The sequence below is a fragment of the Pinus tabuliformis genome, chromosome 6 (assembly GCF_031772625.1).
Source record: "Pinus tabuliformis cultivar Carrire ecotype Pingquan chromosome 6, CPIR1, whole genome shotgun sequence".
NCBI classification, from domain to species: Eukaryota; Viridiplantae; Streptophyta; class Pinopsida; order Pinales; family Pinaceae; genus Pinus; species Pinus tabuliformis.
This window is the reverse complement of record NC_142292.1, coordinates 895,655,416-895,769,241: the sequence shown is the minus strand read 5'-3', so window position 1 is coordinate 895,769,241 and position 113,826 is coordinate 895,655,416. Positions and strand designations below refer to the sequence as shown.

The 113,826-nt window shown below is 38.7% G+C and overlaps 1 protein-coding gene across 4 annotated transcripts; it reads left to right on the top strand.

Annotated features, from left to right (window-relative positions):
• The first annotated feature begins 23,196 nt into the window (after positions 1-23,196).
• Positions 23,197-111,543, top strand: LOC149261811 (extra-large guanine nucleotide-binding protein 3-like). Of its 4 annotated transcripts, none has more exons than XM_089422799.1 (9): positions 23,198-26,173; positions 26,297-26,434; positions 27,267-27,371; positions 27,496-27,546; positions 27,676-27,861; positions 29,004-29,181; positions 67,072-67,316; positions 110,445-110,614; positions 110,744-111,543. In XM_089422799.1, exons 1-9 carry the CDS (start codon positions 24,329-24,331, stop codon positions 111,264-111,266), a joined length of 3,441 nt encoding a protein of 1,146 aa, XP_089278925.1. In that variant the 5' UTR covers positions 23,198-24,328; the 3' UTR covers positions 111,267-111,543. The 4 variants fall into 4 exon arrangements, with proteins under 4 accessions (XP_089278934.1, XP_089278925.1, XP_089278930.1 ...); XM_089422797.1 differs by having other exon boundaries at positions 23,200-26,173; positions 67,069-67,316; XM_089422808.1 differs by lacking the exon at positions 27,496-27,546 and having other exon boundaries at positions 23,197-26,173.
• The last annotated feature ends 2,283 nt before the right edge of the window (positions 111,544-113,826 follow it).

Below are 113,826 nucleotides of genomic sequence, written 5' to 3'. Positions count from 1 at the left end.
AGCCTCATTGCTTCTGTGCGGCTCTCACCCATTGCTCTGTGTTCCTCAGGTGCAGCAATTCGAGTGCCAATCTCAGAGTCATGAGCCTCCAGATTTTGCTTCTCCTCATGAAAACTGATGGTAATGGTTGCAGTGATGAGGGGCTGGTTCAAGGCAGAGCGAAAGGCAAATTGAGCGGTCTAGGAGTTTGGCAGAGGAGCTGGCGGAGTGCTGCTAGGAGAAGGGCCGAAGGTGGAGGGAGGCGTAGCAGAGGCCCCCAAATGGAAGCGTCCTCTGCGACTGCGAGTATTGGGGTAACGGTGCGAGTGTTGCTCAGCCAGGGAGGAGGTGGTCTCCGAAGCCACCGAGTGCCTGGAGTGAGACAGGCTACCTCTATTCCCACCCCTACAGCTGCGCATCCTATGGCGCACCATTTTTTTGGCATTGGAAGGTGAGTTGTGGTCCGACTTGGGCTCAGAGCGCTGCAGCAGAGCTAACAGGCAAATCAACAGAAGGATGAGCTACCAGGGCCGAGGGGATATGAATTTGCAGATTCAAGCTGTGGGTAAAATGGATGCCCGAACCGAAGTCAATGCAGTAATAAAGATAACATCGTCTACCAGTGGATGTGTGGGAGCTGGGCGCTGCCACTGCATGAGGGCAGAGGCTTTGCAGGGGCTGAGGTTGCAGAGGAGGAATTGCAGGAGCAGCAGAGGTATTTTTCCAACAGCCCATCGTTGCTTTGAGCCGAGGTTGAGGTTGGTTATCAGGGTGGCGGCAGTATTCATTCAAGGCACATTCATGGCTGTAGTTAATGCCTTCTTTGAATTTTTGTGCCGCCTTGTGGGAGGCCATGTGCGTTCTCCACATGCCAACCCAGTTGGCAGCCACCTCAACTACCGCCATTTCCACCCACATCCAGGGAAAGCAATATTTATTTTTATATACAAACATGAGTTGTATTTTTAATCCATTATAAATTTAATTTTCCTTATTCCAAGTTAAAGTGGTTAGTTATAACTTCATTTCTATTCTATTCTATTATATTAATATAATAACTTTACTAATTAAAAATATATAAAAGAAATTGAATAATAAATTTTAAAACAAATTATATATTACATTATAGGAGTTGTTTTTAGTGTGATTTTTTGGATTTTTGTTGTAAGAAAATTTGAGGTGAAATTTTGATTTGTATTATTTAAATTGGTTTTTTTATTATATATAGATTTGGGGCAAAAAATTTTTAGAGCATTTTGATTGTGCAGGAGTTACCCATCAAATTTGTGATTTCAATAAATTCTTGCAAAATTTTAGAAAAAATAAACTAAAAACACTCAAAAAAACATTTCCAAAAAATCACATTAAAAATAACTCGTTATACCATATTGATCATAAATCATCATTAGAAAATCATTTATTGAAATCATATAACTATTTACTATTTAAAAGACCCTTTAATAAGGCAGAAGTAGTCTTGTAATAATAGGAGAATCATTTTAACATTCAATATCTTTGTATGTTTGTGCATTAAATAATTAGCGTAAAGGAAAGGCATTCAAAATGCGCTGCTCCTTTTTCCCCGTAACCATCATGATTGGATGAATTTTGATATAGTTTATTATTATTTTTGTTAGGAGGGATTATATGTTTGAATTGGTTCATCATTTATTGAAATCATATAATTATTTAAAAGACCCTTTAATAATAAGGAACAAGTAGTCTCGTAATAATAGGAGAATCATTTTAATATTCAATGTCTTTGTATATTTGTGCCCATAATTAGCGTAAAAGAAAAGCATTCAAAATGCGCTGCTCTTTTTTTTCCCGTAACCATCATGATTGGTTGAATTTTGATATAGTTTATTATTATTTTTGGTACGAGGGATTATATGTTTGAATGGGTTCGAATTGCATTGATTTAATATTTTAAAAGATTTTAAAATAATATTTTTTTGAAATTTTTTTAGCGGTTCATGGATTTTAGAGATTGGTAGTCATTATATTAACAAGTAAATCTATTTCTCACAATGATATAGCTTGATCTCAAAGTGTGGAGATAATTGAATATATAGCTTTTCAATAACAAAGGCGTTTTGACAATGGGGAAATAATTTAACCAAGTAAATATATTTCTCACAACAATATAGCTTGACCCAAGAGTGTGGAGATAATTGATCCCATGACTTTTCAATAGCAAAGGTGCTTTGACAATGGGGACTCGACCAACTAAGCTAACCCTCGAGGTTATTTTAAAATATTATTTTTCTGGTGGTAGTCTAGCTAATAAATGAAATGACCTATTTTCCAAATACTTTTTCCCTTGGTTAATATTTTTGTTCAAAATCCAGTGGAGACTTTTAAAAATCGTAAGTTTAAGTTTGTTTAATTTGAAAAGGCCTCGGGGTTTTTTAGGGTGTTGAATTTATTTATACATTCAAAAGTGCATTTTAAACAATAAAAAATTACAATCTTACTATATATTATGTTGTTGAATTTAGTAAGATTTACATGTTATTTCTATTCATTTTTTTAAAGCTTTCCTTAAATTATGGTGGGAATTAATTGATGGTAAATATATTATTTGTGTGAATATGAGCTATTTTCAAAGATTTTATTTTTTTGATTAAAAAATCATTACACAAATATCTAAAGATCATGCATGAATATTGGAACCAATCTATAAATTATGGCATAAAATATGTGGTGCAAATATCCACATGACATTATATTATGCAAAGGTTATACTAAGACTTTCAAGTTATGATCTAATCAAATGTTTGAAAATTAGTTTTTTTATAATATTGAAAATAAAGATTTATTTTTCAAAGTTAAACATTATAAGTTGGATTATTCAATGTTAAATTAATAATGGTCAATTGCATGATTTTGTGACAATATTTAAAGTTAATTAATAAGCACATAAAAACTTAATACTTACAATAAACTTATGATATAGCAAGATTCTTAACTATGAATATTCATCCCCACTTTATCATAGATATAATTAACATATACACAGGCTTTGTTACAATACCATGGGCCAATACAATGACTTATCAATACCACATGCCCAAAAACCAGAACTCATTTCACAATCAAAATATTTTATTTTAGTTTAATTTTATAACTCTTTTTAATTAAATCTAAAAGAAAAAAGGCCATACTTTCGAGATATATCTAAATCCTCTACCCTCAGTACTACTAAAAATATTTGAGGATATTCCATTGGTATCAAAGCCAACTCCTTTTTTAGCTTTTATGCCCTTTGTAACTCCCTATTCTGCTCCTCTGCTCTCCATTTAAAAGCCTGCTCCATACAATGCGTTGCTCCATCCAAAAGCGTTGTCCATACTGCCATTTCCCCTGTCTAATGACTGTCCATACAATGACTGTGCGCGAAATGACTGTCCATACAATGACTGTGCGTGAAATGATCCTTTCAATGGAATAAAAGCGTTGTCCTGACATTCCTTTAGCGAATACCTCGACAGCAGTAAGCTGGGCGAAGCGCTGTGTGTTAAATTTTTTTGAAGGGCCTGCGATTCTATTTCAAAACAGTGTCACATGTATTCATAAAGGTATTCTGTTTCGTTGGCTTTCTTGGTATTCACATTGCGCAGCAAATGTTGTTGGGTATCAGAGGAGCTCTCTGTCCATAGTCTAATATGTTGAAATAATGCTTTTGTATTATATTCGATGTCCGTTGTGACCTGACACCATCTCCATCCCATATTTCTCCTTGTCTCCGCCTTCAAAATCATCTGCGTCTTGGGCTGCAACTCTCCATCTCCATCCCATATTCCTCCTCGTGGTTATAATACCATTATCCATTATTATACCATTATCCATTTCGAATCTGATTGCAGGTGTTCACTATCTCTGCGGTATCTATAGAACCAGCGACACATCAATGGAGGCTCGATTACTAGTAGAGATTGTAGTCTCTTTGCTTGACAGACAATATTTGAAGAAATGGAATTTCTCTCTAAAATTGAATCTGTTCTTAATGACCTGCATGCGGCCTCTTGAAGATCTCAACGTTGGGTTATAATCTTAATTGGGTTTCGCTCTTCATTTTGAAATTAAAATTGGGGTTGTGGCATTTCGCCATAGGGCTCTTAAATTAAAACATTTGCACCTGCAAGACACTTCGATATTGCTAGGGCATACACCTGGGCAATACTGTAATGTTTGCATATGTTTGTAGCTCTTCCTGTGGATGTCTTGTTGATACCTAAAGTAAAAAAAAAAAAATGAAATCTAGTGTTCGTCCAAAAAAAAAGGAAGAAGAAACCCATATATATTTTGAATAGTGCGGCCGATATATATCTCTGGGGTATTGACATTTGCTGTCAATTTGAGTTTGTTGTCCAGTCACATCAGAACTATATTTTTTTTCCATTAAGAGTAAAAGTTTTGCAGCAAAAGTTTTTTTGTTACAGTATGCATTCAATCATATCCATGGTGGGAATAGTTCTCACTGGCAAGGAGAACTATCCTGAATGGTCCCGGATGATAAAACACACCCTCATTTTCAATGAGTTGTGGAAAGGAGTGTGTGTCGGAGACGGAGACAATGAACCAGTACAACCTACCTCAGACAAAGAGCTCGTCATTTGGGAAAACAAGAACAACAAAGCTTATGCATTAATCGCAGCATCTATAAATGAAGAGGTGAGTCGCCATATTTCGTCCTATTCAACTGCCTTTGAAGCTTTACAAAAGCTGAAAGAACTCTATGACTCACATTCTGCACTTGAAGTTGTTCAACTCATGATTAAACTCTTCACTCTTGAACTGCAAAATAATGATCCTCTTGCTCTTGCATCTGAAGTAAAGTCTATAATGCATGATATCAAATCCACTAAGGTTGAATTGGATATTCCTCTTATCACTTTTCTCAAGGCACTTTATCCTACTTACTCCAATTATCTTGAGTCATTGCAAGCAAATGGAAATCTCAAAGATATCACCTTTGACTCTCTTGTGAAAAAGTTTGTTGAAAGAGAGAAAGCTTTTGGAAAGAAGACAGCCCCTGAATCTTCTGAAGAGGCTGTGTGCCTTGCTCACAAAGAAAAGCATCCTACTCAAGATTCTTCAAGAGGAAGAGGTGGTCGAAGAGGAAGAGGAAGATATTTCAGAGGTAGGGGGGGACGACATTCTCAAGGAGAAAAGGCAGATTTGCACTACATTCGCTGCAAAAGAAATGGATCACATGATGCCTCTACATGCAAGCTACCATGCGACAAAATTGAGCAGAAAAGAAACCAACAGAAAGGTAAAATTGATGATACAGACAAAGGTAAAGCACCTGAATCCGCTCACTATGTTGTGGCACAATGTAATATTGGAGTAAATGAAGATTTATTTAATGCTTCACTTGCTTCTTGGAAAAATGATTGGTTGCTTGATTCAGGAGCAACCTGCCACTTGACTCATAGAAAAGATTTTTTTGAAGAATTTACTGAAAATGTTGATGGAGCAGTATACTTTGCAGACCAATCAAAAATCAAGCCATCAAGGCTTGGCACAATTAGGCTTAAACTGCCTGGTCTTCCAGACTTTCTTCTGCATCATGTTCTATATCTCCCACAGCTCAAGAGAAACTTGTTGTCCTTGGTCCACATCCGCCAGCAAGGTCACTCCATTCATATGTTTGATGGAAAGCTTGAGATAAGAAAAGCATCTGACCACTCACTTGTCATGAGGGGAATAGAAGAAGAAATACTTCTCAAGCTGCAAGGAACCTCTGCTCGTGCACAACATTTCTCATACAATTCTCATCATGAAGAAGGTGCACTTCCATCAAGTTTATTATGGCATGCTAGATTTGGACATTTGAACTATGACAGCCTTCGCTTGTTGAAGAAAAATGGTGTTGCTGGTTTGCCTACAATTCCTAGGAAACTTAAGCAATGTGATGCTTGCATTCTAGGAAAGCATAGCAAATAGTCTTTTCATGATTCACATTCAAGAGCACATAGAAAACTTGAACTCATTCATTCAGATTTATGTGGTCCAATGCCTATTCCTTCTGCAAATGGAAATAAATATATGATGACATTTATTGATGACTACACCAGAATGTGTTGGGTTTATTTATTAAAGAACAAATCTGATGCTTTTCAAACATTCAAGAAATTTCATAAATGGATTGAAAATGATGCACGATCTCATATTGGGTCTATTCGCACTGATAATGGAAAAGAATACACATCAAATGAATTTGAAAACTATCTTCGCCAACATGGGATCAAACATCAAACAATTGTCCCTTATAATCCCCAACAGAATGGTGTAGCTGAAAGAATGAATAGGACAATCTTAAATATGGTATGATCCATGCTCTTCTTCAAAAATGTGAAGATAATGTTTTGGGTTGATGTTGTTCTATGTGCTGCATATATAAATAATAGATTTCCATCTAATGCTATTAGAAACAAAACTCCATATGAAATGTGGTATGGACATGTTCCTTCGGTAAAGCATCTCAGGGTCTTTGGTTCCACCTGTTATGCCTTGATACCGAAGGTACATAGAAACAAACTTGGTGCTAGAAGTCATAAGTGTATCTTTCTGGGGTATTCAAACACCTCCAAATCATACCATCTCTATGATGAAGTAAATAAAAAGTTTATTGTATCTAGAGATGTAATTTTTCTTGAATCATCCAAAACTGACAATGTTGTTGAGCGACAACTTGGTCGCTTGGATAGATTCGCAAAAGCAAAATCATTTCAAGAATTTGATAATCAGATTCCACATCTTGAAGGGGGGATTCCTATACTAGATCAACATGTGGAATCTTCTTCTGAATAACACTCTCCCCTGCATGAAACTCCAACAACGGATGATGCTTTAAGTGATGTAATTGATAGAATTGGGAGACTCAATCTTGATTTAGTCCCAACTCAATCAACGGAGCAGCCTGGACCATCTGAGAAAGGTCCCCCAGAGTGGCTGACAAAGACACTTGAAAGTGTTCATCCTGATGAGGTTGGAAAGACAGGAACTAGAAATTCAAACCGGCAAAATGGAGGTGATGTGGATGACTCTAATTCACCTGTTTATATGGATGTTTCTTATGATTGTGAATTGAACTTGTCTACAGATTTTGAACCAACTTTCTTCAAAGAAGCTGCTTCTCATGATGAATGGAAAGAAGCAATGCAAAAGGAGTATGATGCCCTCATAAAGAACGGCACTTGGAAGCTGGTTGATCCTCCATTAGGAACCAAACCAATTGGCTGCAAGTGGGTCTACAAGAACAAGTATAAATCTGATGGCTCACTTGACAAGCACAAAGCTAGGCTTGTGGCAAAAGGTTTTGCACAGAAGGAAGGGGTCGATTATGAGGAGACTTTTGCCCCCACAGTAAAATGGGCTACCATCTGGACACTCTTTGCACTAACAGCTCAGAACGGTTGGAAAGTCCATCAAATGGATGTAAAAACTGCTTTCTTAAATGGAGATCTAAAATAGAATGTTTTTATGTCTCAGCCTGAAGGATTTGTTGTGAAAGGACATGAACATAAAGTATGCAAACTTGTGAAGTCCTTGTATGGCCTCAAACAAGCACTGCGAGCCTGGTATGAAAAAATAACTGAGCATCTTCTGAAACTCAATTTCAAACATTATGATCTTGATGATGCAACTTTATTTGTCAAGAAAGTTGGCAAAAGAGTTGTATATCTTGTGGTATATGTAGATGATCTTTTGATGACAGGGAACAATGAAAGCTACATTGCATCCATAAAGAAAGAATTGGGAAAAAGTTTTGAAATGACTGATTTGGGCTATGTTTATTACTATCTTGGCATTGAAGTAACCCAACATCCGAAGTCCATATTTCTTTCTCAAAAGAAATACCTTGGAGATCTATTGAATAGGTTTGGCATGACAGAATGCAATCCTCTTACTACTCCAATGGAACAAAACTTAAATCTCACATCTATTGAAGGAAAAGAATTTGAGAATGCAACAAATTATAGATAGCTTGTAGGAAGTCTCAACTACCTAACTACTACCAGATCGGACATTTCATTTGATGTTGGAATCCTCTCCAGGTTTATGCAAAAGCCTTGTGAGGGACATTGGTCTGCTGCAAAAAGAGTTCTAAGGTACTTGAAGGGAACTCAAGACTTTGGAATCAAGTATACACAGGTGGACGACTTCGGCTTGACTGGATACTTTGATTCAGACTTCAATGGAGACAAAGAAACTGGGGTATCTACTTCAGGATATGCTATGAGTCTTGGATCAGGAGTTGTCTCTTGGAGATCACGCAAACAATCAGTTCCAGCAGATTCCACAACAGAAGCAGAATATGTGGCAGCAGCTGAAGCAACAAAAGAAATTGTGTGGCTTAGGAAAATTCTTGAAGATTTGCAGGTAAAACAAGTACAATCAACTCCACTCATGATTGACAATACCTCTGCAATAAAGTTGGCCAAGAACCCAAAGTTCCATGATCAAACAAAGCACATCAATACTAAATATCATCTAATTCGACATCATGTTGAGGCCAAAACAATCCATCCCCGTCATTGTTCCACAAATGAGCAAATTACAGACATCTTCACCAAAGCGCTTGGAAGAGAAAAGCTTGAACGATTTAGAACGATGCTTGGACTCACCAACATCCCTTCAGATTAAGGGGGGGGGAAGTTGACACCTAATCCTCATGATTGTGTGAATATATGTAAATAGATAAATAAGTAATATGAACAGTCATTGGGAGATGCACTGAACAGTCTCTCCCTCATGTATATAATGAAGACCTACCTGATGGAATAATACAGATGAATCATTTTTGCCTTGAGGAGTTACTGCCTAGCCTGACATCCATAAATATTAAATAAAGGTTTTAATAAAATGAAAAATGAGAATGCTTTTATATAGAGAGATGTGAAATTTATATAATATTATCCTAGATTCATATTAATTCCTGATCTACCAAGCTCGGAGAGGGAAATATTATACTTTTGAGATATACCTAAACCCTCTACCCTCCGCACTACAAAAAATATTATGAAGATATTCCATAGATATTAAATCAGGTTTTAATAAAATGAAAAATGAGAAGTTTGTGAGGTCTTGGATAGATGGTGATCGGGTGCACTGTTAAGACACTCCTATATGTTAAGTCACCAGTTTAATTCCTCACCCTATTCAGATGTTATTCTTGGACATGACCATGGTGTAGCCTCACCACTCCCAAACTTTAAAAAAAAAATGAAAAATGAGAATACTTTTAATCAAGAGATGTGAAATTTATTTAATACTAACCTAGATCCATCTTAACTCCAGATCTATAAAGCCTCAAGAGGAATCACATCTCTTTTCACTCCAAAAGAGTGATCTCTCTCGACACTTGGTAGATCCGGAGTTAAGATGGATTTAGGCTAGTTATAATATTCTAAACATATATTATATTTATGTTAATAGACATGTCTATTTTGGAATTGAGCTTCCGGAATTTATTTCTTTATAAATTATAGTATTTCTTTTTTTAATAATATGATTTTATTGAATAATTTTAATGTAGTATCAATTAATAAATAAATTCCAAACAATGCATGGCGTCATTATAACAAAGTTTATGATGTTACTTGGGGGAAATGAATTAGGGTAGTGTTGTAGCGGCTACAACCATCCTCCAAAATTTTTCCTTAGCCTGTTTTGGAGCCTCCCTACCAACCTTCATAGCAGCTTGCCTTGCTTCATCAAGTCCTCAAGCTTCAGTGTCTTTCTTGCTCAAAGTCAACCTGTCGATCACAGTTTGATCTTTTCCCTTCATGGGCTACTCACCTGGACTTGTTCCAACTGCAGGCTGAGCAGCTTCCCAGTGAAATTTGCGCATTTCTGGAGGGTAACCAGCCTTTCCCTCTAGGAATTATGCAATTCCCTCTGACAACCTGCTAGGCTCCAGGATTGCGCAATCCTTCCAATCAACCCTCCCAGCATGAATTGCACAATTTTTCCCATCAACAGGCAGTTCAACCCAAGATTTGTGAAAATCTGGGCAGCAGTCAGCTGTTGGACCCATAAATTGCGCAATCCCCTTGGGCAGTCAGCCCAGCTTATAGTCAGAAATGTGCATTTTCCCCAAGCCGTTGAGCACTGGCATGCATGGATAGTCTAGTTGACTAGTTCCACCCGGGATCGAGGAAACTTGACTCGCATACATGCATGACTTAATCTTCCCGGAATAGCAAGAGACAACATGCAAAAGGCATCCCATGATTCAAGGAGATATTTTTAATAGCTGGGGTTACATGCAAAAGGCATCCTATGATTCAGGGAGCTATTTTTAGCAGCCAGGGATTACATGCAAAGTTGTTTTAGAAGTTTCCCTCCAAGTGTTGTTTTTTCCTAGATTTGTGGCATGCGCGTCTTGAGACCAAACTTATCTATTCGACACATCAGAGCTCATTCATCCACATCGATCTTGGAGCTCTGACATCCCATAGCACATCAAGGACTCTTCGGCACATCCAGCTCAACTATTCATGGGTAAGTGGCCTCAACTTGTCTTTTTCAGCATTTCTGTCGTTTTTTGTGTATTCACTTGTGTGAGTGTTGTTTGTTTGATTTCTTTGAACGCCTGCTGCCGTTTACATATATCCTAGCTTGTCCTAGCTCTATTTCTATTTTCGTTTCTATCTCACTGTTGTCGCATGCATGAAACTGCTTTGCACGGACGTTCCCCCAACCGACGAACAACCTCACCCACATGCATGTTGATATGTTTGCTCAATCTTCCATTCATGTTTTGAATGCACGGTTTATCACTTCTACTATCACTTAGTGTCACCATGCATTTCATCGACTTACTTTCTTTCAGTTTCCTGTCGATGACTCGAGCCAACCTTGGCCCAGTCTATGCCTTCATCAAGGCTGCATTACATAATCTGGAGAAGGAAGGCTTGCCTTCCTCTCCAGATTTGTGCATTTTGGCCTAGCATTGGCCTCCTAGACTGAATTGTGCATTTCTGGAGGTCAGTGGTTGCTTGACCAGAAAATTTGTGCAAATCTATCCCTGGCCCAACAGTCCTTCCCAGCTGAGATTGCTCATTGCACAATCCCAGCAGCCAACTGCCCAACTAGACTGTGCATTCCACAGTTCCAGCAGTCATTCAGTCTCTCAGTAGCCTGGACTGTGCCTTGTGCATTCTTGGCAGTCAGTCTTTCGACCTCCCAACCGAAATTTCACAACCTTCATGATCATTCACCCAGGTATGTTGCAAGTCAGTTCTCATGTTCATTTTGTTTTTTAACTGACAGATTTATTTCTATGAGTGTCGTTATGTCTCCAAGTATCATAGGTTTTCATCTGCCTCTCAGCAGTATAGGTACAATGGTTTCCAAAAGAGTAGAGACGAAGACATTATTCAAAGCACGCTTGGGGATGCAGTCGATCAAGTGTCCATGGGCTTACCTACTCACGAAGACATCAAGTAGTTTGTGGACAAGGACATTAAGAAGCAACATCACAATGAGCAGCATCATGAACAACCACTGAAGGCAGCATACCGAATGCAACGAACGCAGCAAATTAAGCGAACGCAGTGAATGCAAAAGAAGGTTGTTGATAACATAGAGGCGAAGCAAATTTGCAAGATGAAGCAGATCCATTGATAATGAAAGCAACTTTGGAGACTCATGCTATGAAGTGACGACGCGACATAAAGACCGCATGAAGGTAGAAGATGGAACAAAGAAGGAGTTTCATGCGCTAAAGTAGCAACTTAGTAAGAACATGAAGTTGCATAGATAGTCCAATGAGTTGCAGCAGGAACATGAACAACAGTGGGTGCAACATGCACTCACGGGTGAAACTGCACCAGTACAAGTTTAAGATCCATCCCAGCAATTGACACAAAGCAAACATGGTGAGCAGTGTTGTTGATCGCATGCAAAGGATCCAACATCATGCATGTCGTTGAGCGCACGCATGCAATCCGACCTATTCAACACACTCACAAAGGCGAAGACAAGAAGCAAGTCCAGCTGGGGCTGAACATGCACTTCGGAAAGTTGATGCACATGACCACCAACACACACTTGAAGATCAGCACAAACACTGTGCATCAGTGTGTTGCCGGTTCAACTATACCCAAGAAGACCATGCGCATATTAGTAGATGCGTTGGATAAAGGGGTCAAACCAATGCACCGATTACAACGAAGGCAAGAGTTCGCTTAAACAAGATGTCACCATGAGGTGCATGCACACCATCATGGACGACCAAGCTTGGCATCAGCTCACCAACTTCACCATCACAAGCATGTCAAAGAGTTGGTCTCACCACAACAGACCAAGTGTCAGTGATGTCTTGCAAGGCTTTCTCAAGCCATGATGTCTCACATGAGTACATGTGCATTGTAATGTTGAATCATGTCAAGTGTAAGTCGAGTGCCAACAGTTGGATGTAACAGTCATAGAGTAGGTGAAGAGTCATGAGGGTAGTTGAACTGTCACAAAGGGGAATGTCAAGGGTCACCCCACCCTTTCCTATAAATATTCCCTCATAACTCATTGTATAGGCTTTTGGTAAGCCAAGCTTCTACTAAGACTATTTTGAAGAAGGCTTGGATAGTATTGTAATGCGCCTTGGCTTCTCCACTGCACAGAGCTAGTATATCTCTTTGGAGGAGCAGGCGGATGTGGCTGTAACGTTCCACTGATGGGGCTAGCAGGTTTACATGGTGTATTTTATGATTGTGACTTACACTTCTTTATATAATAAAAGCCAACACATTTTCATGCATATGTTGTTATTGTAGTTGGACTGCTCTGGCTGCCTTAATGATAAATGTTGTTTAACTTACGTACTTGTGTATGAACTGATTTACATGCAATTATATGAATCTTGTTGTTAATGTGTTGCATATGTTGTTAATGTTGTCACCGTCCGTGTCGACTACTCTACCAGACACCAGACATACATTTCTCTGAACCTTGTTATATCAACCATCACGCTCGTCTCGGAATGATCTGCGAGAGTTGTTCGTGTTATCTTACCTTGCATGTTGGGACTTCCACATCTGTGTCGATTGCTTTGCCAGAAGCTGTGCATGTACTTTGTGTTGTGTGTTCCTAGTCGAATTAGGACTGATCCCTTTCAACCTGGAACTCACCTTCACCTTCCTTCCCCTTTCAAGTGTTGGAACCTCTCATACTCATTCCTTGACTCACTACATCAGTCACACGCTTGATACTGACAGAGTTATCTTACTTGCCTCTGTGCGACATCATGGTAAAGGCATTACCTTATGACCCACTGCTAAGACTCCTACACCAAACGGTTTGAGGTCTAATTGGGACTTCTTGCCGGGGAGATCCCCTTGACATGTTTGTGGGTCTAGCATCGTCAATAGGTAGGGAGGATAACAATCTTTCCTCCTGAGTCCCAAGCATCTTGGATAAACCCAATAAACTATTTTCATTATTAATTACACCGAGAGGCACTCTCCAGTCCAATATTGTAGAAATTTTGTGATGTCTTGGCTCGTCTTGTTTAACATTTTGACTCGGTCAAATTACATAAAAACCAATCTAGCTCGATCTTAACCCTAGATCTATCAAGCGTCGAGATGGCTCAAATCTCTTGAGATACAAACCTTTTTTAAAGTGAAAAGAATTTTGATCCCTCTTGGCGCTTGATAGATTCAGGGTTAAGATGGATCTAGGTTGATTTTTATATACCCAAATATCATATCTAGGTTGGATCCATCTCTCCTTCTCTCTCTCCTCTCTTTCTTTCTCTTCCCTCCTGCTCTACTCTCTCCCTCCCTCTCTCCTTCTCTCTCCCCCCTCCATCTATGTCTCCCTATCTCTCTTCCCTTTCTCTCCCTCTCTAATTCCATCTCTCTCTCTCTCTCTCTCTCTCCCCCCATACGATGGAGAAATTTCACTCTATGTAATGTCTACAATATTTTACATTTTTTTCAATTGTGAAATGAGTTATGGTTTTTCTGCATGTGGTATTGATAATCCATGGCATATTGGCCCATGCTATTGTAACAAAACCTATTTACAAGGTAATAATATTCATGGTATAGTGGGGTGCATATCCATGGTTAAAAAACATTTTATATTGTAAGTATTAAGTTTTTATGTGCTTATTAATTCGTTGATAGTATATATATGAACTTTAGATGGAAGGAGGTTTGTTGACTTTTTGAAGCAATGGCTAGATTTATTTCTAAAGAATATACTTTCTTCTTAACATCTATGTACGGTGGAGATGGCAAAGGAAAATCGGTGAGGAAAGGAATTAGATAGCAGCCCGAATGTTACAATCTAACTTTCATCAAACACTCGACGCCTGTAGATTGAATTTACTAACATCAGCGCGAATCTTGTCGTCTAACTTCCATCAAATATTGTTGAGACATGTGTTCAGTACATTGCCTCCACAACCTTTAGAAATCTACCATTAACAGACAAGTTGGGCTTCATGCATCATGCTCTATCCATTCAATCTGATTCTTTGTTTCCTTTTATATTGTTACAAGTGATCTGTACTACTGCAGTCAATTGGGGCAGAATCGTAAGGAGTACCAGTGCCCATATAAATAGTACCACTAGCAATATTGCTTGCACCATGGTGGTTTGTACAAGTGTTGTTAGTTTGGGTGGTCGCTTCATTTTCAGCTCTGTGCACTCAATCCTCTATTTATCTACTAACACATATACAACACACGCAATATATCCATGTTAATATTAAAACCAATCAGTGATGTGTAGGTATCAAGATTTCCGAAAGGACCAGCTTAAATGAATGAAAATAAGAACATTTTGAGCATACCTTCTCCTCGGCAGAAGCCTTACCTTTATACATCCCTTCCTTCACAGTGGTGCCCATGTTGCTCATTTTCTCCTTTGCCATTTGCATCTTTACTTAACTTCACACGAATAAGATTAATCCTTCCACTTGAAATAAAACAGAGTATAATAGTATATAATGGGAAGACCCCAATTCCTGATATCTAGCTAGTGTAGTTTTAGAGCAGTTCTTTAAACATAGTAACTGATCAAATGAGAAAATGACCTAGTACCTGTTTTTCTGAGGTACCAAAAAATCACCCGATTTTGAAAAATGGTAATTCAGAATACACTTTTTTTTTGGAGCATAATTTTGCCACTTTAAATTTTTTGATGTATCAAGTATGAACAATTTTTTTAAATGTTAGTGATTTTCATGTTGATTTTGAAAAGTGTTGATGCAGCATCGGCACATTTTTTTAGAGAGCTTATTTTTGACACTTTAATTTTTTTTTATGTATCAAGTGTGAAGATCTTTTTTTTGTTAGTGATTTTCATCTTGATTTTGAAAAACGCTAATGAGGATCAACCATTTTTATTTAAAGGGCTTAGTTTTTACACTTCAAATTTTCTAATGAATTAAATGTGAATAATTTTTTTTAAATGTTGGTGATTTTCATGTTAGAAATAAAACATAAAAATAAAAATAAAAATAAGAACATGAGAAAAAAATATCAAATACAAAAAAAATATAAAAAAGAAAAGAAAAAAAAACCTATAAAAATGTAAAAAAAACATAAAACATAAATCATGACAAAAAAAAAAAAAAAAAAAAAAAAAACAAAAAACAAAAAACAAAAAACAAAAAACAAAAAACATAAAGCATAAAAATAAAAATAAAAATACAAGATAGAAAAAAAAACATTAAACATGTTAGTAATAAAACATAAAAATTAAAATTAAAAAAAACATGACAAAAAAAAAATCAAATACAAAAAATATATAAAAAATGAAAAAAACAAAAAACAAAAAATCTATAAAAATGTAAAAAAAAAAATCAAAATTAACCTGTTAAAAAAAAAAAAAAAAAAATTAATGAAAAAAATAAAATTTAATATATATATATAATTTAAAGAAAAGAAATTGAACCAAAAAAAAAATCTAAAATCTAAAAACATTTTTTTAAAGTTAAAAGAAGAAGAAAAAGAAGAATTAATTAAAATTAAAAATTAAAAAAATATTTAAATTAAACAATTTAAATAAACAAAATTAAAAATAAAAGATAAAATAAAATAAAAATTTAAGAATTATTTTTTTTTAAATTAAAATTATAAAAATAAAGAAATAAAAAAAAATTTAAAAATAAAAAATAAAAAAAACATTAAAAAAATTCAAAACAATTAAAAAAAATAATTAAAAAGAAAACATTAAAAAAAAGAATCAATTAACCAGCACCTCCCTCTCCTCACAGCCTTTGGCCCTCCTGCCCCTAAACCTCCGCCTCCCCTCCCGTCGCTAAACCTCCACCTCCCCTAACCCTTCCTGTCACGCCCCCAGGCCTACGGTAGTCTTCCAACCGTGTCCGGCGAGGTGCGGCACCACCGTACACTTTCTTTTTAACAATACTCGTGCACATGGACTACGCCTTTCCACATTAACATACTTAGTTTGTGTTTCGCAACCAAGTAAAATGCATTAACCTTTATACTTAATGAAGCCCATACACATTCATTATCCAATATGCAATTAAACCGAGAACAATAACAATTGCACACAAGTATAAAGGGAGGGGCAACTCCTGAACAAGTCTGCCCGATAACAATATATTATGATAATCTTCAATATTACATCAACAAGTGTGCTTGGCAAAATCCAAGCCAACACTTAGCAATATTTACAACAAGGCATAAGACAGCCTTCTACATACACATTTGTGCACCTTTGCCCAAGAGCGGGTACCCACACGGGTCACCAAGACGCTCATACAATCCTACACAAATACCGTGTACAGAACTTCCTCAACCGTGACAACCCTTCACATAACCCAATCTTAGAATATGCGAGATCTTCTTAACACTTATGCGCATGAGGAATGCGCATATCTCAAGACTTTCGCACTTCTCTCTTGTCCTTATGCGAAGGAACTCAAGCGAAGTTCGATGGAGATAATGAGCTCCATCCTCCATCATATATACGCTCTTCTTCATATGTTTTAGGGGGGGGTGCACAACCCATGGCCGACCCCACCATTTTACATATAAGCCCACGTATATATTATATTTTATTTTAATTATTCACGCATATTTACATATGCGTACAAGCCACCATATAATATGTTTATGTGCATTAATACATGCGTCCAACACTTAGCCATATCCCGGCCTAAGTGCCTTTCGTCACATTCTTTCGTCGCACCAGCTCGCTGTTCGTCGCATTTCCAGCTCGCTGTTCGTCGCATTTCCAGCTCGCCGGGTGACCGCACCCGCTCGTCGGGTGACCGCGCCCGCGCCCGCCTGTTGTCAGCTCGCCGGGTGAGCGCACGCTCGTTGTGCACGGGGCGCCCGCCCACCGTGTAAGGGCGCCCGCCCGCCGTGCATGCCTACCCGGGTCGTGCCCACCGCTCATCTTTCGTGCAAGGAGGTGTCCGCCCGTCGTGTGAAGGGGCGCCCGCCCGTCGCGTGCCTGCCCGAGTCGCGAGGGCCTTACACTTCCCCTCCCACTCCCTCCCCTTGGTCCTCCCCTCTCCCGTCCCTCACGCCCTTCCGCTCCCTCATGCCCATCCCCTCCCCATGCGCTCGACCCTCCCCTCTCCCCTCCCCATGCCCTCCTTGACCCCCGCTCACCCCCCTCCCCTCCCCGCCCAGGGCCCCAGCCAGTGGCCAAGAGGGGGGGGGGCAGGGGTTCGAGGGCGGGGGTAGGTGTAAGGACCTGCAATCCGGGTCACCTTTGCCGTGCGAAGGACGGGCGAGGAGCTCGTGCGAAACACGAAGTGAAACAACTGGAGACGAGTTTATAAGGTGTTGGGCGAGCGTGTGGGGGTGGTCCCACGAGTTGGGCGGGTCGACCCTCCTCCTGGGCGAGACATCACAACATGAACGAGTCGACTAGGCATTTGGCGTGGGTCAGCCGGGTGACATAACCCGCCACCAACCCATACATATTGGTGGAGCGTTTATGGAGACGAACCATCATCATTCGATCAAGGAGTTCTGCGGTTGCGGATGAGCCCGCACGATGGGCAGAACTTGGGTGAGAAACTCGTGTAGAAAAGTTGGGTGAGAAAACTTGTGCATAAAGCTCGTGTAGGAAACTCGTGCAGGAAACTCAAGCGAGGTTGTCGGGCAGAAAACTTAGGCGAGGTTGTCGCGCAGAAAACTTGGGTGAGGTCATTCCGGCGAATCGGGTGAGGTCGTCGGGTGACTCGGGTGAGGTCATCGGGCGACCTGGGTGAAGTCGTTCGGGCGAACCGGGTGAGGTCGTCGGGCGACCTTGGTGAAGTCATGTGGCGACTCGGGTGGAACAGTTCGGGTGAACGCGTTCGGGCGGACTCAGGTGAGTCGTGCGAAGGCGCAGGTGAACAAGTGGATGGGTGACCGAGCGATGGCGCACCATGCACACCAAAACAAAGGTTGGAACCGAAGGTTGTGAATGAGAGTCAGGCAAGTGGGACTGCGTGTGGTCCACCGAACGGAGGTCAGGCAGGATAACACAATTTGGGTGTTTGCTGAACAAATGGAGAGCGAGTCGGGTGAAGATGTGCGATGAGGTGAACAAAGGGTTGGTGAGTCGTGCGGCGACCGTGCAGAGGCACCGACGAGCTGGGCAACCGAGTTTGCCGAAAGTTGGAAATTTGGCTAAGTGTAAATTTGGGGTTTCCCAAGATTTAGCTTATACTTTGTAAAAGTGGAAAATTATATATATTGATATCGGGCAGACTCATATTGCAGGGAGTTGCCCCTCCCTTTATACTATTGTGCAATTGTATATGTGTTAATTGTTGTTGATGATGAATATGTATGGGTTTTCATCTGTATAAAGGACAAAGATAATACTTGGTAACGAAAAATAAACTAAGTATGGAATGTTAGGCGTAGTCTACAATCGTAAGTATTGGTGAAAAGAAAATGGTTGGTAGTGTCGCACCTCGCTATAGTGCGGTTGGAAGAGTACCGCTAGTGTAGGGGTGTGAAAGGGGGTATTAGAGCTGGTGAAGTGCAAAGAGGATTTGCGAAAGAAGCTGATCCCACAGTCACTTCGTGACAGATGGTATCAGAGCTGATTCAGGTGGAGTACAAGTGAAGGAAGCTAATCTCACCGACAGGTGGAATCAAGGGCTGGTTCAGTTTTGCAAGAAGAACCTGGTGAATGGTGAAGAAATCCGAAGGGTGATTCAGGTTGCAGGAAAGTGAATGGCAAAGATGGTAGAAGAACCTATGGCAGGTGAATCTAGCCATGATGCAGGTGAAGCTTTCCGATACAAGGTATTGGAACAAATGAGCAGATGAAGTTCTGAATGGACTTCAATGAAGGTCGAGAACATGATGATTTGAGAGGGTTGTTCGAAGATCAAAGAAGAACTTGAAGAACTCAAGGGCCAATACGAGAATGTTGCAGATGTGACCATGATGGAGGATGAACTTGAAATTGATCAAGTTGGACCAGGATCGTGCGGTTTGCATACATGGAAGGATGAGGATACTCATGGAGAAGCCTCATGATGATGATGTAAGTACTATTGATACTTGTGTTTCAATTAAGCATTTGGGAGATGAACCGTATGCAGGGAAGGGCATAATCAGTTTGCCGATGCAAGGGAACATCTTACCATGGATGTCTAAGATGAGACCTTGTATGGAGAAGCAAGGGTTGTTGATTGTTGCAGGACTTGTTGGGGTTGTTTGTGACCTTATGATAGAAGGTACAAGGGCCCATGACAAGGGAGGAACATGATGATCGTTGCAGAGGAATGGGTCGTGCTTTAACCATATGGAGAATTGGCTAAGTGCCCGCATGACTCAAAGGAGCCCCTTCCTTATGAATCTTTGACAGGCCATAGATTCCAGGAGTAAGAGGGTAACTTTCTATAAGCTTATCACTGAACAAGTTGACCGAGCTACTGGCCTTTATAGCAAGAGCCACACTTTTGGAAATCTTCTTCAGGGGATCCTTGTTGAGTTTCCTATAGCTCCCGCTATTATCTGTTCCTGATGATGAACCACATTGGTTGGTTCGAAACGAGCAGGCCAAAAAATTCTGTTATGTGATTTCTATCGAAAGACCTTTTTTAATATTATAAATTTATAATGTTTGTTTATGCGTGCTATCATTTATTTCTAAAATTATTTTAAATTGTTATTCATTAATAATACTATATTATTAATAATATTGATATTGGTTGATATACACCTATCGACGTTTATCAACCAAACCACATTTATATTAATGTAAATGTGGTTGTGCTAGTTAAATTTAAATATGGTTATGGAATCATTATTAGTCCCTGCCAAGGTAGGACTCTAAAAATCAATTTGTCTATTGATCACTATTAGTTTAGCATTGACCAATGCAAATTATAATGTTTAACTTTGAAAAATAAATATTTATTTTTCAATATTATTAAAAAAATATTTTTCAAACATTTGATTGGACCATAACTTGAAGGTCTTATTGCAGCCTTTGCACAATATAATGCCATGTGGATAACTACCTTACATATTTTATGCCATAATTTATGAATATAGTTGCAATATTCATGAATGATTTTTAGATATTTGTGTAGTGATTTTTTTTTTTTTAAAGCTTTGCTAAAAACCATCCAAAAATAAAATACTTGAAAATAATATATACTCAATTAAATAACATATCTACCATCAATTACTTCCCACCATAATTTAAACAAGCCTTTGGATAAAAAATAGATAGGAAAAAGATGTAAAAAATATACTTACAAGAGTAAAATTGTAAATGTGTAAACTTGTTGCCCACCAAAATTTATGAAAATTCTTATGCTTGAGCAAACGATTTACTTATTCACTTCACATCTCAATTTATTAGTCACTTCCAAAATAAGACTATATGATGTTTTGCTTATCAATCATTATTAATTCAACAATGACCAATGTAACTTATAATTATTTCTGCAAATTTTCCCAAAGCATAATTTTTAACTTAAATTAAAAAAGCTAAACTAACAAAAAAACATTCAATATAAAAAATCAACTCTATATTACTTTTAACCTTTATAAATATTAAATATTTAGATTAAATATTAAACATTAAACACCTACCTATCTACCCTATACTAAACTATAGAGCATCTTTAAAAGAAAATATTATTAAACTATATTTATCCCCAATAATATAAATCTTAAAAACATAATATATATATGTATATATATATATATTTTTCACAAATTTTTTTGAAAACCATTACTATCTGCATTATTTGTCACATATTGATCCTACCTTACCTCTTTATTGTTATAGTATAATAAATCCCTTCCTATTTTGCATTATTATAATATATTTGTCACATATTGATCCTACCTTACCTCTTTATTGTTATAGTATAATAAATCCCTTCCTCTTTTGCATTATTATAATATGATGTTTTCTTTTAGAGTAACATGATTCTTTTTCTTTTCAAAATAAATTTTAAAACAAGCCCTATTAATATAATTTTATTATAAAAAATAATTAATAAATATATATATTTTTAATTTTATTTTTATTATTAATTTATTATAAATTATAATAAAATTTACTCTTTAAAATTTAATGAAAATATTGAAAAATAAAACTTTTTTATATTTATCTGGGCTTTACCGTTTATGTGGGAAAATTTGAGTTATATAATGTAATATTTAAAATTAAGAAAATTAAAATTATTAATTTTAATTATTTATAATTAAAATAAAAAATTAATTTTGGATTTGATCTATATAGATGCTTGTAGATCTGGATTTAAAATAAATTTAAGCTAGTATTTAAAAAAATTAGAGAGAATATTATATTTATGCTTAAAATATTTAATAATATATTTGTTTAAATTTTATAATTTATCATAAAATATGAATTAAATTTAGTTTTGCTGGATTAAAAATTAGTTTTTTAAAAATCCATAACCTAAAAGTATGTGGTATCTTGATTATTTCAGGTGGAATGCTTTTCTTTTAATAATAATGAATTCACACTGGTGGATGATAGTTAATGACATCGTTCTAAAATAATAATCTAGTTAGAATATCTTATAAGGTTTTCGTCTACTATTTTATATTTTGTGAATTTTTGGCGAGGATTGGAAGAAACAATTTTTATAAGGATTTCATCTACTATTTTATATTTTGGAATTTTTTGTTACCACTGGAGAAACATTTTTTTGACAAATTATAGGTTTTTGTTTTTCAAAATGTTTTTTTAATGCATAAATAAATTTGGGGTCTTGAAAAACATATTTTTTTAACGCATAAATAAATTCAGAGTCTAAAAAAACATGTGACGATGACATTGTAAAAAATTTACAACTCAAAATTATGATTCTAACAAATTCCAATTAAATTTTAAATATAAATATAAATATAAATATAAATATAAATATATATATATATATATATATATATATATAAAATTCCAAAACATATATAATTTCAAAACATAAAAAAATAAATAATTTTTTTATTATTCAGAATATTTTTTTAATAAATAAATAAATTAATAACCCTAAAGAGTATGTTACAATCAAATTGTAAATAATTCACAATGTAAACTTAATTTATAAATACCTTTTCCCACATTGATAATTATATACTAACAAAGTAAAATAACAAAACACCACTTAAATATTCATGCTTTTTAAAATTTAATTTTCAATCAAATTAGAATTATATCAAAGTGGGATAAATGGTCTATAAAATTTGGTCATAATTTTAATTTAAAATTATTTTAAAAATCAAATTTGAAAATTCTGTCCTAAAAACTTTTCATGAATAACCAATTTTTCCACAAAAAAAAAAGAAAGAAAGAAAAGCACCTATAAAAATCCATTGACTTAGCTTTAAGAACAAAACCCACCCAAAAAAGGAAAGAAGAAAGGAAATTGATTTCACCCTACGCCAAACACCTTCATACTATTATTTCTCCGCATTTATTCCTCGACACCTGTAATGAGCTCGACTTTCCATACAAGATTCTTTGGTGCCAAATCGAAGTCCTGACCCATATCGATGGTTCACCTAAATTCCCATTGAATAGATATCGGTCAACATTTCTTGATTGAACGGTACGATGTTCATATCCCCTTTCACATTAGAAATTATATATTTTTTTGACTGACATAGGTACATGGAAGAGGCCCCATCCCTGCTTCAACTAATCCACGCGGCTGGAAAGTAAAACGAGTGCGCCTGACTCGAACTCACGATAGGGGTCAAGTCAACTGCAATGCAATGTCTGATCCACACGCCACCAACTGCATTCCAACTTTCAAACGATGCTAGGAGTGATACAGAATTGTGGAAGGCCTTCGGGGTTGTTATGAACGTTCTGCGGGCAAGTAATTCATTGTCAATGAACAGATGAAAATTTCAATTTTAAACGCCAGATGCGGTTTAGGTTTTAGTGGGCCGCCGCGCGTTTTGACTTACGGCAAGGTAATCAGCTCTCGGAGGTGACGGGCTAAGATGTGTTAACACCGGCTGCTCCGGGGCCCCCTGTTAAACGCCCCGCAATGGCGACGGCGGACGACTGGCGGACTTTGTCCATTCATAACACTGTTAACAATATATTTATTTTCGATGGATTTTATGTCCATTTGGAGATGTTTAGAGGATCCCAGTTTCTTCGGAGATCCAAATCCAAGGTCTTCTGTGCAGGTAATGCGAGGCTCACAGCGTTTGTATGAGGTTTGGAGGCTTCATCAGGGGAATCGAGACACCCAAGCAGTTTTCTGCTTCTCTAAACGACGAAATTCAGTTTTGTTTATGAGGAGAAATGTGGACAGAGTTTGAATTTTGAATCATCAATTTTCTGAGAGTGACGGGATTCTCACAGATAGAGTTCTTGGCAACGGTAGGCTTGCTGAATTTTTAGAACCCGCAGGGCGAAATCCTTAGGGTTTCATATAAGCTAAGCTGAAACCATCCCACGTTTTTTTTCAACCCTTACGGTCAAGTCTTTGATTGATTCCCAGAACTCGCGATGAAAACAGTGGCAGATGGTTGTCATTTCGCTACCAGTCGTGGAGTTCTCTGAGAATTAGGTTATATAAATCATAATTGATTTATTCCACTGAGAGCCTGTTTTGAACCCCTAGGTTCTTGATTGATTCCCAGAACTCGCGATGAAAACAGTGGCAGATGGTTGTCATTTCGCTCCCAGTCGTGGAGTTCTCTGAGAATTAGGTTATATAAATCATAATTTATTTATTTCAGGGAAATCCTGTTTTGAAGCCCTAAGTTCTTCAGTGCGAATTCGTTTGTATTTCACATATTTTAGGTAAACCTTGGTTGGAATCCCTAACTTTTAAACCCTAATTTTGGGAAAAAGGAGGTTGAAGTTAACAGGTAATTAAGAAAAAATGACAGATGATATGTCTATGGATGAGAAGGCGTGGCAGGATGTTTTGAGAAGTATGCTGCCCCTTGGAGCCCGAATCCCTAGCCAGGACGAGCTCGATTATTCCTTTGCCATGGAGTATCAAGGTCCGGCCATTTCTTACCAGGTCCCGAAAGTGGATCCGGTTGATGCAAGCCAAATTCCGACTGCAGACGTTGCACGGTCATTAATTGCTTTACCTTCGTTGCCAGTTATCCAACCGATTTCGTCTGCAGACCTTGTGCGATCAATTCCCACAGCAACTGCCTTTCAACCTGATAGGAGTAATCTCACTGCTGGGAAGGGTATTTCTGAAACAAAATTCAAACGGAAGGGTCCTAAAAATGACTCCACTCAAATTGCGCACTCTGCAGTTGCAGTGGACTCTTCGAAGGTTGCGTTGATACAAGGAAGGACACATGCCCTATCCTATGATGATTCTGTACCTGAGAATGCAGATGGAGATGATTGCCCACCTTCGAGTGCCAGTATGATTCCTGGTACCGACAAAACTGAAAACAACAAATTTTACTCGGGTAACGTGGGAGAAAGTATAGAGTTTCTTGAGAAAGCATCAGTAGATCTGCGACCGGAATTAAATAGTGCTGAAGAAGGGAAAAAGTTTTCCAGGAAGCTGTCCTTGGAGAAAGTTCACCCACAATTGGAATCTGATCATGCTGGTTTTCATGATAAACTGCCCGAGAAAGTCTCCCCACAATCAGAATTTGGCAATGCTGGAGAACATTTAACGTCACTTCAAAAACAATCCCTGGAGAGGGATCACTTTCAACTAGAAAATAATCATGTAGGAGAGAGTATGGACCATGCTCACTTAGAATCAGAAATTGATAATTATGTACAGTCAGAATCTAAAGATGCTGGAGAAACTGAGTCTATATCCATGGAGGAAGGTCGTCTCCAGTCAGAATTTGGGAAGGATGAGAACAATTCAAATTTATTGAACCCAGATCTCCAGTCAGAATTTGTGAAGGATGAGAACAATTCAAATTTATTGAACCCAGATCTCCAGTCAGAATTTGGGAAGGATGAGCACAATTCAAATTTATTGAATCCAGTCTCTCTGGAGGCAGAAGCAATATCGAATTTAAGAGCATCACAAAATGCTGAACTTCCAGCAGACTCCACCAAGCCATCTTCATCCGAGTTCGATGAATCCACTCCTGCTTCAGTCTCAGCCTCATTTCATTCTTCACCTCATGAGCTGGTCAACTTACATAACAGTGACGCAAAACAATTGGCAGCGGTAACAAATCAGAATGTGGAACAGATGGATGATGAGGAAGCTGGTCCTTCGCATTTCAATTCTCCAGATCCTTCATTGAGACCTGTTGCATCAAATGGTTTGGTCCCAAGAAAATCAGGGAATAAAGACACAGGAGCTGAGCAACGAAGGAAGAAAGGAATGTGTCATAGATGCCAGAAAAGTAATCGGTTAAAAGAGAAAGAAACTTGTGTGGTATGTAATGCCAAATACTGCAGCAATTGTATACTCAGAGCAATGGGGTCAATGCCTGAAGGGCGCAAATGTGTAAGCTGCATTGGCATGCCTATTGATGAATCAAAGCGGTCGAGTTTGGGTAAAAGCTCAAGAGTGTTGAGCCATCTCCTAAGTGCCTTAGAGGTTCAACAAATCATGAAGGCTGAAAAGGAATGCCCGGCAAATCAACTGCGACCAGAACATCTCAGTGTGAATGGAAGGTCACTTTGGCCAGAAGAAATGGCTATTCTACTTGGTTGTCCTAATCCACCCCGTAAATTAAAGCCTGGAAACTATTGGTATGATAAAGTATCTGGATTTTGGGGCGTGGTGAGCAATCTGTTTCTCTCTTGGCTTTGATAAAATTTGGCTGTTGGGTCTTAGTTATGAATGATTTAAAGTTTGAAAGCCAATGGCTGAGGTACACTTTTTATTTTGTGTCCGATTGAACAGGTAGGCCAGAAGCCAAATCAGATCATAAGTCCACACTTGAATGTAGGGGCTGATCTTCAACCTGATGCGAGTGGTGGCAAGACAAAGGTTTTTATTAATGGGCGTGAAATTACTAAAACGGAACTCAAGATGCTGAAGGTGATTTGCTCAGTCTTTATCCTTAGGATTCTTTGCTTGATTCACCTAGTTTGTTTTGTTTCATTCAGTGATTTTGTTCCTGCGAAGTCCTACGTTTAGCATCTTTCAGCTTCAACAGTGTTTGGCAAAATCTGGTGTATTTTCTTCTGTTGAACAATTATTTTAAATATTTAATTTCAGCTACTTGCTTCCTGTTCTTCTTGCTAACTGAACAATCTTCCTTTCCATCACTGCGTTTCCATTTCATGCCGCACCTCTCTGATGTATGTTATGTGTATGTCCTTGGCCATGTTGCATTCTTTTTTTGTTGGAAATTATTTTTCTCTGGTAAATTATTTTCTTTTTCTTTTTGATATTTTAATTATCTTACTGCCTTTTGCTGTCCCTCTAATGAACACTATGCTTTTTGTAATCTAACTACAAACTATTAAATGATCTTGTTGTGGCCATCAAGTTTGCAGTTTGAAATCTCAAATACTAGCTGTGGAACTGTTAATTTAAACTTGTCGTATTTTTAAGGCTTCTATACTTATGTGAAAATAGTAATGTAGGATACGCAGTTTTAGGTGCAAAAAATGTCGAAGAAAATATAGGCAAACTGCAATAGCAAACTTCAACTAGCTGCTATATCCACCTTTTTTCTCAGCTGAAATATCTCTTGTCATTACTTTGCAAAGATTTAAGTCATGACTGAGATCAATCTTTCACCTGATTGCTGGGATGTGTAAACTTTCCCTTCAAGTATGTGTGAAATGTTTCTGTTTGGAGAAGAAAGGCACATAGACATCTCTACTTTTAGTTTGATTAAAACTCATTAACATTTGTATTGCAGATGACAGGTGTGCAGTGTGCAGGTGAATCGCACTTTTGGCTTAATGCAGATGGTTCATATCAAGAGGAAGGTCATAATATCATTAGAGGAAATATATGGGGCAAGGTAGTTGTGACTTTCTGAGGATTTTATCGATCTTTCTGTTTTGAGCTTGCTTTCATTTGCGTGTTGTCAGGATTCTTGACCTGTTTTATAGTATAGATGCTTACTATCTTTTGACTTTTGCTAGACATATAAAGAGGAAGGTCACAACACCGTTAAAGGAAATATGTGGGGCAAGGTAGTTGTGACTTCCTAAGGATTTTATTGATTTTTCCATTTTTCACTTTGCATTCATTTGGGTGTTGAAAGGAGTCTTGACCTGTTTTATAGCATAGATGGTAACTGTCTTCTGACCTTTGCTAGACAGGCAACAACGCGGCTTTTATGCACTATACTATCATTGCCTACACCTCGTGGAGATTTTATTGGTGGAGCAGCAGATGTGAATAATCAGTCAAACAGATTGCTTCCTGAATACCTAGAGCCAAAGAAAGTTCAAAAGCTTTTATTGCTTGGATATCAAGGATCTGGTACTAGTACCATTTTTAAGCAGGTAACTGGCACTTCTCGTGAGAATCTTTTGCTATGGTTTGATTGTCGATCTGCTCATGTAGTTGAAACCTATGGATAATTTTATTTAAAATAAATTATAGATGGGTTAATGGAAATCTATGGATTATATTATAATTTTGTATATGGCTACACCATTTAACTTTCTTGCCGTATCATATCTAATGTCGGCTTAAATATTAGTGAAATATATCTACAATGTGCAAGAATGCTGCAAGACCATCCAGTATGCTACTATGCTGTTGATAATTAATCCTAATTGGAGCTGAAAGCTTGTCAGGCAGTAGTAACAACAGTATTGATATGATTTTTCCATAAGGAGATACCATTGCAAAGAAAAACCTCAAGATCATGAAGTCTAGGGATTAGTATATAATCTGTTCATCAAACTTAATAAACATCGGCACAAAAACTTCACACTTTTATTAAACTGGAGTTTGTGCCTTTCTAAATATTTTTTCACTTCATTTAAAATTTGCAGTCCTTTTTGTTTTTATTTGTCAACAGAACCATCTTTTTATTGTTTTGCTGTCACCTTGTCCTTCCATAGGATGTACTGAAATGTTTCATCTTTTTAGTAATTTACTAATTTATCTGGGCTTTTGACAGAAAATGAATTTTACTGTCAAGTTGCCATTCAAATGAACGGTTCATAGTTCACATCACGTTATGCTAATATCAGGAACTCTGATAATCTATATGCTCATATGTGTGATCAAGGATGTGTCTATCACATCTTTCTGGTTCGACACAATTACTTTTGGATAGACTCTTTGTGGGATGAACGTTCATCTTTTACATTCAGTATTTTAAAATATCATGAAGTCATTTAATATAAATTTCTAATTTATATTAAGTGGGATGCCAAGGGATGCATAGGGTATTATCCATGTAGCACTCCATGCTACTTTCAAGGCAGTTTGTATAAATTTTCAAGTATTCATGTCTTTCTCGTATTTTCTTGGTGTTCTTGAATCTTAACTCCTGTTCACGATGAGGTTACCAACATTTGACTTTGTAGTTGTCTAATTTCGAAATATTTCTTTTTAAATTCCCTCCATTTTTGAACTTTAAACACATCTACATATATTGTTTATGTTAACTTCTTTTAATGTGACCTTACAGGCAAGAAATATATACAAGGGTGACATACTTTCAGAGGAAGAGCTGCAAAATATTAAGCTGATGATACAAAGCAACCTGTACAAATACCTTAGTATCTTGCTAGAGGCTCGTGAGCGTTTTGAGGAAGAAAGTTTGACAGAAAGAGATCACAATGCACAGGATCGACCTAACTCATCAGGTGTGCTGATATCATATCAAATAATAATGATTGATCATAGTGGAATGTAATTGACTTAAAATGATCACCTGTAAATCAGTAAAGTTGAATTCAAAGTCCCTGGATTCGGCAAACTTGAAGCAAAAAATTCAAAATTCGTTGAATTTTAAAGAAAATTGATTAAACTTGTTTGTGTTTGGCAAATTTTAAAGACAAATTCCAAAACAAATGGAACTTGAACTAATGCAGCATTAAATTTGTCTGATTTTGACCCATCTGATAAATAATTAAAATATTAAAAAGACCCAGAGACGAGCACTTGTAGATCTGCATTTTCTCTCTCTCGAGTCCGCCTACCGTGTTTTTCCTCCCGTGGTGCCACATTCATTTCTTCATATTTTCGTGGCTCTGCATATGGTATAACTTGAAGACTCAGTGCACCCAACATTGGGTTCTTTTCCTCTGAGCTCCAGACTCCTTGTATGAGGTTTTAACCTGGGTTACTCCCATACAGCAAACCACAATTAATATTATAAAAGAAAATTGAATGTCCCTTCCGTCATTACTCTAAGGCTTCTTTTCCTCTAGACTGTAAACTCCTCATTTAAGGTACTCTTGTACATCAAACCACAATTAATATTATAAAAAAAATCTATGTTCCTTTTGTGAAGTGTTGCGAACAGTGTTGAAAATATCGGTATCGGCAAAATATCGGCAAGGGTCCAGAAAATATCTTATCGGCAATATCGGCAAAAATATCGGCAAATATCGACAAGCATAAAAAATGCATAATATATTCATTTTTTTCAGATTTCTAAACATATAAAGCAATAACAACATGAACTAAACACATTGGCACATAAATATGAAGAAGGCACTGATATATATGATGTCAAATAGAAATGATACATCAAACTTCAAAGGCGATACCAAATCCTGCTGATCCCTGATAATTGCCCAATCAAGGACTCAAACAAAATAACATCACATATCCTGCTGATCCCTGATAATGATAATTGTCCAATCAAGGACTCAAACAAAATAAGTTCACATATATAAAACTTTAAAAGTATTTCATCATCATGAGTTATAAACTTATATGTAGCAAAAGTTGCAAAACAAATAAAACTAGTAGCTATCTATCTGAGACCATTGGCCTCTCCCTAGTAGCTTTCTTTCTGTCTTGTTCAGCAATTGCTTCACGAGCTTTTTGTGTAACCTCTGCACTAGAAACCATACAAGGCATTACATCTGCATCATATGCAGAGAGTCTAGCCAGATGGTATTTCAATCGTGTAACCCCTCCTGACATCTTGGTCCCACACAAGTTGCATGATATATATGCCTGATTTGCCCCACCAACAGCCTCCCCATACTCCCAAAATGGGTCCAAGGCTTTTGGCATATTTGACATTTGTAGTGAACTAATTCAAACCTAGGGCACAAAAAACAAAAAATTGGCATTAAACCCCCCAACACAAAATGAAAAAATAATAACTCTAAGTAATAACCACCTCATTAAAAAAAAATTACTACATTATTTGCATTTTGCAATGTGAATGAAAAATGGCAATAAGAGGGTGCATAAAAAAGTTGAAAAAAAAAATGAAGCTTGCTGTCCAAATATGGAGAAAACCCTTTCATTGGTTCATGGGCATGAAAATCATAGCAAATGGAAAAAAACAAAGAAACAAATTGTTGGGAGGCAAAGAGGCAAGCAAGCATAACCCTAAATCTATGAAAAAATCATTGACATAGGGGTTTTTAAGAACATACCTGTTAATGGAAGAAATGAAGTTTGTCTCACTATTCTTCAATCTTTGATCCACAAAAAAATCTTAGTTGGTGGTGATAATCGTTGTTTGATCCTCAAACCCTCCTTGACAACCACCACAAAACTCTTCTCCTTCCTTCTCCAACACTTAGAAACAAAAATGAAGAAAAAAAACCAAGTTTTCTTTTTTCTAGCCGCGGCAAAACACGCCCGGCGATATTTTCTATTGTTGCGCGATATTTTACGGATATATCGCCGATATCTCGGAAATATTGTGATATTTTTAGGAGCCTAAAATATCGCGATATTTTCTCGGCGATATTTCGGCTCACTGAAAATATCACGATATTTATGCTATTCGGCGATATTTCGCCGATATTATCTACACTGGTTGCGAACATAGCGATTTAATCGCATTTTTTTGAAAAAATCGCAAATTTTTGCCTGAAATGATTAAATTGGCCATCAGCGATCACGATTTTTTCCCAAAAAATCTTGATTTTTTTTTTTGGCCGATTTTTACCGATTTTACCGATTTTACCCTGATTTTTATGATTGTTTTCCTTTTTCGGACCCTCGCTGATTTAATCCCAATTGCGATTATCGCAACATTGCTTTTGCCCTTCCATTTAACTCCATGATTTGTATGCAAAATAATTCAATGTTCCCATCACTCATTCATTAAATGTTAATTCGTCCACCTAGAATTGAAAATAAGATGAATAATAAAGGTATCATCCTTTATACGTTTTTAAACACACAAGATCGCCATACTATTTGTGCTTTTATTTGTTGTTATTAGTTATTAATTGCATATATCTGTGTTTTTATTTATTAATTGCATATATGGCATGGTAGTGAATATCGTAGTTACCCTTCTTCTACATCTACAATTATATACGTATTTATAGTGATAATTTCTCAAAATCAAAATTGAAGAAGATGATATGAAATATATATTTAATCATGCTATTTTCATTTCTATCATGTGTGTTCATTGAGTATATTGAATTTTAGTACACATATTAGCAAAGCTAGGGAATGTTGATAGAAAGTGGGTGATAGATGAAAAATTTGCTACAAGTCTCCATGGGCCTTATTGTTAGCATTTCCATGGGCCTTATTGTTAGCATTTGCTAATGTTGAAGCGATTCATTGTTGTGTACTGAAATATTGCAGTAGAACTTGAGTAGCTATTATTACTTTTTATGCCATTACTTTTATACACTAGTATGTTTTTTTAATATAACACTGGACAAGTTAGAGAACTATCTTAGCAAGACCAGAGATTGTCATTACAAATTTTGTAGGTGGATGAAAACTTTGGTACAACCATGGGCCTTATTCTTGGCATTTGTTAAATTTGAAATGTTTCAGTGTCACATACTTGACTATTGCAGAATTACTTGATTATTGATTATTACATGCCATAACATTACTTTCATACACTATGGTTTCCTGGAAATTTCTATGATGCTATTATATTGTGTGATTGAGTAAAGTCACACTGGGTATTCTAGGTGTTACTAGATAATTTTTTTAATTAAATCACTTTGGAGGTGCATTATGCAGAGATGAGTTGATGGTCTACAATGCCATAGGCTGTTCTTCATTGTATGAATTACTTAGTTCTCAATCCACCTAGGGGTTTCAGTTACTGTGTTATTGATTTTTACTATTCAGTCCATGTCATGAATCTATAATGTCGAAGAATTGTTATAAATTGTAGTCTTCAACTTTGTTGGTGTTGTAATTATTAGGATAAAGTTTAAAATACATTGAAATGTTTGATATTCTCGACCCTTGTGTAGTTGTGCTATATATTAGCAATCAAACTTGGTTTCTTAATAATGATACCACCTCTATTCCAATTAAAATAGTTTACAATGAGGTTCAATTATGGTGTCTCCCAACAAACAATGACTACGAAGGTAGAATAATCATCAAATTTCATTGCATTAACAAATTCCTGCGAAGACACCCACTCTCCAAAGTCAGATGTGTTAATTGAAGTTAGAGATGAAAGGGTTATGCTAAATTATTTAGTGCACTATATTTGGTAGAAGAACCTGCATGTGAAGCTAAGGCGTAGTCTTACTTTCTCTTAGTGTTGACTTAGGAAAATTCTCTAATTCAAACTGAACATGCATGGATATTTTATCTCAGTTCGACTTCAGTTCAGTGAGGAAGTTTGGCTCGAGTTCAAAAGGCCAGTTTGCTTGAGTTCTAGATGTCAGTTAGACTTGAGTTCAGTGAGGCAGTTCGACTTGGGTTCAAGGAGCCAGTTCACTTGAGTTGAAGAGCAATTCAATCCTATAAAGAGATGAGCACAAACTTGGTGAATCATATGATTATGCACTAGAGAGAATTTGTGTTTTGAGCTTAGGAAAATAGTTCAAGATCAGTGTGTGAGGTTAGGGAGAGTGCATCACTTAAGGAGGCTGAGATAGCTTGCACAAGGAGGAAGTTCAGCGTGTGCAGTTGGTATAGCTGTGCAAGAGAGAGGAACAAAGAGTAAGAAGGGAAATTTTCTCAAGTGATTTGTAATTAATTATTGAGATTTTTTCTGAGCAGATCAATAAAAACACAAATTAGTAGGTTTTCCCTAGTTGGGGTTTCCTTGGTATTTCTGCTGTTTTGTTAATTGTATGCTTGTGTCTATGAATTTATTTTTCGTTGCAAATTTGTTAGATTGCTCAGTATAATTTATCAGTCAATTTCGCAGTTCAGTTTCTAGTTCTTGCATCTCAGAATACTGTTCAAATTAGCTACGGGGTATTAGAAAACTAACATGGTATCAGAGCTACAGACTGATTGAAGACCAAAAAACAGTATATTTTCCTCAGAAGCGAGTGACAATTACAGTGCAGGGTGCGCAGTTTCCACAAGAGTGTTTTCTTTTCCTGTGAAATCAAGTGCGTAGGTGTTTTCTCTAGCAAGCTTGTGCAAGGGTGTTTTTGAGCAGTTCGAGTTAGAGCATGGCATACCTGGGTCTGAGATTTGAGGACCACTTTGATGGGGCCTTGAATTTCTGTTCTTGGAAGGAGAGGATTGGTATAGTATTGGAGAAGCAGGGAGTTTGAGAATTTGTGGAGAGTCCACCAACTGCGCCATTGGATCCCCAACAACTGGCCCAACATAACAAGGACATAGGCCAAAAGAATAATCCTTGAAGGAGTCAAGGATCATATCATACCTCACCTTTTCGGAAAGAAGACAACTCAGGCCATGTGGACCATAGTTTTCAAACTGGAACCGGTCAAACCGAGATTGGTAAGATCTCAATGAAGCAATTTAAAAAAAATACATGAAATAATTAATTTTAAATGAAAAAACTATTTTTAAGATTTAAAACCATGATTCTAAATCAATTGAGAAAAAATATGTAAAGTTTGCTCATCTATATACCATGTAAAGGTGGATATATCAAAATGGCACCGAGTGCAATACATATCATCAACAAAATACATAAGCAATGAGGCTCTAAATGGCCTATAAAGTCCAAAAACAATGCTACAAGCTATGGGGCCATTGGCCTACTACAAGACTACAAGTCTACAAGTACATATTAGTGATCAACATGATCATTCCTCATCATGATCAAACTCATCACCACTACTAGACATGGGATAATCAATAGGAGCTACATAAACATCATTTGGATCAAAGTCTGAGGATGTCTCAGCCTCATTTACAACCTCAGTAGTAGCACCAGTAGCAATAAAACTAGACCTAATGGAAGCACGAGTTGGTCGAGCTGCACGACTAGTGCCTTCCATTGGTTGTTTGCCTTTGCTTGATTTGACTACTAGTTCTGGTTCCAATGGCACTACTAGATTTGCATTGGGATCAACCCCCCTAACTCCATGTCAATATCAAAATCAGGATCAAACTCAGCTGCTTCAGTCTCCTCCACCCATTTTGATGTTGGATCAATATCGTCCAACACAATGGGATCTAGATCAGGTCTTTTGTTCATCAATTGGTTGTGCCTTAGTCGAAGGTTGTATTGCACGAAGACAAGATCATTTAACCGTTTTTGTTCCAAACGATTTCTCTTCTTCGTGTGTATGCGCTAAAAACAAACCAATTGCGCTCACAACTTGAAGCACTACAAGTTTGGTTGAGGACACCAACTGCAAACTTTTGCAATTGAGGACATTGGCCGCCAAATGACTCCCACCAATGTGCTGCAAAGAAAAAAACATTAATAATTAATTAGTAACTTAGTTCATTTCATTACTTATCTACAAGTATTTACAAAGTGTTTGAATTCTAAATTTGTAAACAGTTGAACTTTAAAAGAAAAACAAATTGGAATTTCTTACTTGGTTGATCCACATCTCTTGCCATCTTTGCAAAGTTTTTCCAAAGATACCTGCTGCCATACTAAAAAGAGTAAGTTGTTTATGTATTTCCAATTGGTCAGAATGGTTAGGCACTGTTACCCACCACCAGTGGGTGACCCAATAGGAGAGATCTTCTCCTAGATTTGTTTTCAGCCGACATCCAACAACCACCTGATAGCTTTGATGTGCTGCTTTTCTCTGTCACCTGAGCCAACGATTGTATGCCCTCACTCATTTGTCATGATTGTATGTTTGAAGGTGGGCCATCCAATCCTAAAGGTGTGATTTTTCATTATGTAATTGGGTGTTGATGCTTGTTCTTTTGGGCACACTTTGGCATCGATTACTGGGAGACTTGGAAGAAGGAAGGGTTTTGATTGTACTCGTGTTCCCTTACCTTAACTAGGGGGGTAAATCCTGAATCCTAGTCCCGTGGAATCTTCTTTATTAACTATTGGCTCTAGAAAGGGCATTGCATGGGAAACCTTGATTTTGGTTGCATGGTCCATCTTCCTGATACCATATATCTCAATCCCCTCCGCTCATTATGAGCCCTTTTCACATTCTCCCTTACCTTAACTGGGGGGTTAATCCTGAATCCTAGTCCCGTAGGATCTCCTTTATTGACTATTGGCTTTAGGAAGGGCATTACATGGGAAACCTTGATTTTGGTTGCATGGTCCCACTTCCCGATACCATATATTTCACTCCCCTCCACTCATTATGAGCCCTTTTCACATTCTCCCTATCTGGGTCGACATTTATCCATTAGGTCCACAAGGTGTCAATATCCCCTTCCCTTTGTCCACAACTTGGGCCGGGCTTGGAACGATGCCTCGAAGGGTGATGCAGCTTAAAAAAAAGATAAAACTTAAAAGCATAAGAGGGCCACATACAACAGGAAATGTACCACAAAATGCAAAAGATGGTCGAGACAATAAACTTTAGCACGTGGGCAAAAGCCAAACATGAGCTCTAGCCCCTATCATTATGGCCATCACCCTGGTTCCTAGGGCCCCTATATGTGTCCCTTGCATCATTAAGGAACCCATGAATTTCCCAACCCCTCGTGGGCGATGAACTGCCCCACCTTAAGGGGGTAATCATTGCCATATCTTACACATCTTGCTTTCATCCCTTGGAGCCTTGAGCAGTAAAATAAAGAAAAATCAATAAAAGGCAAAAGACGTATGGAGAAGGTTGGGAAAACAAAGGCCAGGGCAACTCATGTATCATGATTGCTCCCTCCTACATTCATATACCCAAGGTGTGGGCCTCCCCCATCATAGTTACCCTTGTGCCATGGCATGTGGCTTGGAGCCTTCCCTTTGACCCCACTCTGTTCCATCATTATTTGACATGACACTTGCCATTTGAAGGATGTGCCTTGGATCTGTCATTCCCTTAAAGGTTGAAACCACCTAATAGGGCCCTTCATTAACTATTCATACCTAGGAAGGCAACATTAATACATGTTCAAAACCCCAAATTTGGCAGGGAAACCCATTATGAAACTCTCACTTTTGCCCTTGATTAACGAGCTTATTCACTAAATTGCGCTAATGAGTCATTGTATTGGAAGGTGAGGAGAGGCATTGGATTTTATGCAAAGTTGTAGGTGGGTTTTCATCTTGGACTTGGCCTCCCTATATGGGATTGAATCCCTCTAGAGGATCACAATGGCATTTGTAGGGTGAGCGTTGAGAGTCATGGACCTCCATTCATGTAGAGCATTGATTGCCACACCATGGGCTTCTTCAGCAACACCATTCGCTTGTTTGTGCTCCAGTTATTCGAGATGACGATGCACTTGGACCAGGATGCCCTAACCGACTACACATTGCACTTGACACTTGGCAGTTCATCCAAGGTCCAGAGGAGGCTATGCCTTCCCTAGGAAGACATGGGAGGGCATGTGTCATCTTCTAGCTCTCATTGATGGAGCAACGACTTGATTTTTAGCCATTTGGAGACCCATGAGACCCATTTGGAGCCCACAAAACCCAAATAGGGGTGTGGAGATGTTTTGCAGCACGAGGAGGATATCGTCTTCTTTATTATGATTTTTGAGGCCCCCTTCCACATTTCTATCACAAGAGGCCTCAACGCTGCCCCTCTAGGCCTCCACGCATGCATGATGTCAGCCTTGCGTGGTCTTAGGAGGGAGATTTAATTTAATTTTGAAGCTGTCATGGTTGGCTTGTAACCGTGGTTGGGTTACTTAGCACATTAGGCATGTAAAGGAGCTTTGCCTTTTGTAATTTGAACTCATAATACTTGTGTAAATAGGTGAGACCTAGTCTCATCCTAAATCTTCACACTTGGGATTTTTGAAACCTCATTAGAGATTTTCGAACTTGCAATTTGGAGAAGCATTTGGATATTTTATGGATGAATTTTGATGTTTGGATACTTTCACTATCTTTCTTGGAGCCTTTAATGTCTTGTTGATGGATGGATATACTTGACATTATCTTGTAAGTACTTTTTAATGATGTATTTCTAATTTTCTCTATGTCTAGTGCATGGAATATTGTCTCTTGATGAAATTTTGTGCCCTAGTTATTGAGAAATTTTTGCATGTGTTGCTCATTGATAATGTGAAAAGAATGTTCCTAGTGGATACTAATTGCATTTAATCCATGAAAATCAAATAACTTCATTGAAGAGGGTAAATGCTTGAAAGGGGTAGTTAGGGCTTCCTCTTTAGGCCTCCTTAAAGGATGATTTGATCAAATCAAAGTTCCCATGACTCCAACCTCCTAATGGTCTAGGGACTAGTCTTGTCCCTTGGTGGTCATTGTTAAATTTTTCTCCATAAAATTCACTTTCTTTCTTCCCCTTTAAGGATAGGGAGGCTCCCCTAGGGCTTGGTGCGAAATCTTTGTGAGGAAGGCATTTTGAATTTCGCTTGGATAGAATTCTTCCTTAGTGTCTCCTCTTGAGATTTGAAGTAATAAAACTGGGATCCTCAACAAATCAGTATGTGGAACCCTTGTGCACAGATGTATGATCTAGGCCGCATGATGATGAAGTTATGAAGCTGCAATCACAAATCTTCGATGAGCCACTGCAAAACCTAACACATACTTCGTTGCATTTCTTCTTTAGGTTTCCATGACTTTGAATAGTAGCATGAGATTTTTGCATTGGCTTAGATACTTGCAAAATAATTTGAAATCCTAACAAAAATTACAAGCCCAAACTCCTTTCTTGGCCGCACGATTATTTCCCATCTACTCCATAGATCTGAGAAAGATTTCGGTGTGGATTTAGTCCTTAATTAGTCTGCAAAAATAATCATAGTTTGTTTGCAGAAATGAAGGTTATTGAGACTACATGCCTAATATATTTATGTCATTGTTCTAGGCTTATAGATAGAATTGTGGCTAGTTCTTCAAAGCCTCACAATCATGCTTAGAAATTGATGCCCTGGAAAGGGTTGCGACCTTCAAGAGCAAAACGAAACCCTAACACCAAAATACCAAAATACCAATTCCCAGAAATGAAATGGACTATGTTTGATTAAATTCTCCCTGGCTGCAAGCAAAACAAATATTTTGAATAGTGTTCGATGCATATCAAAAGAGCTAGCGAGTGTCTCTTTATATAGTGATGAAAGGGGCATTAGAGGAGCCAACTTTAAACAAAAAGGAGGGAATTAAATTTAAATTTATATTTTGGGTTGGAGTCAATTCATTAGGTCGTTGCCTTTAGGAGGAAATTTGAATTTTTAAAATTCAAATTATTATGCCAAAACCCAAGATACAAAAAGTCGAATTTAGGTGCCCTTAACAAGATATTTAATTAATTATAATAAGACCTCATGACTTTTCCAAATAAAAGGATGCCATGTCAATTTGCTTCATTTGCCAGAGCCAAATTAACGCTGCCACATCAGCAACCCTTCAGGGTTTAGACCAAGAATTGGGGTTACGAATTTTGATTGAGCTTACCTCTCAAACCGTGAAGGTCCATGAGACGCTCCACATACCACTAGAATCAACTCGATGGGGAGAATCTGATGGTGAGGGTTTCCAATACAAACTCACTGATCTACATCATCAAAAAACTCAAGCAAGTGTGGGGTTAATCCTTTGTCCATTAAATCCAAACCCTAGAGCCTACATTATCATCTCTTGCATATGCTATGACATTTTGTAGGATGTGTACTTGCTCGACATCCAGCACTTGCTCCCGCTTTGACATCAATGACAACATACTCAACAATGTACCTACAATCCTCACTAGGAAGCCAAGGAAGAACAATCACAACCAAGCAAAGAATTCAAGGACAAGAGACTAACTACTAATAAAATCAACAATAGTAGTCATAATCAAATAAGAGAGGTACAAAATACTTATCTTTGAGGACTTGCTAGCTCCCTCTTGAACTTAGCCTTTCTTGTATCCAACTTGCAAATCAATCTTGTCCACATCTTCATCATGGTGCTAGATATGCAGCCGAAACGTTCACTCCTAGGGTTTTGACCCGAAACCCCAAGTCTTTCTTTTCCAAGCCCTTATTGGCTTGTTAGGGTTTACTAACCCTAGATATTTCATTGACTAAAATCGTAGTCAATAGTTTCAGACCCTATATTTTCACATATTTTTGCAAGTTCAATAGTCTACAGGACTTTCTTTTCATATACAAATATCATAAAGTCTCAATCAGACTAAGGCCAATTTTTTTTCGATGAGATATCTTCACATGACAGCCCCATTAAATATTGTTGCACTATTTCCAGCAACGCATTGATTTCAAATTCTTTATCTCAACGACTCATTCTTCTTAAGGTGATTTCAGTCTTTAATCTTAAGGAGCAACTCAGCCTCTTCTTCACTGATATGCCTCCAGTCATGCCAAGACTGATTAATCATGGATATCATATGTCGTTTTAGAACTTTGGTAAGATCAGGTGTCTTTCCAGGGTCCTTCACAGAACTTTTCAGGCTTGTAATGTCAAAATTCTGCTTCAATATTTTGTCATTTGAAATGTCAAGGCAATTTCTCTTTTTCAGATCAGTTGGAGGATCTAACAAGGATTATATGTGAGGCTCCAGAATTATAGCCTTGCTGGAAAAAAATCATTTTCGGGCCTCAAACCTTTCAATGCATTACATGAATTCCAATAGTCATATGAGGAAATTTCAGACTTAAATATTAGATCAAACAAAGACATCAGACCGAACTGGGTTCCTTTAATCATTCAAGATCTTTACCTTGCTAATTTAGACAAGCAAACAAGATCCCTTGATAGCAATATTTTGAATGAACAAGATAGGCTTGGACACCTTGATCCATGACTATATCCATTTTGACAGATATAGACCTGATCTCAAACAAAAACAACATACCTCACAATGCATTCAAACTTCACTGGAGTCTTTCTGAAAACTTTAACATCAGCGTCAGGTGATTTTCCTTGGCAATAATCGTTAGCAACTTCTACTGACCTTCAAGATCCTTCGATCTTCTGCTTGAGAACCATATAGCTTCCAAGATCCAATATACCAAAACAAGATGTAGAGAAGACTTTCGGCCTAAGATAATCTCGACTTGAAGAATTTCGGCTTCTCTGAGATTGTACTTAAATCTGTGCAACATATTACAGCAAATACAGTCTTGCTTTTTTAACTTTGAACAATGACTGAACTTCCTTACAATATATCCTTGTGGTCATAATTCTTCCAATCACTTGAGATATCAGTCCTCCATTGTGATAGAACTGGTCTATGATAGACAGAGACAACCATTCCTTCTAGACGTAGAATTTTTTTTTTGACTACCTATCATACCTTCATCAAGATAGATATCAAAAATAGGTTTCTTTCACTTTGCTTCTCAAGAATAGATATAAGACTGATATTTTCAGACCACTTGAGATACTGAAAGTTGGAAGTTGGAAAAATATTTGGGAGAGAATTCAGGCATGATTCAAATGGAGATGAAGCGTCTAATAGAGAATCTCAACAGTCAGAATCCAGATCCCTCAAACTTGGATGATGTTGAACAATAATTGCATGGTTCTAATCAAGCATTGGAGAATGGTTATAATGCCAAAGAATTCAACACATGTGCGGACAGGTAATAACAGACAATAGAGGCAGCTCAACATCAGGGATGGCTAGACGCGATGGTAGAGGAGTACAACTCCATAATGGTGAACGATGTCTGGGAGTTAGTGCCAAGGCCTCAAGACAGATCAGTGGTAGGTTCGAGATGGATCTACAAGATCAAATATGCTGGAGACGGCAGTGTTGAGAAATACAAGGCCAGGTTCATGGCTAAGGGGTATGCTCAAAAGAAGGAATTGACTACAAGGAGACCTTCGCCCCGGTAGCCAGGTATACGTCTATTAGGACCATGATATCTCTTGCAGCTTAGATGGGATGGGAGATTCATCAGATGGATGTCAAAACATATTTTTTGAACGGGGTAATAGAAGAAGAGGTATACATTGAACAACCAGAGGGCTTTGAGATACATGAGAAGAAGTCTCATGTATGCAAGTTGAAGAAAGCCTTGTATGGGCTGAAACAAGCACCTAGAGAATGGTATGGTCGAATTGATGGCTACTTGTAGAAGATGGGATTTGTTAAGAGTGACGTAGATCCAAATCTCTACTATCTGGTTGTAGAGAATGAGCCGCTAATCTTAGTATTGTATGTGGATGATCTCCTTTTGACAGGATTATCCAGGCTCATCGGGGATTGCAAGAAGAATCTAGCCACAAAATTCGATATGAAGGATTTGGGGCGAATGCATTATTTCCTAGGGTTGGAAGTTTGGCAGCAAAAGGGAGAGATCTTCCTTGGGCAAGGGAGATATCCTACAGAAGTCTTGAAGAGATTCAGGGTGGAGAACTGTAGACCCATGGCTACTCCAATGATCACCAACTGGAAGAAGATTGATGCATCAGAAGACAAGGATGTTGATCCCACCTTATACAGGCAGCTCATAGGGTCCCTGATGTATCTGGTCAATACCAGGTCAGACATTTGCTACGCTGTCAACACCCTTAGTCAGTTCATGGTGGAAACGAAGAGGGCGCACTGGGCACTAGCCAAACATTTTCTCAGGTATTTACAGGGAACAGTCGATTATGGACTCTTGTACACCAGGAGTAAGGATATCAGATTGAGTGGATTTACTGATGCAGATTGGGTTGGAAGTTCAGTGGATCGGAAAAGTACCTCTGCGTACTGTTTCAACATTGGATCAAGAATGACCTCCTGGTGTGGTGGGAAACAAAAGTCCGTGGGTCTGAGCTCATCTGAGGCAGAATATATGGCGGCAAGCACAACTTCGTGTGAGGCCATATGGCTTAGAAAACTGCTTGTGAACCTATTTAAAAGGAATATGGAGGCGACCAGGATCATGTGCGACAATCAGAGTTGCATCAAGCTCTCTGAGAATCTAGTGTTTCATTATAGGTCGAAGCATATTGATATCTAGTGTCACTTTGTCAGGGACTGTGTCCAATGAGGAGCTATACAGTTGAGCTACACTCCTACAGGAGAATAGGTGGCGGACATCCTCACCAAGGCCCTTAGAAGGACAAAGTTTGACTACTTCAGGGAAAAGATGAGTATGATAAAGAACCTGTTTCAGTAGTAGAAATGGGAGTGATAACAACACGGATGCAGAGGGAGTTGCAGTGCGAATGTGGTGTTGGGAGGAAGGACCAGCAGCAGCACAGATGCAGAGGGAGTTCTCATACAGATGCAACAGTGGCAGTAGCAGGGCTATGGGCAGCAGTACAGGATGCAGCAGTGTAGAGGATGTTGGGCAGGGAGGCTTAACATCAGCACAGGGATCGATGTCGGATGATCGGGGTGATACTCAGTGAGGAGTATTACTTGAGCACAATCCTTGCTAAGAGGGAGTGTTGATTTTGGGTAGCATCGGATGTGCTCTAGCCACGAAAATTGGTGGAGAGGCTAAAGCACATGAGATCTCCAATACCTAGAAATGGTTTGGGCAGATTCTAAACAGTTTGGGAGATATTAAAATAATTAATATTTTTAATGGAGTCCCTAAGTCTAAACTTAGGGAAAATAAAATATTAATGTGAATTAATATAAAATTGTGTTAGAAGGGTCCAAAAGTCATGGATCAAGCCAGAATTAATCTTAGCCGTTGATTAGGGACTTAATCTCGACCGTTGATTTGTCAACGAGAAAAGTATAAGAGGAGGCTTGAGGGTCACTTGGAGGACACACTGAGGGAGACCAGTCAGTGCAATTTCTGGAGCGGGATTAGCTGAGAAATTCAAACTAGTGGTCTGGTGAGTAGTTAAGAGGCAGCAAGTACGAAACAAAGAGAAGGGATCAGCCACTGGAGACCAGTGCCGAGGCAGGAGAGGCAGACGCAGAGGCAGCAGGGGACTACGTAGTCACTAGAGGGCCTGCGTGGGTGACGCAGAGAGGCCCAGGGCTGACGCAGAGTGTCTAGGAGCCACACAGAGGTCAGCCAAGCTGACGCTGGGACTAGGAGAAGTGCTGGAGAATTTTTCTCCCTGTGGGTAAGCCAATTTGGCACCTTGTTGTATTGAAGAATTGCTGAATAATAAAATCCTCCCTTGTTGCATCGGTTTTCCCACATTGGGTTTTTTTGGCGATTATTGTCCAAAATATTTGTGTCAAATTGTCAATGTGTTGATTCTTGTACATGTGTTTGTTTCTGTATTATGGTGTGATATCTGCAACAAAATTTATTTTGATGTTTATTGAAGGAATTTCATAAATAACTTATTGAAGAATAAGTAGGAAAAGTAAATAAGATGTTGCAGTGATAGAATTTTCACATGAGAGTCAACGGGTCAACGCGGGTAAGGGTCTTATGCGTGGGTTCAATGAGAGTGACTCGTTTCGACATGACTCATAATGACCTACGAGTCTTGAAGGGTCTTATAAGTGTCGTGCTTCATTGATTGTTGCACTCAAAGGCTGAGTCTGTTGCAGTTTGAAAGGCAAGCTATGAAGTGGTATGATTATAGCTTGCAGGATTGGTTGATCAGGTGCAAGTGACAACGTGATGACTAGCCAAGGCACCTTGAGATCTATCATCTAGTATCTCTACATCTATGACATGGTACAAAAGAGAGTGATAAGGCTCGATCATATCTCCACCGATGAGCAGATAGTTTATTTTTTGACCAAGTCGTTCCCCGGGGGAAGTTCGTGTACTTTAGAGACAAGTTGGGGCTAATGGAGATTACTCTCTCGTTGAGAGGGAGAGCTGATTTGATATCGACATGGATGGACATTCTCTCGGTAGGGAGGAGAGGCCCAAAGAATGGGTCTAAGAGGCCCAAAGTGCTCAACAGGTAGAGTTGAGTGAGTGCCTCTTGGGGAGACCCGATCACACACCAAGAAAGGGTGTAGTGAGGTTTGTGGACCCGATCACACTTCAGGAAGGGTGTAGTGAGGTCCTTCAACATCTAGATTTGATCACCAACCAGGGAAGGGTTGAGTGAGGTTCTGGACCTGATCAACCACTGGAAGGGTGTAGTGAGGTCCTTTCAGTATCTAGACCCGATCATCAACCAAGAGGGGTTGAGTGAAGTCTTGGCCCAAAGTGCTCACTAGGAAGGGTGGGTGAGTGCTAGCTAGTTGAGGTCTCAACATTTTGGCCGAAGTAGAGACCATGGGGACCGATCATTGTGGAGGAGTGAGTCCTGATATGCTGATGACATTGCCATGGGTTTGGTACGATCTCGAATATGGCCACTAGCAGATATTGATGGTAGATGATGATGTTGTTGTAGGTCAAAAGTGTTGACCTAGATGATGAATGAATTATACCTTTCTTTAGAGAGATCATGTATACAAAGAACATTTGGATAGTCATTATGAATACCTCCCTAGCTAAGAGGAAGTGTTGAATTTTATAGCTATGGTCGGTCTTCATAATATTCTTTTGTACTTGTAATATTGAAATATGAATTATATTTGCAAAAGAAAATTTATATGAAGCATGTTCTTCATGCTTGCAAGAAAAATAAATTATTTATTTGTATGCTCTTTAAGAGCGGAAAAATGAAAATTTAAATTTGTATTTTGCCTCCACAGAGACCAAGTCGGTCTGCCGAAGAGATGTGACCCTTCGCATGCACGAATCACTATGAATAGAGCTTATTCACTCTCCTCCAAAGATAATTTGGATCTGATCTGAGGCAAGAGAACTTGCATTTCTGAGGCATACCTTCTGTGGAACAGCTCGCTGATCTGAGGCATACTCTCGGTGGAATAGTGCGCATGTCTGAGGTTCTTCTCTCTGTGGATTAGTGTGAGGATTCTATAGTATAATGCACATTCTGAGGAAGAGTTGCAGACCTGTTTTCGGCCCTCTCAAAGGCCTCCTTTCTGTGATATATATCTGTGAAATGATGCGCATTATGAGGCTGATATCTGAAGTATAGTGTGAGTTCTAAGGGAGACTTGGAGGACGTTTTTGCAGAGCCCCTGTGGACAGAATTGTGGAGGGTTGACTTGGTTTTTGGAGGTTGGTCATCTTGTTGGTTAGTTGACTTTGATGTATCTCTTGTTGCATTGATTCTCTAAGGAAAAGGTTGGCCGGGTTTTTCCCCATTGTGGGTTTTCCCAGGGTAAAACTTTGTGCTCTTTGTGTGGCTGTCTCTTTATTGTATGGTTGATGTCTTCTGTGTAATTATTGAATGATGGAATTAATGAATAAGAATGTAAAAAGATCATAATCATCAAAGATAATTATCAGTTAAGAAGACTCCTTAAAAATCAACACATGTCACATACGGGAACCGAAGCTGGGTGGGGAGGATAACGACATTTCTCTTAACCACCTTAGCTAATCTGAGTTGACTATACATATATATATGTTGATAAACTATATATATGCAAAATGAGAAAAAATAATAAATTTTAGGAACAATTGAATGAGAATCTGCATTTTAATAATGTAGATTTAGTGATACTCCTTGAAAAGAAGATGATGTTGGGCACCTGAAGTAAATGCTTGACAGCGATTAATCTATGTTGATGAAGAGCTATCTGGCATTATATGAGTATCATCAATTACTATTCTATTATGTGTTTCTTCTTTCTTACAGAGCATGGTACTGATAATCGTACTTATGAAGACTCCTGAAAGCCTAGTGAACCAGCTGAATCCTGTCAGTAATTAAAAGAAGCCTGTAAAGCGTGAGATGTCTTCATGTATGCTGTAGAAAGATGAGCCAAGAATCATATTGTTTTGACAGTTAAACAAAATGACACTATGCTGTTTATAATGAGCTGTGTCTGTCCAGTCTCGTAACTTTGTGTTTTAGTTTGGTCATATTCAAGCATAGATACAAATCCGAAAATGTATATACTGAAAACAAATGGTCACAACTTTTTCGATATGGATCTAGAGAAAACATCCACGATTTGCAAAAGTATAACCTTATGGCATCTTTTTGACTTGGTATTTCATTCTAGGCTGGGTTAATCCCATTATGGCTGACAATAACCTTAGCTATGCCTCAGCGTAGTATTTACTCACTCCTTAATTCACACTAAGGGTAATGGGCCCCGTAAAGGAAGGAAGCTGCTTCGGGCTGACAAGATTGTCATCCATCATTCATTAAAGGCTTCTAATCAAATCTAATTAGGAGTGTAGAACGATGAATCAGAGAGACTCTAAAATCTGCCTGAGCAGAGCTAAGTACCAGGACACGGAGGACTGATAATGATGATTGGTTTTGGCAGGCCTACTACAACTTGCCTGTAGTTTGTGAGAGTGCAATCCTCAAAAGAAACATGCCTTACTCGAGCAGAGAAGGGAAACACTGTCCCAAAAGCAAGGATGGGGGTGGGTGGGTGATGTGGGAGGATTGGGGACACATTGGAGAGGGGGATGTAGGCTAAGCAAGAATACTTACAAGATCACTTGCAGGGGTCCAAGAAGATGCCACAAAGGCCGGCCTTAATTCAGGGAGTGCAAATTCAGTAGCCCAAGAGTTAATACAAATAAATGGATAAAACTAGCATATGAAATTGCATTCTGACCAATGTTTTAAGACTCCGACTCTGACTCCGACTCGGCCGAGGATCGACTCCGACTCCGACTCCGAAACGGTAATGACTCGGCCGGCTCGATTTCAATGACTCGGTCGTTGTAAAAAATACATTAAATATTTTTTTTATTTATTAAAAAACATAATTTTAAATATTTTAAACATAATTTTAAAGATTTTTATTCATGTTTCCAAACACATAGCATTATAATATAGATGGAAGACAACATATGATCAAAGTAGGCTCATGAACCAATCCACTATATCAAAATGGTACCCAATGGCAATACATAGTCAACTGTCATACATGATCAAAGACTCAAAACAAAATACAAATAACCAAGGAGGCTAGAAATGGCCTCTACAACAAAAGTAAACTGTGATGGTGACCAGACTGCAATACTAGTTCTACTGGCTAGTAGCTACTGCCAGAGGAGCCAAGATCATCTCGACCAATCTCTGGATCATCATCATCAGAGTCAGACAAGGGGCCCCATGGCTCCTCATCATCATCATCGTCTCCAACTGCAACTGTAGAAGTGGTACCAGTACCACTAGCAGGCTGTGCAGCAGATGCAAGCTGAGATAGAGTAGATATGCGGCTGCGCTTTTGTCGTGGCTGAGCAGAGGAAGCACCTACAACTGGAGTCCTTGCTGGTTGTGAGATTGAGGCTGGTGGATTGGGATCTGCATCCAACTGAACAGGCTGAATTTGAACAACATGTTCAAGTTCATCAAGATCCTCATCAGGATCAAACTCTGGTGGACGACTCTCCACTACCCAATCTGATGTTGGATCAATGTCTTCCAACACAATGGGATCTGAATCAGGGCTTTTGTTCAGCAATTGGTTTCGTCTGAGCCGAAGGTTGTATTGGACAAAAACTAGATCATTCAACCGTTTTTGATCCAAACGGTTTCTCTTCTTTGTGTGAATCCTCTCAAAGACAGACCAATTGCGCTCACACCCAGATGCACTGCAAGTTTGACTCAAAATACGAATTGCAAACCTTTGCAATTGAGGGCACTGGCCACCAAAGGCCTCCCACCATTGTGCTGCAAAAAACATAGGAGTGTAATGAATTATGAGTTAGATGAAGGCTGAAGCTCAACAAAATTACAAATTATATCTAACTTTCAAATTATAAATGATTTAACAAACTTTAATAAAAAAAAGTAAAACTGTAAAACCATTAAGAAATTGAAAATTGAAATTTTTGTTTACCTGGCTCATCTGCTTCTCTTGCAATCTTTGCTAGGTTCTTCCCAAAGGTACCTGTTGCATTGCTGAAGGATGTGACCTGTTGATGTATCTCCAGCTGATCAGACTCCGATGGGATCATGCGTTCAATGCAATCAACCAGTCCATCTCTGACCTCCCCCCTCAAAGCTCCTGACTCCTTAGCTTTATAATGATACCGTGGGTTCAAAAAATACCCAGCTGCATGTATAGGGCGATGGAGTTGATTGTTCCATCTTTCATCAATGATTGCCCAAATGGGCCCATACTTTGCCACTCTATCCTTGTATGCTGTCTTTATTTGCTCCTTTGCTTGATCCATAGCCTCATAAATGAAGCCCATAGCCAACCTTTCCCCATCCACCAACCGCAACACCTTAACTAGTGGCTCAGCAAGCTTCACAATCTCTGCTGCCTTTCTCCAAAAAGTTTCTTCATGGACTTTCCTTTTCAATTCTTTGCCTTCTGGTTTGTTAGATCAATTGCTTTGATTCCATTCATCACTGGAAAACATCTTTTGCAAGTTTCTATGTTGGGAAAGCATAGATTGCAATGTCAAAAAATGTGTAGCAAATCTAGTGATGGCAGGCCTAATAATATCCTTGCCTCCAGTGTGTTTCCTCATGAGACTCAAAACCAGTGTATGATTGTAGATAAATTTTGTTATGCTTTTGGCATGATCTACAGTGTTTCTGACCCAATCTAATTTTCCAATATCCTCAAGCATGAGGTCTATGCAATGTGCAGCGCATGGGGTCCAAAAGATGGTCTTGTGTTTTTCCTCTAACAGTTTACCAGCAAGAACATAGTTAGAGGCATTATCTGTGATGATTTGAACAACATTAGCCACCCCCACCTCCTCAATAACCTGATCCAATAGTTGAAACAACAAGTGGCCATCTTTTACCTTATCAGATGCATCAACTGATTTTAAAAACATGGTTCCCTGTGGGCAGAAGACAAGAAAGTTTATGATGGTACGGTTTCTTTGATCAGTCCATCCATCTGACATGATGGTACACCCTGTTCTTGCCCATGAGTCCCTGAACTCTTGCAAATACTCATTAATGGATTGAATTTCTTTCTGCAAACGAAACCCCCTTAGCTCTTGCATAGTAGGGCCTTTGAAGCCTTTTCCAGCAGCATGTATGGCATCAAACATAGGCTCATAATATGGTGAACGAGCAACATTAAAGGGGATATCAGCATCATACCACCATATAGCTATGTAGTCACAAGCAGTCTCCCTCAATTCTTTCTTCCAATGGTCATCTAAAGTGGGCTGAATTTGACCTTTACTAACTTCAGGACCATGTGCATCTGATGGAGAGGAGGGAGTGAAATAACTTTTGATAGTCACATCACCCTTTGTCAAATTCATTCTACCCTTTCCCTTATCTTGAACAGAACCAAAAGAGGGAGGAACATAACGGAAAGGGTTGGATGCCTCAGTTTGAGGGATAGAGGAAGAACCCTCAAAATCATAGTGGGGGTTGGTAGCCATCATTTTTTGTATCTCCCTCTTCCTCCCAATTTCAGCCTGTATCTCTTTTTGCCTAGCCTTATCTTCTTTAAATTTCTCAAAGCTGGCCAACAAATTCTTTCTAATCTCCTCAATTTCTGATGAGGTACATGGGGTAATTTGGCCTCTAATCCCTGCCAAGTGTTGTTTCAGCCTATTAATGCCCCCAGGACCTTCCTTAATTTTCCTATGGCAAAATTTGCAATGCATCTGACTATCAACCATTTCAACATATGCCCAAGCAGGATCTTTTGCTCTAGGTGCCATTTTTTGACTAGGAAAACAATCTGAAAATGAAAAAAAATAAAAATTGATTCAATGTTCATTTATTTGACAAAAAACACTCTCTAAGCTTTCTTGATATGCACCTAAAATTTACTAAGCAAAAACAGATTTATAGAGGTGGAAAAAAATACCTCCAGGCACAAACTGCCTCCTCAAGCTTGCTCCAAGAATCAGCTCCTCAATGCTGCTCCAAATGGCTGCCCAAGAAGCTCCTCACTCCAGCTACAATGCTCTTCCAAGACTCCTCACTGCTGCTCCAAAACAAGCTCAAGAACTGCTCGCTAATTCTCAAAGAAGACTCTCACTCAAATGCATAAGACCGCTGTGAGTGAATGAGAACATTGGGGTGTCTTAAATAGGGTTTGGGAGGGGGAAATGGACCCCAAAAGCATTTAACAAATTACTATTACCCTTTGGAATCCATAAACTGCATTTAACTTTGTCAAAAATTACCAAAAAAGTGAATTTTTTTTATCATTTACGCTGCCCAGCCGTCCCAACAGTGACTCGGCCGAGTCATAACGGACCCGGCCGGGTTGACCGAGTCACATATGACTCGGCCGAGTCATTGGATGACTCGGCCGAGTCATATGTGACTCGGTCAACCGGACCGGTTAGCTCGCCGAGTCACTCCCCAGGCCTTTGACTCGGTTCGACTCGGCCGAGTCGGAGTCGATTCGGCCGTTTTGTAAAACAGTGATTCTGACTACTTGGTTGATATTGAAAGTCATGACTTGAGTTGAGCCTTTCAGGAACTTAGCCAAAATTCATGGTGGGAGCTGGAGAATAGGCATATGCCTCAAGTGCAGAGTCCAGATCTTAAAAAACCAAGAAATGCTCAGGATAACTGATGATTGCAATGGTAAAAAATGTCAACAACACACCCAAACTAAAATGTCAACAACACATTCCCTCCCCAATATTCTTCCAACTTCCAGGTTCTCCAAAGAAATGATTGAGTAAATCGTGACTCTGTTAAACATGGTTATCATTCAAAACAATGACAAACATCTATCAGAGCATAACGTGAAGATCACTGCAAAAATGAGCAAAATTCCTGAATTTTGAAGTCCTGTCTATAAACTTAGTTAAATATAGAAAGAACACAGGTCAAGTACATGTACTTTAGGGCCCAGGCCAAAATTCCTAATTTAACACCAAAGTATAAATTACAATGAATGATCTTTATAAAGACCTTCTCCCCTCTCCAAATCTGCTCTATGAAGTTTCTGTTTAGCTCCTGAAAGCATGAACATGAAAAATGATATGAATTAGGCTTTCATGTCTTTTGTAGATAGTTAGAGGAGAAAAAAAGAATAGGGGGGTCGAGCCCTGTCCAGTCACCTGTTGTTTATAGAGAGGCCCCCATTTTCCTGTTGCCTCCAAAATGGACAGGTATATTTGTTTGTTTTTTTCCCTGTTTTTATGCAGGAAATGAATCTGCCAGTGAGAAAAGCTTTTGATATTCGGGAATGTTTCCCAAGACAGGAAAGGTTTCCTATGTAGCTGGTAACAAATTGGGCAGAGAGACTGCTGGACTGTGGAGATTCTGTTGTAGATTAGCAAGTCCACATGTCCAATCTGCACTAGAAATCACTTTACCACCCTTGGGTGGTGTTAACCCCCAGATTTGCTTGTGCAACAGGTGGGTTAAAAGTCTAGCAACTTTCATCAGGTTGGTATTTAGTGACAGGTGTACCTGGTTTTGCAGGGATTAGAGTCCATTTCAGAGGCATGCTCACCAGTTTTGGAGGAAATTGCTTTTTTAGCAGATTTCCAAATTTTTAGGAGCTAGATATATGGGGTCCACAGGTTAGAGGCGATCACATATTATTGGCCCTGGGCAGTTCATGATGCTAATGAGCTTTTTCTGGATGACGTGAGACACTGCTGTTTTTAGCAGTTAAGGTTTTAGTGCTCATATGATGATTTTGAGCATGTATTTGTATTCCTTGTAGAAAATCGAGTTTGATGAGACTGATTTCATTGACATGTCATGTGATGCTATTTTTAGCAATGCTTATTTCTAGGCGTGCTATATTTGGCAGTGGTGTCATAGCAATTCTGTTCATTTTTCGTCTTTCATATTTTTTAAGGTGTCAGACTGCTAATTTTGGCACGTCTATATTTAACAATGTTATTTTTAGTAGGTATGGGCACTAGACTCTTGGTTCCAGTGAGCAGTTGGGAACTGAGCAAGTGGAAGTTTTTCATTGTGAGACATTATAACCATTTCAAGGTTCTCTCACTAGGGAAACTTTAGGTCGCCATCCTTTGTTATTGTTACGAAAAAATCTAGCAACTTAGTGCAATGCCTCACTAGGTTACCTAAACAATGTGCAACACACTGTAGTGATACCATTATTACCTCAACAACTACTCCCCTCTTTTTAGTGAAGTACATAATCCAACACAAGGGAGGCTTCCCTGATAGGGCTTAGGGGTCAAGTAACCCAAGGATCTTAAGCTAAGTGCCCCCTAAGGTTCCTACAACAAGAATGCATTGTATAAATGTATGACAAACTAGGGTTGGGGGTGGGTGGAGGAGTAAATTCAAGTCTTGGGTTCAACAGATCTATCGGTTAATCTAAAGGTTAGGGTTAGTGTATAAGGAGTCTCAAATAAGCTATCCGAACAAACCAAATAAAAAAAAAACTCAAGGCTATTATTATAAACGAAGGTTTTAAGCGAGCAAATTGCTGCAAAACAATTTTATAATCTAAGGTTGTAAGCCAACAAATTGTTGCAAAACAATAGTTAAAAACAACAAGAAATTTAACTGTTAAAATTGTGTAAAAGTTATATAAGATGAAAGCTGAATTTGAGAGTAAACTAAGGATAAAATTGCAACACTATTTTTTATTTAATAAAGCATGTAACAACAAATAAAGTTTGACGTCAGCCCTAGAAATTGACTGAAAAATGCATGAAAAACTCTTAATTAGCTTTTATAATGCATTTTTCAAACAAGACTTAACCCTAGGGCATACATCAATAAGTGTCATTAAAAGCTAAAAACCCAATATTTTGCTGCAATTTAGCCCAAGTTTACCAAAATAAAAATGATTTTTGTATTTTAGAGGAATGGCACAAGTGAGATACACTAGTGCCTTCTCAATCTAGGGCAAATGGAGTCTAGGATACAAACTATTTCAGAATTTCTTTGGAGTGATTCTAAATCTGAACAAGTTAGTGCAAGTAAACTAACTTACCCTAGGGTTTGTAATTTAGGTTCTCAACTTTCCAAATGATTGAAGGAAAGAAAAACCTATCTTTATTCTCCAATATTTCGAGGAAGGGTTTAGCTCAACAAGGGACAATGAAGCAAATACAAATAAACTAATGTAGCACAAGAACATTAATCACATGGAATATAATACCAAGATAAAGCAAATAAACTAACATACTTCACCATGCATATCCCCACCCATAATGTCACTCTACTAGTCCTATATTGGGCACAAGAGAGAATATCACTAATGAATAGAAGTTATGTTCCAAGTGTGACAATGATCTACGAGGACATCGACTCGCCTATTTATATGAGGATATCCAAGTTGGTTTTCCTTCAAATTAGGTTAAACGCCGTAAAATTGATTGAATCCATGATATAAGGTGCAATGGTCATCAAGTTGTGCCCCAAAAGATAGCTAAAATGATGAAATAACATGGAAATAAGCCTCGATTTACCCACACATGTGAATCTAAAATCCTCCAAGGGTGATGCCATCATCGAAAAGGCATGTCTCTCCATGAAAAGGTGCAATGAATAAATCAAGGTATGTATCATAAGTCATGTTTCTCCATTCAAATATGCTTCCTCATCAACAAAATAGCCCTCTATAGCCTAACTACGTCCTCCAAAAGCTCATGTCACCATGAAATGGGATGCTATGATGACATCATCAAGCTATGGCATGACATCATCAAGGTAGAAGGTTCATCTACCCTTTCATTGAGTGATCATCACCATCAAGAGAAGTGAAATGTCCATCAAGAAGGTTCATTGCCAACTTGGGGGCGTTTTGTGGTCTTAGGGGTGCACCAACTCTTCAAGCCAACGTCCTAGTATCAAAGGTCAATGTCCAAGGTCTTGGGGCTATAGGAGGGTCATATCATTTGTGCTAAGTCCTTGTTATGGACAATGCTCTTCAATTGGGCACTAATGTCCTCAATCAATTTTCTTGCATCATCATGGAATGTGGCTAGACATCCTCTACAAAGTGCTAGAGAAGCATCATACCATCCCTGAAGGGATCCTGGTTGCACTTACAAGAATTACCTAATACATACTCAAGGAATCAAGTTAAATCAACATCATGGGTACAAGAAGCATAAAAGCATCAAGGTGGACCATAGTCAATGTCATAGCCATCAAAGAACTTAGAAGTATCATCTTCACATGTCGTACTAACTTATGATTGTGCATTAAGATATTTGGGTATGGGAGAGATAGGTGCTTCCAACCCTAGGGGAGGAGTAGTTCCTAGGCGAACACTTTCAAATGATAGGTACAAGTGATAGGTGCTATGGCTTGGGGTCTACTTTATGAAAGGTGGCATAGTCTTATATTGTTGAGAAAAAGGGTACCAAGGAGGTGTTTCCTAGCGCTTTTTGCCTTTGGCCTTGGAAAACACACGAGACACCTTTTTAGTGTGTGACTTTATGAGTTATTAAAGTCATGTGACTTTTAATCACTTTATATTATTAAAGTTACTTTATGTTTTTAAAGTGACTTTATGTGGAAAAAGGTACAAGGTACAATAACTTAATAATGTGATTAGGGGAAGTCATTAATGAAGGGGGAGACCTAAAAGGGGGTCAATGGGAGATTAGGTCTCCACCCTTGATCAAGGAGAGCTGAGATCTAATCTCAACCATTGATCATAGGGTTAGGGATTCTCATGGCAAGAGAGGAACAGGAGAAAGAAAGAGCAGAGGACGATGCTCCATCTACCCCCTCGAGTGAACATTCACCTTAAGGAGACTAAAAGGGAGAAAAGACAAAGGAGAGACTCATTCTTCAAGTGTAGAGTTGGAGAAGAGGAGGTTGAGATAGCTTCTACAAGAGGAGGCTGAGATAGCTCCTGCTCAAGGAGGCTGAGATAGATTCTATTCAAGGAGGCTGAGATAACCTCTATTGACGAGAAGAGGAGGAGAAGGTTGTGATAGCAGAGACCATTTGCAGGAGGAGAAACCTACAACAACTTGGAGAGATTCCACAACACACAAATCAAGGAGGCAAAGACCAATCTCAGCCTCAAGTTTCAAGGATGAGGTTGTGGCACGCAACTTAAGACACTGGTAGAGGTTCCAGTGCGAATTTCCAGGGAGAAAAGGTGGACTAGTAGGTTCGAAAATCAAGGGACAGTGAGGTCTGACACCCTAAGTTACAAGGAGAAGTCAGGACTGTAATTTCTAGATAGTATCAACGCATTTTTTGAGGCTGTGTTTGCACAAATTTCGAGGTGATAAATTGTCAGCCTAAGGCATGAAGTCCAAGGAGGGTTCGCTGGACTGACAAGCACAAGAATCGAGGTCTGAGTGCTATAAAGTGTCACGCATTTCTATGCCGGAAAATCTGGAAAGTGTTGAAAAGTGTAACTAGGTTCAGTCTTCATAACGACATGTAATTATGATTTTATGTAATGAGATATAAAGAAGAAAAATAAATTTATTGTATTGACTTGCTTCATGGGTTTCATGAGCAAGAGATTTATTTTTGAGTCAAGACTCCCATTGAGAGACTTTAGGATTTATTTGTCATCTATTCATAAAATGTTAGAATCATTGTCATGTAATGAAGTTATGTTACACTTTGTAAAAGGTCAAACTTGTCTATGAAAAGTATCCTCCAAGACCTTGTCACTTATCCTCTTCAAGTCGGCCTACAACGATGGAAGAAACTGTTAGAAGAAGTCGACCTAACCACAAATGATCATATAGGCCTAAAGGACGTGAGGAAAGGTGTATATATAAGCCAAACTCGGCCTCACTTAGAGCAAGCAACTCAACAAGCATTCAATCAAGAAGAAGTGCGAAGTAGAGTCCAGCAAAAGAAGTGTGAAGAAGGTATAGCGAAGGAGATTCTTCTGGGTATTGCGAAGTAGGATTTCTTATGGGATCAAGAAAGAGAGGTTTCTTTTGGGGCAGAAGAAGAGATTCTTTTGGTGCAGTGAAGAGGAGGTTTCTTCTGGGATCAACGAAGAAAGTTTTCTTCTGGGGCAGCGAAGAAAAGATTCTTATGGGACAACAAAGGAGGTTTCTTCTGCGTAGCTGAGATCGAGATTCTCTAGAGGAAGCCAGTGAGATCATAGAGATCGAGTTTCTCTAGAAGGAGCCAAGGAGAGTAGTTCGAGATCAAGAAGGAAGTCGAGAAAGGGAAGAGGCAGAGCATCAAGGTTAGTGACAAGGTTCTTGGGAGGATACTAGAGTCAAGGGTCTGTGTCATGGTCTTGGTACTCATTAATTGAAGATCTAGAAGAAGAATTTTGATCGGGTTTTCCTCTCAAGAGGTGAGAGGTTTTGGCCTTGGCTGACAAGCCTACATACTATGTCACTTGTCTTTTATTGTGCATATTGGTAATTGTCTTGATGAAAAGAACACAATAATAACATAACAAAGAAAAGACTATAAGCTAAGAAGTAAAAGTATATCACAAGCAATTATCAAGCATAGAAATCTTTTAACTGTTCATGCCCTAGATTACTCAACATGGTATTAAAACTTAGGTACTGAAGTCAAGAAGGGGCATTCAAAGCAGGTAGACACACGAGAATCGAGCTTCAAAGAAGGATCAAAGCAAGTCAAAGAACACCGAGCCATTCAAACAAGAAGACATCAAGCATCGAAGAAGAATCATAGTAGATTCAAGTGCTACCAAGGTCAAGATCTTCAAAACCCTAGATCGAAGAAATCTACATCAGCAAGAGTCTTGAATCATCTTCAAGGAAGAGAAAGACTAAAACATTCAAGAATGATCGTGAATCAAGCTCTTTCTCATCAATCTTTCAAGAAGCAAATCCTCTATCAACATCAAGATTAAGGAGGAAGTAAGCATCGATTTCTCAGGTAAGTCTATGACTATATCTGATAATAACAAAATGTCTTTTTGCAAGGAAAGCAATAAATTGGTTGGTGCTACAAATTTGCTTGCATGGAAGAAAAGGACAGACCTAAATTTTATTGAGAATGAGGCCATGGATCCCATCAAGGGATCAATAACCCAACCTCCAAAGGAAAATACTCAAGCACATGCTAGATTCATGAAGGGAGAAGTGAGAGCCTAGAGGATTCTTATAGAATCTATTAAAGACTCTCTAATCCCATCTGTATCAAAGTTGGAGACTGCAAAAGCTATATATGACAAATTGGTAGAGTTGTTTTTCGTAAGTACTGCAGGAGAAGTAATCTCGTTAAGGCAAGAACTCTACAAACTGAAGATATCCAAGGAAGATGGAATAGTCTCATACTTTATGAGGATATCAAAAAACCGAGATCAACTACAAGAACTAGGAGAAGTCATGTCTGATAGAGAGATGACCACAGTGGTACTGAATGCACTACCGGAAGAATGGGTAACTTCACTTCAAGTTTATATGGGAAGAAAGAGACTACTCCATTTCATGATCTATGGTCACTCTGTAACATCGAAGAAACCAAATTGAAGGCAAAAGTTGATGTTGGACCAAATGAGCAGAATCAAGCATATGCTGTTATGGCAAGAAGAAAAGGGAAATTTAGAAAGTTCGGTCCTCAAAAGAAAAGGAAGAACATGGATAAGGTAAGATGCTATGGATGTCAAGAACTTGGGCACTATAGAAGAGATTGTCCTAAACGTAGTAAGGACAAGAGGGATAGGGAAGAAGCCCACATTACTGAAGAAGTGAAAGACCTTGAGACAAAGAAGTTTAAGAATGAAGAAGTAAACGATCTCTACTATGATTGAGATGATCTTCTTCGCTAGAAGGTACTTTTTACTTGTAATTTATAGATAGAAGGCAATGTAAATAAGATAGGATGCATCAGATTAAGAAAATAATATCGTGATAGAAGCATTAGAAGTAAGAGCTCATGACATGGGAAGTAGAAAGAATGTCTGGGATAAATTCTACTATTTACAAAGAATGAGAGCTCTTGGAAACCTCATTGAAACCTCAAGTGATACTTATAGAAAGAAGTAGAGGTCATCATCGACTGGGATCATCATACTATAGTCAATAAGGAAACATCTGTCGGGTGAGGATATGAAAGATCCTCAAGTTTCTTTGATGGAATCCTCATCAAAAGATTCACCGATCTAAAAAGAAAGCAAGAGTTTCATAAGGAATTCCAACTCATGGGATTCAAGGATGATGGTATGATGACATAACAGGAAAGCAGGTCTAAAGGATAAAGTTCTTTCGTTCAAATAAAGCTACTACAAGAAGTCTAGATGACTGAAAGGAAAGATGAGGTATGTATGCTTACATAGGATATTATGAAAGTCATGTCATATGGTTGCAAATAATATGGATCACTATTTCCATCTTGGGAAATATGATCAAGAGAAGAAGGGATCTCCTCCTCCGAAAGATTGCAGAAAGGCATAAGTCACACTAGATGAAATCAACATAATATGTTCTCATATGAATCATGAGGAAGCTGACTACAATTGAGGATCTTTGATTGGAAGCTCCTGGGAATGAAGTGTGAAAAGAAAGGACGAGATCGTGAAAGTATGCAACAAAGGTAGAAGGCATTCAACATCCGAGACCAAGAAGACTTGACTAGAATAACTCCCGGAAAGATATGAAGACTTTGATAGGAGTCGGAAAAAGATGGAGACCCTTGACAATAAATATCTTTGGGAAATGTGTCAATTTGTATGCAGGATGCTGATGCTTATAGGAAGATGTCATGAAGAAAGACCATCACAAAGCTAATGTTCGATTTAAGTGTTCATTTGTTATTCCTGAACTAAAATGTGGATGGGCTTATGTAGGACTGCCAAAGGTAAGATCTGTGGATGACCTCCGAGAGGACCATATTGAAGGATGTAAGATCCTTCTGGAAAATATGGCATGAAAGAAAGCAGAATGACATGAAGCAAAGCCAAATGGAAAACTGATGGATCCCTTTCTAATGAAACGAGGATATGACTAACTCATGGATGAAGATGATGGATGGTCTGTTCCCTATGAAAAAGTCTCCGAAAGATGAAGACTCCATGACAAAAGAAATTGATGACATCGAAGAAGAGAGGAGTTATTCAGGCAGCTGGTTGTTCTACATGAGGAGCTGCAGTAGGTCCCTAATTAAGAGGGAGCCTGGAAAATAAGTTTCTTACTTGGAAGAAACGTGGAACTTCCCAAGCCAAGAGGGAGCTTAGGTACATTCCTTTTTGGTAGGAATAAGTAGATTCCTTTATTGGAATATGTCCTCCCTATTTGAGAGGGAGAGATAGACATGTCATTCTAGTTTTCACCTGGGGAGATAGAATGGAGGATTGGGTAATCATTTGGCATTCGATACTCTTTGAGGATGAGATAGGGCATCCAATAGGTGAGTAGTCGTGGAGGACCGATATTCTTTGAGGGTTGGGGAGTCCAAGATAAGAATAGTCCTCATGGAACACACCCTGAGAACTCGAGCATGGATGTTTCGAGAGAGACAATGATGAGAGTGTCTATAAATCATTGGTCTCGCCAACATTGAGCTTAGATCTTGTGGAGATAAGGAGTTGTTAGTCAATGCCTTGCTATGTAACAATGCTGGTTGATATGATGCTATACAAATGAGTTACAAATCCAAATTCTTCTTATGAGAAATTCTTCAAGATTGAGAAAGTCCAAGTACCATTATGAATACCTCACTAGTTAAGAGGGAGTGTTGAAAAGTGTAACTAGGTTTGGGCTTCATAATGACATGTAATTATGATTTTGTGTAATGAGATGTAAAGAAGAAAAATAAATTTATTGTATTGACTTGCTTCATGGGTTTCATGAGCAAGAGATTTTATTTTTGAGTCAAGACTCCCATTGAGAGTCTTGACTCTCATCTAGTCATAAAATGTTAGAGTCATTGTCATTTAATGAAGTCATGTTACATTTTGTAAAAGGTCAAACTTGTCTACGAAAAGTATCCTCCAAGACCTTGTCACTTGTCCTCTTCAAGTCAGCCTACAACGATGGAAGAAACTGCTAGAAGAAGTCGACCTAACCGCAAGTCATCATGTTGGCTTAAAGGACATGAGGAAAGGTGTATATATTAGCCACACTCGGCCTCACTTAGAGCAAGCAACTCGACAAGCATTCAATCAAGGAGAAAGTGCGAAGTAGAGTCTAGCAAAAGAAGTGCGAAGAAGGTATTGCGAAGAAGGGTTTCTTCTGGGATCAACAAAGAGAGGTTTCTTCTGGGGCAACGAAGAAGAGATTCTTTTGGGGCAGTTAAGAGGAGGTTTCTTCTGGGATCAACGAAGAGAGGTTTCTTCTGGGGCAACGAAGAAGAGATTCTTCTGGGACAACAAAGGAGGTTTCTTCTGGGTAACCAAGATCGAGATTCTCTAGAGGAAGCTAGTGAGATCATAGAGACCGGGTTTCTCTAGAAGGAGCCAAGGAGAGCCGTGCGAGATCAGGAAGGAATTCGAGAAAGGGAAGAGGCAGAGCATCAAGGTTAGTGACAAGGTTCTTGAGAGGATACTAGAGTCAAGGGTCGGTGTCATGGTCTTGGTACTCATTAATTGAAGATCTAGAAGAAGAATTTTGATCGGGTTTTCCTCTCAAGAGGTGAAAGGTTTTGGCCCTGGCTGACAAGCCTACATACTGTGTCACTTGTATTTTATTGTGCATATTGGTAATTGTCTTGATGAAAAGAACACAGTAGTAACATAACGAAGAAAAGTCTATAAGTTAAGAAGTAAAAGTATATCACAAGCAATTATTAAGCAGAGAAATCTTTTAATTATTCGTGCACTAGATTTCTCAACAGAAAGTGGCCCGAAATTATAGGTAGTGAATGCTGGACCTGTGGCACGAGATCCTAGACTAGGATACAAATTTCTAGGAGCTGGTCAGAGTTCTTCAAGGGAGAGATAAGTACTTGAAGTGTATTTAAATGTTGTAATTGATTCTTTGAGATAAGTAATAAAACTCCTCTTCAAACTAGTTTTCCCCTTTAGGGTTTTTCCAGTGTCTGAGATTGACCAAAAATAAGTGTACAATTTATGTTCATGCTTGTGTAAAATTTGTATCAGCTGAAAGTGAAGTTAAAAGTAGTGGTAACCTAACAGTGTTTTGGTTTCAATTTAATATTCATGTTTATGTATTAGCTACATTGAAATGAGTTGTGGGCGGTAAACAATGATGTTAAAACAAACTAAAACTGGCGGGGCTACAAGGACCTTGAATTTTCTACATATTGGTTATATAAAACCTTTATCCATGAGAGCCTTTGAAGACGGAATGCTTAGGTACTTGAGTTACCTTTCCTCACTTTTGTTTTTTGAAGCCTCCATATTTAGCTTTTTGTTTATTTGATATTACTTGTTTAAACGGGCTTCATTGATTCATTGTGTAATAATGGTGCTATAATCCCCTTAAATGATGGGTAGTTTATTGCTTCATCGGGGTTGAGTTGTTCATTGAATGTTCCTTTTACTTTGATAGGTGTGATATGTATTATGCATGGATACTCTTGTATAAGAGGGGGTAGAGCTCAAGCTACATTTGGCTTTTGCTTGCTTTACATCCCTTGCCATTCTTTTGCTTATGCTTTTTTCTTTTCTTACATCTGCATCAACCTTGGGTATTTTCAACCCCTTCTTCTTAGTGGACAAGGTCAGTAGGGAACCAATACGAGTGATTGGCTACAACTAATCAAAAGATGGGATAAAAGACATTGGGACAAGTGTTAAGTATGAATAACACAGAGCGCTACCATCCTCCTATTTATGCCCCTTCTAGAGAGTGAATTAAAGACCCTAAGGAAGGTGAAGCTAGACTAAGGATACATGATAACCATGAAGGTGAAGTAAGGGAACACATATACAACCTGTTGATTATTATAGCTCCAATAGGTGCATTTGCATAAGCTAGGTGTCAACCATGTAGAAATTGTCCAAAGCCTCTCTAGGTACTTTCTTAATTTATTAATTCACTCTTATGATTTTTTGCTAATTCTAAATTAGAAAAAACACATTGATTAATTAATTAATTAATGTTGGCTACTGTGCTATGGTTTTCTAAATAAAAGTGAATTAGATCAAATCTCTATTGTTGACCTCAAGTGAGGTTGAGGATTTAATTCTGGCCATTCATCACTTAGGAGATTAGATTTAGGCATTTGGCTCAATGAGAAACCTAAGGAGAGGAGAAAGACACATTAAACATTGAGAGAGCGATTTTCTCAAATGGAGAGTGAGATACTCAAGGAAACGTTGTAGTAGGAAATTTTGGAGGGAACTTGACGAGGTCAAGATTTTGGAGGGACAAATTTGCAAGGGGGCGAAACTCATCTTGGAGGCTTGTGTAGGGGGGCCTTACAGGTCATGACATAATTGGGGTTGAGATATTCTCCCAGTGCATGGGCTTTACAGAGTTAGGAGAGAGGAGGTTGAATTGCGCACTGGAGAAGCTATTTTTCTAGGGGCCGGAATATTCCAAGGGTTGAGTTTTCAAGGGGATGAATTTTCTAGGGGGTTGAGATTTGAAGGTTCCATTTTTGTTGTATAAATTCTATACTTCTTTGTGGACCATTTTCCCTGTAAGAGACTCCCTATATATTCTGAGTAATAGAAGTGAAGAGTAAATTGGAGAGTTTGAAATTTTTATTTTGTGATTGATTTTCTACTTGTTCTTGTGTTGCATTTTTATTTTTAAATACCATTGTATTTTTTTATTCAACAATTTAAAAATTTAATTTACTGGGATAAATAATAGTTGGGTATAAAATATTGTTGGTAATATTAATTCAGATCTGGAATTGGGGAAAATTAACATGGTACCAGAGCAATAAACTCTGAAGGAGTGAAAGATTGATTTGTCACAGGGTTATTGCAGAATAATTTCCAGATGTAATATTTTTCGTGGTTGAGTGTTTGATTTGGAGGTTGGAGGGATGGCTACAATTGGACTAAGATTTGAAGACCGATTGGAGTGTGCATCCATCTGTAGTCCCTGAGAGGAGAGGATACCATTAGTGCTTATGGAGAATGGGATTTGGGATTTTGCAAATCAGAAACTCATCCTTCCTACTAATGCTACACAACTGGCTTCCCATAACCAAAAGGATGTGAAAGCTAGGAGGATCATTTTGGATGTGGTTAAGGATCATGTGATCCCTCATTTATCTGGATGGAAGAATGCTAGATGTGGGAGGTTCTGATGAAATTATACCAGAGCGATAACCAAAACAGGAAGATGGTGCCGAAGAAGAAACTTAGGGCACGGAGATGACTAAATTAGATACAATAGCATCTTATCTCATCGAGATCTCACAAGTTCATGATGAGTTGGCTATAATTGGGGAGGTCGTGTTAGATCAAGAATTGGTAAGGACGTCCATGAATGGCTTCACTAAGCCATGCGCTCCCTTCGTTAAAGGTATTTTTGTGGCACGAGAGAAACTTCTGGACTGGGAGAGATTGTGGGATGACTCCATCTAAGAAGAGATTTGAAAGGAATCATTACATGGAAGCTAGTGTAGGGGTGATGATGATGTTGAAGGAAATGTAACTAGGTTCAGTCTTCGTAAATGTACTTTTAATATTTGTATTTATTCAAGAAAAGAAATATTATTTCTATAATATATGTCAATGAGTTCCTTGCTCATTGAAATATGTCTAGCACATGTTAAAGTGCTATAGGTGAGAGAAACAGTCAAAATAATAATGTTGAAGACCTTAAGGGCATGTTACACTAGGTATACTTATGTATAAGAGTCAAAGAAGACACCTCCAAGCAAAGTCAAGTCCCCCCAAGCAAAGACACCATCAAAAGAAGCAATCCGTAGCAAAGAAGTCAAGTCGGCCTGCAGTCTTCAACTCGACCTTCAAGTCGGCCTAAAGGAGGGACAATCCTCTATATATAGAGCCTGTCCACTCCTCTAAAGATAGAGTAAAAATCATCTTTGAAATCAACGAAGTAAGAGAGTTGAGTAAAGGGTGAAAGAAGTCGAATAGAAGGATTGATAGTGATTTCATGGTTTATCAAGCAGTAAATTTCCATGGCACTCAGTTTAGTAGATGTCGAGTACATGACTGTGAGTTGTGACGCCATTTGGCTTCGCATGATTCTCCTAGGGTTATTTTCTATGGAGTTGGATCCCATTGTGAATTATCGTGATAATTAGAGTTGCATCAAACTCTTTGAGAATCCAATTTTTCATGACAGGTCCAAGCATGTAGAAATAATATATCACTTCATCAGAGACAGGGTCCAAAGGGGAGCTGTGAAGCTTTAGTACATTTCCACGGATGGACAAGTTGCAAATATTCTCACCAAGCCCCTTGTGAAGGGGAAGTTTGTCTTTTACAATGATAAGATGGGGTGGTGCAAAATATCATCTTCGCTAGGAGGCAGTGTTGATGATTATTGCTTGAAGTTTGAACAAGTTCTTCTGCATAGGCTAGATGTCAAACATGCAAAAGTTGTTCAAAGCCTCTCTAGCTACTTGCTTAATAAGTGATTTTTATGATTTTGTCCCAAGTCTCACTTTTTTCCGAAGTTTTTCCGAGGAAATATCCGAGTAGATCCACTCAAAGGGATCATTTCCCGCTGACTTATTAGCAGAGCCTAACCCCAAGGGCATCAAGGAGAATTGACCACGTGACCTCCCATTAGTGAGGTCCTTTTAGCAATGGGAACTCGACCAATTGAGGTAACCCTCGGGGCTTATCCCAAGTCTCACTTAGGAAAATGACAGTGATTACTTAATAAATGTTGGCTACTGGGCTTAGGTTTTCTAAAGAAAAGTGAATTATTCACTATAATGAATTAGATCTAATCTCTACTGTTGATCTGAAGTGAGTCTTAGGATTTAATCCTAGCCATCTACCCCTTAGGAGATTAGGGTTAGGGATCTAGCTCAAGGAGAAATTATAAAAGAAAGCCTAAGAAGAGGAGGAAGACACATCGAACATTGAGAGAGCAATTTTCTCAAGTGGAGAGTGAGAGACTCAAGGCTAAGGAGAAGGAATTGTTGCAACAGGAAATTCTGGAGGGACCTTGAGGAGGTCAAGATCGTGGAGGGCTGAATTTGCAAGGGGGATAAAACTCATGTTGGAAGCTTGTGCAAGGGGCTGTATAGGTCATGTCCTAGCTGGGGCTGAGATATTCTTCTGGGCTGTAAAGGGCTAGGAGAGAGGAGGCCAAATTGCAGATTGGAGAAGCTGATTTTTCCAGGGGTCAAAGATTTCTAGGTTGCACTTTTGCTCTTTAAATTTGGTGGTTGAATAGTCTTGTTTTTTTCTAGTGGAGTGGCATATGTGCCTTTACTTTGATCTTTTGATCAGTTAAAGTGCATGTCTATCTTCTTTTCTTCTTTCATATTTGGCTGCTGTGAATTGGAATCTCTCATATTATTTGATTTTACAAGTTTCTTGTGTCCTTGGTTGTTTGCACACATATCAAGACAACTACATTGTGTGCTGATCATTTACAAGTGATTGACAGGGCATGAATATTAGGGACATCCCCTTGTGACTGGAGAAACAACAGTCCTAACAGAGGAGTAATTAGTGATGACCTTTGGATCTCAGGTTTGCATGGAGTAGATGTGAGTGATCACAGGTGGAAAATCCGTTAATTTGCACTTCTTCTCGTTTGATACTGGTTATGAGAATTCTTCTTCTCTTGATGTGGATATCGAATATTATTGCATGTGGTGGTCTTTCTGTTCCTTCTTTATTTGAAGTATAAATTGATTGCAACAAGTTGTCTTTCTAAGAGCATTCCAAATTTCAAATAAGTGACTGGGTATAGCTATCTATCAATTTTCATATGTAAATTTCACTGTGCTTTCTACTTTGCACACACACACACACACATATATATAATTTTACTGCTGTTGTACTGTTTCCCAGTGTTTATGTATAATTTCCAGGTAATGAAAGATACCCTTAACTACAAGTCTATATATTTTTGGAAAATTTTAACCATGCAAGAGCACATTTTAACAGTAATCTTGCATATGGTATGTTGAAACAATGATAGTACTTGTGAGTTTTTTGGTTTAAATGTGGTTACGTGGTGTTATGGGAGTTTTTATTTTCATTTTTCATAATAAAACTGCAAATGCTGTATTAGAAGTTGAAGATAAGATTTAAATGTGGTAATTTTACTGCCGTTGTACTGTTTCCCAGTGTTTATGTATAATTTCCAGGTAATGAAAGATAGCCTTATCTACAAGTCTATATATTTTTGGAAAATTTTAACCATGGAAGAGCACATTTTAACAGTAATCTTGCATATGGTATGTTGAAACAATGATAGTACTTGTGAGGTTTTTGATTTAAATGTGGTTACGTGGTGTTATGGGAGTTTTTATTTTCATCTTTCATAATAAAACTGCAAATGCTCTATTAGAAGTAAATATGAAGATCAGATTTAAATGTGTTACGGAAGTTTTTATTTTAATTTTTCATAGTAAAACCACAAATGCTTGATTAGAAGTAAAGTTGAAGATCATGTCTGATAATCATGTGGATTTTCTGATATAGTAGGGGAGAGTGAACAAGAAGCTGATGTTCAAAGTGTTTATTCCATCCAACCGAGATTGAAGGCCTTTTCTGACTGGCTTCTGAAAATTGTTGCGATGGGGGATTTTGATAACTTTTTCCCAGCTGCCACACGTGAGTATGCTCCTTTGGTTGAGGAATTATGGAGGGACCCTGCAATTCAGGCGACATATAAAAGAAGAAATGAGTTGCACATGCTTCCCGATGTTGCTGGTTACTTCTTGGGGCAGGTAGGAGTTTTCTTGTCAATAAATAATATTTGATACACTGTTTAATCCATGGTCATATGGTATTGCATTTATATAACAGCTGCCCTTAGAAGTTGAAGTGTTTGTTTATCTACTTAAACATGTTATTTGGTTATTATGTGAATATTACAGCTGCCCCTGAAAACTACGTTTCACCTTACCCTGCTAATCCTAACTGTCATAGCTCATAGCAAATAAAATACTAAAATTGGCTGTCAGATGATCTTATGTATTGGTCCTGGGGAATCTTTATGATGTAAGAATGACCTACCAAGGTTCTCTTTGTATTGCAAGAAAGTACAAGAGTATGATCCAGGTAAAAGGGTACAAGAGTAGCTATTGGTAGTACAATAGTCTTGGTATAAAGTTCTTGTTGAAGAGACAGGTACAAATCGACTTTGTAGTCTCATTAGGCTACTATTATTGTTATTTCCTATCCTGTATGCAATTTCTCCTGCTTCTCTTTACATGTTTTCAGAGTGTATGCCCTTGTGAATACAAAATATGAGAAGGCTATTACAAGCCTGATCCCATAAAAGAAATAGAGCCACAAGCATGAAAACCAATCATCCCATGATCTGCAACAATCTTAGAATCTGGTGATCAAAATGTGACAGAGAATGACAAGCAGCCATTTTGAACCATTACTGTGCAGTGTGAACATGAACCTGTAGTGGATATTACCAATATACTTTCTGTATATTCGAGTTTGGTACCAATGCACTAGGTCCTTAGTATGTACTAACCATTGACATTAAAAATATAACTGACTAGTTTTATGGATTTAATCAAATTTGCTCTTCCTTAGAGTGCATGAGTCTGCTGGTTCTGTTTCTTTACTCATAATTTTATTCCTTGATTATATTGGTTTTTCAGAATGAATACAGTTGCACAAGAAGACAAGATACTATCTTATTAAACTGTCTTGATTTTCTATTGCTCAGAAACACAGTTTTACATGGTACAGTACAAAATTTGTTCCAAATTGTTGACGTTTGTAGTTCAGGCAGGTACTTCTGCACGAGCCTAAGTGTCTAGGCCTCCAGAAGTTGCTCAAAGTCTCCTTAGGCCTTTTGCTCTAGTGTGAGCAAGTTGCATTTTTAACTTAGCTTAAGTTTTAACGTAGGAAAAACACATAATTGTTATGTTGGCTTATTGAGCTAAAGAAACATCTGAAAAATTTATGTATTTACTTTAGTAATTATGTTTAAACTCAATTCTTGATTTGAAGTGAGGCAAGATCTAATCTTGAATGTCAATCATTTTGGAGATTAGGGTTAGGGATTTAGCTCAACGAAAAGTTAGAAAAGCAAGGCTAAGGAGAGGGAAACTACACACCATATAGCAACACAAGATTGAGAGAGGCATTTCAGTGAGGTGTGTAATACTCTAATGTGTTGGGTCCGAGGAAGTGGGGCAGCAAGGAGATTCACAACAATCAAGGAAGGCTTGATAAACTGGATCAGATCCAGTTGCAATACTTGCGTTTTCTCAGTTGAGCTATTATCCTAGGATGGGAACCCAAGTAGGTTATGAATATTTTAATGATAGACCTATTTAATTGGGTAGAATCTGTTGTGTCATTTTTTTGTGAGATTGGCTATATTTTGCTTGTGCTAATCTAATGTTAATAATCAAGTTGTGTGTTAATTCAGTATATCTGCAATTCAGGATTGTCGTGTTCTAGGTTTGCAGGAAAATTAACATGGTATTAGAGTGATAAACTCAGAGAACCGAATCGCAAGGTGCCAGGTTCATACAAGATTGCCAGGGCCAGTTTTGGTTGGGTCATATGGGGAACACTTTTTTTAAAGGGATTGAGATCAGAGGATGTACAACGTACGACACAGTCGTACAGTGAAGACAACTGAGTAAGACATGGCTGAATTCAATTTTTTTTAGGGGTAATTACAAAAAAAATAAAAAAGGGGGTCTCAAGGAGGGTGTGGTTGACAACCTTGTGTGGGTTGTCAGATCCATCCAACAGTTGGTCACCAAGGTCTACAACCACCGAATAGTCCCCCATGTAGAAATTCAGAACCGGTTGACCAGTTGTTGGAAGGACTAGGCCACTAGTTCTAGCCGAGCGACAACAAATGCAAATTAGGGGTGGCTCGGGACGACTTAGTGTAGCGCAATTATAGGGGATCGAAGTAAGCAAACAACATAGGAGCAACAATTGAGGATTCCACTATTGAGAGGTCATGCGAGTGAAAAGTAGTCAGGTGAGTGGAAAACAACCATTGCAATACAATTGACAGCCAAGATAGAAGAAGCGTTGAGAAATGTTGTAGGGATGTTGTGGTCATGCACGAGTTGGGGGTGGCTAAGAGTCGGTGTACTAGTAGCTAGCTGACAGTTAAGTCAAGCTATATAATTGACATTGCTGTTGTAGGAGAAGACTTAGGGGACCTATAGGTGGAGACACCGACAACAACCAAAACAGAGAGCACAAGCCGCTTAGAGGACAAGCTGACAGAGGCTAACTAGAGGGACTTGATGCGAAATGGTTGGGGAATCTACTAAAGACTCAAGTCATGTAGTCGCTGGGCAAGACAGAGAAGCCATCATCACCATAGAATGGTTGTGGTGCACTAAGAGGAGATCTGTTGTGGGTGACAACTATCATAGGAAAGTATTAGGTTTGTGGAGAATGAGCAAAGGCCATGGCTGTAGTGGAGACCTTGGGGGAGTGGTTGGTCTTAGGTAGAAATTGCCACCAATCGGGCCAATAGTGGGTCAACAAAGTAGTGCGGTGAGCCCATGAAGGTGTGGTGACAACACAAAAGTATTGTTGGGTAATAGGCTAGAGGCGTAGTTAGAGATTGCAAAGTTTTTTCTTTACAAGCAGGATTAGCAGAGGCAACTCGCAGAGGGAGAGAGGGAGACCATACCAATTAGGGTGTAAAAGGACTAGAATTTCTTAGTTTATTTTTTGATTTGGAGATGGCAACAATTGCTCTTAGGTTCGAGGACAAGTTGGATGGCGCTTACAACTTTAGTTTATGGAAGGAGAGGATATGGATAACGACCTATGGGATTTTGTTAACACCTAGATTATAAATCCTTCAGATGCTACAACTCTTGCTTCCCACAAATTGGAAGACGTGAAAGCTAGATGTATCATCATGGATGGGGTGAAGGATTATATGATCCCTCACATATCAAGGAAGAATAGTGCCCATGAGATGTGGACCGCTTTAATGAACCTATATTAGAGTGATAATCATAATTGAAAAATGGTGTTGAGGGAGAAGCTTAGGAACATCGAGATGCCTGGATTAGACATAGTGGCATCACACCTCACTAAGATTCAACAAGTTTGAGATAAGCTTGGAGCTGTTGGGGAACAATTCAACCACAAGGGAGGATTCCCCAGATCACCTAACAAATATTATAACGCTAGGGTTCAAGGTGATGAATAAGAGGTCTATAATATTGGATGTGTTAGAAAATAAAAAAGGTAGAAAGATTGTCTTATGTTGATAATTACCTGTGATATTCTTGTAGCCTTATTAACTTTCTTTATGTTCTTCTTTTATCTTCTTTTCATCAAGCAAACATTAAATCAAAACATGAAGATCAAGGACACTAGATATAGGCACTCAACCAGGGTTAAAACCCCTGTATAGGGGAAAACCCAGTAAACTCTTTCAGTAGCGGATTCAAATCAAACTTGAGGCAATCCGAGACCTTAGAGTAGACCAAAAGACCTTCCTCCTCCACCAAGTCAACTTTCCAAGATGATGAACCAAACACAAAAGTCAACACTTCTTCAATCCAGCTTCAAGTCAGAATTTTAGCCCCCAACTTCAGAATTTCGGCCCTATTGCAACCCTACAATTTCAACCCTCCTCAAGCTTCAATTTATTCACATGTGTGAGATAAAGACAAGATAAATAATCTTCTTCCTTTGCTAGGGATTCTCCTTCTTCGCTTTAGGTTTTCTCCTTCTCTTCTTGTCTTTTTGCACCTTTTTCTCTTCTTCGAACTGCAGATCGAACTTGCTTGAGTGAGTGTCCAAATGAGGTCGAGTAGCTGCCTATTTATAGTTGTTTCTGGCTCCTGTTTGAGGCCGACTTGGTGGAGGAGGCCTAAATGACTTAATTTACATCAATTTCTTCCTTGATAGATAAAGCCCAAGAAGGGTTTGTTACATGATGACAAAGACTAGGACTCAAGACATAAACCCTAGAAGCCTACAATGGAGGCTTTGACCTATTAATCATTGACCCAAGCATGAAACCCATGCTTTAATAAGTCAATTTATTTTAATAATATATATATATATATATATGTATGTATGTATTTTCTTTCTTTTGACCAATACAATTATGAAGACTGACACTATTTACATTCTTTAACAAGATGGAGTACCGTTAAGGCCTTGAAAGGCATATATTTTCTATGTTAGGGTTCAAATACTCAATGGTTAGGTTAGGATATTTATTTCTATGGCTATTAGGTATGCATAAACAATAAAAGAAGGATGATGTCAACCCTTAATGAAGGAGATTTGCCATGCACTATTCACTTTTCTGGTTTTGTATGAGTTATAGATGTAATTCCTAATTTATGAGCCAAAAACATCCACACAAATTTCACTTTTATGCATAAATCTGCCCTAGAAACCCTAGCAGCTAACCTAATCATCACAGAAAGGGAGAAAAAAGATGAATTTCAATAAAATTTATCGGATGATGAACACACCAATGGTTAGTGCCTTATCCTACTAGTGTTTAGTGGAGTCATTTAGGGCTCAATTTTAAGGGAAAGACATTCATGAAGGGTGAATGAATTGAACATCCACTTTCAAACCCTAACTATTACTCTTGTGAGGGGGGGAATTAAATATAGGGAATGCACTGTTAGAGTTTCTCTATAGGCTTTAAAGAGAACAATTTTACATGCAAAAATGTAGCAATATTCCAACAATAATTAAGCATTTAGTCATGGAAAAAATAGAAACCCTACTTCATAAAATCAACATGCAAAGTATCAATGACAAAGCATTAAACTTACAAAATTCTCCAAAAAGGCACTTTTTTCAATTGCAGAACATCTCCATGCAAAAATCGATCCCACAAGAAAGTGGACCACAAAAAGATCACATCTTTTCCATAGTAGCCAAAAAGACTAGCTCACAGTCTCTTAGAGAGGAAAATATATGCTGTGTGATGATCAAATGAAATGAGTGGAGACTCTATTTATATGAGACTTAACTCCCTCCTTTTTACAACAATACAAGTAAGAAACCATAATTACAATTTTACTTTGGGTGTTGTACAAGAGAGAGGTTAAAAGTCAACTTTAAGTTCTCACACTCTCTTAGAGAGGAAAATATATGCTGTGTGATGATCAAATGAAATGAGTGGAGACTCTATTTATATGAGACTTAACTCCCTCTTTTTTACAACAATACAAGTAAGAAACCATAATTACAATTTTACTTTGGGTGTTGTAGAAGGGAGAGGTTAAAAGTCAACTTGTAACTTAAGAACATAACCTATTTTACTGTAAATGGCCACACATGTGGGAGAAATGCCTCTACTATGACATCATCCTCTAAATGAGCTCTAAATGCCACACGAGTGTCAAGTGTGTTGATGAGTGCTCCATACTCCAGATATAACTCTAAGCTAATGGGCATGCCTCTAGATTGCCTTCATACCAAGATGTCCATTAGAGAAATTTTGAGGTCTAAAGTGGGCCTCCTAATGAATATTATAAAGTAATAGTGGAAATAATAAAATAAGATTAGACTACCTCATCAAGTTTTGGAGGGAAAAAATCTATTCTTTCAACTTGTATTTTTAACTTATCTCAATATGATTTTACTCAAATTTTGAGCGGGAGCACTTGTTGGATCTGTAATTTAATTTTGCATCCAAGGAGTACTCATGTTGCATACTTTTGATGTACCCTACTGCACCAAAAATGTGAAATACATAAAAAAGTGTAATTGCAATCAAGCGTGAGTGCTCTCGCTTGAAATTTGAGTAAAATCACAGGGAGATAAGTTGAAAATACAAGTTGAAAAAGTAGTTTTTTATTTTTAATTTTTTTAATTTTTTACCTATTTACTCCAAAAATGGTGAATCATCCCCCATGGTTGACATTATCATATTGAATCCTATTGGTTCTTATAAAGTTGATTTTTGTTGTACATTTTTTTTGAGGCCCTTTTTTGACCTCAATTTCTCTGTTGATCTCAATGGTACCCAACGTCACCCTCTAAAGGGAAAAAGGGGTGATGTGGCACTCTCTTACTTACGCGTTGGGGCTAAAAAGTGATGTGCAAGACCTCCCTTTTCATCTCAAAGATGACCATCATCATTTGGGCCTTGGTAAAAGTAACACCCATTGATCAATGTCAAGGCTAACTTGGGGGTGTCCTAGGTCCACTAGGCACATCATCAATATCTCCAACACCAAGCTTCATGGCTAGCGTTTCTGTGTCTTGGGGTTCGTCTGAGTGTTAAGAACGATGTGGGGTTATCATGTAGCTCAATGCTCTACTCTGGATAGACAACACCTCATCAACAAAGTCACATCCTCTCTTCAGAATGGGTAAAATGGCCTTTGCAATGCTGCTAGATGGAGTGATAATCATGTTTCCAAAGCCCTTTGCTGCTGTGATAATGCCACCTAACAAAACCATCTCAAGATCAAGTGAAAATCACCAATCATTAGGGACAATAACCATATATGTATCATACAACACCTAATGTTGGTGACACAATTATATCTCACTCAAAGCTCACCTTCAAATCTCTTACTAAATCAAATCTTGTAAACAAGCTACCTCCTTATGCTGGGGATGGTTAGATGGATAAAGGTGTTTCTAGCGCCCAAGGGGAAGTGACATGTTCCAAGTTAGCCCATCAATCCATAAGTGTGTGTGAACACAATTGTAATAGAGTGTGAATGACTTCAAGGAGGGCGCCATAACCAAGTGACCAGTTAATGGAAGTCCAACATCCCGAGTGTATAGATGTAAGGAGGGAGCAATCATGGATGCATGAATTACCCCTTTTCTCAACTTGCTTTTTCCACCCCTTTGGTGTGCCTTCTACTTCATTATGGCTTGCTTTGATTTGGGTGCATAGCTCAAAAGCTCAAGGTTTCTTTTTGAGATTAGATCTTGACTCAGTGAGATCAACAACCACAACTTAATCTATCATTGACTTATTTTCTCTTTTATAAAAACGTACTCAACAATTAAAGTAAATTGTTGTCTAAAGCCTTGACTTAGGAACTTCGTTAATTAACTATTGTAAGAGATAATTAAGGTGACTCGCTGCATGTCATGGCACCTGATCCATGCAGAATCGCCTTCCAAGCTACAATCTCAACACTCCCTCTTAACGAGGAAGGTGTTATGCACAACACCCAATTTATCCCTTAAAAACACAAATTTACCTGTCATCAAGGCTTTCGTCAAGATGTCTGCTACTTGCTCGTATGTGAGAATGTACTGCAACTTTAATGTCCCCTTTTGCTCACAATCTTTGATGAAGTGGTACTTGATCTCAATATGATTTGACTTGTCATGGAATATTGGATTCTCAGAGAGTTTAATACAACTCTGATTATGACAACGAATGACAATCGGACCCAACTCTTGATCAAAAATCCCAATAATGTGCTTTGAAAGCCAAATAGCTTCACATGCTGCCATACTGACATCCATGTACTTGGCCTCTGCAGAACTTAGTGCAATTGACCTATGTTTTTTTTGTACCCTCTGTTTTTTTGTACCAAGAGACTGCTTCTAATCCCAAATTGAAACTTCACCCAAAAGTGCTCTTCCTGTCAACTGAACTGTTTGCCCAATCTGCGTCTGTGTACTGCTCCAACTTCACTCCATCCTGCTGAGTGTACCTCAACCCATACTCAATGGTGCCATGGAGATATCCCAAAACATGCTTTGCAGTTACCCAGTGCGCTCGCTTAGGTTCTAGTATCTACCATAAATTGACTGAGTGTGTTCACTACAAAATAAATGTCCTGCCTGGTGTTGACCAGATAGATGAGAGAGCTAATCAACTTTCTATACAAGGTAGGGTCGAGTGCCTTTGATCTAGAAGTATCGATCTTCTTCTAGTTGGTCATAAGTAGTGTAGCCATGGGTTTGCAGTCCCCCATCTTGAAATGCTTCAAGATTCCAACTGTGTATTTCCCTTGTCCAAGGAAAATCTCTCCCTCTCTTTGCCACACCTCCGACCCCAGAAAGTAGTGCACCAACCCTAAATCCTTCATCTCAAACTCTTCTGAAAGATCCTGCTTGCAATGTGTTATGAGCTCTTAAGACCTTGTAAAAAACAGGTCATCAACATATAACACCAATATGAGAGGCTTACCTTTCACCTGAATGTAGTACAGGTTCAGGTCTGCCTCACTCCTGGTGAAGCCCATGCTCTGCAAATAACTGTCAATCTGCACATACCACGCCTAGGGAGCTTGCTTGAATCCATACAATGCTCTTTTCAACCTACACATAAGAATCCCTCCCATGCACCTCAAAACGCTTCAGTTGCTCTATGTAGATCTCTTCCTCAATAATATTGTTGAGGAAGGCCGTCTTCATGTTCATCTGGTGAATCCTCCAACCCTTCTGCGCTATTATAGAAATGATAGCCCTGATGAATGAGTATCTAGCTATTGGAGCACAGGTCTTGTCATAATTGATCCCTTCCTTCTGTGAAACGCCTTACAAAACAAGCTTTAAACTTTTCCACGTTGCTATCCACAACATGCTTGGTCTTGTACACCCATCTTGAGCCCACCACTGACTTTCTCACTAGCTAGGCACAACCTCCAATACGTTGTTCTTCATGATGGAAGAATATTCTTCCACCATGGCAACTATCCACAGATGATATTGGGACGCCTTATTGAGGAAGGTTGTCTTCACGTCCATCTAGTGAATCCTCCAACCCTTCTGCGCTGCTATAGAAATGATAGCCGTAATGGATGAGTATCTGGCTACTGGAGGTAAGGTCTTGTCATAATTGATCCCTTCCTTCCGCGAAAAGCCATTACAAAACGAGCTTTGAACTTCTCCACATTGTTATCCACAACATGCTTGGATGCCTTCTGAAAGATAGCAGGTTCATCCTCAATTAGTTCACTCTTCAACGCCATATACCTCGAATAACACTGAGGAGCCTTGCTTTGTGAATATCTCGGAGCACCAACATACTCTTGGGCCTCTCTCAATGTCTACTTTGCCCACTTGGTCTACTTCTGCACTATGCATGTAGTTTGAGGTTGGGTGTGATTCCCTATTTGTTATCTTAATTTCTCTGCTTGGCATGCTCGCTGCAACATATCACTATCTTGATTTCTCAGCAAATCTTGCCCCAAAAAATCGAATTCTTGATCAACTTGGTGTATCTTCAACTGACCCTCAAGCCTCCTCTTATACCTTTCTTGTTGACGAATCAACGACCGAGATTAAGTCCCTAATCAACGGCTAAGATTTGAACTAGTTTGATCCTCGTCACTTAGAACTTTCTCACCCATATTTTATTAATACACATTAATATGTTTAATTATTTTAATAACTCCTCATCCGGGTGGAATTTCTCCAAACGGTTTCTGGGCCTTGGAGATCTCATGTGCCTTAGCTTCTCCACCAATTTTCAAGGCTAGAGCACATTCGATGCTACCCAAAATCAACACTCCCTCTTAGCGAGGAATGTGCTCTAGCAATGCTTCACCATAGAAGCAACACACTGATCTTCCACATCGGTCCTCTTTGTTGATGCTTGGCTTGTTGCCCCACATCCACTGCATTGCTGCTTCCTATAATGCTGCCCATGACACTGCCACTGCCACTGCTACATTTGTACTGCAGCTCCCTCTCAAAACGCTGCCCATAGCACTGCCACTGCTAATTGCTGCATTGCAACTCAGTTACCGAGAAGTAAGTAACTGACTTCACCCAAACACTGACATCCTGGTCAGTCTGGAAGCCTCGTGATGTGGAAGCTACCTCTGCTGCTATCCTGTGCTCCCTCTGCCGCCATTGCGTTGTTGCTATCCTGTGCTCCCCTTGTTGCCACTGCGCTATTGTAACCTTTTCTGTGCCTCTCGCACTGCTGCAACCTCCACTGCGCTGCTACAGACTTCAGCACTCTAGCACTGCCTTGTCATTCCATCACACCTTGCTCCACCCAACACCTATCATCATGCTATTGTCTTTAAGGGCTCCGTAGCTGTATGTGATCCAAGAGTTTGGGCACCTCAAGGATCCTGCCCCCATGTAGTCCTCTCGACTACAACTCCATGTTGCCCCACCTCTTCTCTAGAGGCGCACGAGCACTCATGGCACAATCATCATTCTCGACATCCTTCTCCACCTTTGTTGGAGCAACCTTTGAGTCAGAAGCTTCTCCCTTGCCTTTCTTCCTGTGGCACTGAGAGGCATAATGTCCCAACTCCCCACAGTTGAAGCAATTGACCTTGGAGATGTCTGAGAAGGAAGGGATCTATCTCCTCTCCTTTCTGCATCTGATATGACCTCAGTTGACTCTCCAATAACATCTTCCGCTGCATGGAAGGTCCCTGGTATAAGGTGGTCAGGGTGCCCCACATCTCCTTTGCTGTTTTCTTCTCAACAATATGTGTTATGACATGATCCTTGACTCCGTCTAGGATCATGCATTTTGTCTTCGCCTGGGCCTCCTCATACTTCTCAGCTGCATTAACGTCAACTGGGACAACTACTACTTTCAAGGCATAGTCCTTGATGCGATGTTTATCCAGGATTGCCAGGATCTTGGCCTTCCAGATGACAAAATTGGAAGCCCCGTCCAGTCTGTCTTTATCCCTCAATTTGTTCACTGCCATCTCCGCTCCTCTTCTCTAGACTCCCTTTGAGTCATGATTTCCCTCTCGGAAATCCTCTGGCCAACTGTCGAATCACTCCTCTCCAATCCTCCTTCGTCGCTGCAACGTGGATCTAGATTTCTTGGCTAGAAATATGTCGAGGTAGTGCTTCCCGCTACCTTGGTTCAACCTCATTAGACGCTAATCTACTCCGATAGAAACAATGTCCCACCAACTCCACCAATCAAAATCTGCATAGCTCCCTTAGCCCCGACAACTCAAAGAATCTGAGCCCTTTAGGCTCTGCGCAATCTCTGCGTGGGCTGAATCTGCTCCTCTCGACCAACTATGTCAATCTTTCCTGGCTCAGAAAGATGACGTGGCTCTGCATGAGCCTGATCTGCCCTCCTTTGTCTCTGCGCTGGCCCTTCTCTTGGCTCAAAGTGCTTCTCTTGGGACAATTGCTTCTTTGTTGCAAATCCTCAGATTTCTCGGCCGGTGTCTTCAGTTGCCTATGATCTGCATTCCCTCTGATACCATGTGGAAATTTCTAAGTCTAACACATCAGAAATCCCTACTGCATTATCTGGTTTATTATATCGTACTTGTTCTTTCCATTAACAAGTTATTTATTAATATAAATACCGAAATAAATACAAATGCAACCTTCACACATATACAGATCAACAACTGAAACAAACTGAGACAACACAAGGGACACCGTTATTTTTGGACAATTGTCCCTAGAAAAACCCAATGCGGGAAAACCGGTGCAACAGATATGAGGGTTTTATTATTTTGCAGTTTTCTGAATACAACTAGGGTGCCAGAAATGGCTCACCCTTTAGAGATTTTCCTTGGTAGAAGTACCTTGCTCCGGAGACAAATATTCCGGTTGATCAACAATCAAATGATGAACCCCACAGTGACTTCATAGTTCCTTAGCTGGACAGTGAAAGCTGCTCCAAGCTTCTCTTTGGAACTGCGTCACCCTCCAGGGACTGTGTCACCCTCTACGGCTCTGCGTGTACCTCTCAGCCCTTAGTCTGCCCCATGAAAACACCACAATGCAGCTCCTCTTGTAACGTTAGCTTTGCTAGCCTTTGCGTCTGCTTGCGTCATCTTCTCGGCCTCCTGTGTCCTCAACGCTGGCCCTCCAAGCCTCTGCGTCAACTCTGGTTGTCTCTGCCTCAACCCAGGCTACCTCTGTGTCAACCCAGGCTGCCTCTCCAACACTATCTCTGCCTCTCTGCTATGTATTCTCGGCCTTTTGTCGAATTGCCCTTCGCTGCAACAGATCACTAACTCGATTTCTCAGCAAACCCTGCCCTAGAAAATCGAATTCTTGATCAACTTGGTGTATCTTCAACTGACCCTCAAGCCTCCTCTTATACTTTTCCTATTGATGAATTAGCGGTCGAGATTAAGTCCCTAATCAATGGCTAAGATTAGAACTAGCTTGATCCTCGTCACTTAGAACTTTCTCACCCATATTTTATTAATACACATTAATATTTTTATTTTCCTAAGTTTAGACTTGGGAACCCATTAAAAATATTAATTATTTTAATAACTCCTCATTCGGGTGGAATTTCTCCAAATGATTTCCGGGTCTTGGAGATCTCATTTGCCTTAGCCTCTCCACCAATTTTGAAGGCTATAGCACATCCAATGCTACCCAAAATCAACATCAACTCTCGCCTTGAACTCCTTGAATCTGCCAAAGACTTCGTCCTTATTTTTCATGAAATAGATCCAGGTCTTTTTGGAGAAGTCGTCAATGAAGGTCACATAATACTGGTACCCACTCAAGGATATTGTTGACATGGGCCCAGTGGAAACAAGTTCCGCTTCCTGACCCCTATTACTTACACTGACTTGGAGTTCTTGGGCCGAACATACACTTTACCCTCGCCAAAGTTCACATTGTGACCCTTGTCCTCCAAGGTAGAAACAAAGATCAGGGCCTTTGTCATACATGAAACATACAATACGTCCTCTACACTCAAGGGTTTGTCGGGCTCCCTCTGAAACTTGACCCTGCCAATACCAGAAGCCCCATTATGAATGTATCACACACTAGTGGCAACTGAACTCAAGAGACATGCAATCAACGAAAACTCATTTTCGAACTGCGCTGCAAACTCGTCCATCTCTGCAGTAGCAACAAATTGCTTCTTCTGCTTGCCCTTCTTCTTATTCGGGAGCTAACTGGCGTAATGACCCAATTGATGGTGTGCATGGCATTTAGCCTTGCTTGGATCCCTCTTCTTCTCACCCTTGGAAGAGGACCCCTCACTAGGCGCTTTCTTGGCCTTTTGCTTACCCTTGGTTGTCAGAGCAAGGTTCTCCTCTTCTTTGAACCTCTTCCTTTGATCTCCCTGTTGACCGCTTTCTTAGATCTTGTCTTGGACAAAATCATCCCAAAGCCTCGCCTAGTCGGGTAGGTGATCACGACCCATAACACACTTTGACAATGACCTACTAGTGCTTCGAAAAGCCATGCAAGTCTATACGCACTAGCTCCTCCTCATCAATCGTCTTTCGTCAACAAATCATATAGGATCAACATAGATCCATCAGTGAAATCTGAGGAGCTTGTACAAGCCCTTCTTTCTACTTTCAAGTATAAGACTTCATCATATACCTCAGAAGCTTGTGGTAGCTTTTATGTACACTTCTTGTTGGAAACACTGAGAGCACGGGTGAATTAGTATTTCCTTTCCAATTGTTATTTTTACCAATTAAGATCACTTATAATTAGAACACAAAATGAAAAATGATGAGAATAATAATTTTATTAATCAGATATATCGAGGACTCCAATCCTCTTTTTACAACAAATCAAGTACAATAAAAATTAGGGCTCCAACCCTAGATGAAGACACCAATCTCCAATCCACCAGGCTTCAACTTGTACTTTGCCAAGCACCGAATTGGACTTCACAAGGCTCCAAACCAAGGATCTTCACCAAGGCTCCAAACTAGTCTCAATCTTGAGGCTCCACCTCCTTAACACTGGAGACATCACGATGGGTGGGCTCTTCAATGGCTCCTTCTCCTGAGGAGCTGTTAATATCTGATCTGCAATAAGGACTCCAATCCTCTTTTTACAACAAATCAAGTACAATAAAAATTAGGGCTCCAACCCTAGATGAAGACACCAATCTCCAATCCACCAGGCTTCAACTTGTACTTTGCCAAGCACCGAATTGGACTTCACAAGGCTCCAACCCTATCTTCCCAAGGCTCCAACCTTGTCTCAATGAGGCACCAACCTCTAGGGCTCCAACCCTCTCACTAGTACGGGCTCCAACCTGGTCTTCTTGAGGACTCCTATCCTCTAGGGTTCCAACCCACTGCTTCAAATCTTTAATATGGATTCAATGATTCTTCAAGGCTCCCAATATCTTCTGCAATAAGCCTTGACAATATCTTTACCTTCAACACTGCCCTCAATCGATCTCCAAAGCTCTTAGCTCATCAATGATAACTTTGTCTCCTTAGGTGTCACCACTGGTCTTCATGTTACCCAAACAATTTCTCCAAGGTGACATCACGATGGCTTCAACAATCTATCGTGTTAACCAAGGATCTCCACGAATCTTCAATGTGCTGCTTCACAAAGTTCTTCAATGCTCCAGTTATCTAACCTGTTTTAAAGGACTTCTACAAGCTGCTCTAATTATGTTTGAACGCGCCTTTAACAAGTCTTCAAAGACTGGTTCAACAAGGGACCTTCAATGTTTCAAAGACTTCCAATACTACTTCAAGACATTATCTGAATATCTTCAATCACAAACTGCTCCAAAGATCTCCACAGGCTCAAAATGCAGTCACAGGTCTGAGATGTTTTTCCTTAAGGCAATCCAAGCTTCACAAATGTCATTGTCACAACAGATTCACTGCAAAGGTAGTATGTCCTCAGAACACTGATCTCCAAACAATGAATTTGTCACAGTCACAAGTCTGAGATATTTAGTCTCAGATCCGGGCTTCTAGGAGTCTGCTCCAATTGCTCTTTTTATGCTCCTATGTTCTGCTTCAAAAGTAATTCAATGGGATGCCTTATCGTCCTTCAAATGATGCCCAAAAGTTGCTTTCACACTAACTCAAAATCTATTCCAAAGGTTGACTATTAGACTGTTCTGAGTTCTGGGCTTCACAAGTTTGAAATTACTGCAACAATGAGTACAACATTCCAATGTTCAAAGACTCCTTTCTCTTCACAAGTCTTCAAGTCTTCAAGCCAGAAAAGAGCTTCAGTCCTTTCTTAGACTGCTCCATACACAGATGTACACAAGCTTCAGGTCCGAGGTGGAATATAAGACTGAAAGAGGACTGTTCACAAACTGCTCTTACTGAACCATAACTTTGGTTTCCACAGGCAGTTTACCCACACACAGGTCAGAAATCTGAGCTACACAACAGGTGATTATCCTTGATCCGAACTTGAATGATGACTGTTCTTTGTCCCTGTCCGAGCTGTAATGGAAGCTGTCACAAATCCGAGCCTTGCTCTTCTCTTCAGGTTCAAGTTCCACAATAGTCTACCACAGATCCGAGGCACAAATCTGAGCCTTCAATCACAGATCCAAGCTCAAGAAATAACCTTCCACAAGGCTGCAATCCCACAGGTCCAAGGTCAAATATAGGTGATTGTTTACTGTCTAAGATATCTGTGGTTACAGCCACTATTCCTGAGGTAAGGTAGCTCAATTTTAAAGAATAACACAACAGAAAATAGCCCAAACAATAGACTTCTTATTCTCCTCGGCCTTGTATCTCCCTGTCTTTTATCTGCCTTTTCTCTGAAATCTTTCACCGAGCTGATGATGAGAAATGAGGTGTCTTTTCCCTTTAACGAATAGACACGTCACTTGGTGAGACATGTCAGCCTACACAAGTCGGCTTAGGTCGACTAGCATAAAAAATATAATATTTCATCATTGAAAAATCATTTTCTCTCGGTCTATGAGGAGTTAGAGAGTGAGTAATAGCTCGTTGGAACGGGAAAAATGTCTTCTACAACCTGGTGCCATTTTCATCCTTGATTGAGGCCATTTTTCCATCAACAAAATTATATTTCTGTGAACTGTCATCATTTTTTTCCATCTATGGCAGCCTTTAGGATTCTATCATTATGTTTTTGGCATTCAAGGTAAAGACTCCTTCTTTAAGGCATCATTCAACAAGGCTAGGGTGCCATTTCAATATGTCTTCATGGGCATCTTTAATCAAGGCTAAGGCTTAGGGCATTCTATTTGCCAATCATTTATCCATGCATCATTATCACATAAGGACAAGGATGTATTACATGCATGTGCCTAGAAGAGTTTTATGGTAAGGGCTTCTTTTCATCATTATGCATCATTAGATTATTCAAGATAGATCATGGGCATCAGGTGACTTGAAAATGTATCATCTTCATGGTTATATTTTTCTCCTAGGGTTTGCATGAGGTTAGGGCAACAACACAAAAGGGTTATTCATGTATCACAAGAATATTTGCCATCTCCAACAATGCCATATTGACATCAATGACAACTTTGACCAACACTTCTTCCCTCGTCAATGAAATCAAACTCTACATCCATCTGATGTAGTTTTCAACAGAAATTAAACCTTTAATAGAAGTGTACCTAATCAAATCCCTTCATATTCTCTCTCCCTCTTATTGAGGTAATCCTTTGCTTTGTACTTCTTACTATCCAATCATACCTTTTCTTAGAAATCACCACTAACTTCTTTCCGGCATGGATCAAGGCATATTTCAAACTTGTAGATATGTTTGCTCCCTTGGAGTCCAGATATCATCTAGTACAATATCTCTCATCTGCTTTGTTCTTCCATCTGCTTCCAAAGTATTGGTAGCCTTCCTTATGTACCTACAATCCTCACTTTTGAGAAGAAAATTAGCTCCCTCTTGATCTTTGGTCTTCTTGCATCCATCTGCAACTTTGTCAACCTTATCGATGTCATCATCCTAATCTCATTCCTTGTAAACGCTAGGGTTTCTACTTTCAGCGAAAACGATCAATCCTAGGGTTTTGTCCACAAACCCTAGGGTTATGTTATTAAAGCCCTTGCTAGGATTTATAAATCCTAGATATTCCAATATCCAAAACCTTGGAATTTGGCCAAGACTTTCAGCCTTCCAAACCCTAGATTTTCTTGCAATGCCATCAAGTCTCAATCCATCAGCAAGATATCAGATTGTGCTGAGATCAAAAAGTATTTTTCTGACATGATTTGATCAAGTTGTGTACTTCAGTCTTCATTCTTTGAAGAGGAGCTTTGACCTCTTGTCATGTCTACCTAACTAAGCAAATGGTGTAACCTCAACATCCTGACTTCAATCCAAAGACTTTTTGCAAATAATATCCTTAGCCTCCTATGGCTCAAATTCAATGCGCAAGACATGCCAATGTATTTGATATGACATAAAGAGGTGAGATATCCCTTACAAGTTCAACTTGACTTCATAATCCAATCCCCACTTTAGAATGCCAAACATTCTTAGCACAAATATGGTTCATACTTGCACAATATTTCATCTGAGAGAGGACATATCATGTTGGCATTACCTCATGTCTTATTTGATGTGTTTACACTTATATTTGTGCAACATATTACAGCATATATAGACTTGCATCTTCAATGTTTCATTGAATTCACTCTTGGACTATGGTTGAATTTCAAGATTTATTGCAATGCATATGAATGACTTGATACGAGTTGCAAAGACTTCTTAAGGCAATCTTGTACAGCCTTAGAGCCAATGATTCAGACTGATCTTACACATCTTTTCAAGGCTATTTGATCTACAATGATTTTAATTCTTTGAAGTGATACAAGCTTAGATCATTAAAAAGTTTAGGAGGCTTGGCCCTTACGTTCTGGAAATGACTTGAGCTCTCAACAAATATTTTTCCAAATGCTTGCAATGCATCTTTGTGATCATACTTCATCTAGCCACCTCAAGCATCAACCCTTCATTCGCTGAGATAGAAATTTTTCCATGACAGAGAGACGAACATTAGTTCTTTAGAGGGTTTCTAAATCTAGTCTTACATTTCAATTTTCTTTCATGCCTTCATCTGAGACTAGTTGACATCAAAATAGATTTCTTTCTCTTTGCTTCTCAAGAACTTCGACCCTACTGAGATTTGGCTTAAGGAACCATTACAGAGATAAGACTTCGGTCTCCATGTAACTTTTTGAGATTTTTGGACCACCTGTGACTTCACACACTTCTGAGAGTTTTGGACTTCTTGTAACTCATTTATGAGATTTTCGGACCTGAGATAATTATTGGTCTGCAGCAAAGGATTAGGAACTCAACCTTCAAGAATGAATCATCATTCCCTTCAACAATGAATAAGACGAAATTTTAACCCTAAACAAATATTCAGATAAGGACTTCTAGAGGCTCGGATTAGGGCTTATTTTTCCTCAAAGAAGGTTGGCTTCATAGGGTTTCTCTTTCACCCATGCCACTGATACCATGTTGATTTTCAATAGGTCTTCTATACTGATAATTGTTTCTAATAATTTATTTCTTTTCTCATTCTTATCAATAGAGAAATCTTCAATTCAACAAAGGTACATCTTACTGAACAAATAGGTCAAACCTGGTCCATGGTTCATCCTCCTAGTCAAGTCAAACTACCCAAAAGATTTTGCCACAGAGCTCAATCCTTCCATATAAATTCATACATTACATGTTGAGAAAATAGGTACCAAGGAAGTGTTTCCTAGCTCTCCCACCCCCCCCGAATCCGCTCCCAAAGCGCACTCCGCTCAGGAGTTGATCTAGAATGACCTCGGGAAGGAGCGAATTCTAGGAGCGCACTCCCTTCAAAAAAAATATGCTTCCTTCCTTTCCGAGAGCGAAAGTGGGAGAGCTCGGGGAGTGATCGCTATCGCTATCATTCGCTCTTGGAGTGATTTTTTAAATCGCAGAGCGGTGGGGGAGCGATCGCTCCCAACCGCTCCCCCTCTTCCAAAAATTCACTCCCCACAGTAAAGATAGCACATGTGATTTTTTATGGTGGAGAGAGGGGAGGGAGCAAAAGAAATAAAAGGTTGCCTCCCCTCCCACAATGCATCATTTGCATATTGAGAGAGCAAGAGAGGGCTTTTGGAGCTTGAGTTGAGGAGGTGAGTGAGAGGAAGATTGAGAGGGTTGCTTGAGGAGCTTGCAAGGGAGATTGGAGCTTGGGATTGAAGGCACCATTGGAGAGCCAAAGAGGTAGGGACAGAGGTAGGGTATAATCCCATTCTTTTTATTTTTCCATGTAGAATTTGTGTTTTTATATGTTCATTGTTGAATGAAAGATGTTCTCTTCTCTCTTTCTCATTCCCATTCCTCCTCCATTTTATTGCAAGCAAGAAACTATAACTCCACCAAACATGATGGGTATATGGCTTGGCATTCTCTTGTTGGTTCCTTTTTTTATGATGTTGTTGGGGAGCAGAAGGAGGAGAAATGATGATGATGATGAAGAAGTGGGTTAGGAAGCCTTGGAGAGGAGTACCAAGAGGAAGAGGAGGAGGATAATGAGAGTGGGGATGATGATGGAAAGAAAACCAAAGTTGACCAAACCTCCTTGTGGAAATATATTACTAGGCTTTCAAGAGAGGAAGGGGGTGGCACCACTAAATTTACATGCCCCCATTTCAAAATCACTTTCATAGGTTCATACACACGTGCCAGAAAACATCTTTATGGGAATATGGCATGGGATGGAAATAAGCAAATAGGAATCAAAACTTGTGGAAGTGTATCAACACAACAAGGGGCTAAATACATAAGGGAAGAGGAGGAAGCCCAATACAAATCTAAAAGATCAAAGGGTGACTTTGCACATGACACCACAAGCCCACAATCACATAGACTAAAACTCCATCAGCATCCACCCATGGTAGTGGATACACAAGCGCAAACATCCCTTTAAGGTGTAGAACCATATCAGATTTCCTTGATCAAGGTTGTAGGATGATGTGGATGCAATACTGGTTTCTCTATGCATGTGGGATACCATTCAATGTTCTTTGCTCACCTTCTTGGCATGAAATGGTTAGTGCCATCAATGATGCCCCTAAAGGATACAAGAGCCCTAGGTATCACAAAACTAGAATCGTGAGACTTGATCTTGAAAAAGCCAAAATAACACATTGCTTTGGGTAAATTGACAAATTCTTGGAATGACTATGGGGTATCCATTGTATCTAATGGCTAGACAAATGTAAAAGGCAAACCATTGATAAGTGTTCTCGGTGTGTCCACTACTAGTGCAGTCTCCCTTTCAGGACATGATTACGCAGAAAAGTTCAAGACCACCATCAACATTGCACAACCATTACTTCAAACATTTGAAAGTATTGGGCCATACAATGTCATCCAAGTCATCACTAATAATGCTTCTAATTGTAAGGCAGTGGGAGCAATCATTGAGGGTAAATACTCCCAACATATTTTTGGTTTGGGTGTTTGGTTCACATAATGAACGTTTTGATGCATGATATTCTTAAGAACAAAGAACCTCAATACAGATGGATTGGTGATTTGTACAAGAGAGGCAGGAGAATGATAAAATTTATAACCAATCATAGCAATACCCATGGGCCTTTCCGCAGTCACCCAAGGTTGGAGCTATTGAAGCTTGGGAAGACTAGATTTGCTAGCTATTACATCACCTTTAGACGCCTTTTGAAGGTAAGAGAGTCATTGAATAGCATCGTATCAAGTCAACAATAGGCATTAAAGGACAGGGCTCCAACCACATCTGACAGGAAAGGTTTTGAAGAGGTGGAGCAGACTGCACTTGATGGTTTGTTTTGGGGACGTGTGAGGGAAGTTTTTCAATACACCAAGCCCATTTATAACATGATTTGTTTCACAGATACAGATGCACCAGTGATTGGGTAGGTGTATGAGTAGATAGATAACATGTTGGGGCAAATAAAAGATATTGTTCAACCAAAAGATCCCAACTTGTATGATATTATTGACAATTTTGTGCATGCCCATTGGGATAAACTTAATGTTCCACCACATGCCTTGGTGTATATCCTTATGCCACAATACTACTCTCCATCTTGGTTGGGCAAACCTGCACCTAGGGGTGGCGTTAGGACCAAACCTCATATAGATCCAAAGGTACAAAATGGGTATATGACAACATTAGACACGTTGGTCCCTGATTGGGAGGAGTGTTTGTTTCTTTGCATGCAATGGAAGATAAGGACAGAATGAATGTTGTCACATGGCAGGAAGTGTATGGTGGCAAGGGACCTTTGGCAAAATTGGCAATGAAAGTGCTTTCACAATGTTGATTCTTAAATGTACCCATACAAGAACTATTTCTCCCACACACAACAGGGGGTATTCCCTACTTATACTTACGTAGATTTTCAATAGGAAAATTGATATAGACCAGTTATTGATAGTGTTCAAAAGTTATGATAATAAAGTGCCACAGACAAAAGGAATCGCAATACATTAGAACAAATATACCATCAACCAAATGACACGGACAAACCCCACAAGGGGAAAACCCTTAATCCTTGCAAGACTGAATGGTGCAGACATCAGTTTTCTTTGGGACATAACTCCATTCTTTCTATTCTGAGTGATATAGACTTGTAGATTCACTGAGATATTTGTTCTTGTGATTTAGGTGTAGATAAGGAGTTCTTTTGGTTCGTCTTTCCCTTATCATGTGTGTGGAAATATTTTGATTTTCTTTAGGTAACGACGTTGTTGAGTTGGTTACAAAACCCTCACTTGGGATGTTTATTGTCTGGACTGCAACATCTAAGTGTGTCTTTTCTTCAATTGGCTTATCTTCTTCTTGAGTTGTGACATTCATTAGATCGATATTTATTCCTTTTTCTTGAACTTGGACTTACTACACTCGATGCTTCCTTCTCAATAGGCTGTTGTACCTAGTTTTCCAATGACTTTTTGTCTTTCTTAAGCTTCTTAATTTGCGTCAGTAATATTTCACTATGGTCTTTAAGCCAAAAATCTTCTTCATTTTTGTCAGCAGTGATCTTGTCAGCTTCCCTTTGCATATTTTGTAGTACTTTTTACCACCTTGAAAAATTACTTTTGAAATATCTTGAATGTCTTCTAGTTTTACTGAATCCGACTTTAATGTAACATCTTGTAGTGTTATTTTTTTCTTTTTGTATGAAAATGTCAAAAACTTCTTTTTCATATTCAGGATGAAGGAACCTAGGGTTCCCATCCAGGGTGAACCTAAAATAATGTCACCTTGATTGCTCCATAGCGTTTGAACTAAGATTTGCGATATAAATGTATAATCCACAATGTTTAACTGCAAATTGGTTATGTCATATTTTTTGTTGCCAAAACAGTCTAATTTTTCAATTATATTTGACTCCAGAATCACTAATTGGTTTGCGATTTATCTTTTTAGGCGTTATATAATTTTTATCTTTGGCAGGTGAGATAGAAATAGGGACATCTTTTCCTGCAACCGACCCTTTAATTCTAAATAGCACTGAAGCATAATTACGTGAAGTTTCTGGAAATATTCCTTCCTTCAATTTCGAATTAGATGCCATTTTGCTTGTCAAGATGAACTTCGTCAATGATACTTTGATTTTAATCTTTATATATTCTTTATATGAGATACCCTTGCTTAGAAATATAATAAGGTCCTTATTTTAAGTAATTTATTTTTATTTTACTTTTATAAATTTTTCTTTTTATCTTTACTCGTTTTTTTAGAATGATTTTTTTTCTTTCCTTTTTTTGTATTTTTAACTTTTTATTTTTTTCAATATTGTTTTTTTTAAATGGCCAAGGGCCTAATGGAAAGATGGAGAAACTCCAAATTCTTGTAGCAATCGCTTCAATGACAACAATGTTGACGAATTTTGCTGGCTAAGGACCGGTCAGATCAGCTTTGTGTAGCGGCTGAGCGACCAGAGGATCGAACAACTCTGATACCAAATGGAATGAACAAAGTTCGTTTTTCAAGTTAAACACTCCAAAAGACTTGGAATATGTAGATCTCCATTGAGGATACAAGAATATAAATTAAATGTATGAATAAGAATGATGTTACAAATGAGAGTGAGGGGCCTGCTTATATACTAGGCAGGTGTCCCTTTATGAATGGTCATGTCTCCTTAGACATGCCTCTTTGTTTAACTAATTATTATTTATTTATATATTATTATGTTTATTATTTATTATCTATATTTATTACTTTTACATAAATTATATTCATAACAACAACATTCATGGCTTCTCAAAGTGGTGTTTCAAGTGCCCCTAGAGTTTCTCAAGCAACCAAGCAGCACAAATACTATTCTCTTTGGAAGTATGCTACCAAAGTCAAGGAAATGGTTGCTAAGGGTACATGGGATTGAAGGTGCAATTTATGTAAAATTTTCAAGACCTTCAACGACTCTTACAAAAGAGTCAAGGGTCACATTTTGCATGAAGTGATAAAGGGCATTAAAGTTTGTGCACATACTAGAAATCAAGAGGCGAGGGCTACATTGAAGAGAGAGAAAGATGATGCTCAAAGGTTGAAGGATCAAAGAAGCAAAATGGCTATGGGTGGAACTAACAATCCTTGCTTGGGTGCTAGAAATGAGCCAAAGATTGTTCATGAAACAAGAAAGTGGATGGCTCTAGCTCTAGCAGTAGAAGAAGAAATATCCAAGCCATCAAATCTTGCTAAAGATAGTAGACTAATGAAAATGCTTGACAAATAAGGGGGAGTAGAAGATGAGTTAAGAGTGGCAAGGGCCATCTTTGCTTGTGGTATTCCTTTTAATGTTGTTTGGTCCCCATATTGGTAGGATTTGGTGAAAAGGGTATGGCTTTGGCAAAACTATGAAGAGCTCAGAAGAATTCTACTCATGAAAGAGAGGCAACTTCTTGACGATGTTTTAAGACCAATTCATAACTCATGGGGTAGCATATGGGTTTCCATTATCTCAAATGGTTGGAATGATACAAGGCATAGGCCATTGATTAATGTCTTTACATCATCACTAGAAGGAGCCCTGTTCATAAAAGCAAGATATGGTTTAGGTGAGGTAAAGGACAATGAGTTCATTGTGTAAATTTTAATGATTGCTATTGAACAAATAGGGCCAAAAATGTGGTGAAGGTTATCACAGATAAAATGCACTTGTTTGCAAAGTTGCAGGCTTAATTGTTGAGAGTAGATAGAATCATATATTTTGTGTTCCTTGCATTGTCCATAATCTTAATATGATTTTAGAAGAGATTGAAACTAAAACAAGATGGATTTAGGAGGTCACAGGGTAGGCTAGGGAGATTATAAAATTCATCACCAACCACCACCAATTTCAAACAATTTATCGAGAATACTCCAAATTGGAGTTGCTCAAAGTTGCTGAGACAAGATATGCCTGAAGCTTTATCATGTTTTGCCACCTTGTTGAAGTCAAAACTACATTGATGAGTACGGTGGTGGGTGCAACTTGGTTTGAGTGGAGATAGAAAGATTTAGAGAAGGGAAGTATGGTTAGGATGGGTGGTGATTGATGAAGATTGGTGGAACAAGATTGATTTCTTGTTTAAGTTCACATTACCTGCATTTGATCTTCTAGATGCAGACACAAAGAAACTATTGTTCGGAGAGGTTTATGATGGCATTGATACCATGGTTGAGAAAACTGTGGAAATCATTACACAAAAGGCTCCCACTCCTCCTTTTGTTGATTTTGATTTTGCAGAGCAAGTAAGGCCCATCATTATCACGAGGTGGAATGGCTTTGATAGTCCATTGCACATTTTGGTACATGCTTTAAGTCCAAAATTTTATGATGATGATTTCATTGCTCAAAGCAATGGGAAGAGGAAGGCTCCACATAAGGACAAGGAGGTGGCCAATGGAGTGAAGAAATCCTTTTAGAGGTTGTTTCCATCTTTACAAACTGATGTAAGGAAGGAATTTGCTTGTTTCGCTGTTGGATTAAAGGATTTTGCATACATATCAACTTTGGATAAGAGGAGGACCATGAACCCAGTTAAATGGTGGACTTGTCATTCAACAAATGTTGTTTATTTGCAGCCTTGCCACTTGTATTCTGTCACAAGTGCAACCTCTTTGTCAAAAAATGTAATTGGTGTAGCTATAGTTTCATTCATTCTTTGAAGCACAATAGGTTGGGATCATAGAAGGATGAGGATATTGTACATGTGCATTTAACCTATGCCTTGTGTCTCATTGGCATGAAGAATATACAAGTGGACTTCATAAAGATTGGGATGTGGAAGCAAAATGCCTAGACTTGGAGCTCTCTCCATCTGCTCTTGATATTGGTGGTGATGTAAGCTCATTCATCCACTCAAATCATCACATCAATTTTTGTGCCAAAGAAGAAGAAGACAACCAAAGTTAAAGGAGAGAGGAAAGTCAAAGGAAAGAGAGTAGATGAGTTTTTTGCCCTAGATCTACTCACACGTGCGAATTTTTCTGAGGTATTGCAAGCTCGAAATTTTAGGGGCCAAAATTTCAGGAGTTGATCAATTTTTAGAAGTTTGACCATTGTTGACTTTTGTTGATTTTGACCTGTTGGAGGAGACTTGGAGGAGGGTTGACTTGGGATCTTTGTGGCAGTCTTGGTCTTGGTCTTGGGTCTTGGAAATCTCACTTTGATTTGATTTTATAAGAAGAGGATTTCTTGGGTTTTCCTCCTTTAGGGGTTTTGTCGTGGTTTGGAGCCTAATTTCTTGCATCCTTTGTCTCCTTGTGATCTTCATGTTTTGTACTTTTTGGTAACTGATTGATGAAGAGAATATAAATTAAATAAGAAGCAAACAAATATTCACAAGTAATTATCAGGTAAAGAGAAATCAATCCTAATTTATTAGCATATTGGTTTGTCAACACAAGTTACAAAAACAACGTAAAAAGGACTAGGAAGCTCATTAATGAGGGAGGAGACATAAAAAGGAGTCAATTGGAGATTAAATCTCCACCCTTGATCAAGCAGAGCTGAGATCTAATCTCAACCATTAATCATAGGGTTAGCACTTCACTTCATTATGAGAGACTAAAAAGGGAAAAAGGCAAAGAGAGTTCACTCATTCTTCATGAGCGGCATTGTAGTAGTAGAGAGGAGAAGAGGAGGCTGAAAGAGCTTCTTCAAGAGTAAGTTGAGAGAGCTTCAAGGAGAAGGGACGTTGAGATAGTCTTTGCTAGTGGAGAGATTTACAACAAGGAGAAGGAAGGTTGTGAGAGCCATTATTTGCTAAGGAGAGAAGCTACAATAGTATGAAGGAGACCAAATCTTAGGCCTGAGTTTCAAGTCTGAGATAGCAGCACGCAGACCAAGGAAAAGAGTAGAGTTCGAACACGAAAATCGAGGAGGTTCAACACTGAGTTTGAGGGCAGATTCCATCAGTTTGAGGCACAAATTTCAATGAGGGTTTGCTAGATTGATAGACCTGAGTTTCAAGGCCAAGAGACCACACAACAACTCATATCCCAAGGCATAGACTATTGGCAAAAAACTCGAGAAAGTTTAGTGATCTTCATTGCGATTTTTGGTGTGACTGTGGGCAGAGTATCAACATGGTTTTCAAGGGAGAGTCTGAGCATTAATTGCTGGATTAATTGGCATAGAAATCAAAGAGTTTGTAGAGGCCTGACAACCTAAAATTTGAGGAAAATTTTAGGTCTATCTAGCACACAGTTCTGTTGAAAATATTGAGAGGGGGGTGTATCAGTGTTTCTTTCCAATTAGCTAATTTTAGTCTTCAAAGCATTAAGTTCACATTAATCAATATCAGATAACAGAATCAATAAAGAACACCATTCAACAATGCACAGTAATAAAGATAGTACACACAAGATTTACATAGAAACCCAAAGCGGGAGGAAACCATATAATACTTTTTATATTTAATGCAGTACATCACTTTAGTGTAATTGCACAAGGAAGCCCTAAACTCCCTGAATAAAAATATGGAGATTCGTTCTACCAACACCAACTGGATGGAGGGTCTGATCCCCAGTAGGCTACGACTTACTATGGTTTATCAGCTACAACTGAATGGAGACACGATTAAGCAGCTACAACTAGTTGGAGGCTTCGACACCCATGATAGGTTGCAACCTGTCTCGTAACACTGGCCTATCGCTCTGGCTTTGTGATCACTGATCTTCAGGAAAGCATTCAAACCTGGATGCGTTTTATCATCTCTGATTGAAAGGTTGCATCGACACCCTATGCAGGGACCGACCTGCTTTAGCACCACCTTATCACCCTGAAGCGATCTCAGGCTCTAACCTGAAGGAGACTCCATTCTTCTGCCTTGCACCACCCTGCCACCCTAGTCAACAAGTTGCCACTTGCCAACCTTCAACTCACACCGATGGATTTCATTTCACAATTTTCAGATTGGATCCACTTGTGTTCTGAATCAATACAAACAAAATGAAATATAATCACTGCTGCTTCTGTTTAGTAAGTATATCAATGTCAAAGCCTGACAACCTCATTGTACGACAACCACTGTTGCCCTCGACATAGACACTAGAATGCTCACGGACGAATATGTATTTAGAAACTCATGGAGTAGTTTCCAAAACCAACTGTGCCAAGCTGCTTTTGACCTTATGCTACTGCACCGGTGTCGAAAGATGTATCAACCAATATGTTGCTAGCACTGAGGCTCAGTCTTAGATGTCTTCGATCACCTCTATGACCTTCTTGCAACTTTCTCAAGCTCTTCCTGAGGAGGCCTACTAGCTTACGTCTTGTAGCTGCTTATATATAGCTATGAAGCACCTGCATATGCTAGCTTTCTAGTGCAAAGATATCAAGATAATCATGCATAAACAAATAACATCAAGTTAATTACTATCAAGTACAACTGCTATAATAACACGGCAAAGAAAAAATCTACTGCAAACACCTTACTGCCAGAGTTTTGTCAATCATCAATATAGAAAAATAACCATTCTACAATTTGATTCCTTTCAGGCAACCTCCAATAATTTGCCGACCACCTACAATTGCTAATTATGTGACAAATTGAAATTTTCAAAACAAAAGTAAAATATGTATATGGGGCCCAATATATTTATCATATAATGTGCAATATATTAAATATACCCAAATATACTGTGAAATATATCAAACATATCAAACATACCCAATATGTAAATTTAATATATTAAATTCACTCCACTTACACTGGTAGGCTATAAGTAATTTGAGGGACCTGTGGCTGGAGCATCATCATGGCTGAGACTTGTTGCTGCCAACACAAGATTATTGTAGTGTTGATCTATTTATACACATCCACACATCAAATTTCACTATGTTTGTTCGCTTGGGAGTACGCACATCACTACAATGATGCTTGTATGGTCGACTTGACTTTATCTTTGCTGGCAGTGTCATGAATAGTTATGCATATGTGTATGTTCAAGCCACTGTATCCATAGTCATATTGAGTTAGTCATTCGCTGCTTAAGTCTGCACAATGTTACGTATCCACAACAACTTATATAGTTCCACTTCACTGGTTTAAACCAATATCGAACACAATAATAATACCCTAGATAGAGCTGAAAAACATTGTTCCAAGCCATTGCACTTTTTATCTGAAGCAATGCGTCATGCACAAAATTTTATGTCCTTGAAAGCAGAGACATTGATTTTCATAATTCCTTCAAGACTACATTTCTTGAAAGGCAACGAAACTTCAGAGATATAGACCGCAAGGACTCTCAAACAAAATTGTCACGTTTTGCATTGTGGAGTGCCCTAAGGAGGGCCAAACTTCAGAAGGAAGAGGCAACTTCTGATCTTCAAGCACCTTAAACAAATTTAAAAAATGCTAATGGTTCTTCACTGATTCAAGACTACCAAACCTGTTGTAGATGCCCTAATGAGGGTTGAAACCATTATAAAGCGTGTCAATGAACTGTCAACCTTCTACCTATAACAGGAGTACCTAATTGAATCCAAATAACAAAAACCAAAACAAAGCATCCCTCTTCTGATATTGGATTTGTTCCTGCAATAAGGTAGAACGAAACCCAAAGAATAATCTTTACACGACAAACCCTCTCGTTTGATGTAGCTTGATCTCCATAGGGGCAGGAAATTTTAGAAAAGTGTCAAGAAAGATTTTTGTTTTTTTTGTTCATACATTGTGAGAGCAAATGGATGGTCTTATATAGATTTTCTCTTGGATAGAAGGGGCTTTATTAGATATTTGAATTTCAAGATTTGAGGGAGAAAAGAACATTTTAAAATTGGAACTAGAATCCCTTTGGAGAAATCAATTTGGGTAATTAGGTCAATTTGTATGTGAAGTTATGGTTAAAAGTCCTCATGTCTTAATTTTTTAAGATAAAGGTCCATAGGTAACCCATTATGTTATTTAATTTGTCCATGGTGGAGAGCAACATGCCATGACTATTTGACTTAACCAAGATGGGGCTGCCACATCATTACCCTTGGGGTTTTTTTACCCACGAATGGGGGTAGCCAACTTCAAACTAACATAACTCAAACTAAGAGGCCTCTTGTGACATGCCACATACCATCGGAAACAACCTGAGGAGGAGAATCCATCAAGGGTTATTTTTAAGGCAAATACATTGATCTGCTTCTTTAAAAACCTTGAACAAGTGCGGGGTATGTCCATTGTCCAGGAAATACAAACCCTAGAGCTAGGGTTTCACTCGATATTAGGAGTGTCCATTAACTAACGTTGGCATCAATGACAACAACATTAAACAATCTGCCCCTTTTTCATGGTTGACAATACACATACTGCCCCTAAGATCATTGCTCCCCCTAATTTCCTGCCTTGATCTTCTTCTCTTGATTTCTCGCCCTCTTCGACGTCACTGGCAAAGGGTAACTCCCCTTAACAATCTTCCTGCTACCTGTGGACTTGTAACTCACCTATGCTCTCCCTAACGAAATGCCTTCCTCTGTCTTCCTGCAAGATGCATATTTGCTTCGAAAATACCTTCCTCAATTCTTGCTGCAACAACCAGTTCCCCCCTGACATACTAAGTTTCATATGGATTACCATAACTGACTCTACTTGTTAATGTATCAATGACGTGATTCTCTTCTTAACCATGCTGCCAAAACTGCTTCACTGGACCTGCTCGTAATGCCGAATTCCATCTCTATTAGTCAACCTGTTAATGATAGATCTTCAAACGTGCAAGTGCTATTGCATAGACTCCCCCTCTTCAATATTCAGGGTGTCAACAAGCTGGATTCTTTAGAATAATGTATGACCCAACTCTTCGTACAGATCATCCTGAACTTCAACATCCTCTATTGGAGAGTTGTCATGCCCTTTTTCCTGTACAAAACCTGAAAGCATATCTACTGATACTTTCTCATTTGCTTGGTCTTCTTGCATCTATTTTCTTCTCTAGATCTTCCTGTCCTTTATCTTAGGGTTGTCATTCACGGGAGATACCATCTTGTACCTGCAATCTCGTGTTATGTTTCCATAGTTATGGCATTTGTAACATTCAATGTCGGGCCTGAACAATGGAGCCAACGACACATACTTCCTGCTGTCAAAGTCATCATGAAACCTGTCTCGTGATCCTGTAAACCTGCTTCTAGGGTTTTGATTCCATTGATGATCAACTTTGCTATACATATTACAATCTTTGGCCATATGCCTGTAGTTAGAACATGAGAAAGAATAGCCATTAAACATTCCTGGGTACTTGGATGAATTGTCTTGTCTTGATGCTCTTATGTAGTCATCCTTTCTTTTTGGAGGAGGTACATTTCTTTGTTGATCCTTGTGTTTGATTGCTTTAGCATTATTTCTTGGAGGTGCAACATTTTCAACCTTCTTTGGTTTTTCATTTTCAATTGATCCTTGACAGATCTTGCTGTCAGTTTTCTCATCAATCTTGTTCTTGGAGCTTGTACCTTCGTCACATGGGGCTTTACCTGCTTCTTTTGCCTTCATCTTCGAGTATGCCATATCGTTATTCCTCCTTTAGTCATCCAACAATTTCTCCTTCCTGAGCTTGTTTATTTCAGATAGGGCAAAGTCAAGTTCTCCCTGCTTTTGATCAATATCTTCTTGAAACCAACTTGTCAGATTTCCCTTCTTTTTTCTACTTCTTCTACTTGTAGCTTTAGAAGGGTGAATTTTTCTGCTTCTCTGTTAAGAACTTGTATGTGTTCCTTATGCTTTTCATTTTCTTTTCTGAGCTTGCCATTTTCTACTGAAGATGCATCTAGTTCTTTTTGTTTTTTATCAACTTCAGATACGTACCTTTGATCAGATTCCTTTAGTTGTCTTGCCAGGTCTTTCTCTTTCCTTTCTGCTTCCTGCACTTGGATTTTCAAAAGAGAAACTTCTTTGAGTGTGCCATTTTCCTTTTATGTGTTCTTCCATTCTTTGTTAGTTTCTTCAAGTTCTCTTCTAAGTGATTCCTCAACTTTTTTGGCTTCGTCCAGTTGCACTTTACCACCGATGATGATCTCCTTTGGTTCTTCATTCTTCTTATTGGGGCTTCTAGCATGTTATTTTGCTATCTTCAGTTCGAATTCCAGAAGTTTGACGTTTTATTTTTCAACCTTAAGCTCCTTTATAACTCTGACAATTTCGTTTTGAAATTCGATCTCATTCATCTCTTGATCTCCTCCTTCTTCTTCTTTAGGAGCTTCCATCTTGTTATCCCAAACCATGAATAACATTTTTCCTGTGTCATTTTCTTTGTCATTGGTAATAGGTCTGAATTATTTCAATACTTGGAACTTCCTTTGAACGCTTGGCGGCTTGCTTCTTTGATTTTCCCATCTCTGCACTCTGAGATCTTACTTCCCGCTGTTAAGTTGCTATTGAAGGAACTTGCTCTGATACCAATTGTTGGAAACATTGAGAGGGGATTGAATCAATATTTCTTTCCAATTAGTTAATTTTAGTCTTCAGAGCATTAATTTCACATTAATCAATATCAAATAACAAAAACAACAAACAACACAATTCAACAATGCACAGTAATAAAGATAGTACACATGAGATTTACGTGGAAACCCAAAGCGAGAGAAAACCACAAAATACTTTTTATATTTAATTTAGTACATCAATTTAAAGGAAGCCCGAACTCCCTGAATACAAATATGGAGATTCGTTTTACCAACACCAACTGGATGGAGGGTCTAACCCCCAATAGGCTACGACTTGCTATGATTTATCAGCTACAACTGAATGGAAACACAATTCACCAACAACCATTGGTTGGAGGCTCCGACCTGCACAACAAATTGCAACCTGTTTCATAACACCACCCTATCGCTTTGGCTTTGTGATGATTGATCTTCAGGAAAGCATTCGAACCTGGATTCGCTTTATCAGATCCGAATGAAAGGTTGCACCGACACCCTGTGCAGGCACCAACTTGCCCTAGCACCACCCTACCACCTTGATGTGTTCTCAAGCTCCGGCCTAAAGGAGACTCCACTCTCTTGCCTTGCACCACCCTTCCACCGTAATCAACAAGATGCCACTTGCCTTGAAGGCTCCAACTTTCAACTCACATCGGCGGACCATGTTTCACAATTTTCAGACTAAATCCACCTGTGCTCTAAATCAATACAAGCAAACTGAAATATAATCACTGCTGCTTCTACATAGTAAGTATATCAATGTCAAACCCTGACAGCTCGTTGTACGACAACCGCTGTTGCCCTCGACACAAACACTACAATGCTCATGGATGAATATGCATTTAGAAGCTCATGGAGCAGTGGCCCAAACCAACTTTGCCAAGCTGCTTTTGACCTTATGCTACTGCACTAGGGCCAAAAGATGTATCAACCAATATGCTGCTGGCACTGAGGCTCAGTCTTAGATGTTGTCGGTCAGCTCTATGACCTCCTTGCAACTGTCTCAAGCTCTTCCCAAGGAGGCCTACTGGCATACGTCTTGTAGCTGCTCAGATATAGCTATGAAAGAAATGCATATGTTAGCTTTCTAGTGCAATGATATCAAGATAATCATGCATATACAAATAACATTAAGTCAATCACTATCAAGTACAACTGCAATAATAATACTGCAAAGAAAAAACCTACTGCAAACACCTTACTACCAGACTTTTCAATCATCAGTATAGAGAATTAACCATTTTATAATCTGATTACTTTCAGGCAGCCTCCAAATAATTTTCCGACCACCCACAATTGCTAACTGTGAGACAAATCGAACTTTTAAAAACAAAAGTAAAATCTGTATATGGGGCCCAATATACTTATCATATAGTGTACAATATATCAAATGTACCCAAATATATATCAATGTGCAATTACCAAATATACCCAAATATAATGTGTGATATATCAAATATACCATATAATATGCAATATATCATGTAATGTGCAATACATTAAATACACTTAAATATAATGTGCAATATATCAAACATACCCAACATATAAATTTAATATATTAAATTCACTCCACTTATGCTGGCATGCTTTAAGCAATTTGAGGGACGTGTGGCTGAGAGCGTAACTGTGGCTGAAACCTGTTGCTGCCAACTATGTCACAAGGTTCGTCGAACTTTAACCTTGAGGTTTGAATTTTGGTGAACCATAAAAAAATCTTGAGGTTTGGCCAACCTCATCGAACCTCATAGCCATTAACCAAGTTCATAGATCAAAACCCATAACCTCATGTCACAACAATCTTGTAATTTATCCTTGCAATTTCCATGTTGGTGATAACATTTTTAATGTTTATTGATGTTGATTTCTTACTATTTTATCCCATAATTCATTATACATACATATATATACACGAACCTAATGGCGAACCTCATCCGAACTTCATCAAAAAGTTCAAACTCAAACCGAACCTAATTATTGTTGAACTCGAACTCGAACCAGAACCATGTGACATTGGTTGCCAACACAAGATTATTGTAGTGTTGATCTATTTTTACACATCCACACATCAAATTTCACTATGTATGTTCACTTGGGAGTACACACATCACTGCAATGATGCTTGTATGGTCGGCTTGACTTTATCTTCGCTGGCAGTGTCATGAATAGTTATGTATATATGTATGTTCAAGCCACTGTATCCACAGTTATATTGAATTAGTCATTCGCTACTTAAGTTTGAACCATGTTACATATCCTTAAGGACTAATGTAGTTCCGCTTCACTGGTTTATACAGAGATCAAGTACAATAATAATGCGCTAGACAGGGCCGAAAAACATTGCTCCAAGTCGCTACACATTTTAGGTCGTTGAAAGTGGAGACATTGCTTTTCATAATTCCTTCAAGACCGCACTTCTTGAAAACCAACAAAACTTCCGAGGTATAGACCACAAGGACTCTCAAACAAACTTGTCACGTTCTTCACAGTGGAGTGCCGAACTTCAGAAGGAAGAGGCAACTTCTGATCTTCAAACACCTTAAGTGAATTTCAAAAATGCCAATAGTTCTTCACTGATTCAAGACTACCAGACCTGTAGTAGATGCCCTAATGAGGGCCAAAACCATGATAGAGCTTGTCAATGAATTGTTGACCTTCTGCCTACAACAAGAGTGCCCAATCGAATCCCAAAAATAAAATCCAGAGGATCCCTGCGCTGTTCTTGGATTTCTTCTTGCAATAAGGTAGAACAAAATGCAAAGAATAATCTTCACACAACAAACCCTCTCGTTTGATGTAGCTTGATCTCCACAGGGGCCAAAAACTTCAGAAAAGTATCATAAATGATTTTCGTTTTTTTATTCATACATCGTGAGAGCAAACGGATCTTTTTATATAGTTTTTCTCCTGGATAGAAGGGGTTCTATTAGATATTCGAATTCCCAGATTTGAGGGAGAAGAGAACATTTTAAAATTGGAACCAAAATCCCTTCGGATAAATCGATTTGGATAATTATGGCAACTTGAATGTGAAGTTATGGTTAAAACTCCTCATGCCTTAAATTTTTAAGATAAATGTCCATAGGTAACCCATTATGTTATTTTATTAGTCCTTGGTGGAGAGCAACATGCCATGACTATTTGACTTAGACAAGAAGGCCATGTCATTACCCTTTAGGGTTTTTGCGCAGGAGTTGGGGTAGTCAACTTAAAACTGGCGTAACTCACAAACTGAGAGGCCTCTTGTGGCGTTCTCCATACCACACAAAACAACCTGATGAGGAGAATCCATCAAGGGTGAATTCTAAGGCAAATACATTGATCTGCTTCTTCAAAAACCTTGAACAAGTGCGGCGTATGTCCATCATCTAGGGAATCCAAACCGTAGACCTAGGGTTTTACTCCATATTACGAGCATCCATTAACTAACGTTGGCATCAATTGCAACACCATTCAACATTCTCCTCGTCAATGCTGAGTTTGAGGGCAGATTCCATCAGTCTGAGGCGCAAATTTCAGTGAAGGTTTGCTATATTGATAGACCCGAGTTTCCAGGCCAAGAGACCACATAACAACTTGTATCCCAAGGCAGAGCTTGCTGGCACAAAACCCGAGAAAGTTCAGTCATCCTCATCATGATTTTTTGTGGGACTGTGGGCAGAGTAGCAACATGGTTTTCAAGCGAGAGTCTGAGCATTAATTGCTGGATTAATTGGCTCGAAAATCAAAGAGTTTTCAGAGGTCTGACAGCCTGAAATTTGAGGAAATTTTCAGGTCTATCTAGCACACCGTTCGAGATGGAATTTCAGAGTTTTCAGAGCAGAAATTGAGGGTAATAGTTACTGAGCAGAGGTCTGAAGTTCGAGGCAATAATTGCAGACCTGTGACACACAGTTTGAGGAAAGAAAAGGTCTGACAAAGGCATGAATTTCTGCGCAGCAGTTCGATTTCCTAGTAGGCTGAGCACAAGTTTCAAAGGAGAGCTAAGTCCTTTGATGTGTAATTTAATGCTGTAATTATTTCTCTGTGGAATGCAATAAAAACTCCTTCTAGACTGGTTTTCCCCTTGTGGTTTTTTACAGGGTTAAAGATTGACCGAAAAGAAGTGATCATTGTGTGCATGCTTGTGTGAAATTTATTTTATCAGCGGAAAGTGTGAAAGGCAAAAGTAGTGGTAGCCCAGCAGTGTTCTTATTTGAATGCATTTCATTTTTATATATCAGCCATGTGAAATGGGTTGTGGGCATTAAACAATGATGTGCAAAACAAACTAAAATCAGAGGGACTAGAGGGACCTCAATATATATATATATATGACGTTTCACCCAATGTTCTGATTTTCAGGGGGATGGGGGGAGGGTCACTTTTCCAGCCATATGCATTTCACAAACTTCCAAATGTTGCTATGTTTCATGCATCTTAGCTAGTGAGAAAGAAGGAAATAGAAAAGTTAAAACTTACCCCCATACCCTTTTCACAAACTTCCAAATGGTGTACGGTTCATGCAACTTAGCTAGTGAGTAAGAAGAAAATAGAAATGCTAAAAGATTTTCACATTGCCTCCCAAAATACCTCTAGCGTCCTTAATTCAGTAGGGTCATGATATAATCTAATATCCAAAACATGATCAAATTGATGATTGCATTGAAGAACAAAAGTGGGTTGTGAGATCATTACTATAATGTGAGGAAAATCATTTTTTGTTTGAATCAAAATCTGTTCGTCTAGATGCAATACTATCTCAATAGGGTGTTCATCTCAAACCAACTTATCTGTATATACACGAAAGGAAGTCTGATGTTAATTACGATCTTTTGATCAATTCGTTACACTTCATCTCAAAGTATGCTATTAGTACTAGGAATAGTTAACGAATCAAGATGGCAAATTCGTTCCTTCTCTTCATGCACAATGTCATATATAGCTTCCCATGATGTCACCGATGATTAAAGACTCAAGGTGTGTAAAGTTTCTCATAATCACCTTCATGCTTATCATAATAGTAACACTGTTCTTTATAAATATATGCATATGGCTCTATTTGAGTTGGCAACATCATGGGAAAAGCAAGTCGTGTTGTTGATCCGAGTCCTCAAATTTAACTAGCTATGTCTCTTCTTTCTCCTTTGTTACTCTTTCAACAGAATCTACAATAAAAAGAACATTTTCACTAAGCTCAACAATTCCATCAAAATCTTCTGGATTTGAATCACAATTACTGTTTGAAGAAATCAGCACATTTTCTGTAGGCTTAGGATCCTCAAGAGCACTGTTAACTATGCCTTTTGATTCCTCATTATACTTAATGGGCAAAGGAGTGGAAAAGGCATTCTAGAAACAGCATCACATAACATTTCTTCCAAAGGATTAAAAGGCAAGGTTGCGCTATCATCATGTTCTTTCTTGGAACACACATTCTCAACATTGGAATCTTCAGTAAACCATTCCTCTTTAATGCATTGAGAATCCCTTGTATTTGTAGAACTGCCTTCTTTAAAACTGTCAACTTGAATAGGATTATCATTACAATAAATTTCTGATCTCATAGCAAGAATGTAAACATTTTCTAAAGTTTCCTTGGGCATTGTCTTAGGGATTGTCTTTCGTACTTTCTCAAAAGGAACACAAAATCATAATCAAAAGCATGAAAATAAAGATCCAGGGCATAAACCTCTTCTTCTTCCCCTTTGAATGTTGATGTTTTGGGTAGCATCGGGAATATTTGCACGTGGGGCAAGTGGGCTAAGTGATGGGGCTTTGCACCTATAGATTCATGGTATTTTGATGACCCATGGTATTTTGATGACCCATGGTATAGATCCATTGTATTGCATCCTTTGGAAAAGTACAAGTACAAGGGTGTGTGATTCATTCTTGTGGTTTGTGAGGGAGCATCTTGTGGAGAACAAGGCCGAGTAGGCCTCCGACCTGTGAATGGCTGAGAGGGCCTTGACAGTGCTGTTTTGAGGAGGTCAAGAAGGCCTTAGGCAGGCCAAGTAAGGCAGCTGAGTATGCTGTAGTTGGACAACAGAGAAAAGCTGAGTTTGCCCTTGTTTGGACAACAGAGAAGGGATGAGTTGTAACAGTGTTTGGACAACTTGGAGGGATGAGTTTGCCCTTCTTTTTCTCCAGTGATTGGACAACTACAAGAGCGGCCAATAGTGATCAGGTTGTGGCAAGTTCAGTGAGTAGACTGTGGCAGTGAAACTGAGGAGGGTTTCAGCAGTTGGGTAAGGGTTTTTTGTGTAAATTTCCCTTGTGATTTGGCATTTTACTGGGCATTGTAAAAGGGCAATTTTCCCTTTTACGGGAGCTATAGATTCTTGTTGAAGGACAAATAAGAATTCTGTTTTTGGTGCATGATCTAATTGTTAGTTTTAAAATTTTTGTTGTGTAAAAGTTAGTCACATTAGCGTGTTTCAATTTTAGCTTAGTAAAGTTAAGTGGGTCAAGTAGAGACCTTGAGGGATGAGAAGGCCTATGATTTGGAGTCAAGGGGAGTTAGGCTTCAGAGTAAGTCATGGTAAGAGATGGCCATGCCGATGGGAGTGAGTAGTCTTCCAAGATTATGTCATGGTACACGATGGCCATGCAGGATGCTTAGGAGCAGGAGGCATCTAGGAGCAGGATGTCTTTGAAGAAGGGTCCCTGTCATATAGTGGGAATTGCGTCTATGTCATATGGAGCAGTTGTGGCAGCAGATCAAGGGTGGAAATGTGTTCCATGTCAAAGGCAGAGCCACTTCCAGGTGGTGTTGTGAGAATACATTCATTGCTAAGAGGGAATGTTGATGTTTTGCGTAGCATCGAGTCACGTGTGGGACAAGTGGGCTTAGTGATGGGGCTTTGCACCTATAGACCCATTGTTTTGTGCCCTTTGGAAAAGTGTAAGTACAAGGGTGAGTAATTCATTCTTGTGGTTGGCATGAGAGCATTTTGTGGAGGAGAAGGTTGAGTAGGCCTCATATTTGTGGAGGGTCGAGAGGGCCTGTAGAGGGCTGAGACAGCCTGAGTAGGGATGTTTTGAGAAGACCGAGTAGGCCTTATGTAGGACTAATAAGAATTCTATTTTTGGTGCATGATGTAATTATTAGTTTTAAAGTTTTTGTTGTGTAAAAGTTAGTCACATTAGCGTGTTTCAATTTTAGCTTAGTAAAGTTAAGTGGAAGATGTTGCCATATCTAGAGTGTGTGTGCACCAAGTCTAGTGCCCAAAATACAACACGATATTAGAGTATGGTCTCTGAGAAGGGAAATTGGATCTAAGATTTGCACAACTTTGAGAGGGAGCTATAATAACTGTTGTAGGTAGTATCAATGTTTTGAAGACCCATGCCAAGAGAGTTGGCTAAGTATGGCAGACTGCTTGTATGGGCCATGAAGGTCAGGATCAACAGGCTAGTGAGTCATGGAGTAGATCATTCACACAAGGAGTTGTGGACAATTGCTACCTGGTGTGTAAACAGAGAGAAATGGATGAGAGATTCATTCATTAGATGTGCTAAGATCTTGTGAGGAGATTAGCACAAGAGAATGAGAGATTTATTATGATCTGGATTTGAAGGTCTTATGAAGAGATTTGAGCTTTGAGGGATCGAGCAAGGGCCAGATTTATTCCTGTGATAAGAGAGGGGCCGAGTATGGGTCAGATTTGCTCCTGTGATTGGAGAGGGGTTGAGAAGGCGAGATCGAGATGGTCAGAGGGTTGAGATAGCCATTGAAGATCCAAGTGAGAAACTTGGAGTGAAGGTCAAGTAGAGACCTTGAGGGATGAGAAGGCTTGTGATTTGGAGTCAAGGGGAGTTAGGCTTCAGAATAAGTCATGGTAAGAGATGGCCATGCCGATGGGAGTGAGTAGTCTTCCAAGATTGTGGCATGGTACACGATGGCCATGCAGGATGCTTAGAGCAGGAGGCATCTAGGAGCAGGATGTCTTTGAAGAAGGGTCCCTGTCATATAGTGGGAATTGCTTCTATGTCATATGGAGCAGTTGTGGCAGCAGATCAAGGGTGGAAATGTGTTCCATGTCAAAGGCAGAGTCACTTCTAGTTGGTGTTGTGAGAATACATTCATTGCTAAGAGGGAATGTTGATGTTTTAGGTAGCATCGAGTCACATGTGGGACAAGTGAGCTTAGTGATGGGGATTTGCACCCATAGACCCATGGTATTGTGCTCTTTGGAAAAGTGTAAATACAAGGGTGAGTGATTCATTCTTGTGGTTGGCATGAGAGCATTTTGTGGAGGAGAAGGTTGAGTAGGCCTCATATTTGTGGAGGGTGGAGAGGGCCTGCAGAGGGCTGAGAGGGCCTGAGTAGGGATGTTTTGAGGAGACTGAGTAGGCCTTAGGTAGTTCAAGTAAGGTTGCTGAATATGCTGTAGTTGGACAACAGAGAAGTGTTGCGTTTTTGCTTGTTTGGATAGTATAGAATGCTTGTTTTTTCCCCCTATCCGGACAACAAAGAAGGACTAAGTTTTCCCCTTGTTTGGACAGCAGAGAAAGGCTGAGTTTGCCGTTATTTGGACAATAGAGTAGGGCTGAGTTACAACAACGTTTGGACATTATTGAAGGGATGAGTTTTCCCTTGTTTTGCAGTAGTGTTTGGACAACTTGGAGGGTTGAGTTTTCCCCTGTTTTGCTCCAATGATTGGACATCTACAAGGGCAACCAATAGTGATTAGACAATGGCAAGTACAATGGGAAAACTGTGGCAATGAAACTGAGGAGGGTTTCAGTAGTTAGGTAAGGGTTTTTTTGTGTAAATTTTTCCTTGTGATTTGACATTTTATTGAGCATTGTAAGAGTGCCATTTTCCCTTGTATGACAGACCTAGATTCGTGTTGAAGGACTAATAAGAATTCTGTTTTTGGAGTTGAATTTTTTGTGCATGATCTAATTACTACTTTTAAAGTTTCCGTTGTGTAAAAGTTAGACATATTAGTGTGTTTCAGTTTAGTTGAGGAAAGTTAAGTGGAAGCTGTTAAATTTTGCAGATTTAAAAATTTAATTTCTGAGATCATAAACCCTAGAAGACAGTCAATGAACAACAAGGCACAGGATTTGGTCTAAGAACAGGGAAAACCCCACTATGGGGGAAAACCCTTTTTAAAATGCTCTTCTATTAGATCGTCTTCAAATGTTCAGCAGAGATACATAATTAGAGTACAAAACCCCTTTTACAAATAACAATAGTAACAACCCTTTTTAATATGACAACTTCAAAATACCACCACAAGCCTCCAAAGGCTTCCAAAACAAGAGCAGTAGACACAAGTGCGTGAACAAAGTGCACAAGTACGAGAGATAAATACTGAGAGCAATATTCTCCAAATGCAAGATCATAATGCTACTGAAGCGAGGGAAATATACCAGCAATCAAACTCTGGTGCGAAAGCAATATCAATAATAGAATATATTTGGAGCGAGATCAATAGAAGAGCTAAATACTTCTGATGTGAGAGCAATACCAACTGCAATAATACTTCTCTGGAGCGAGAGCATTAACAACAACAAATAACAAGAGCAGAAACCACTGCTGCGAGAGCTGAATGAGAGTTCTGAGATCTGTCAATAGATCTGCCAAATGATAGATTGGGCCATCCCTTTAAAAAAAGATGATGATAAGCCATTGTTTGTCTTCATTCACAATACAACATTGATATGGTTGGGAATTTGAGGAATGAGGAGCTCTCCTCTTGGTTTAAGTTGTACATCATTTTGGAAAGCTTATTTGTAAGATTGGAAGGCATTGCATCTATCTACTTTGAGGCCTTAATGTGTGCCAATTTTCTCATTTGTTGTTTATTTGTTTTATAAGATTCTTGTAGCATTTTTATGAAGGACTTGTAATGAACCACATGCCATTTAAATAATGTAAAGTTAGGATTTGATCCATCTTACATTCATTGCTGGCATATCGAATTTGCATCTAACAACCAGGGTGTTGCTAGGATTAATATAACCAAGGTCAATCTTCTACATATATTTTAGCGAGTAAAGTCTGATTTGTGGCATGCATAACAGCCCTTATTAACCTTCATATTCAAGCACTCGACCTCTTCTATTTATATCACTTTGACTCCGTTTGGTCCATATATAAATTGACACTTAGTCCTTGGGTTTATACCTTCATATTCCTTTCTCACACCACTCATTATACTGCTACCATCTGTTTTTCTTAAGTTAACTCTTCACAAAATCACCTTTAGCCTCCACTCAATAGCCTTAGCAATCTGATATTTAGGGAAGATCTGCTTGGGTTGGAGAGGAGCCAACAAAAAGTGCAAGGAAGAGCTATTATGGTGACAGTGAGTAGCATTCTTGAGTGCACAAAAACTAGCCCTTGATGCTTAGGACTTTACATTATTTGTGGGGTGCTGGATTTTGTTGTAGCAGGCACCATGTAGAGCCGATGCTTCAGTTCCTTTAATGTTTTCTGTTTTGCCTTGATCCAAGCAACCTTGGCCTTGGTTCATTTTTTCACTCGTCTCAGGGGCCAAGCAATATGAGAGAACCCCAACACAATGCTGTTGTAAAAGCCCCAAGTCTACACTCACTCCATGATATACACCATACATTGAATTCTATATTCCAAATGAGCACTTATCCAGTTTGGTGTATGGCATGTGTTGCCATAGGGTGTTGAATGCGCTTTGGTTGCTTTTCCCAGGCTCTGCCAAAGTTGAGACTGTTGTCTAGTTATACAACCACAAAAGAGTTTGTGAATCATTGCATTATTTTGTCCATCATCCTTGTGAATGTTGTTGATGCATTAGTCAAGGCAGAGGAGAACCATTTAGGAATGAATTTAGAGAACCATTTCCACTATTTTCAGCCCCAAAGAATGATGGGAGGGGACCAAAAATTGTGTTGGAAGCTCAAGACCCAAAAACTGTCAAATCAGGACTGTTTTTTAGTATGGTTGAAGATTTGAATGAGCAGCTGGATCATATCAACTTTGACACTTGTGAAGGCCAGCGATCTGTTAAATTCTGGATGTAGAATGTCTTAAATTTTAATTATAAACAACATTTTTGCTCGATTTTTATTTTGACTGCATTTTCCTTATAAAAAGGCATTTAAATGCCATGGATAATTTAGTCTTATTCAATAATTTTGATTCTTTGCTGCTGCTTGGGACTATCAATTTTGTCTGCATGTGATTTTCATTGCCAGTCAAACAATTTTCACAAATAAGCTTCTGGGCTATCTTGCCTTACGTGAACTGAACATGTAAATGTTGTGTCAGGAATCAGGATCATCTATGAAGAAAATGTTCACTAGTAATAGTGCTTAAATACAAAGGGAGTAATGATAGCATTTTGACCAACTTTGTAATGCTAACTGCAGGTTGCTGCAATAGCGAGTAATGAATATGAGCCTTCTGATGAAGACATTTTATGTGCAGAAGGAGTGACCCAAAGTAATGGGTTAGCTTGTTTTGAATTTTCAATGGATGACAGGAACTCAAATTCAGAATTTTACCATGATGTTGTTGATTACCAGTGTCCTCTTGTGAGGTAAGTACCTTTTAACTAAACTATGATTTCGTGTAAAGGTAGTATTGTAGCTCTTTTTCATCAATTAGTTAAGTGTTACTTTTTATAGTGTTCAGTATCCGTTAATGAATATTCTATGTTTATCTTCAGGTACCAGCTTATCAGGCCAAATGCGAAAGACTTGAATGAAGGCTGCAAATGGCTGGATATGTTTGAGGATGTTCGGGCCGTAATCTTTTGCATTGGTCTCAGTGATTATGACCAGATGTGGGCTGAGAGTAATGGTCACCTCAGAAATAAGATGATCTTGAGCAAAGAGCTACTCGAGAATGTGGTAAAGCACCATTGTTTCAGAAATATGCCAGTTCCTCTTACAACATGCGAGTGGTTCAACGATTTCAATCCTGTCAAGGCACATCATAACAATTCATCGTTGGCTCATCAGGCATACTATTATGTTGCTATGAAATTCAAATCGCTATTCACATCAATTAGCAATCGTAAATTATTTGTAGGGCAAGTCAAAGCTCGAGATAGGGACAGTGTAGAAGAGGCTTTCAAATATATACGGGAGGTCCTGAAGTGGGATGAAGACAGAGAATTTTACAACAATCAGGAGGAGTCCGATTATGACACGAGTTCCTTTTCCCAAAATATAAGGCACGAGGATTGAATATTGTTCCTTTTATTTCTGTACTTAATTGTGAGACGGGGATGGGATTCGATGATTCATCATGTAACACTAGCAAGAAGTCCTCCCGGCCAATTATAAGACAGGAGGATTGTTTCCTAGTTGGTCCTAAGAGTTGTAACATGGATATTTAGAAGGGATGAAGATGTTGAGCATGTTGCCTAAGCTGGATGAAAATGATTTTTGTAATAGATATATCCTTGCACCAAAGTCATTGGTCAATGGTGGCCCGGTATTGGCATTGGTTATTATTGTTTGATGGTTTTTCTCGTGACCTCTCATTGTTTCCCTCCATGCCGACATATTCACCGGTTTTGTATGACTCTTGCCTTCCTGAGAATGCATATGCTGAGTATGTTTTTCTCAATAGCACCATCGTTGTATGCTTAATCTATTGCTCCCAGGAGTTGCTGACCAAAGCTGCTACCTCTTAAAGGAAATGCCTCAGGTTCAATGATTAATAGGATTAAAATACATTTGAAATTAATAATATATGCTTGGGCAAGTCTTGGGAGACTTTCCAATATTTTTTTTAATCTTTACCGGAGGGGAGCAGAGAATGGGCTTAAACTATTGCAAGCCTCACTATACTTCAAAGTGCGAAGATAACTTACATGGCTTGTCCATATATTGAAAATCGTAAGATGATTGACATTGTTGTAAATGCCACCGTTGTTTTCCTTGGATAGTTTATCAATTGAAAAAACACTTCATACAACGTAAGTAGCATGGATGTGCGTGCTCGGGGGTCAGATTCTTCGTACCCATACCCATGTATTGGAAATGCACCCAATGCTGTCCGTACCCTGCGATCTCTGTGTTCTGCCGTACCCTAGGCAAACTTGGAGACATACCCTGATTTCGGGTTTGTCGGTGCCACATTTAATATGAAAAATTAATATTTAAGTAGTCCCAAATATGTCGCGGTTAACGTGGGTGTGCCCAGCAGGAAACCCCTAAACAAAACAGCTAACGGTCGCTGCCTTTTATATCCTTGAACTGTCATGCTCATTTTTGCATTTTCAGTTTGGCTATGTGAGCGTGGAAGATAGCAGCACAGAAGAGAAGAGAAAATAGGGTATTGTTTGCTGTTTTGATTACAGAAATTGGTGTCCAGGCGAGGGGCTAAACATTAAGCATTCTTCATCATTATCGGCATTCTTCTCTCACGAGTTATTTCAGTTTCGTCACATTTCAATATTCAGATTTTTCTGTTTGTCATTTCCACAGCACCTCTGCAAATTGAATGAATGTTAATGCCCTACGTCGAATTAGGAATGTCAAATGTTATGAATTCGGCACAGTTGTCATGAATTCTGCACATTGTAATGATTTGAATAAAAAATGAATATGAATCTTTGTTGATTTAAATTAATTTTAATGCTTTTTCCATATATTATTTTGTATATATAAAATTTGATAACCTGTACCCTCTCCTGTTTCAAACAGTGTTATACCTCTTCCGACATACACATGCCTTGGGCAAGTTGGCATGTAATTGTCCATGCAATATTTCCGAAAACCTGGAATCCTTACACTACAAATAGCATGATGTTTTGGACAGAGTGACCACTGCATAATACGGTGAGTTATATTAGTTCTCTTTTACCTGATCTACAAAAGCAAGTTTAAGGGGCTTGGTATAGGTTAGACAGCATGAAGCAAGTATTGAGGAAGTCACATGATAGTGTCTGGTTCTTCTGAAAATTATCAGATTTTTCCTTTGGTTTGTTTAAGATGCCAGACTTAAGGAAATGAAATGGTCTCTTCAAAAATAAGATGGTCGTGGTTGAAGAGCTGTTTGATGCAATGCTACATTTTTGTTGGCGATATATTGTCGAGGGTCCATAACAACAACAGCAACAACAGCCACAACATTTTTTCCAATTTTTAAACATGTAAAGCACCAACATCAAACAAACACATTGTACATAAATAGGAAAATAAAATTGATGTTTATGATGTATAAGATGTCAAGTGTTCTTTTGCACATTGATACTAAATAATGATATCTGTCCTAAGTCCCAAGATTTGACATGAAGATACAAAATAACAACAAAACAAAAATAATGGCATGTCATGCGAAAAATCACCATGAAGCATCTAGATCTAGAATGATAAATGATAAATGCACCGAGGAATCATCAATTCCCTTAAATGGCTGAAGATGTTATATAAGAGAAAACTAAGAAATAAATAATTGATGGATAGATAAGATTTGATATTACCTCCAATCACTTTGCTAGATAAGATTTGATGTTGCCTCCAATCACTTTGCTAGATCTCCAGACCACTTTAGGTTCATGCCTCCTAGACATTTTGAAATACTCCACTCACACTGGGATAGATATAAAATTTGATACCTTTGTTCCACCTCGCACTTCTTGTGGTTCTTAGAGCACCATTCTTATATATATATAGAGAGAGAGAGAGGGGGGGAGAGAGATTATTTTATAATGCAGACACTTGGTTATTTTATCAGTCAATGATTGATGCTATTGTTATATGTTGTTTGAGGTCCAAAGCCCTTAATTATCATGAT

Bases quoted from the DNA above. Each gene is read 5' to 3' on its own strand.
- LOC149261811 (XM_089422797.1), top strand. From the start codon at position 24,329: ATGACAGATGATATGTCTATGGATGAGAAGGCGTGGCAGGATGTTTTG. The intron at 67,317-110,444 runs GTAGGAGTTTTC...TGCTAACTGCAG, and splicing joins CTGGTTACTTCTTGGGGCAG to GTTGCTGCAATAGCGAGTAA. The intron at 110,615-110,743 runs GTAAGTACCTTT...GTTTATCTTCAG, and splicing joins TACCAGTGTCCTCTTGTGAG to GTACCAGCTTATCAGGCCAA.